The 144,179-nt window shown below is 43.1% G+C and overlaps 1 protein-coding gene across 3 annotated transcripts; it reads left to right on the forward strand.

The window, feature by feature from the left end:
- The first annotated feature begins 22,049 nt into the window (after positions 1 to 22,049).
- SERINC5 (serine incorporator 5) lies at positions 22,050 to 109,897 on the forward strand. 3 transcript variants are annotated; one of them, XM_082836370.1, is made up of 12 exons: positions 22,050 to 22,214; positions 59,296 to 59,463; positions 78,518 to 78,696; positions 79,171 to 79,253; positions 80,689 to 80,782; positions 86,415 to 86,626; positions 88,153 to 88,248; positions 90,727 to 90,853; positions 97,331 to 97,397; positions 100,283 to 100,322; positions 101,012 to 101,156; positions 104,529 to 109,896. In XM_082836370.1, exons 1-12 carry the CDS (start codon positions 22,188 to 22,190, stop codon positions 104,674 to 104,676), a joined length of 1,386 nt encoding a protein of 461 aa, XP_082692496.1. In that variant the 5' UTR covers positions 22,050 to 22,187; the 3' UTR covers positions 104,677 to 109,896. The 3 variants fall into 3 exon arrangements, with proteins under 3 accessions (XP_082692496.1, XP_082692495.1, XP_082692497.1); XM_082836369.1 differs by lacking the exon at positions 22,050 to 22,214 and adding an exon at positions 49,644 to 49,895 and having other exon boundaries at positions 104,529 to 109,897; XM_082836371.1 differs by lacking the exons at positions 22,050 to 22,214; positions 104,529 to 109,896 and adding exons at positions 49,644 to 49,895; positions 102,258 to 102,407.
- The last annotated feature ends 34,282 nt before the right edge of the window (positions 109,898 to 144,179 follow it).

The raw sequence follows: 144,179 nt of genomic DNA on the forward strand, positions 1-144,179 counted from the left end.
TTTCTTGAATGATCTCTTTTCCTGGATAAGCTTGTCACAGCTCTTGTTTCAAATAGGCCTGAATTCAACCTAAATCCAGTCTTCTGCCTTCCTCAGTTCCTCCTCTCATTTGTCTTAACCTGCCTCTGTGCCCCTCAAAGGCATTTCATATTAACTGCTAATCAGTGCCTCACTCTTGAGCAAACCAGGCCTCCCCCGTTCACACTGGCAGAGCTCTGGGCTCAAGGCCACGGTGCTGGTCTGAGCTGCAGTGGAGCAGTTTAATGAGTTCCTTTCTCTGGGAGGAACTGCTGACATAAGGACTCCATTCAAATACCAGCAAAAAGTAGAAGATAAAATATGCATAACCCCACTGAATTCCACTGGTCCAGATACATGCCTTATTTTGCTATCACTAGGTTGGATCCTGTGAACACCTACATGTTTGTCAATGTTCTACGTTATTAGTCCTCAGATCTCTTTGCTAGTATTGATCTCAGAGAGGCAGCAGCAGTGAGCGGTGGCTTGAAGCGGGATCTTAGTTCCCTGCCCAGGAATTGGACCTGGGTAGCCTGGATGAAAACCAGGAATCCTAGCCACTAGGCCAGCAAGGGCTAGAGGCCAGAAGCAAATTTTTCCTGGCTCTAACCCCATTGAAAAATGCATTTCTCAAGAAGGCAAAAACGGTAAAAACAGGTACAAAGTTTATGATTAGAGACACAGCACAACAAGTGGGAGAGCACACAGAGAAACAATTTGTTTAGTTAAGACAGAAGCAAGGCAGAGATACGCACCCAGAGAGAAAGGGTGTGGGCATCCTCCCTAATGAGGAGAAGCACAGTAAAGAGGTGGTTACATCATTTATATAGGGCAGTTCTTCCAGGTCTTTGTTTACCTTTGGCCAATCATCTGGTTTCTTTTCCCACACCTGACCTGCCCTAGGGCCCTCCCCAACATGTGTGTGCAACTTTTTTCCAAGGTGGATTCTAGCCCAGAGGGCTTTGGGGGGACTTGGCATCATCTATTCTGGGGTGGTGCCTCCTCCTTTTTGACCCCCAAGGAGCCTTTCTGTGCAGTGTCTCCCTTGCCCCAAGGATGGGAAATATGTGACCTCTTGATGCTTTACTCAAACAAGGTTTAGCCCCTCTCTGTTCCTGCCATGACTGTTATCTTCAAGTGTCCTCCGGAGACAAAGCCTGGAGGCTGGTTGTAAATATCTAACCTGGAGCCTACTTATCTCCTGTTTCAGGAAATGCAAACAGGAGGCTAGTTGTAAGTGTCCAGCCTAAAGCCCATCTTTTTCTCGCCAAGAAATGTAAACAGGAGGCCAGTTATAAATGCCTATCCTGGAGCCCGTCTATCTCCAGGCTCAGAACACTGCACACAAAAGTTTTTTGAAGTATGTATTCCCTCACACATTTCTAGTTTGATAGCTAAAATTTCTCATCAAATTTCATTTAAGTACATAGGATATTATTCCTGCATGTTAAAGTTTTGACATAGATTTAACTGTCACATCATTCTTTTAAATGTATCCAATAGGCTCTAAACACTATAGTGATTTTGATATGCACCACCATTCACTTAAAAAATATACAAACAAGCTTCTCTTTAACAATGGGAAATTTCTTATCCTTGTATTTGTATTTCCAATCCACCCCCTCCCCAGAATTTTATCCTCATGTAACATGTATTTATGCTTGAAAGTTTTTCTTATCAATTCTCATAATTCTTCACAACAAAAATGTGTGTATAAGTTGAAATATTCATTTTAATTTCCTGTGACCATAAAGATCTAAGTCTTATAAGTTACAGTTATGAGTGATATAAAATTGAAATGTTATACATATTGAAAGAACTTTAAAAAAATACTGATGTAGTTTTTTTAACCTTGTAAAATAAATAACTGTGTCAGCGTGGCTCATACAAATCATGCCTTCCACTTGGAGTCAATGTCCTTTTTGTCCCATACAACAGGGGTCAGGGGCATCAAGAGCATTGGTGAAGCAGCATTTCCTAAAAAAAACTGCTCCTCTGTGGTCTCAGGGGTTTTCCTCTAAGTTGTTATTTGTTCTTTAGAGTTTGAAGCTGGCACTTTTTGTTTTGACCAGAGGGTGTCAGGCAAAGACAACTCTGGCAAGACTGTCACTTAAGAAGGGGGAGGTAGGAAAGGAGAGCTATATGAAGCTAGGCACAGCACATTTGGACATTAGGGATCTGGAAACAGACTCTTTATAATTATCTGTACCTTGTATACGCCTTGAATAGTGCAACCAGGTTGAAGACCATGCCCTAGAAGAACAGTTCTCAAACTCAGGACCCTTTTGCACTCTTAAAGATTGTGGAGAACAACAAATAGCATTTGTTTATTTGGGTTATAGCTATTTACTGTATCAGTAATTAATACAGATTTTAAATATTTATGTAATTCATTTTAAAAAATAATAAATCCATTTGAATGTTAGCAAAAATAACAAAATTTTTGTGAAATAACTATCTTCTACAAAACAATTACTTTTTTAAAGACCTTTTTAATGTTTGCTTAATAGAAGACAGTTAGATCCTCATATCCGCTTCTGCTTTCAATATGTTGTGGTATACTGTTTTGGCTGAAGGATATGAAGAATATTTGAACTCAGAAAGATATATATTTGGAAAAGGGAGGACCTTCTAGTTGCCATGAAGGGGTTTCAGGGACTCCTAGGTGTCCTCAGACCACATTTTAACAACCACTGACCTAGAAAAATATATGTACTTCTGACCCAGAAGATACATACAAACCTTATGAGCATGAATTTTTATAACAGCATTGTTTTTAATAACCAAAAACTGGAAATAAGACATACCCAGTAAGAGTAGAATAGATAAACAAATTTTAGTATATTCATACAATTAAATATATATTAGTGAAAATGAATGAAAACAGCTAGATGTATTAAAATGGATCACAAAATCGCAATGACCAAGAGAAGTCTATAATAATACATACAGTATGATGCCATTTTTGCAAGGTTCAAAAACAGGCAAAACTAAACTAGTTGGAGATGCATACAATGGTAGTAAAACTATAAAGAGAGGCAAGGAATGTGAATATTTCCAGGGTGGAGAAAGGAAGATGTTACTGAAGACAGGCACAGGGAACTTTTATAGTACAACGTTTCATTTCTTCATTTGGATGGAGGTTACATGAGTGATGGCTTTATAATTACTCTTTAAACTGTACCTATATGTTTATATACTCACTATAGGTATTTTTAATTTTACAATAAAAAATATATGGTTTGCAATAACAATACAAAACAAAAGGACTCAAGATTATGTTTAATAAAAAACTATGTGGAGAAAATAATATAATTTTAATGAAAGTTAGTAAAAAGACTCAAACAAATAGAGAAGTATATACCATATCCTTGAATAGGAAGCCATTCTTGTAAAAATGTCAATTCTTTGCAATCTACAAAGCCAATGAAATTACAATAAAAATTCCAACAGGCTTTTCATGAAACTTTATAAGGTGATTCTCAAATTTACATGGAAGAGCAAAAGGCCAAGAACAGTTAAGACATTCCTGAAGAAGGGGTGGGGCTTAATCTACCATACATCAATACTTATTTGGAGGGCAAAGAATTTTATAAAGCATATACAGTGCAAGGATAGACAATTACATGAATGGATTGTAGTGAAGAGCCCAGGAAACAGATCCATACATATATAAAAAACTTGATTTGTGACTTAGAGAGTATTGCAGATGAATGGGGAAAGAACAAACTATTCAATAACAACAAATATTTGAAAAAGAAATAAAGAAAACAATTCCATTTACAATAGCATCAAAAACAAACAAAAAACTTAGTAATAAACTTAACCAAGGAGGTGAAAGATCTGTACACTGAGAACTATGAGTTTGAGGAACGAAAATGAAGAAGACATAAGTAAATGGAAAGATATCCCATGTTTATCAGAAAAATTAATATTGTTAAAATGTCCATAATATCCCAAACTGTCTATAGATTCAATGCAGTCTCTTTCAAAATTCCAGTGACATTTTTACAGAAATAGAACAAACAATCTTAAACTTTGTATGGAACTATATAAGACCTTGAATAACCAAAGCAATTTTGAGAAAGAACAAAGCTGGAGGCATCACACTTCCTGGTTTCAAACTGTGTGGCAAAGCTTTAGTATTCAAAACAGTATGATATTGGGACTTCCCTGGTTGTACAGAGGTTAAGAATCTGTCTGCCAGTGCAGGGGACATGGGTTTGGGCACCCGTGCACCACAACTACTGAGCCTGCACTCTAGAGCCCACAAGCCACAGCTACTGAGCCCACGTGCCACAACTACTGAAGCCCATGTGCCTAGAGCCCGTGCTCCACAACAAGAGAAGCCACCACAGTGAGAAGCCCACACGCTGCAAGGAAGAATAGCTCCTGCTCGCCGCAAGTAGGGAAAGCCCGCATGCAGTAACAAAGACCCAATGCAGCCAAAAATAAATAAATTAATTAATTTTTTAAAAAACAGTATGGTATTGGCATAAAATCTTACACAGAGACCAATAGAACAGAGTAGAGAGTCCAGAAATAACCCCATGCATTTATGGTCAACTAATACTTGACAAGGAAGCCAAGAGTACTTAATAGGGAGAGAATTGTCTCTTCAATAAATGGTGCTCAGAAAACTGGATAATCACATGCAGAAGAATGAGACTGGGCCCCTATCTTACACTCAAAAATAACTTGAAATGGATTAAAGACTTAAACATCAGATCTGAAACCATAAAACTCCTAGAAGAAAAAGTAGCAGAAAATCTCCTTGACATTTGTCCTGGCAATGATTTTTTTAAAATGACACAAAAAGCACAAGCAACAAAAGCAAAAATAAATAAGTGGGACTAAATAAAACTAAAAAGCTTCTGCACAGCAAAAGAAACAATTAACGAAATGAAAAAGCAATCTGCACAATGGGAGAAAATATTTGCAAACCATCCATCTGATAAGAGGTTAATATCCAAAATTTATAAGGAACTTATAGCCAATAAATAAAATAGCCAAAAAACAAAAGCAATAGCCAAAAAATGAAAACGAAAACAAAAAGTCAAAGATCTGAGTTAATAATGTGCAGAGGACTTGAAATGACATTTTTCCAAAGAAGATATACAAATGGCCAGCAGGCACATAAAAATTGTTCAGCATCACTAATTGTCAGAGAAATGCAAATCAAAACCACAATGAGTTATCACCTCAATCACTTCACACCTGTTAGAATGACTGTTATCAAAAAGAGAGAGACAGCAAGCATCAGTGAGAATGTAGAGAAAAGGGAACCCTGGTACATTCTTGGTGGGAATGCAGATTGGTGCAGCCACTATGGAAAACAGTATGGAGGTTCCTCAAAAAAATTAAAAATAGAACTATCATGTGATTCAACAATCCCACTTCTGAGTGTATGCCCAAAGGAAATGAAATCAGGATGTGGAAGAGATATCTGCACTCCCACATTCATTGCATTCATCACAATAGCCAAGATATGGGAACAATCTAAAATTGTCTATCTACAGATAGATAAAGATGATACAGAATATATATACAGTGGAATATTATTCAGCCATGAAAAAGAAGGAAATTCTGCCATTTGCAACAACATGGATAGACCTTGGGGGCATTATGGTAAGTGAAATGTCAGAGAAAGACAGACACCATATGATCTCGATTATATGTGGAATCTAAAAAAGCTGAATTCATAGAAACAGAGAGTAGAATGGTGGTTGCCAGGGGCTGAGGGGTGGGAGAAATGAGGAGATATTGGTCAAAGGGTACCAACTTCCAGTTATAAAATGAATAAGTCCTGGGGACCTAATGTACAGCATGGTGACTATAGTTAACAATACTGTAGTATATACTTGAAAGTTGCTTAAGCGTATGTTCCCACCCCACATACTCAAAAGGTTAATTATGTGAGGTGATGGAGGTGTAAACCAACCCTATTATGGTAATCATTTCACAATATATACATGTATCAAGTCATCACATTATATACCTTAATCTTACCTAATGTTATATGTCAATTATATCTCAATAAACCTGAAAAAAAAAGAAAGCATAAAGTATTTAATAAAGAGCATAGGGACAATTCATTGGCTATATTGGAAGAAAATTAGATCCCTACCTGGAACCATATGAGAAAATAAGTTACAGAAGAGAGATTAAAGACTGAAAGCAATATTATAAAACTTATAAAATATATACAAGGAGAAGATCTTTATTCTCATACAGGAGAATATCTATAACCTCATGTAGGGAAGGATTTCTTAAAAGGACTGACAAATTCAACTATAGTAAAATAAATAATTTCTGTTAATCAAAAACATCATAAAGACAGTAGCCATACACTAGGAGAAAACACATATATAACTGACAAAAGGTTAATAAAGGTAGTGGTAGTAGTATTGATATAATGATGATGACTACGATGATGATAACAATAATAGCAAATATTTATATAAAACATATATCAGACACTCTTTTAAGCACTTGCCAATGTTTTCAATACTTGTCATTGTATTTTTAATTTTTACAATGTGGTGGGTGTAAAATGGCATCTCTTTGTGATTTCAATTTGCGTCTTCTGATTATTAAATAATTTGAACATTTTATCTTGTGTTTATGACCATTCCTGTTTCCTCCTTAGTGAAATGCCTTTTGGGCCCAAGTTTTTTTAAAAAAAATTTATTTAGTTTTGGCTGAGATGGGTCTTCTTTGCTGTGCGCGGGCTTTCTCTAGTTGGAGCGAGCGGGGGCTACTCTTTGTTGTGGTACGTGGGCTTCTCATTGCAGTGGCTTCTCTTGTTGCTGAGCACGGGCTCTATGTGCCTGGACTTCAGTAGTTGTGGTGTGCAGGCTCAGTAGTTGTGGCTCACAGGCTCTAGAGCGCAGGCTCAGTAGTTGTGGTGCACGGGCTTGGTTGCTCCACAGCATGTGGGATCTTCCTGGACCAGGGCTCAAACCCGTGTCCCCTGCATTGGCAGGAGGATTCTTAACCACTGCGCCACCAGGGAAGTCCCTTGCCCCAATTTTTAAAATGTACATTTTCCTGTCTCATTAACTTCTTAAAAGTTCTTTAAACACTCTAAATTCTATATGTCTTTAATCACTCAGCATATTACTTAGGGCAGTATAGTACAGTTGTTACACACACACACTCAAGCTAGACTGCCTGGGTTCAAATCCCAGTTTCTTCCACTTACTGCTTGCATGCCAAAGTTGGGCAAGTTGCTTAACGTCTCTCAGCTTCAATTCCTTCATCTACAAAAAAAAAAAAAGGATATAATAATAGCATCTAACTCTACTAATTCATAAATTCTAGCGAGACCAGACTCTTCATCTGCACTGGTGGGGATAAAAGTTGGTATCACCAGGGACTTTCCTGGCAGTCCAATGGTTAAGACTCCATGCTTCCACTGCAGGGGAGTCGCGGGTTCCATCCCTGGTTGGAGAACTAAGATCCTGCAGGCTGCATGGTGCGACCAAAATCAAAAAAGTTGGTACAACCACTATGGGAAGAGTTTGCCATTAGCTAATAAAATGCAAACTCCACCACCCAGCAATTCTACACTCTCTTGGACATGTTCACTAAGAGAAAGGGACAAGAATGTGCTGTCAGCGTCTGTGACTTTATCCTACAAGGGTTTTGACATTCCTTGGGCTTTTGTGATGTCCCCTCTCAAATCAGTGGTTGTGACTCCTCCACCCCTGTTTTTTTTTGTTTTATGTTTTTGTTTTTTTTAATAAAGTCACACCTACATATGAATAAAAATTCAACCATGAAATGAGAATTTGGTGTTGAAACTGCTTCCTCTACCCCACTCCTCCTCATCACTGGTCTTGCTCCTTGGGGACGACTAATTGAATCTCAGTCTGTTTCTGTTTTCAGATCTTTGGGTGGTTAAGTTAACTTGTTTTATGGATACTGGCAGAAAATGAGATTCTTGGGTCAGAGACAAAGGACTTTATTATTCATAGCACAGCAAGCTGCCTGAGTATCATGTTCGTACAAGTTCTCCTTGTCCCCAAGTCCCAAGGAAGGGACACTGGAGGGGTTCAGATGGATGTGACACATAATGGGTTTACATCACAGCTGAGGAATGCTGAGCTAGAGGAATCAACCTCTTTTACAGTGAGCCTGTTCTTTGTCCTGGAAGGAAGCAGTATTTCACACGTTTAAGGTTTCTGGCTGTAAGCACAACCCTGAGAAATGGCCTAAGCAAAAAGCAATCAGGACCTTGTATTCCTGCTTGCATGGAATGTACAGGGATGCTCTGGGCTCAAAGTAGATTACCTGTCCCATCATGTGCACAGCAGCATTCTTCAGAATGGCAGAAACTTGGAAATGACCTACGTGCCCATCAACAGTAGAATTGATAAATCAATTGCAATTTATTCTTTCAAGGGAATATTATACAGCAGTAAAAATTAATGAACTATAACTACATGCATAATACAATTTAATTTCAAAGACATAATTTTCAGCCAAAGAAACTATTCATAGAATATATACAATGAGATTTCATTTATAGAACATTCAAAACTGCATACATAGTTGATAAAACAATACAGAAAAGGAAGTGAATAATTAAGATAAAACTGAGGATACACATTAACTTTGGAGGGGAAAGGAAGGGCATACACAGGTGTTCCCTATATTCTTTAAACTGCTACTGATTTACTTTAAGTAAATGACTGTTATATTTCACAGTTAAACACATGTAGACAGGTGTTCCCAAAGCATAAGCTCCTGAGGACTGTTTTAGGGTGGGTGGGTTTTTAACCCCAGCTCATTATTTAGGGTAAGTCTTCTGGCACAGTAGCTCCCTGGCTTTGATCCTTGAGACCCATGAGGAATGGCATTGACTCTTGGGACACCTCACGTGGCATACCAGGGCATTTGTTTTGTGTCCTAGTATGTGGTCAGTCCTAGAGAATGTTCCATGTGGGCAGTAGAAAATTCAGGCTCCATCCCTTTCTTGTCCACCCAACAAAACACTTGGGAATGCAACTGAGGGACAGATAATCTAGAATGACTCTAATTAATTGTTTAAAGTAAAACATTATCAAATACTGGTTTGTTAACTCTTAAATGATGAAACATTTGCCATAGACATCAGAACTGATTGTTTCTGTGGTCCCCAGGTGTAAGATCAACCTCCTCTTAAAGAAGTGCCCATTCAACCTTGGGATTTGGAAAATCTGACATTCCTTGGGCCTTTGTGATGTCCCTTCTGAAACCAGTATTTGTCCCTCCTGCCTTTGTTTTATGAAGTCACATCTGCATATGTCTAAAAATTCAACCTTAAAAGAGGAGTTTGATACCAAAAAGCAGCTTCCTCTACCCCACTCCTTCTCACTACTGGGCTTGCTCCTCAGGGACAACTTCTTTCAAGCTATTTTTAAAATTGACAACTAGAAACTATACATATTTAAGGTGTACAATTTGCTCTTTTGATACATGTATACATTGTGAAATGATCATTACAATCCAACTCATAAACATATCCATCATCTCACATAGTTACCATTTCCCTTTTTTTTTGTGGTGAGAACACTTAAGATCTACCCTCTTAGTAAATTTCATGGATACAATACAGTGTTGCAGAACTTATTCTTCTTGCATAACTGAAACTTTGTACCCTTTGACTAACATCTCCCCAAATTCCTCTATCCCCACCCCCACCCTCCAGCCCCTGGCAATCCCCATCTACTCTCTACTTCTGTAAGTTTAACTGTTTAAATTCCATATTTAAGTGCGATCATGCAGTATTGGTCTTTCTGTGCCTGGCTTATTTCACTTAGCATAATGTCCTACAGGTCCATCCGTGTTGTCTCAGATGGCAGAATTTCCTTCATTTTAAGGCTGAATACTATTCTGTTGTGCATATATACACATTTTGTTTATCAATTTGTTCATCAATGGACATTATGTTGTTTCCATATCTTAGCTATTGTAAATAATGCTGCAATAAACATGAGAGTGCAGATCTCTCTTCCATATCTAGATTTCATTTCCTTTGGATATATACCCAAAAGCAAGATTGCCAGATCATAAGGTAGTTCTATTTTTAATTTTTTGAAGAAATTCCACACTGTTTCCCATAATGGCTATACCAGTTTACATTCCCACCACCAGTGCACAAAGTTTCCTCAGGAACAACTTCCTGAATCTCAGTGTTTCTGTTTTAGCTCTTTGGACAGTTACCTCCTTATCCAAAACTAACACCCCTGTATCGGTATTTTCATGCTGCCATCTCTCTGGCTCTCTCTCTTGTGCATTCCTCTTCCATTTATAAGGAGCCTTATGATTACATTGGGCCTGCCCAAATAATCCAGGATAATCTCCTCATCTCTGGGGCAGCTGATTAGCAACTTTAACTCCATCTGCAAACTTAATTCCCCTTTGCCATGTAACCTCACATATTCACAGGATCCTGGGATTGGGATGTGGACATCTTTGAGGAGCCATTAGTCTGCCTACCACAGCTCCTGACTCAGTAAGACAAGGATATTAATGGCTCCACTCTCCCTTTAACCCCCTCACCTCAAACCTCCCATCCTCTGACTTCTCTCATCTACACTTAGACACCACCAAACTTTCTGTCATTTACATACTGTTCTGTACCCATAATTAAACCATTTGTAGTACATTCATGGATTCATTCTAAAATCTGAAATATCAGTACCTTACTTTATTGTACTGTATAATTCTAGGCTCAAAGTAATTTCCCCTCAGAATTTTGAAGGTGTTGCTCCACTGTGTTACTAACATCCAGTGTTGCAAATGAGATATCTGGTGCTAACCTGATTTTATCTGGGGGAGTAGGGGTAGGGAGAATGCTGTTCCAAAGTATTTTATCCACAGGAGGTTGGGTGGGGGTGATGATGGGAGTAATTTACTGCTATTTAGGAATTTCTATTAATTTTCTTGCTTTTTCCTGGAGTTTCACCCTGGCCCTCTCTTGTCTCTAAAGGGCCTCTCCAGGGTTCTTTTTGTCAAACTAGTGCCCTCCCTGGGAGCATCTCGCTGGCTTGTGGCTTGTACTGTAGGTAGCAGCTTCCCCACCCAGCCTCATGCACCACCATTTTCCTCTTCCAGCTTTCTATCTTTCAGAAACTGTCCATATCTCTCATCCACTCTTATTTGCTTTAATGTGGGGAACTCGTTCCTTTTATTCCTTTACTATCATTTTAAAGGAATAAATGTAAGATACCTATCTTACACCACTAAGATAACTCAAGATTGATTAAAGACATAAATATAAGACTTGGGACTTCCCTGGTGGTCCGGTGGGTAAGACTCTGTGCTCCCAATGCAGGGGGCCTGGGTTTGATCCCTGGTCAGGGAACTAGATCCCGCATACATGCCATAACTAAGAGTCCACACACCACAACTAAGAAGCCCACGTGCCACAACTAAGAAGTCCGCATGCCGCAACTAAAGATCCTGCATACTTCAACGAAGATCCCACATGCTGCAACTAAGACCCAGTGCAGCCAAAATAAATAAATAAATATTTTTAAAAAAAAATAGTTGAATTCTTAATTATAAATTAATTAATTAATTAATTAATTTTAAAAAGACCTGAAATCATAAAACTCCTAGAAGAAAACAGGGAAAAAGCTCCTTGACTTTGGTCTTGGCAATGATTTCTTGGATATGACACTTAAAGCACAAACAACAAAGGCAAACAGACAAACAAACAGACAAAAAACAAATGGGCCTATATTAAACTAAAAAGCTCTGCACAGCAAAATAAACTACCAACAAAATCAAAAGGCAACCTATGGACTGGAAGAAAATATCTGCAAAACATACATCTGATAAGAGATTAGTATCCGAAATATATAAGGAATTCAAACTCAATAGTAAAAAATTAAATAATTTGATTAAAAATGGGCAATGGACCAGAATACATATGTTTCCAAAGAAGATATTTGAACGTCTAACAGGTACATGAAAAGCTCAACATCACTAATTATCAGGGAAATGCAAATCAAAACCACAGTGAGATATCTTGTCACACTTACTAGAATGGCTCTTATGAAAAGGACAAGAGAACAAGTGCTGGCAAGGACGTGGAGAAAAGGGAACCCTCCTACACTGTTAGTGAGAATGTAAATTGGTACAGTCACTGTGGAAAACGTTATGGAGGTTCCTAAAATAAATTAAAAATAGATCTACCATATGATTCAGCAAGTCTACTTCTGAGTATATATCTGAAGGAAGTGAAATCACTATATAGAAGAGATACCAGCACCCTCATATTCATCACAGCATTATTTATAATAGTCAAGACATGGAAAAAACCTGAGTGTCTATCAATGGATGAATGGATAAAGAAGCTGTGAGATATATAATAGAATATTATTCGGCCATAAAAAGGGAAATCCTGCCATTTGTGACAACATGGATGGAACTTGACGGTGTTATGCTATGTGAAATAAATCTGACAGAAGAAAAATTCTGTATGCTCTCACTTATATATGGAATCTAATAAAACTGAATTTACAGAAAAAACAAGTGTAGATATTGTGAAAGAGGGGAGATAAATTCTATCACTAAATCTGCCCCTTTGAACCCCAAACCTCTTCCCTTTTGTTTTAAAGTCATTTCACCAGAACAAAAATATAAGACAAGCCTCACTGTATGAGCTGTCCTCATCTTGAGGTGCCCTGTGACCCCTTGTCCTGATTTGGACATAAGAGCGGAAATAAGGCACTATGTTTAAGCTTGGAAATCAATGGGACATGATGGGTTTCCCTTGCCCCTGCCTCCCATCACACAAGAGCTGGTAGTTCTTGGCTCAGGCACTTCCCTGAAACCCAGGGGCCCCAGTATCAACTATGGTAAAAGAGAAGCCCAGGAGTTTATACCTTAACATTTTGCTGTTCAAAGGCCTGTTTGCCCCCGAGCACTCCCTGTGTAACTGACCCCCAAAGTTAGAGAACTCTGATTAGGTTTTCAATGAAAAAATGTTGCCTGCCATATCAGTAAACAAAGGATGTTGCAGCCATCAAAGCCATCACATTACAGCCATCAAGCCATGACATTACAGGGCCCCAAGAGTGAGCCCTGAGGGAACTCAGGATAGAAACAGGATGCCTGCCATCTAGCAGTCAGCTGCTGCAGTCACTCCAGATGGTGCACCCTGAGGAGACTCAGGATGACAAAGCACAGGATACTGGCCCCAGATAGCTGAGGTGTATACCAAAGGAATGATTTCGGTGAGCCCAGACTCTTGCATCTTCCCATACATAGAAAAGCGCTAAATGCCTTAACTTGAGATGGCTGGTTTTCTTCAACTAACAGGAATCTTCTGATGTTGTGACTACCTGGTCTTTCTTGCAAAAACGCCTATATATCGTGGCTCCTCCCTTACCTCTTCTGAGTAGTCCCTTAAAGCTATCTGAGAGGCTGTGTCCCGGGCTTAAGTCCTCAGTTTGGTCTGCCAAATAAGACATAATTTTCAACTTTTAGGTTGTGCATTTTTTTCAGGTGAGAGGGTTAAGGTATTGTCACCTCTTGGAGATTCCCATGGAGCAGGGCTTGAGGAAAGATGGTGACAACATCACCTATGGACCAGGGTCCGGGCTGATCGCCACCGTGCATATGGTTGCAGTGGACACATAGGTAGGGTCAGCATCTGGCATTCTTAAAGACATAAAAACCAAAAGGCTTTACATCTACTGGTATTTTTTTCTCCCAATCACTGAACCTCACACCTATTCTTAGGGTAGAAGCTAAAACATTCTACTCTGTCTCCTACTTTTCCAAAAGTCTCTGTGTTCCAGAGGAATTTAAAAATAACAGCAGCAGGAAACCTAGTACTTCTAAAAGGGAAAATCTCCCCAAGTTATCTCATGATAAAGGTATGAAGTCATCACTATTAACCTTTCCGGGGCTAGAAGGTAAATCTGGAGACTGACTACGTACAGCACAGGCCTTTCACAAATTGGTATCTAAGGTTTTCCTTGGGGGAGACTTTAGTCGAGACTTTTCTCTGCTAAATGGACAGTCTTCTGCTTTCCTCCTTCCCTTGTCTCTACCTCTCCAGCTTCAAGTCTACAATGTGGCCTTAACTCTGCATTTCTACTAATTGCCCCTATGTCCCAGCAAAATAAATACATAAATAAAAATTGGTGCTTGTTCCCTGCCTCAGTTTACTGAGCCACACACTCCCATTTGGATTTCATACTTTGAGGGGTGGGTCAGAAATGAATGTGCCTAAGGCTCCATTTGCTTCTTCAAAAAATGTAGTCCAATTATGGAAGAGAAGCCCACTGCTTTTATATAAAGCAAAGGAATAGGAGTGTTTAATCTTGCTTTCAACCTGTTAGAATCAGCATGGGAGAAAACACAGAAAAATACTGAAAATTGTTGATTGATGATGTCAGTTCAATAAATGCATTCATTTTTTCCCCCTTAAAGCAGCTGTTTTTTAAAACTTTTCATTTGGGCTTCAAAGTTATTAACTTTCTTCACTGGGTGTATTTCCCTTCCTTTCGCATTAAAGAGGGAAACAAAAATGAAATGTTCTTTGAAGTTTTTCTTACAATTTTTCTCAGCCATTTAAAATTCCCCTACTGTTGAATCTAAAATGTTCTTCTGTAACTGAAATCCTATTATGAATAAAGAAGCTGGATTGTCTTTCTGTGGAACCTCAGGAAGCTTCTTTTGCTTTTCCAGTCTTCACAGAACAATGTAAACACCTTTCAAGTGAAACCCTCAATGAAAGCCTTTTATTGATTTTCATGAAACTATATGGCTTCACAGGCATTTAACTGGCCATGATTCTTTTAAAACCAATCACCTCCAAGGATCTCTTACTTCAAAGGATGCATCTTATGAAGCAAATTTAAAACAAACCAGCAGGAGTAGTTCCTTTAAATACACATTAAAAAGATAAGACAACACAAAGTGCTCTTATTTGAAGAAATGGGCTCACCTCTTGTTCTTCTGCTCAGGAAATTAATTAGAATGGATTAACCAGGAAAACTGAAAAGGATGCCTGCTCTCTTTTTTGTCCCCCTCCCAGCCCCCCAAACCCCAACCTCCAACCTCAAGCTTTTCTGAATGTGTTTACTTGAAATCAGCAAATGGAAAGTTTTCTGGATTGAGTTTTAAAACCAAAGAAGTCAGAATAATTTTCCTTGGTATGCAGAAGAACAGAAATGAGTTGTTTTCAGAAGTGTTCATTAAAGTTCATAATACGATTGAATAGTGATTGTAATAATTATTTGCCTGATCTACCCAAATATTTATCTCTAAGAGAAGAAATTGGAACCTTTCAAAAATCTACTCAAAGACAACTATATAGTTTATTTAAGTTAGAGACGCAAAGCCTCTCTAAACATTCCTACTGAGTTTTCTTAGAAAGAGGTAACTTAAAATCTGAGTGTAAATGATACATCTCAGAGATGGGGGGTGTGTGGGAAATATATACATATTATATATGAAGAATATACATATATATTCTTTCCATTGATATGAAGACTAGGCCATTAGTCCAAGAGGACTTTAAAAATATTAATTTGTTCCCAGAAGGGTTGAGTAATGCTGAAAAACCTGTTGAACAACGCTCTACTCTCTTCATTAACTTGGAATTTGGGTTCCCTGGGGTGTTATACAGGAGTATATTCCTTTGTATTATTTACACTCCAAGGACTTTCCAAGCAAATTAATAATGTGAAATGGATTAAAGGAAGAATCTTTAAAATACTGAGACAAAACTTTTAAAGCACCCATTTGAGTGCTGAAGAATCATTAGTTTTCTCTAAGTACAAAATAACGGAGGATGATTACAAAAGATTTCTCTGGTTTTCCAAAGCATTTACCCTAAAAATCTTGACCAGGTAACACATTGTTAGCTTATTTGTTGTCATTAGTTGAATTTGGAAAAATAAAAGCACATTTCTTTAAAAAATCCTCTAAACGGGAATTAGTGGAGTAATATTCAATTTTCTTTCTGTGTTTGGATAAAGAGATAGAAAGAAAATGATTTTAAGCAGGAGTTAAAGCAAATAGGAGGCTTAGGAACAGGAGCTGGGGGCCCCAGTGACCTCAGAAGCTGCAGCTTCGGTGGCCTAGAGGGACAGAAGCCAGGCCAGAGAGAGTTCAGGAGAGTGGAGCACCAAATTTTGTTTTCTAGAAGTTTTAAGATGAAGAAAAGAGGAAAGGGTGGTCGCTGAGTTGAAATGAGGTTTTTGTTTGTTGTTTAATTTAGGAGAAATCTGACCATGTTTGGAGCTTGAGAATGATTCAATAGAAAGCAAAGGCTTAAAATGCTTGGAAGAGAGAAAGTCGAGGAGACAGGAGGTAATGGAATCAAAGGTAGGATGAGGGTACAACAGAATGATTAGAGTTAAAAATAAAGATGAATAACTTTTATTTTAAGTTAAGCAGGTCAAGGAAGGTCAATATAGAGTTAAAAGAAGGGGTTTGGAGTCCCCAAGTGTTGATGTATTCACCAAAGCAAGGGAGAAAATCAAGAAAGAGGACTCCAGGAAGCCAGATATCCGGGAAGAGAGTAGCAAGGGGAATGCCGGGATGGCAGCCATCAGTAGCAGCCTGGAGGGATCCAGATTGCAGTAGCTTGGAGATGTCTGTGAGAAAGAAAGGACTCTTGGGGAAAATGGAATTGATAGGTTATCTGACATGGTTGCTTATCTGGGAGAAAAGAATTATGACAGATCAGATGGACAAATGGAGAAAAATCAAGATTAGGTAGAAAGAAAACCATGCGAGTCAAACACAACTCCAGACACTTAACACATGCTAGGTGCTATTTAAGTGCTTTAATCTGTATACTTTTATTAATCCTCAGCATTTAAAGAGGAAGGAACTGAAGTACAGAGAGAAGTCACTTGCTTAAAATCACAGACCTAATAAGCGACAAAAGCAAAGGTCTGATCGCAGGGTCTGGCTCCAGAGTCTCTAACCCTAACCACTAAATATACTGCCTCTCCAGGAAAGGGAGATGGGAATGAAAAATAAAAAAAGACAAGAAAGAAATGCTGTTATTATACACTATGTGGCTATGCAATGAATAATTTTTACTAGCCAGAGCTACATATTAGTTTATGAAATTAATTACACATTATTTTATGAAAAGTGATAGAATTAGATTGGCAAGATAGCAGATAGAAGTGCTCAGTGGGTTAAGCTTTCAGCCCACATGGAACATAAAAGATAATACACAATAAATATAGTCAACAGATCAGGAAATAACAGCATAAAAATATTATTTAAAAATATGGAGTTGGGACTTCCCTGGCAGTCCAGTGGTTAAGACTCCGTGCTTCCACTGCAGGGGGCATGGGTTTGACCCCTGGTTGGGGAACTAAGATCCCTCATGCTGTGTGGCATGAAAAATAATAATAATAAAAAAAAATGTTAAAAAAATATGGAGGTAATAAGGAAAAACTGCTAAAGTAATTGAAAGTGGTTGCCTCTGGGGAAGGGACTGAAAGAAAGGATGTGGAGAAGGGAGATGTTACTTCTTATTTTATGTTTTGTAATATTTGTGACATTTAAAATACATTGTACATATATTAATTTAATGGAAATAAAGGAGAAGGCAATTACCATAAGGAGTGGGGTGGGGGCACTATAGCACGCCGATTGTTTTTTGCCTGGGTCCCAAATTTATAGCTATTTGTTTTTAAATGAATACTTTGTTGTTTACTTGTAACTGAAATTAATTAAACTTTCAATACTAGATTGAGATCCCTAGAGCTTTATGAGTGAAGATTGGAGAAATTTCTTCTTTTATATTTAAATACCAATAACACATCACTAGGTTTTTTTTTTCAAAGTTGAGAAAATTTTAGGGAATTAGAATAATTAATTTTATTGGCTTTTAAGCCATTTCTTGAACTGGAAATTAAATTTGTAATGAAGTTTTCTAAATTCAAAGTTAGAAAAAAGCAAATGTATGACTTTTTTTCTTTAATAACATATGTATATAACTATTGTTTTCAGTTCAGTGAGTGGTGTCTTTAAGCTCAACAGTGGCTTCTCCTTCCTAAAAAGGAAAAACCAAAAAAAATCTTTAAATTCAGGAGGGGAAAAAAGCAAATTATAAGCTGGTTATTTATAATATGTCATAAATATACGTGTATAATTAAATCGTATAAAAGGAGCTAACTTAGCTAATTTAAGAACATTTTTGTGGGGGGAATATTTCACATGGTCTGCCAAGAGCTACAGTCTATTGAAACAGGTCTATTACTGCTTGTTCCTGAAAAATCCACATCAAAAGGGATGGACTGTAAAATTACCTTCCTGTTAGGAATAGCATACAACTGTCTTTCTTGAAAAGGCCTGCAGAGTACTTAAAATAAAATTAAGGTGCCACTGTTTTATGTTATGTCTACTGACATTACCTCTATTCTTTCTAACTGACCACAGATGCAAAGGATGCTATGGACCAGACCTTAAATAGTAAGCATGAAGCCCTCAGAGCCAGGAAAGGAATAAACCTTCAGACCTAGCACAAAGAAAAAAATGTTGCCAGCCATTCCATTTCTACAGGGATCAAGCCATTAGCCACTGTCACCCACCAACAACACGCCCTGAGGGGACTTCAGGATGGAGAAAAACAGGAAACATTCTGCATTTTGCCCCTAGATAGTTAAGATGCGTATCTAAGGAAAAACATCCTGGCCCCTATATAGTTAAGAAGCACATCTACGGAAAAATTTCAAGAACCCCAGATTCTTGTATCTTCCCATTCATAGAAAAGTATTAAAATAATTAACTTGAGATGTCTGTTCTTTGTGATTAGCAGTAATACTTTTATGTTTGACTACATGTTTTTTTTTTCCAGCAAAAAATTCACATATATCCTGGCTCTTCCTTTATCTCTTTGGAGCAATTCCCCAATTTGGAGTTATCTGAGAGGCTGTCTCCTGGGCTATGATCCACTGGTAAGTTCTCTGAATACAACTCAACTCACTTTACATTGTACGTTTTTCTTTTGGTCAATGATAGTCATATTCCTTTGAGATTTTCCAGCAGGGAGGAGGAATCAGCCTGCATAGATTACTTGTTATTGTCTTTTTAACTCATTTGTTAATACCAGTCAGGGCTACTATTTAGTCAGTGCTTATGAAGGCCAGGCCCTGTACCACATGGTCTGTAGGGGTGAGTTTAATGCACTATTAGTCCCCGTTTTGCAGATGATGAAACTGAGGCTCAGAGGTCACCCAGCGAGTTCTTGGTGGAGTTAAAATTTACAACTTTATGGCTCCAGAGGCTCAGACTTCTACTATGCTTTTTGGGTACCTTGGGCACAGTCTACAAATCCTCCAGTTATTAAGTCATATTCTCTCTTTGCCAGGCTGATGTTAATATTGTCACAGAATCCTCCCACGTTGGCATCCATTTGGAAAAAATGAGTTTAGGATTCGGGAGGCCTGGATCCTACTACCAGCTCTGCCTGTAACCCAGTGGTGCCTGATGAGGGATCTCATCTTCCTGAGCTCCTCCTAAAAGGTGAGGAGACCTTGCAGTCCCAGCAGGCTCAAACGTAGGTAGATTTCACATCTTCCCCCTCCCCAGAAGCTGCCTGGCTCTTCCCGGGGTATAGGAATCTCCCGGCACGCAAGTAATCTCCCAGGGCAAGAAATGGGGTCAGAGTGACCACGCCAGCCCACAGTGAACCTAACTAGACAGTCTTGGTGAGATCCTTGGCTTCTCATGAATCACAGGCTGCCACCAAGCAGGTGGCTGCACTGGTCTGATACTGCTTATGCTTTTTTTTTTTTTTTTTGCGGTACGCGGGCCTCTCACTGTTGTGGCCTCTCCCGTTGCGGAGAACAGGCTCTGGACGCGCAGGCCCAGCGGCCATGGCTCACGGGCCCAGCCACTCCGCGGCATGTGGGATCTTCCCAGACCGGGGCACGAACCTGTGTCCCCTGCATCGGCAGGCGGACTCTCAACCACTGCGCCACCAGGGAAGCCCTTTTGTTTTTCTTTTTAATACTGTTATTTAAAAAATTTTAGTTAGAGCCAATGCTCATTACTTTCCATGGTTCTGAATAGGGCCTGGTACATTATTTCTCTTCCTCTAAACGCTGGCAGCTGAGATTCTAGGAGCTTCTGTTACTCACCCGGGCCCTTGGACTCTTTAATCAATAGAAGTTGGTAAGAGGTCAGAGGAGAATTTCAGGCAAGGCTTTATTGGGGCTGGAGCTGCAGCATCAGGGAGCAAAAGCAAGAAACAGGTACCCCTGGGCTTCCCTGGTGGCGCAGTGGTTGAGAGTCCGCCTGCCGATGCAGGGGACACGGCTTCGTGCCCCGGTACGGGAAGATCCCACATGCCGCGGAGCAGCTGGGCCCGTGAGCCATGGCCGCTGAGCCTGCGCGTCCGGAGCCGGTGCTCCACAACGGGAGAGGCCGCAACAGTGAGAGGCCCGCGTACCACAAAAAAAGAAAGAAAGAAAGAAAGAAAGAAACAGGTACCCTTGCCAGCTCTCGGAGTGAAGCTGCTTGGGTCCTTAAATGGGGTAACAACAGGGATGGATGGGTGGGTTTGGCAGGAGGCATACATTACGTGGTCTGTCCACCTCTTTGGTGGTGCAGTGGACAGGATCATGCACAGTACCATGCTTTAGCTCCTGGCACCTCAACAACTTGTAGTTTGTTCCTGGTCTTTTTGTTTCCTATTGCTCAGCTTTGCCTCAACTGTGCATGTGTGCAGTTATTTTTAGTCACTTATAATTTTTTGTATCCTATTGCTCAAGGAGACGTTTGTCCAGGTGCAAGCACTCTTGTAGAGGATCCCAGTTCCCAGCCTGCCTCAATTCTAGATCTTGTGCTGCTCCTAATCCAAGGATTGGTTTCCATGCGACTTTCCTCTTAGTCTCCACCTCCTAAACTGCTCTCAAAGACACTACTTTGCCAAAGGCTTAAGGTCAAGCTTTGTATCATGCCCGAGGGGATCAGACACGTGGATTCCAGTCCCAGTATTGCTTCTTCAGCTTTGCTGTTAAGCTTAGGGCAAGTTATTTAACCTGTGTGGGCTTCAGTTGCCTCATTTCTAAAATATACACAGTAATGCTTATTTTAAGGAGTAAAAAGGCCTTGGCACAAAGTTTGTAGTAACAGAAATTCCTCTTCTTGGGGAAGTGGCCGCGAGGAGAGAAGATTTGGGTAGGGAGATAAACTAGGGGCACCCTCTCTGCCTTCTGCATGTAACAAACAAATATAGGGAACCCTTTTTTAGTGGAGTTGGGCGAGAGGAAGTAGGGATGCAAACCAAGTCCCTGGGCCAGGATGCGCTCTTATGCGGGTGGTGGAGGAGAGATTAGAAAATAGATCAATATCCAGGGAAGCACAGAAAGGGTTCTCCCAGGATCCCCCAAGTGCCATGGTAACGTCAGGGCAGAACAGCCAAGCCCAGGGATTCGAAGCTTCGGTCGAGGGAACTTTCCCAAAAGTTGAGAAATTTTCTTGGCAGATGAGGGAGATAAAGGGATTTCTGGAACAGGGATCCCGTGGATAACCCAGTTTGGCGCGAGGCGCAGCACAGACCAGCACCCGGCCACCCCTATTGCGCCTGTGCAGTGCAGGACACTCAGAATCGCTCACTAAAGGCTCCAAGGTTTATTGGAGTCAGCAATCAGCTCTTCCACCACAGCCGGGGACTAGGGGCGCCGCGCCCTCCTGGGTCGGGGACCGAGCGCCGCCAGGCCGTCGTAGGAGCCCGGTAATACCTGGCCGGCGCGTTGGAGGACAGCCTTCGCAGTCCAGCACTGCACCGGGAAGTGATGACCACCGCCCACCGCCTGACGCCAGCGGAAGCGAGAGCCGGGAGCTGGCGGGCTCGGAGGCGGTGCGCCCGGGAAGGGGCGGGCACAGGGCGGGGCTGCGGGCGACCGCCGCGGCTGGAGCGAGCGAGTGGGGCGGGGCCTGGGGTGGCGGGGCGGGGCCTGGGATGGCGGGGCGGGGCCTGGGATGGCGGGGCGGGGTTTGGCGGCAGTTGTTTTTACCAAGGCCTCAGTGCATCGCGTTCAGCTGGGGCTACGCCGCGTGGAGGCGTGAGCGGGTTCGCAGAGGGACGCTTGAGGCCGGAGGGAGCCAGGAGGGCCAGAGGGAGCCAGGAGGGCCAGAGGGAAGCTGGGAGCCGGCAAGCGCGCTGGTGGTGGTCGGCCGCCACGATGTCAGCGCAGTGCTGTGCGGGCCAGGTGAGCGGGGAGAGACAGGTCGGGAGACCGGGCCAGGAACCGAGGCAACGCGGGCTTCTCTGGGTGCACGTCCCAGCTCCGCCGCCGAAAGTGGGGTGGGTGACCCTGCGCCGCCTGGGTGAGTGCTTCGGGCCGGAGCGCGGCGCTCGGCCTTCGGGGAAAACCGTGTGCCGCGGCAGGCGGGCCAGAGGGACACGGGGAAGCCCTAGAGGCTACCCCGAGGTCTTCCCGTTCGGCCTTAGGAACTTCGCTTAGGGCGGGGCGGGCAGGGTTCGGGCGGAGGATCCCGACTGTTTCAGGAGCGTGTCGCCTCCTCCCCAGGACACAAGTGTGTGGTGCTCAGCTCCGTAGGCCACCTGGCTCTGCCAACCCGATGAACCCAGGAGAAGACACGGGTTTGGGCAGCCACTCCTTTTCCATGCCCTGAACGGGTCGTATGTGGCCCAGACGAGTTGCGCTTGACATCTCGCCAGGCTCTGGAGCATTGGCTCTTTTTCTTCGAGAAAGTCTGGAAGACTGCTTTCCAAACCGCTGTGCTCAGGTCTGGGCGCTGGGAAGACCCAGCCCTGCTTCCTGAGTCTCCCGACCCAACCCTGGCTGGACCCAAACGCGGCTGACTGGGTAGAGCGCAAGCCTGAAGCCATCCCTCCTTTCAGCTGAACTTGCCCGAGCCTGTTTTGTAACTCTCGCCTGTTTAACTCATGAGATCTTAAGACACCTGTGTCCGCTTGGGATGGGCGTCTTCTACCGGTTAGTAGTGCAGCAGGGCAGAATTAGTAGTTTTTAACCTTTAATGTTGATTTCACTCCTTCCTGCAGAGTTAGAAAAAAAAGAAGTAGGTAAAGCCTTCCGCACGTCGCGCTCCCTCCTTCCTAGCCGTGTTGATTATCGGCATTTCTGTACAGTTTTTAATGGTGCGTTTTCTCAAATGAGTCTTAACTCCGGAGGGCATACCGGGCTTTTTGCTTCTTAATACATTCAGCCTTGCAATCAGAGGCCAGCCCGTAACTGATGCAGGGGTTAAGCTGTGGGTTTCTCTAACCCGCCGATTACACTGGTAGATAATCCGTCCTCTTTGCAGTGGCCGTGTGAAGTTATCACTTGGTTTTTGAGGTCTAATACTGTACTTGGCATGCATTCAAGCTGGCCTTTGCAGAGATGAGGAAATTGAGGTTTTTAACTTGAGGTGGAATGCCTTGCCCTGAGTCAGGCAAGGCGACAGGAGGACATTTAATACCTTCTCAGGGCTTTGGAGACCAAAGTGGATGGGAAAAGGCTGTTTTCAGAATATTCCAAATCTCAACAAAGCTTTGCAAATCGTTCATTGTTGTTATTTTGAGATAGTTCTAATTTGATGTGACACTTCATTATATAGTGATTACGTTACAGATATTTCAGGGCACCTGTTCTCCAGTCCCTTGAGGTTTTCTGTGGCTCCCAGCAGGTGATTTAGGGTTCTGAAAATTATTGCCAGTACTCAAGTGGGTCTTATAAAAGAATTATTGGTATGGTTGATATTTTGGCAGGGTTTCATGACTTGTTTCTTTTTGTTTGTTTTAAAGTGAGAACTTTTAAAAATTATTTATTTTTTGGCTGTGTTGGGTCTTCGTTGCTGCACACGGGCTTTCTCTAGTTTTGCGAGCGAGGCCTACTCTTCACTGAGGTGCGCGGGCTTCTCATTGCGGTGGCTTCTCTTGTTGTGAAGCACAGGCTTCAGTAGTTGCAGCACGCGGTCTCAGTAGTTGTGGCTCACGGGCTTAGTTGCTCTGTGGCATGTGGGATCTTCTCGGACCAGGGCTCGAACCCATGTCCCCTGCATTGGCAGGTGGATTCTTAACCACTGCGCCATCAGGGAAGTCCTCGTGACTTGTTTCTGAAATCCCCCTCTCAGGACTTTGGAAAGAACCAAATCCTGGCCGTTCATCACAGGAAAATTAACTTCTGCTTTCTAGGGACTGCTTGAGGCTTCACTGTGGTGGCTCTCAACACAGGGAGGGGGTGATGACACTATAATTTCGTATGAATGGGGCTGTTAAGTTTGCATTTAAAAAAAAATGCAGCACTGTCAGAAGATATCTAAGTCTGTGAATCCTTTGAAAAAAAATTTTGAGCACCTGTGCATTGTTTTTACCTACATCACTTATGACATCAGTGTACGGGTTTTTTGTTTTGTTTTTACCCCCGCACCAGCCAGCTCCCCAGATAGTAACTGGCTGTACAACAATTCAATTCAATTCTGACACTACCTGGAGTTAGTATCCCACAGGTTAGGGGTCCGCCCTCCTCCCCCTCCCCTCCCCCACACACTCCAGCTGCCAATCCCAAGTCTTCTGGGCCTCTCACACCGGGGTGGAAGACCGAATAAATATTTCTGATCATATCACAATATCACAGTACCTCCTGTGTGCCAAGAGCTGGAGATACGGCAGTGAGCCAGGCAAACGTCATCTCTGCCCTCAGTGACTGGGGTGGGGCAGCATTTCATAAGCATGGAAGCAGCCAAACCAGTACCAGCAAGTGCTGGTACTGCCACAGGTCCTGGTGGCAGAGTGGCTTTGGGTAGGGTTGCTGGGGAAGTCTGTCTGAGAAGATGCCCTGGGAATTGAGACTGATAAAGGAGGAGAGGCACCCACGTCAGGGCCTGGGTAGGGAGTCTTCCAAGGTGTTGGAGGAACAGAAGTGGTCACCTTGGGTGCTGTGAAGACTTGACTCTCAGGGACTGGCATGGAGGGAGAGCAGTCAGAGCTGGCCACCCGGTGAATACTTTTTTTTTGTTTGTTTTTTTGCCGTTCGCGGGCCTCTCACCGTTGTGGCCTCTCCCGTTGCGGGGCACAGGCTCCGGACGCGTAGGCTCAGCGGCCATGGCTCACGGGCCCAGCTGCTCCGTGGCATGTGGGATCTTCCCGGACCGGGGCACGAAGCCGTGTCCCCTGCATCAGCAGGCGGACTCGCAACCACTGCGCCACCAGGGAAGCTCGCCGGTGAATACTTTTAAGCTGCCTCCTCCTGCGTGTGAGCAGTGGTCTGGGCTTCCGCCGTGAGCCCGAATTCTTCTTGATGAAGCTTGAATCCTGGCAACCTGCTGTTGCCCTAGGCCAAGGAGGGGAGAGTGTGGTACCTTAATTTAGGGCGTCGTGGTGCTTACGGTGGGGCGTCATTGGCTTCTGGCCATATTGTAGAGGTAGAGCTGGACTTTTACATGGGTTAGAAGTGGGGAGAGATTCGGTTTATGACCCGAGCAACTGCATAGGTGATAGTGCCTCACTGAGGTGAGGTAGGAGGCTTGAAGGGAGGAAGACATTTGGCAAGGAAAACCCATAGTTTTCTTCTGCCTCTGTTACATTTGAGATGCCTATTATAAATTAAATAGAGATGGCAAGTCATCGGTTGGATTTTTAAGTTGGGAGAAGTTTGAGGTTGGAGATAGAAATTTGGGGGACTTTAACTGATACTGTCAGAAACAATGTGTAACCCAGAAAAGAGCCTGGGCTTTGGACTCAGGTCTGGGTTTGAATTGGGAAATCTGGACACGGAGGGGTGGTGTGACTGTGCATGTCACTTACCCTCAATTAACCTCACTTTTCCTCCGAGGTTGAGTGGGTGTGATAATACCTCCTAGGATTATTATGAGTATTACATGGGATAATGTCTCTAGTATAGGGTTTGGCACAGAGTAAGGAACCCCCAAAATCTTAGTGACCATTATCCACCTCTACCTGGACAGTCTCCGGGTCATTTTATCTTTGCATTGACCCTGATATACTTAGCTTTTGCTTAGGCTGTTGGCTGATCGATGCTAATGGAAGCAGAGGTCACAGGACAGTGGTCGGTCGACACCTTCTGGGTACCCAGCACTGTGGTAAGGCCCCTGGGCATTGGGTGATTAACAAAGTGCATCCTTGCTCTCCTGGAACTTAAGGGCTAGCTGGGGATTGGAAGTGTGGGGGAAGCTCACTACAGAAAGTGACAGGACACCCTGTCAAAGGTGAAATGAGATGTGTAATTGGAAGATCTAGACACCCCGTCAAGGCAATTTGAGAGTAAGGCTTGGCAGGGTTTACTCCAGGCAAATATAAGCATTAATGATAATAGTAACAATAGCTGAAGCTTATTTCATGCTCACAAGTGTGCTGTTTTTACCTACGTTATATCACTCATTCTCCACAGCAACCCTACGGGGTCGGGGAATGTTCTAATTGGCCTCCTTTTGCAGGTGAGGCAACTGAAGTGCAGAGAGATAAATTAACTTGACTGATATTTACATGGTGGTGGAGCCAGGCCTTCAACACTGGTCCACCTGACTCAAGTTGGAGCTCCTAACTGGGAAACTGTTATTCCTTATTATTCTAAATACAGTATGAATAAATCATGAGGAACTGTTGCCCATTGTTGTTGCTTATAATGGCCCTAAGGCAGCTTTGAATGCATAGCTGTGAGGCTGTCTTGGTAGATATTGGTGGTTGCCAGGAGTTACCAGTGGGTGGGGTTTAGCTTCTTCCTCACAGTCTGCTCCAGGTTATAAAGACAGCAAGTCTCGGACCAAATTCTGTCACTTGTGCGGGCATTTATTGGCAGGCAGGCACAGCACAGTTACACAGCCTGATCTGCGGCTTCACGAAGTTCCAGCTCTTTGCCCTTCTTGGTGCACTGACACGCAACTTGCATGTTCCCCTGAGGCAGATGTGACAACCTTCTAGAAGGAAGAACTTGACCAAGACTGCTGAAGCGCAGGACCTCATGGATGGATCAAGCCCACGGTACCACTCTCAGGCAGAACACTCCTTGTCCTTGTAGCCGGCTCATATAAGGGTGGGAATGCCTACGCCAGGGTGTTTCCAACCAGATTGTATTACTTGATCCCTGAGATTTTCCCCAACGAAAGCAAATTTCTAATGTCTTTTATATTAATTGATTGACAAAGCCACAGAATGCCACCAGGGGCTGTCCACTGTCAAAGATAAATAAAGCTGGATGTTAGTTAAAGCAATGAAAACAGATTTTGTTCAGTAACCACTTACTGACAGAAAGACCTGAGCTCCATCCTGATTAGCACAGATCACTGGGAGTTTTCAAGGGACGATGAGGGAATAGGGAGGAGTGAGTGGAGACCCAAGTAGAGTTAGGGAAGTGAGACGTTCCAGAGTTTGTTTGGAGTATGGGTGATGAGGCCATCTGGGTCTGATAGCTGGCAGGTTAGATTCTGTCCTTCCACCGAGACTAGGAGATAGACCCTATCCTTCCTGATTGATTACATTTCAAAGGAATGGCATTTAAGTCCTTGAGAAAGACACTCCAGACTTGTAGGAAATGTGTCCTATCTGTCCTTCTCCTCATGGGCAGAGGAAGGATTCACAATTATTAGCCCTATTTAGTAAATGCTCTTAAGAAAGGGAGGTTAGGGACTTCCCTAGTGGTGCAGTGGTTAAGAATCTGCCTGCCAATGCAGGGGACACGGGTTTGAGCCCCGGTCTGGGAAAATCCCACATGCCGCGGAGCAACTAAGCCCGTGCGCCACAACTGCCGAGCCTGCTCTCTAGAGCCCGCGAGCCACAACTACTGAGCCTGCACTCTAGAGCCCGCAAGCCACAACTACTGAAGCCCGCACGCCTAGAGTCCCTGCTCCGCAACAAGAGAAGCCACCGCAATGAGAAGCCCGCGCACCGCAACTAGAGAAAGCCTGCACGCAGCAATGAAGACCCAACGCAGCCAAAAATAAATAAATTAAAAAAAAAAAAAGGGAGGTTAGGGCCTATCTTAGGTGCTGGCTAGAACAAACAGTAAATTTCTTTTTACAGCCCTGAACTTTTCCAGACAAGAACTCAAATAGGCAAAAGGCAGCTAGGTCATCCCAGGGATGCAGCCTCAGGCTACTAGAAGCCTGTTAAAGTTTGGTCAAGTCCTTCGTGCAGGGGTTTGAGCAGAGTTGCTGTATATTGAGAGTTCTTGCAGTTTTCACCATGTCTCATCATTACGCTGGTTAACAAAGCCTGGGGTCATTGGTGTTAGAAGTAACTGAAGCCCATGCAGGAGGCATTTAGAGGTTGGCTTTTGTTAAGTGTTAGCTGGAATGGGTCTTCCTCATCAGGGCATCTGATCACCTCTAGACTGTAGCTTAAAACACACACACACACACGCACGCACACACACACACACACACAAAATCCATGAAGACTTCTTTAAAAAGTAAATTACATACCACATAAAAGTACTAATTTCCCTGAGATGTCCTTCCTTCTCTATAAAACCCAAATCTCTGCTTTTAAGGCCAAGCTCAGGAAGCATTTTCCTAAGAAGTGACCTTCCTCTTGCTTTAAGAGTTCTCAGAACTTGCACACAAAACCTGTCCACACCACCTAGTATGTGGTCATCTGATGCACTGGAGTTGTTTCCTGGTTACTGTGTGGGTGCATTTCCTCTCCTAGACAGAGCATGTACTGTGTGACCTAGCTGAACCCCCTGTTGTGTGCTTTTGGTTACAAAACTTTTTCCCTACAGCTCTTTGTTTATAGTGATTGGAAATGTTAGGTCCTCATTATCACGTGTTGCTTCCACCCTTGGAAGGGATCTAGGCACAAAAGTTCATTCTTTGCATGACTGATGCTTTTTTGAACAGTGTGGGGCATTTGTGAAATACATATCACCCAGAGAGAACCGTATTTTGGTATTTTATAACAGTCACTCACATTTAATATATATGATTTTACTTTGTGGAGTTGGGATTATGTTGTAGGTGCTATGTTTGATTCAACTCTGCTGAATTACAGGAGTTTTTCAAGTGCACCAGCCACTCATTTGCAGCCATGTTTTCTGGGCTTATACCCAGAAAGTAGTGCAGTCCTCTGCCTTCAAACATGGCAGTATTTCTGGAGGTATTAAGTAAACGTAAATATGTGAAAGTCAGTTAATAGGCTTATGTGTTAATACATGTGTGTGTGTGTGTGTGTGTGTGTGTGTGTGTTTCAATTCCCAAAAGACTAAAAATAATGAAGAAAATCCCAGCTACACCTCCTTTAGATGCCATCGACAATAACCATTTTCAACATCATCTTTAACTTTGGTCTTTTTACAGTCACTTATGTGGATACCATCTGTCTAGATGGTGTTTTCTGTCTCTGTTTTCTTGCTCTATAAAGGTGCCCTTCTTTGTTTCAGTTGCATTAAATTTGAGTCCTGTGCTTATCACTAGTATTGGCAGTTTTATTTTTCTATGCGTTTTATAAAATGCGGGCAAGTTGCAGTAAAATGGCCACATCATTGCTCTACCATACTGACAAAGGTGGTGGTGATTCGGCTGACGGTGAACTGTTGCTGATACAGAAAGAGTGGTTTGGAGATGCGTCTGTGTAGTTAGCCAAGTTCACGTTGTTGGAAAGATAAGTTTGTCACTGACCTTGCCGTTGTAGGTGGAGAGTCAGCATGAAGGTTGCTCATTCAGATTTGTTTTCTTGGGTGGCTTTAGAGCTGACCTGGGCAGGCTGGCAAAATAGCTTTGGGCTGTGGCAGGTCTGAGTAGGATTGCTTTACTGGGAGGGCCCATCTGTAGGGAGTAGAGGGCAGCCTCTGATTCATCTCTCTGCTAATGAGATAAAAGGTAACAGCCCCTTGCCCACTGCTTGCTTCCCACCCCCGTTTTCTCTATGAATATCGCCTGTCAATTTCCCAGAGATATTGAATATCTGGGAGTGAGTTAACTGTGAGACTCAGAAGCTTACTTTTCAGTTTCCCAGGTGTTTTAATGTAAATCGCCTTTTAGAAGCCTTTAGAAAGGACAGAGCAATAACGATGGCATTGTCTACTTGTATTCAGAGCAGGAGAGCAGTATGTGGCCTGTTCACCTATGATAATTTAACATTAAAAAGGAAGTCCTAGTGTAACATGGTATGTCTGCAGAACTAGCCATTGGACACACATTCCATTTTACCCTTTGACTAAAGTGCTTTCTGTATCTTTAATTATAATGGTAGTTATAGATAAAGATCTTGTGTACTTTCAGCGTCCTGAGCCAACCGGCATTGTTAGTGAATTGTCATTACATACTGCTGTTGTTAGTTGAATTTGCGATTGTGATGGGATGCTGAGAGCAGGCATCCAATGGATCAAGTTACTCATCTAGACCACCTTGACTGTCCCTAACGATCAGGTTTTTCAAGTAGTCCAAAGTGAACCTTTGCAACCCTTGTTAAAATGAATTTTAAACATTTCCGGGGGGGACATCCTCTTATTTTCTAGCTTGTGTATTAATGATATTTTAGAAGATTTTAGAACATAATCTGGGAGTCAGTGTAGTGTGTGTGGGTAGGAAATTCAAACAATGGATTTGTTTGATTACATTAAAACATCTGTTTGAATTTTGAAGGAAATAGGACTTTACTTTTGGCTTTTCTTCTGTAGTTTGCCTTGTGAGATTAAAGTTGAGCTGATGTTTAAGGAAAGCAGCTGTTATGGAAAAACTTAGGGTGGGTTCTTATCACAGAATAAATTTTGAAACAATTTCGGTTTGAAGTAAGGTTACAAAATATAGTGATTAGACAGCATTTTCCCCCTCATGAAAACTGTCTAGTCTAAACAAAAGTAGGAAAAACACATACACACAACCGCTTAAATCTTATTTAGGCAGAGATAACTAGGAGAGATGGAAAATCAGGCTAATGTTTGTTTAAATATCGTTTTTTATAAACTAGCCAGTTGCTCTTTGAAACAAAGCTCACGAGGTCTTTACGGGATTTATTTTCCAGTGTTTTGTTTCTTGCATTGTATCTCAGTAATTTAACGGAGGGCTGAGTCACCTAATGCTATGATCCTTAGCCCAGGTTGGGCTATTCGTGTGGTGATTGATGAGGCAGATCGTGGAATCAGAGAAACTTTGGAAGAGGCTTTAAAAGGCATCCCTTTTAATTCCCCATCTGAAGCTTAGACGTCTTGTAAAATTGCCCCTCCTAAGTGTACCTCTGGTGTGTTTGAGCCTCTCCAGTGTTGGGGAGCTCACTGCCGTTCCCAGTTTTTAAGTTTTCTGAGCCTTGGTTTCTTTGTTCCTCAAACGGGGGAAATTTGTATCTTGCCTCCCTTATATGATTGTTGGAAGGGATGAAAACAAGACAATATTAAGACTCTTTGTTATCTGTAAGTTGGTGATGCAGGTGTGTCAGGGTTCAATGCAGGAAACTGAGACCCCTCTGGGTATTTTAAGCCGAACGATTTAATGTAGGGAATTAACTGTTGAAGAAATGAAAGCGCTAGAGGAGCAAGAGTCAGGGGGCCGCCTTTGAACTCTTGGATTTAAGGGCACACCACTCCAGCAGTAATCCAGAAGTCTGAAAGCCCAGGCTGCTGCCCCCCGCCTCTTGACACCCACACAGCTGGCGGCTTAACATGGGAGCCCCAAGTCTGGCCATTGTCCTAGGACCTTGCTGGGAAGCAGACACTGCAGCAGGAGGATGACCCCCACCTTGTTTTCACCTTGCAAATATTGTGAGTGTTGCTAATTGTCAGGTCCCCAAGAGCAAAGGAGTCTGAGAAATGTGGTTACATTTTCCAGATTCTTCAGTACTGGAAGACCCATAGAAGAAGGTGGGAATGTAGGCTGAATGAGAGAACTATCCCTGTGGAGCACAAGCTAGGAGGAACTAGTGTAATAACGCTAGTGAGTGCTGTACTTCCTGCCCATCGTGGCTTGACTAAATGACAGCCTCACAAGTAAGGCCAGAGTGTTGAGGGGGTTGACTTAAAGGGAGGAAGATGGAAATACGTTATCGTGCAAACTGGTTTTCCTCTCCTAGTCTCTTCGCTGCCTGATCCTTTTTCCATACTACCAGCAGGTTGATCCTTCTACCAAAGTATAGTCCTAATCATGTCATCCCCTGCCTGATTTTTCAACACCATTGGGGTTAACGTAGTGGATTTTCTAAATGCAAGTCTTTTGTAGGAATCTGTTAGTGGTCTGTATCGAGATAACTTATATTCTAAAAAAAAAAATGTGCTTAATACGTCTCTTCAATCATTCCTGATATTAGTAATTTGTGTTCTTTATTCTTTTTTTAATGACTCTAGGAGTTTATCAGTCTGATTAATCTTGTGAAAGAAACAAGTTTTTTATTGTTAGTTATTCTCTATTTCATTGATTTCTGCTCTTTTTCCCCTTTTTTGTTTACTTAATCTATTATTATTTATTTTAAATTATTTTATGGATTTTTTTAAAGGTAGAAACGTAAACCCTTATTTTTTTATTTTTATTTTTTCGCGGCATGCGGGCCTCTCATTGCTGCGTCCCCTCCCGCCGTGGAGCACAGGCTACGTACGCGCAGGCCCAGCGGCCACGGCTCACGGGCCCAGTCGCTCCGCGGCACGTGGGATCCTCCCAGACCGGGGCACGAACCCGCGTACCCTGCACCGGCAGGCGGACTCTCAACCACTGTGCCACCAGGGAAGCCCCGTGAACCCTTATTTTAAATATTTTCTTTCCTCTCAAGGGAATATTTAAAATCATTTTACATCCCACACATTTTGATATGCTTTGTTTTCATTATCATTCAATTCAAAATTTTTTCTAATTTCCCTTGTGATTTCTTCTTTGACCTGTTGGTTATTTAGAAGTGTGTTGTTATTTTCCAAGTATTTGAGGATTTTCCAGGTGTATTTTTGCTATTGATTTCTAGTTTATGCTTGTGGTGATAAGAGAACATATTCTGTATATGTGTATTTCTTTTTGATGGCTCAGAAAATGATACATTTTGATGACTGTTCCATGTGCTCTTGAAAAGAACATGTTTTCTACAGTTCTTGGGTAGTTACTGTGCCCATCGTGGCTTGACCAAATGACAGCCTTACAAGTAAGGCCGGAGTGTTGAGGGGTTGACTTAAAGGCAGGAAGATGGAAATGCGTATCGTGTAAACTGGTTTTCCTCTCCTAGTCTCTTTGCTGCCTGCTCATTTTTCCATACTACCAGCAGGTTGGGTATAGCGTTCAAGTTGGTTGCTAGTGTTGTGCAAATCTTCTCTATCTTTACTGATAGAGGGGTCTAATTCTGTCAATTACTGGGAGAAGGGTGTTAAATTTTTCAAATATGATTGTGTTTTTGTCTCTTTCTGCCACTAGTTATGTCAGTTTTTGTTTAGTATATTTTCAAGTAGAATTTTTTTTTTTTTTGCGGTACACGGGACTCTCACCGCTGTGGCCTCTCTGGTTGCAGAGCACAGGCTCCAGACGCGCAGGCCTAGCGGCCATGGCTCACGGGCCCAGCCACTCCATGGCATGTGGGATCCTCCTGGACCGGGGCATGAACCCGTGTCCCCTGCATCGGCAGGCGGACTCTCAACCACTGTGCCACCAGGGAAGCCCCTGTTTAGTATATTTTGAAACTCTATTATGTATACACACATTTGGGATTCTTATGTCTCCTTAATAAATTGATCCTTTTATAAAATGATCCTTTTTATCTCTGGTAATGCTCTTTGTCTTCATGTCTTTGTCTGATGGCCATACTACCCTTTTAATTTTCAACTCATCTGTGTCTTAGATTTAAAAATGCTCTTATAAACAACATGTAGTTGGGACTTGCTTTTTGATCCCTTCTGACAGTCTCTGCCTTTTAATTGGATGTTTAGATCATTTACATTTAATGTAATTATTCATGCTTGAACTTCAGGCTATATATTGTTGGTCATTTCCATTTCCTCGTCTGTTCTTTGTTCTTTCTTACCTTTTTTTGGGAGGAGGGGTAGGATGGGCATTAATTAAATGTTTTTCAGTATTCTATCTTCTTTATTACCTTTTTATTCCTTAAAATTTTGTAAAGATTATAGTATGTATTATAGCATCTTGAAGAAAGGATAAGAGTGGGTCAGTTTACTAGACTCTTTTTAGCAAATGACAAGTAACAAACAGTACTTTCTGCTTTATAAAAATAATATATAGTTATCATAGAAAATTTGGGAAATGCAGAAAAGTATAAAGAAGAAAATGAATATCATTTATAATCCTAGAGAGAACAAACCCTTGTTAGACTTGGAATTCTCTGGCAGTCCAGTGGTTAGGACTCCGCACTCTCACTGCTGATGGCCTGGGTTCAGTCCTTGGTCAGGGAACTAAAAATCCCACAAGCCATGCAGAATGAATGAATAAATAAATAAATGAATGAATATTAGATCATGCTTTATGTACTGTTTTATATCCTAGCTACTTTCACACAACATTATGGACATTTCCACATATCGTAAAAATGAGAACATTTTAATGGCAGTATCACATTTAATTGATCACGTGGACATTTATTTCACTATTTACCCTTTATTAAATGTTTAGTACATTAAAAAAAACCCAAAAAACTTAAGTAACTCTTATGTAATCTTTCTTTAGTCCCATGCCCCTTTAGGTTAGAGCTCTGGAAATAGTCCTTCTGTAACACAACATGAATATGCATTCCTAAAAATCACACTATGCAGAATGGAACAGCAAAAACCACAGGCCTTGTGGGGAAAATGGGGTTGGAGCACAGCATTGAAAGTTTTGTCAGTGATGCGCGCGTGCACACACACACACACACACAAAAGGGAACCTGGTAAAAATATTACAGTTCTACAGATGTTAAATGGTTAAGAGATATGTAATACTACGAAAATTTGGCACTTGACCTTGAAAAAGACCTGAAATTTGCTTGTGGAAGCAGGTGTCGGAAAAGTTGCAGCTGTGAGTTGTTGTGAAGTGGTGGATGGAGGGTTATCTGAAATTGGATGGAAAGTTGTTAACACCAGATGTGCTTTTGAGTGACTCATAATGCAGGTGGAGTGGAGGAGTGTGTGTTTCATATGTTCTATGTAGTTCAGTTCAGCTGGGCACAGTGTTCTGCCTTCAGTATATGTTTCTCACAGACAAAACTGCTTGTCCCGTTTTGCCCTTATTGTCCCCTAACATGGTAGGGGAGGAAAAAGTTTTTCTTGACCCTTTTAGGCTCTCTGGCTGGATCTGAAAATTAAACTGACGAAGATTAACAGGAGAAAAACATACACATTCATTTAACACAAGTTATATTTGACCTGGGAGCCCTCATAAGGAAATGAAGAACCAAGAAATAGTGAAACCTACTTTTATATTAGCTTGAACAAAGAGAGGCAGTTGTGGAAAAATGACTAAATTATGTGGGGAGGTGAAAGGAAGATAAAAATTATTTTTATAAGGTCTCTTTGTGTAGAATTCTCTCCATCTCAACTTCTTGTCCTTGTTAAGAATGTCTTCCTTCTGGTACAGGGAGAGCGCCTCTCACGTGGGAATGTCATCTTCTGCTTTCAGGAAGAAACATGAAGGTCAGAGTGCCCTTCTTGCACCTGCTGTTTCTCAGGTGCCTTAACTCAAAATAATCAATATGCCAAAATGGCATATCCTGGGGTGAGATGCTCTAAACTCCTTCCATATCAATCCTGTTGGAACAAATTTGTATTTTCAGAGCAAGTATAGCAGAACCAGCTATAAAATGCATATGTCAGAAGCCCTGGACGTTGCAAACCTTCAGAAAGGCCGACCAATTCGTATGCCTGTTAGCTGCGTGAGGGAGGAGCTGGGCCCGCTGCTTCTCTTTGGACCAACTCCCAGAAAGTTGGTACTGGAAGTGGCTGGAAGGGTCTTCTGCTCCTCCCACCCAGTTGTGCTCAGATTTCTTGTACTATAGTAAGTGAACAACTTCAGAGATAGGAACTCTTCCTATCTTTGGAAACAGCTCTACTTCATTTTAGGGAGCTCTGGTTGAGTTCCTCTTCCTGCCAGCCTCCCCAGGCTGAAATGACTTGCTGTCCCGGAACTTGGAGAGAGTTGCAGTGGTTTTGTATAGAAGAGGCAGCATTGAAGGTGGGAATGGGCTCTGGCTCCTGGGGAATAGAGGACCACAGTTGGGTTGACGCAGCTCTCCTGGTTACGAAAATCCTCACTGTCTACCCAAACCTTAAACTGAAAATTGGGACATGCTGACAGAGGGGAATTGTACCTCTGGGTATGAGAAGTTTCAGTCGGAAGCAAAATTATTGGAACTTCTAGCACTCCCAAATAGTTTTTAAGGATAATGGTCGGGCAGTTTGAAATTAGAACCATCATGGGAAGTTTTTGGTTGGCAGCAAGCCAGAGAAAGTCTCACTGCTGACCATGAGGTTTCTGATGTGAGTGAAGCCTGTCACTCCTTTGGTGGGTTACCATTCTCAGGTACCTTATGGACTGTGAGAATCTGGTTAGTTACACCGTCATCTCTGGAGCTAGATGAATCCTTAAGGGAGTGGCATGTCCACCCTCTCATGTTATTGAAGAGACAGGCCTGCAGAGCTCAGGCCCTCTTCCAGATTCACACAGCTAATCAGCGTGCAGCAGGGACTGCCACCCTGGCCTGCTACCCTGGCCTTTGGTGTGCCCCCGTGGCCTGTACACAGTGGACATTTGGTAAATGACAAGAGGGAGAATGGGTGAGTGTTGGGCTTTTTCTGAAGACATCTGCAGTTCAACAGAGTTCATGGCTGCAGATTTTAAACATAATCTTATGGTTGAAATCTCACATTGGTTTTTTTCCACTGTATTTTGCTGCAGTCAAATCAGTTTAAACCTTTTGTCCTCTCTCTTCTCTTAAACTCCCAAGCAGTTGTTTGAATTTCTTTTTTCCAGGAAGTTCTGCTTCATCTGTGGATCATGGGCTTTAGCAGAAAGCAGTTTTTTAGAATGTGCTTTTTTATTTCTTACCAAGCCGTGTAGTTTGTGAAAGTTGCAGGTTGCTGAGTAAGGGGTATTAGGCCATTTAGATTGAGCTGGTTAACCAATGAGGCACTCTATGCAAATTGTTATACCCAGCAGTGGCTTCTGGCTGCAGGCTTTGAAAAGCATGAAGCAGTAAATTATTTCCTTATGATGGGGGGAGGAGAGGGATGAGGGTTGTCATGGGTTTGTATTTTCTTGGAAGCTAGAGGTGCAGCAGAGCTGAGTCTCTGACTTCATTTTCCTGCTGTGACATGGCAGAAAGAAAGCGGGGCACAGAGCGCTGGAAGAGGCTGATACTTATCCCATTTCCCCTTCATTGTGAGTCTGACCTGACCGAATTCCCAGATTTTAGAGAGATGCCCCTCTTCTCCTCCACTCAGCACTGTCCTTCCATTTCCCCTTCCCGATCTTTCTAAGACTCTGAGAGTAATAAAAATGCTTGAGGTACTAAGAGAAAGTAGGGAGGGAGCTCCTGATCAAAAAAAAGTATCTATTCTATAGGGCTTTTATTAGAAGAGTTAAAGAAAAAGCTATAACTAATCAAGTGAGTTGTGGCTTTTGGGAGGAACGATCTTTAACTAGTGGGTCCCCGGGGCAGTGCTGTTGGAATTTTGGGTGAAGCAGTTCTTTCTCTTGAGGGAGTCCTGAGCTGGTATTTAGTATGCTTGATAACATTAAGATTTAGTGCCTAAGCTAAGCCAGTTAGATATCAGTAGCACTCACTAGTCTTTGTGAAAACAGTCTCCACCTTTATAAGCAACAACCCACAAGGCCACAGAGGGAGGATGGTGCTGCCCAGATAAGAACCACTTGGTGGTTTGGCCTTGATAATTTTTCCATGGAGTTTAGAACTGCAAAATGGACTGAATCCTACTTCCAGTAGTACATACGGAAATGAAAAAGACACAGATAAGCAAGGTAGATGATTCTACCACAGCACCACCTTGGCTTATATAATATGCATTCAAAACTTGACATACAGACAGCAGGTTGTATTTTGGATGTAGTTTACTTTCAGTGTTGCTCAGAAGTGTCATATTAAGATTGAGTGCTTAAGCTAAGCTAGTTAGATAAAGTTATGTGTCTGATAGGAGAAGGAAAAGCATGCTTTAAGGTGAGAGAGTTCATTTAGATATATTTCCGGTATGCATTTTGTAAGCTTTTTTTGTGGGTAGTCCAGAGACAGTACAGTTGAATAATTAAGAGCCAATTCTGGTGACAAGAAACCTGAGTCCAGAGAGACAGGAAACTGAGATTATCAGCTTGGTTGCCCGCTGATAAGGGTGTGTGGTATGATTTATTATTATCTGCATTACCCACAAGTTACATATGTAAATGCAGGCTTTTCTTGACTAAAGTGTACTGAAGTGAATAGAACTAGAAAAAAAAAAGTGTGCCACCCACAAAAGTGGGTGCCAAGATTATAGTTAAGCTGTCAGATCAGTCTTTGTCGGGGTGCTGCTGCTGGCTGTGGGTTACTAGGAAGTATTGAAAGGGCTGTTTTTGATACAAGAAAATTGTTAGAGGAATGGGAGCCTCCAGTACTGAGAATCAGCCATTTCCAATGTGCAGTCTCTTAAGAAAACTCAATGTTGAAAGATCCGTGAAATACTTAATGTAAACTTTACAAAGCATTTTATAGCTGACCAATAATTTGAGAATCACATGGAACAATTTCAGCTCCAAAGTGCTGGGAATTTGCCCTTGGGAACACTTTATTCCTGTTTAAGTTAACAGGTGTTCAAGAAAACCTCATAGTTTTATTCTTATCCTTAAAGTGAGTTGGAGCAATGCCCAAGTGTTTACTTCTCTCTTGAGCAGAAATGTCCAGCCTTTTAAAATTATTATTTTAGATTTCCTCTTTTTTCTTTTTTTGGATACTTTCTTATTTGTCTTATAAAAATGACTATATTAGGTTTTTTTAATTAAAGAAATTCTTTATAAAATTTTAAAAGTTAGTTTTTAGATATAGTTCACATACCATATAGCTCATCCATTTATTTATTTTTTAAAATATTTATGTATTTATTTATTTGGCTGCACTGGGTCTTAGTTGTGGTGTGCAGGATCTTTTAGTTGTGGGGTGCTGACTCTTAGCTGCAGCATGTGGGATCTAGTTCCCTGACAAGGGATTGAACCCGGGCCCCCTTCATTGGGAGCCCAGAGTCTTAACCACTGGACCACCAGGGAGGTCCCTAGCTCATCCATTTAAAGTGTAAAAATTCAGTGGTTTTTAGTATATTCACAAAGTTGTACAACCATCACTACAGTCTAATATTAGGACATTTTTATCACCTCTGTGACCGTTAGCAGTTGTTCCCAGTTTCTCCCCAAACTTCCTCAGATCCCTGACAACTGTTAATTTACTTTCTGACTCTATGGATTTGCCTGTTCTGAACATTGCATGTGAATGGAATTGTACAATATGTGGCTTTTATGACTGACTTCTTTCACGTAGCATGTTTTCAAGGTTCATCCATGTTGTAGTATGTGTCAGTACTTCATTCCTTTTTATGCCATATACCACATTTAACTCATCCATTTTTCAGTTGATGGTTGTTTAGGTTGTTTCCACTTTATGGCTGTTTTAAATAAATCATTTTCCAAAGAGGCTGCTGCATCTTATATTCCTACCAGCAGTGTATGTGGGTTCTAATTTATCCATATCCTCACCAATGCTTATTATTGTCTGTTTTTTTCTTTTTTTAAAATTATATCCACCCTAGTTTGTGAAGTATCTCATTTTGGTTTTGATTTGCATTTTCCTAATAACTAATGATGTTGAGCATCTTTTCAGGTGCTTATTGTCTATTCATATCTTCTTTGGAGAAATGTCTGTTCAGATCCTTTGCTCATTTCTAAGTTGGGTTTTTTCAAAATTGAATATTAAGAGTTCTTTTTATATTCTAGATACCAGCTCTGTAAGATATGTGATTTGCAAATGTTTTCTCATTCTGTGAGTTATCTTTTCATTTTCTTGATGGCCTCATTTGCAACATAAAATTTTTAAAATTTTGATGTAGTCCAATGTAATAATTTTTTCTTTCCTGGCTTGTGCTGTATCTTGTGTCTAAAAAGTGCTTTGTCCAACCCAAGGTCATGGAGATTTAGTCCTGTGTTTTCTTCTAAGAGTTTCATAGTTTTAGCTCATACGTTTAGGTCTTTGGTCCGTTTTTTGAGTTAATTTTTGTGTTTGGTATAAGGAATGGGTCCAGCTTTATTCTTTTGCATTTGGGTATCTATCAATAGCTCTAGCACTGTTTATTGAAAATACTGTTTTTTTTCTCCAGTGCATTAACTTGGCCCACTTGTCAGAAATTAATTGACCATAAATGTTAGTGTTTATTTCTGGGCTCTCAATTCTATTAATTTTTAAAAATTGATGCTACATTGGAGGAATTATCCATCTGGGATTTAGACACAGTGGGACTGTTGGTCAGTGAGCTGGAGGTTGCAGTTTGGGGACTGGTGACCAGTCAGTCTTAGATGGTTGGCTCATTTCTTCGTGTGGTCATGAGATTAAATATTTTCAGATTTCTAACTGTAGGTTTCACAGGGCTGTGGTAGATGTTGGGAGGCATGAAAAATGGTTTTCTTTATACAAATCACAAAGTATAAATACGGTGTCAGTGGAAACTGGAGTCGTCCCTATATCACTGTTAAACTGTGCTTCTGAGTCATGGAGTTGTCAGGGCTGAAGTACGCTTCCTTGCTGTATGCAGCACTAGCCAGCTCTTTATGTAATATTTTCATTTATTAAGCAATAACTTCATTAGAAAATGAATTTTGATTGGATTTTCCAAAGCAGTTATTGTTTTTCGAAGGTGCTAATCCCTCTTTCCTTTTTTCTTTTCCACATTTAGTTTGGTGAGGCAGTTAAGAATGCTGACTTTACATCACACCTGGGTTTGGGCCCTGTCCTCACCCTTAATGAGCTGTGACCTTGGGCAACTTATCTTCTTGAGCCCAAGTTTCTCATTGCAGCACTGGGGATAATAACAAAAGTAATTATCTCACAGGTTGGAAGAAACTATCCACACGTAAGAGTCCATCCTAGCATTTGGGAGTGAGTGCTGCAGAAATGGGAGCAGTTGCCTTTGTTGTTGTTTTTGTTTACATAGTTACAAAACACCCCCCTCCCACCCCCCAACAAAATCCTTCTGGAAAAAGTCGGCAAACAGAAATGCAAAGGGGAATAACTTTTTGGTTAGATGTGAGGTTTGGGTGATGGGGCTGAGGACGCTGAAGCTGCACATTGCTGGAGCAGGTGGAACTGCCAGGAAGAAGGGAGCCCGTAGGTTCCTTGTCCTTTGGGAACAAGCTTCCACAGGTTCCTTGTCCCCTTGTTCCTTGTGCCATGGGAAGAGAGCTGGCAGCCGGGTAAATCTCCTAAGCGTCAGCTCCAGCTTTGCGTTTGAGGAAATGAGATGCTAGCTACTTTGGAGCTACTGGGTTCAGACCCCAGCCCTGTAAGCCTCTCAGCTTCTTTTTTGAGGGCGCTAAGAATAATATTGGTAACTAACATAGTTGCTCTAAGTGCTTTACTACATTTTCTGTCCTAACAATCCTATGATGTTGGAACTATTACCTCTATTTTGTAGATGAGGTGATTGAGGTGCAGAGCTGGTAAGTAACCTTGTATTGATGGGATGAGCATTTAATACAAGCTAATGTTGAACACTTACTATGTGCCAGGCACGTGGGCTGAGCACTTTACATGGCTGATCTCATGTCCTCCTTAAAGATGTCATCATTATCGCCTTGATACGGGGGAACAAGTCTGTTTGCATTGCTCCACTGGCCAAGGGATTCCTACCTACAAAGGAGCAAGTTCCTGTTGTTTGTTTACTTTTACTCTTGCCTAGTGTTGTCTTAAATTGTGCATGTTTAATGTAGGTGACTTCAAATTCTTGTTTGTTTATATTGATCACTTTTCAGTTATTTGATAACTTCAGAGGTTGGTTGAAAAACTATTTTGTTTTATGCAGTCTCTGAAGAGATGATCCCAAGAAGTTAAATTAAAAAAAGAAGTTTCTATGTGATATTTTGAGGGAAAGGGAGTCTTCTGAACTTACCATGAAATTTACTTTAAGCCTAAGTGTAATTTTTGTTTTCTGTCTTTTGCTTAAGTATCTTGTTGTTGTATAATTCGTTTGGAAGAGTTCAGAATGATCTTTTCATTTCTATTAGAAAGCGTGGGAGGTGTTCTCATGTTAGCAATGGGAAAAATGTGAATCATGGGACAGTTTAGAAATGGACATTTTGTGCAGTATCATAATGATTGAGAATGTAGGCAACCTGAATTTTTTTCCTTAACGTAATAGTTGAAAGAAGAAGGCGAATGATAAAAGGAGATTTGGATTGTAGTTCAGATTTTAGGCTTGCTGCAAAGTGCCAAACTCAGTTTCACTCTCTTTTATGCTTAGTGTCTGTTTTTAAAGCTAGAGTCCAAAATAATTGCTAGAAACTTTTAAACATCATCCCTCTCTGTAGACTATAATTTTATCCTGAGTGTATGTCAGTAGCTCTTGGTGGCTGCGCCATCCTAGAGATGGCACCATAAAGGTTTGGGTTTGAGTGTTAGGACCGGGCTGACTGAGTTCACATCTCAGGACCTTAGGAAAGTTGCCTCACTTCTGTCCACATCAGTTTTCTCGTTTGTGAAAAATATGGAATCGACATTCTGTTTTCCTTTTTCTCTCTTTTCTCCTTTCCTCTGCTTCTTCTTTTGTCTTTACATCACTCTTTCAAAGTCAGCATAACTTATAAATTTTTTCTCTGATTCTAAAAGGGGTACATTTTCATGCCAAAAAGTTAAGTAATACTTTCTCATTTGTGAAAAGATGGCAAAAATACCAGTGAAAAACTGGTAAATCATTATCTGCCTCACAGGATTGTGAGGATGAAATGAAACTATGTTAGGAATTTAGGGCCCTACCTGGCACCTAGAGAATACACAATACAATTTTCTATTATTAAAAAAATTATTATTACTACTGCTACCACAACTTATAAGAAGAATAAACACTGCCAAGTATCTTTCAGAATGATACTTGATGCGGAAGGCCTTGGCTGTATTATACTACAGCAAGCCTTTGGAATGGTGCTGAGTGAGGGCCTGTGAGGACGATGCATATCTAATGGACCCTTCGGACTGCCTCAGGTCTTGTGTGCATTTAGGTGCTTTTGGGTCTTTCTTGATTTTATGTTTCTGTATGGGGGCAGGTGGAGGAGGCTTTAAAACAGTGTACTCCAGGTCTCCTGGGGATGTGGTAATGTAACAGCAGTTTTCGAAATCCTGATGGGCTTTGCAATCAGAGATTGAGGTTTCCTTATCTGTAAAATGGGGATTGTGATACTTAAATCATAGGGCTCTTCTGAAGATTAAATCAGGGAATTCCCTGGCGGTGCAGTGGTTAGGACTCCGCTTCCACTGCAGGTGGCACCGGTTCAATCCCTGGTTAGGGAACTAAGATCCCGCATGCCTTGCGGCCAAAAAAAAAGATTAAATCAAAGAATGTCTTGAAAACACCTTAGTGTAGTACCTTGATACAGAGGAAGTGTTTAAGAAATGGTAGGTAACTATTATTTATAATGAGTACTGGGTAGAAGGATCTCCCTGGTTGCTTAAGACACTCCCAGTCTTTTTTTTTTTTAAGACATTCCCAGCTTTAATTTTCGGTGTTTTGATGGTAGAACAGCATATAATTCTTTGGATTGTTTTTTTTGAATTTTATGTCATTTTTTTAAACACCTTTATTAGAGTATAATTGCTTTGCAATGGTGTGTTAGTTTCTGCTTTATAACATAACAAAGTGAATCAGCTATACATATACATATATCCCCGTATCTCCTCCTTCTTGCGTCTCCCTCCCACCTTCCCTGTCCCACCCCTCTAAGTGGTCACAAAGCACTGAGCTGATCTCCCTGTGCTATGCAGCTGCTTCCCACTAGCTATCTATTTTACATTTGGTAGTGTATATAAGTCCATGCCACTCTCTCACTTCGTCCCAGCTTACCCTTCCCCCTCCCGGTGTCCTCAAGTCCATTCTCTACATCTGTGTCTTTATTCCTGTCCTGCCCCTAGGTTCTTCAGAACATTTTTTTTTTTTTTTTAGATTCCATATATACGTGTTAGCATACGGTATTTATTTTTCTCTTTCTGACTTCATTCTGTATGACAGTCTCTAGGTCAATCCACCTCACTACAAATAATTAAATTTCGTTTCTTTTTATGGCTGAGTAATATTCCATTGTATATATGTGCCACATCTTCTTTATCCATTCATCTGTCGATGGACACTTAGGTTGCTTCCATGTCCTGGCTATTGTAAATAGAGCTGCAGTGAACATCGTGGTACATGACTCTTTTTGAATTATAGTTTTCTCAGGGTATATGCCCAGTAGTGGGATTGCTGGGTCATATGGTAATTCTATTTTTAGTTTTTTAAGGAACCTCCATACTGTTCTCCATAGTGGCTGTATCAATTTACATTCCCAGCAACAGTGCAGGAGGGTTCCCTTTTCTCCACACCCTCTCCAGCATTTATTGTTTCTAGATTTTTTGATGATGGCCATTCTGACTGGTGTCGTGTCCCCTGCATTGGCAGGCAGATTCTCAACCACTGCGCCACCAGGGAAGCCCCCTCATTTAGTGTTTTTTTTTTTTTTTCCCTCATTTAGTTTTGATTTGCATTTCTCTAATAATTAGTGATGTTGAGCATTCTTTCATGTGTCTGTTGGCAATCTGTATGTCTTCTTTGGAGAAATGTCTGTTTAGGTCTTCTGCTCACTTTTGGATTGGGTTGTTTGTTTTTTTGATATTGAGCTGCGTGAACTGCTTACGGTATTTCTTCCCTTCTGATATTCTTTGATTTTGCCAAGGTTGTCTTGTTTTTTTAATGTACTCCAAGAGAATGAATTTTTCTTTTTTTTTGTTTTTTTTCTTACCGTACTGCGCGGCGTGCGGGATTTTAGTTTCCCGACCAGGGACCAAACCTGTGCCCCCTGCAGTGGAAGCGCGGAGGCCTAACCATTGGACTGCCAGGGAATTCCTAGAATGAATTTTATAAATAAAATAGACAGCTAGATAGCAAGTCATAGCATATGTGGAAGGTAGCAAATTAAATGGGCTTTGTACTTTTTTCCGGGTCGGAAGACTTCTACTCTTTTATTCTTCACTGATTAAAATTTTGCATAATTTTCTTTTAATTAAAAGAACTTGTTATGAAATTCATCCTAATGTTGAAAACCTGGAAAAATCAGGACAAGGTAAAGAACACAAAGATGATTTAAAAATCACAGCTCTGGTTAATATTTTAGTGTGTTTACTCTGTCTTTTCCTAAGGATGTGTCCGTGAGCATTTTCCCATATTAAATTATTTAACGACATCTTTTTCAGGGACCGCATACGTGTCTGTCGGAATCCCCTTATCTTGTCATATTGAAGCAGTGTTTGATCCCCCTGGAAACGTGCGTTCCCTATTTGCCATCCCTGAAGAGTCCTCCTGAGTGGAGAGCTCGGGAGCTTCCTGTGAGGGGTGTGAAATGTCTTCCTTAAACACACACCCGCACCTGCCATTGGCTTGTTCCAGATCCGTGGAAGAGGAGGCCCTGCCGCTGCAGAGGCAAAGCCCTCACCCTAGTTCCCTGAGCTTGGGTACAGCATTGAAGGAGCCACAGATCACCTGGGAGCTTATTATTGAATAAGTGCAGATTCCAGTTCTGAGTGGTAGTTGGGGGCTGGGACCTGACGGGCTCCCAGCGATGCCCACACTGCTGGCCCAGGAGCCACACTTGGCACCTTGAGCTCGGGCACCTCAGGATTTGCCGAGCGCTCTCTGCTCTTGCTGTGAAGCAGTCTGTGCCTTAGTCTACTCTGGGCCCGTCTGTTTGGGGGCCTTCCTGCACTTCCTCTGTCCATCCCCTCATCCAGGCTCTTGTCCATAGCCCTGTGCTCTCACCACATCCCCACCAGATGCGCTCTTGTCACTCCAGCAGCTCTTGGCTTCCTGGGCCTCCCCCTCCTGCCACCACCAAGTCAGGGGCCAGGAAGGTTTCTTCGCGACTTTGACTTCATTGCTGCCCCCATCCCCCCAGCTTCCTGTGCAGGAGCTCGGGCCTTGTGCTGGCTGATTCCCTCTCTCTCTGTGAGGCACCCTCCGTCAGTCCTGCCCTGGCCCCAACCTGGCATTTGCCCCACTTGGGCCCCTTGACCCTTGGATTTCCCTGGGGGAAGGAAGGAGGGGCGCGACAGACCAGACTCCTGCAGGGAACCCTCTAATCTGTCTACCCCCTATCCACTCCACCCAGCTGGCTTGAGAAACACCGGGTGTGACTGAACAAATCACAGTAATTCAGGTCCATTTCCTGAACCGCCTACCCCTTGGGCCTATTTACCTTGCAGCCCAGTAACAGTTCATTGAGTATGTGTGTCAGCCTGGCTTTTTGATCCGTGGCGTTTGGTTTTGATGCCGGGGTACTGTTCTTCCACAGTGTAGGGCCAGTAGAAGGGCTCTATCTTTGTAGTTTTAAGTGGCAGAGGGAACACCACTCCCAACTTGGGAAGTGACTTCTGTCATTGAAAAGAATGCCCCTGGGAGAACATCCCTTAGACTCCCCTCTGCCCTCCTTGCTGGCATAGCCAGTGCTCTGATGGATTAAAAATATGAAGGTGAAGGTTGCGGCGGGGGGGGGGGGGGCTATATAAGAATATTTTCATTTCTGTTGATATTTTGATAGGAAAAAATATGATTCATGCACTCCTTCGTGTGTGGCCTTGGTCCCTTTTGCAGAGGTATTTTAAGAACATTAACAGGAAGCTTCTCAGGATGGGGGCGCGGTCGCAGGGGGGAGTTGCACATGTGTGAGAGTTCTCTGCCGGCCGGTGTGATGAAAGCTGCCTGTCGCTGAATAAAAGCAACCTCACAAACCCTGACACCTAGGGTTTGGTGCCAGCTGGCCTTGTCACGAGGCCCAGGTTCAGAAGAGGGTAGGCGGGTTGCTGATAAGATCCACTGGGCCCCTGGGCAGCTCTTCAACCAAAAAAGGCAGTTAACTGTGGATATTTGCCTGGGGGAAGGGTACACACCTATTCATTCCTTCCTCTTCAAGCTACAAGTATGAGGGAGGAGGTAAACTTCTGGGGATGGAAGGAGAAGGGGGCTGGGAAGAAGGCTTCCTGAATCTTTGAGGGACTGAGGAATGGCAATCTCAACTGTGAGAAGGTGTTTTCTCAGCTGTAGGAAAACAGTGCAGCTGTTACTCCAGCTCTGAGAAAAGGCTGCGGGACCAGGACCTTTCATGTGGCCACCAGGCTTTCATGTGGAGAGACGGGTGAGGGCGTCCCTGTAGGAGGGTCCCAGTGAGAGCTACTGCGGCCCTTTCTCTCTCCCTTCCCCGCCCCTGAGGGCTGGCGCCGTACGGGAACGGGTTTTCCAAGCCAGAGGCCTTTGTCTGGCATTTCTCTTTTCCAGTTTTTCTATTCGTTTATGTGAAAACAGGTTTAAAACGTCACCTACTATCAGGCATTCTGGGAATCCTAAAGAATAGGATTAAATGAAATCCTGACTGCTGGAAAATCTAGGGCAGGAGGCGTGTGTGAGTCTGTCCTTGCACAGAACCACTGCAGCTAGTCTCACCTTCAGAGATAGCCAGCTTGTCACTTGTCAGGGGTCGGAGGTGTCTTGAGCAGTGTGAGGGATGCGGGGAGGGGCTTGCCTGCTTCTCAGAAGTAGGGAGGGAGGCGCCTCAGGGGCTTGGGCACTTAGCAGCCATAGCCCGTAGCTTCCAGAGAGGTCAGTTTTGTGGCCACCCCAGGGCTGACTCATCGTGAGCCATAAAATGCCATCACTTTAACTGTGTTGTGATGGAAACCTTTCAAACTGTACTAGACACTTAGACACTTACTGCCTTCTTGCTGGAGTCGACAGAGCGTTGTTTCAACTACTTATGGTGCCACGTTTTAGTGGGTTTGCGTGTCTGTGAGTTGATTGCGCTATGGATGCAGAAGTGTGGGACCCACGGGCTGAGTTTTTAGCTCGTCCTCCCTCCAGACTGCTGAATTGTCTCAAATGCTGTGTTTTTTGCTGGTCCACTGATGCCCACCACTAGATTTGTCCTTCAGTCAAATAACCTAACCTTTCTGGGCCTCCGATTTCATATCAGGAAAATAAGGGGACTGGACTGGGTCAGAGGTTTTCAACCTAGGTGCTGCGACATGTCCCAGTTTGGGTGGAATTTGGGGGATGCCGTGTTTGATATAAATCGACTAGAATGTAAGCTCCATGAGGGCAGCGACTGTACTCCTAGCTCCTAGAACAGTGCCTGGTCACTAGTCAGCATTTGATAAATGTGTGTTGTATGTATATATAAGAACATTTGTAGTGTTTTAGTGCACCCATATGTTTTATACGTTGGAGTTGCACATGGGATTTCACTTGGTAGGGAAAGGAGTGCACTGCTAATCCCTTGAAACTGCTGGCCCACCTGAGCTCTGAGGTCATGCCTGCTGGAACTGTCTGTGAAATGAGCCCATTTCCGTTCTCCTCCCCAGAGCACACTTGGATCTAGTTGGCTCTGTGGCCTCCATCACCAGGATTGGCAGTGTCTGGGGATTGGGCTGGCGTAAAGGACCTCTTAGAAAGGGCTTGGCAGATTTCTTCGTTGCGGCATAATCTCCACGACACAACCAGGCAAATTTTGGGCTTTGTGTTTCATTGACTGTTTGTTGATAAGCTATTATGAAGTGGAACAAGCAGGATTTTGCCCCCCTCTCTCATTTTGATGAGAAGCCTTAAAACTGACTTTTAAAAATGGTTTAAACCTAATGAGCACTTTTCTTCCCATTGTCCTACACTTTTCCATTTTGAATTTCAAGGTTTTGTTTTCCTACAGCATTTTTTTTCTGGAACTTGCTTAACTCATCTTTCTCAGAACTGTTCTGCTGCAGGTATTTGTGGCTTCAGTGGGTGCAAATGAATGTTCTGATTGCCTTGCTTGTTCCTCAGTGGAAATACAGAGGGCACGTGGGAAGTGCTTCCACACACATGACAACTTTTCCCCAGGTTGCTAGGATGCTTTCCTGGGTTTAGATCTCAGAAGTTTTATTTCTGAAAGTATTTTCCTTCAACATATGCATTTATCATTCACATTAGGGCAGAAAAATGAAAGCATTGTTATAAGTGAGGTAGTAATGATTTGATCCCATCCCCCTCCCATCTTTACCTCTTTCCATATCTACCTGATGGACTGAGGAGGGGGGCCTCTCTGGGGAGGAGGGACATGACTATTGATGATGTAGATGATAAGTACAGGTGGCTTTCTTGGGAAAGTGGATGGATACCCTGTATTAGGCTCTGCGCTGAGAGCTTTTCCTGAACTGACTCATTTAATCCTCACAACAACCCTGTGAAGTAGGTATTTTTATTCCCACTTAACAATGAGATAATTGAAACCTGGAGAGGTAAAGAATTGGCCCAAGGCCGCTTAACCAGGCTGCATTGGAGCTTTGGTGTGAACCCAGACAGCCTGGCTCCATCGAGAATGGGGGAGGGCATTTGTCTGAGACATTTCTGATCGTCTCCACTTGTGAGGGAGAAGAGGGGGGCTTGCTACTGGCACATAGTGGGGAGAGGCCAAGGATGCTGCTAAACATGCCACAGTGCACAGGACAGCAACCCCCCCCAAAGAATTATGGGGCTCCCAATGGTGCCCCAAAGAGTTTGACAAACTTTGCTCTAAATGATCTGTCTCCCACGAGTGTTTCTGCTTTCTGGCAGTTCAACAGAAAACAGTTAGTTTACCTTTTAATCTTAAACCTTATAGGTTCTCTCCACCAACTTACTAAAGTATATCGAGTGTGGTATTTTTTAGAAGATGCATTAAGCGGAGGGTGGTGTGAGGGAATGACTCAAAGAATCCAAGTGCTGTCTGAGAACAGAGAACTCAATCAGCATTCTGTAAGTAACCCTAACCTCGTGAGAAAGAGACTCCCAACAAGGGGAACGGTTGTGTCCAGATTCGTTGTGACCCAAAAGCCAGTGCTGGCTTGGTGGGTGTTGATGACCTCTCCTTTGCCTGTTTCAGATTCGGTCCCAGTGGCTGTGGGTACTCAGTGCTCATGAAGGAAGGACACTGACCCTTGACAATGCTTTTCATGGAAATGCTGTTGAAACCAGCACGTTCTAGAATGTTGAAACCTGTGTGAGAAACCTCCTGTCCCAGACTCCTTTCCGACAACCCTCCAGAATCGTGTCGTGACAGTTATGGAAAAGATTGTGAAAATCTTGGAGCTTTAAGTGATTCTCTGAACTCAAAAGGGAAAAACTTAAGAACCTGAAAAGAAGGAAACACAAGAGCCAATTTCTGGGCCAGGCAAATACACAGCTTCTTGTTCAACTTGCACTCTTAGGTAGCCATTTAATTTTTCCTATTTCATTTTCATTTGCTTCAAATTCTACCAAGTAGAGGTTTATTTATAGCAATTAAACTCTAAAAAACTTTATAAGGGTTAAAAAAATTTTTAAATTGAGGTAAAAACAAAATTCACCGTCTTAACCATACTTAAAAATACAGCACAGGGCTTCCCTGGTGGCACAGTGGTTGAGAGTTTGCCTGCCGATGCAGGGGACACGGGTTCGTGCCCCGATCTGGGAAGATCCCACATGCCGCGGAGCGGCTGGGCCCGTGAGCCATGGCCGCTGAGCCTGCGCGTCCGGAGCCTGTGCTCCGCAATGGGAGAGGCCACAACAGTGAGAGGCCCGCGTACCACAAAAAAAAAAAAAAAAAAAAGCACAGTAGAATTTTCTAGTTTTATGCCTCAGTTACAGTGATAGTTCACTCTGGCTGTTTTCTACCAATCACGTAGCAGAAGTAGATCTCATTTACTCGCTGGCTGATTCGTTTAGCAAGTACTTGAGTGCTTACGACCTGTAAGGTAGAAGAGAAATGTTGTTTTGTTTTCTTCCAAAAGAGAAACTTGAAGTGTTTTTCTAATTACAAGATATGTGCTGGTTACAAAGAGTTCAGAAAATACAGAAAAGCGTAGTCACTCATAATCCTACAATTCTGTTAACTACCATTGACATACTGGTATATCCTTTTAGATTGTTTTTTGTTGTTGTTATTGCAGATCTATATCTTGTTATAATTTTACCCCAAATGCTATCATGCTCTATACTGTTGTGTTATTATCTATTTTCAGTTAATGCAGTGTGGACATCTTTCCATGGCTGTATCTTTTCCTGTATAATCATTTCAGTGGGTGCATTGGATTCAGTGATATGAATGCACCATTATGTCAGTGATCAGTACTCCTTCCAGTACAGAAAGGAGCATCCAGGTTCCTTTCTTCTAAACAACTTGTTATGTTAACGCAAGTTCGTGTGCGCGACACACAGTGAGGACAAACAAACCCAAACTTCGGAGTTTGGAGCAGAGAAAGGTTTGTTGCAGGGCCACGCAAGGAGACGGGTGGCTCGTGCCCCCTCCAAAACCCCGAACTCCCCGAAGGGTTTCAGCAAAGCATTTTTAAGGCCAGATGAGGGAAGAGGGTCACAGATGAGGGAAGAAGCTCTTTCTGATCAGCTTGTGCACAGTTCTCTGATTGGCTGATGGTGAGGTAACAGGGCAGTGTCACAGGGGTTAACACTACCAGTCCTTAGGCACCAGTAGGTCTGGGGGCTATGTGCTCATGGTCATCAGGTAGTTCACGTCTTTCATTTGGTGGAGGTTTTCACATCTGCCAAGCAACTCAGGAATGTGCATTAGATGCTGTTATCTAGGTACTTCAGAGAGGAGCTGAAGCAGAGGGTTTGGGGGAATGCCCCATAGGGTCATTTCACGGGTAGAAACAAGGTCTGTTGTTTATTGCTGCATTCCCAGGAATTAACATTGCACAACTGGGTATGTAGTATACTAACCATTAGTTGAGTGAATGAATGGCCTGGTTATTTTCCATAGGATTAGGGGTAGTAGGGCTTTTAAAGTGGGCTAGGGCTTGGGGGTGAGAGAGGGGGGAGCTTGGTAATGGGAGTGGTTGAGCCGCTCTGGCAGGGCGCTAATAGAGGGCATCCGGGTCCACTGCAGCCAGAGGTTGCCAGGAGAGAGGAGGGGCACACAGAGGGAGATGCCTTCTTCAGATACCTGTTGAATGCTTACTGTACCCCTGAGGGCAGGAGAGAAAAACTGCTTCCTCACTTGCTGCTTCCTTCCCACACAGCCAATTTCCCTTCTGTAGGAAACCAAAGTTTCAGGCCAGTGTTGTCTGTCCAGTGCACCCTCTGTATATGCCAGCAGTGAATAGAGCAGAATGGCAAAGAGCCTACAGATTCCAATCCTGGCTCTACCACTCACCAGCTCTGTCCGGTGGGGTTGATATAACAGCTAATGATAAGTTGTAGTACCTTGCAAAGAGCAAGGGATTAATAAGTGTTAGCTAATATTATTATGGATTAAGTAAGCTTTACTAGGTTCCCCTGTATTCTTTTGTGTGGGAGAAATCCACTGTAAGCTCCAAACAAACCAACTTACTAACACATGTATAATATGTGTTGAGGTTTCTAAAACACAATCCTTTTGTGAATTAGCGACTACCTGCCACCTGTATTTCTTGTGCAGTAAGATATGCCTTTATTGAGCAGAGGAATTGAGTGTTCTTGTTCTCCCAGCTTTCAAGTCGCATCATTCTCTCGTATAGCTACCGGTAAAGGGCAGCACGTGGCACCACGGTGGCAAGAGTTGCTATTTACCACTGCCTCTGCCTCCTGACTGTAGTGGAGGAAAAGGCCTGTATAAGCTCAGTGGGAAGCTGTTTCTGAGCATCTAGTGAGGAGAATGAGGTGCAAAATATTGGTTGTGAGTCCAGAATTTAAATAAATACTGCTATCAAAGTAGAATCGGTTGTTCCTTACCTCTCTGCTGACCGCTGGTGATTCATAGATAATCCTAAAACCTCAAAGGAGAAGGAGGGAAAGTGGGCTGTGACATGGCATGAGTAGTATTGTGTGTTACCAAAAGATGTGGAAATGGAAATTAAAAGATAGCACCATTCACTTTAATAAAATATTCTGAACCTGGTTTTATGTCTTGTGTGTTTTTCTTCTCTTTCCTTGGTATTAACGCCCTCCCCCCCAGCTTGCACAGGAACACCTGGGTTCTGCTTCCAGCAGCTTCAACAACTTCAGTTTTTTAGGAACTTCCTTACTGCTGCCCCGCCTCCTCGCCATTTATTAAGGGACAATATTGTAATTATTGTAGTTAACAAAAAATCTCTTAGGTCTTTCCTCAGTTCTGCTAGGGCTCCTGCATTTCCAAGTCAGGAAAAGGGACTGAATGAAGGTCCGTGTCAGATTTGAAGCAATCTTTCCTTTTGCAGTTTCAACTTAGTTTTGACGTGCTAAAGCCAACTAGGCTGTCCAGAGCTCTCAAGGAATAAGTCTGAATGAATGAATGTTTTCCACTTTGCTGAGGGATTTACATTCCCCCAAACTAAAGCATTGGAACTGAAAAAAATGTGATCTGTGTTTGCGGTGATTCTTGCGACAGAAGTGTCCTACGCAACTCGTTTGCCTTCCTAAGTGGAACGAAGGGAACCCGAGTTAATGGGGTGCCTGAGTCATTATGATGAATGTGAGTTATCTCACTGCCGCGGGAGCTGAACATCGCAGAATGTAGCCCAGGAAGCAATGGGGTGATGCTCATAGAACCCGCGCCTGCTTGAAGAGCTTTTGACTGCTCCACTTTTTAATTCTTCTCTTTCTGATCGATTTTTCTCTCTCTCTTCTTGCTTTGGGTTTAACCCAGTGTGCTTGCCTCTTGCAGGTCATTTTTCAACATCTAAGAACTTGTGGATGGTAGGGATCAATCAGATCACCTCTTACAGGGATGAACAGACGTAGCATGGGTGCCACCAGGCACATGGTGCTCATTGGTCCTTGCATTTTCCCTGTGGATTGAGACATTCAGCCTTAAAACCTACCTCAGGACCGCACTGCCAATGAGTTGAGCGTCAGATGAAACCTGTTTACCTATCCTCTGTCATCTGCCTAGGCTCCTTCAATGTGCAAGTGAGGAAAACCAAGACCCAGAGCTGCACAGAGTTAGAATCCAGGCCTTCTGGTTCTCAGACCTGTACTCTTCCCACCAGTGGGCTTAAGCAAGCCTGTTGGAACTGTGAAAAAAAGACCTGAGGGAGGAAGAGGGGAACTCTCACAAGAGTGTTTGTGCTGATTCTATGACATCTCTTTGGCTTTCTTCCTGATTCTTTGCTATTTCCAATTGGTGGTGTTGTCAGCAGGGAATTCTAGGTAATAAAGGAATTGTGCTTCTTAGTTTAACAAGAGAACCCGGAAGTTACTACCAGCCCTAGCTCATGTTTCGCTTCTGTGATCACTTCCTCACGTGCCTGGCATCAGTCCTTAGAAGAACTGTCAGCCCAAGGCCAGTGGGAGGACAAGGAGAGTGTGTATTTATTTACTGTGGTTTTGGTAGTGTGTGTGTGCACACGCACGCGCGCACGAGGGCACGCACCTTAGACAGGAGAAGAAAACTAACACTAAGGGGGAGGCCCAGCTCCAGGTAGCAGCAAGAGGCTGGCTAATCCTTTCATTTGGACTCTGCCCCGGCAAGGACAAAGCACCTTCTATTTAGAAAAGCCTTTGCTATTCATGCTGTTGCTATTGCAAAGGAAGTTAGATAGAGGGTGTGAACGGCTCTTTGAAATTTTTCTCTTTCAGTATATTTGGGGGAGGGAAAGTTTCTTCAGAAAGAAAGAAAACACACAAGTCAATACCACACTGCAAATACTTCTGTATCATTATCTTGAAACTTAGTTACTTTTCTTAAATAGTCCGTTTTCTTTTTCTAATCACGAGAGTAATACATGCACATGGTAAAAACCCAGACAGGAGAGCAAAACAGTGAGACATGGCTGTCTTAGTTTCCTCCCCACATCTAGGCCCACTCATCTAGGCCCAGGTGATCGATGTTAGCGGTCTTTGTGTCCACACACATATTCCCCACGTACAGATATGCGTACGTATAAAATATCCGGGCATACTGGCTGTCTTCGTTTGCTGGAGCTGTCATAACCTAAGTACCACAGACCAAGTAGTGTAAACAACAGAAATTTAATTTCTCACAGATCTGGGAGCTAGAAGCCCGAGATCAAGGAGGCTTCTCTCCTTAACTTGTAGATGGCTGTCTTCTCCCTGTGTCTTCACATGGTCTTCTTTCCGTGTGTCTCTGTGTCCTAATCTCTTCTTCTTACAAGGACACCAGTCATATTGGATTAGGGTCCACCCCAGTGACCTTATTGAATCTTAACTACCTCTTTAAAGGCCATCTGTCTAAATAAAGTCATGTTTGGAGATACAGGGGGTTAGGATTTCCAACATATGACTGGAGGGGCAGGGGCAGGGACACAGTTCAGCCCATAACACTGATTTATTCTTTTAAACTATGTCCTATTGTATGGATAGTCCATAATTTATTTATTCTGCCCCTGTGTAGCTGGAGAATAAGACCTTTTTTATGCTTTTTTTCTTTTTTAATTTTATTTATCTTTGGCTACGTTGGGTCTTCATTGCTGCGAGCAGGCTTTCTCTAGTTGCGGTGAGCAGGGGCTACTCTTCATTACGGTGCGCAGGCTTCTCTTTGCGGTGGCTTCTCTTGTTGCGGAGCATGGGCTCTAGGCGTGCAGGCTTCGGTAGTTGTGGCACATGGGCTCAGTAGTTGTGGCTCGTGGCCTCTAGAGTGCAGGCTCAGTAGTTGTGGTGCACGGGCTTAGTTGCTCTGTGGCATGTGGGATCTTCCCAGATCAGGGATCGAACCCGTGTCCCCTGCATTGGCAGGCGGATTCTTAACCACTGCGCCACCAGGGAAGTCCCCGTTTTTATGCTTTTAATGAACAACCTTATACCTAAATCTCTGTGCTCTTGTGTAAGTATACCTGCAGGATGAACTTCTAGAAGAATTGTAAGCATCGTCCTCCCAAAAGATTGTCCTGGGTCCCTCTTGAATGTCTACTGATTTCTTGTGGAAGAAGATTGTGTGCAGTATCTACAAATTAAAGCCCTTAATAATGAACTCTTTGTGATACAATGTGGGTGTGAGAAATTCAGAGTGCAGCACATGACTTGTGCTCTTGGCCCTGTGGAGTGGGATTGCCAGCCCTTTTGTTTGAGGAGTGTTGCTGTTAGGACTTTATCATATATTATTCATTCAACATTTATTGAGCCATTGATGGGCACTGTTTTGTTCATATGTTGTTGTTTGTTTTTTGATAGACTTTATTTTTAAGAGATATTTTAGGTTCACAGCAAAATTGAGAGGAAGGTACAGAGATTTCCCATATACCCTCTGCCCCTATGCACGCACAGCTTTCCGCATTATTCACGTCCCTCGCCAGAGTGGTACATTTGTTAAAACCAGTGAACTTACATGGACACATCATTATTATTTAAAGTCCATAGTTTACATTAGGGTTCACTCTTGGTATTGTCCATTCTACCTTTGTTTTTTATACCTTAACTTGTTCAGTAAAATGTTTAGGTCCTCTGGAGTTGGGGGGTAACAAGACAGAGGCACTTCTCTCCAAGCTTGTGGCAGCCCCCGAAGTTAGGTTGGCCAGGAGTTGCTTTCTCCAGTTTTGAGGGTGAAGAGTAGGGGAGTGACATGTTCACAGTAATAAAGCTGTAAGTGGCAAGGAATAAAAGGTAAACCCATTTTATTCTAAATTATGCTCTTCCGGAAAGAAGTAGTAAGTCAGCAGGGCTGTGAGATTTTCCTCACTGCTAACATAACATTGCTTGTGTGGATGCTGTTTGGAATTTCCACTTCTGTATCAGCGTTTAGCTTAAGATAATGCACTTGTACTATGGTATTGGTGATTGGCATAGTTTGCTTTCATAAATAACTTCTGGGCTAGTAGAGAAGTGCTCTTTGATTCTAATGTTAGGCATGTGTGTATGTATGTACACTTGTCTGTATATATGTATACACACATAAATATCATAGCACCACATGTAGGGTGAAAGTGAAAAATAAGGAGAGTTTAAAAAATTAGATCCGTACAATGACACATGACTTTAATGACAGAGTAGGATTAAACCAATGTGATTTTCTCTTCACGTTTTCCATGATCACATTCCTCTGTCACTATTTGTCTTTAAATGACCCATTAGGCTGACATTAAGTCTGTATGTGCTCATTTTTCCCCTCTGTGGAGATAGTAGGTGTAAATGTTGATTCTGCTATGGGTAAGTTCTCTCATAGGATGTATCAACTGCTTCTAAGTATTTTTTTTTCCAGATAGGATAAATATTTGATCACATCTGAAATACAGTAAAACTGGTTATCTAAGACCATAGAGCTTAAAGAGTTAGCAACCGTTGAATGAGGCAGTTTGGAAAGAATTTGGCAGGCAGAGGAGGAGGGAGGCGGGTTTGGGCCAGAAGCCAACTAAGCCAGTGGGAGCGGAGAAGAGGGAGCCGGGGAGGGAGAGGAAAGAAAAACTGGGGCATATGAGTGGAAAGGGATCAGTAAAATCAGGGACAGAGAATATGGATGAGTGAACTGTAAAGGAAGGTGGCCTGTAAGAACACCACACAGGCAGCAGTGTTAGGATCCCACTTGTGTGATCTGTTAGCTCAGCCCGATAGAATAGCTTGTCTTGCAGAGCAGTCCCAGCCTTCTGAGGCAAGAAGAGTCTTGAGAAAAATGGCTTAGAAAACTGAAGGTAAGATGGAGAGAGTACATTAAGAAATTTTAAGTAATGAAATAGTACAGAATGACAAAGGGCTCCAACAATGGCGGTTCCATGAAGTAGATGAAATATCTTGGGAAATGTGTATGTTTCTAAGATCTGTCCTAACGTCATTATGATTATAACCTGTTGTGGTCTTACACCTGTGATCTCTTCTTACTGTAAGTGATGTTTATAGTGTAGCCTTCTAATTGATGCTTGTTTTGAAGCCATGCAAAGCTCTGAACTTCCTGCTAAATAACTATCAAGAGATTGCATTGTTAGGTTTTATGTATAGTGTTAATACATGTAGGTTTGGTTGTTATTCGTGGTTTATGGTAATCTCTTTTGTATTATTCCCTATTTGCTAAACGGATATCCCTCCCTAACACCAGGTGTGTCTGATTAGGTTGTCCAAGAGACCACCAAGTACACTAAGTAGTGTTAGCACCCTCACTTTAAAAAATGAGGAGTCTGGGGCTTCCCTGGTGGTGCAGTGGTTGAGAGTCCACCTGCCAATGCAGGGGACACGGGTTCGTGCCCCGATCCGGGAGGATCCCACATGCCGCAGAGCGGCTGGGCCCGTGAGCCATGGCCGCTGAGCCTGCGCGTCCGGAGCCCGTGCTCCGCAACGGGAGAGGCCGCAGCAGTGAGAGGCCCGCGTACCGCAAAAAAAATGAGGAGTCTGAGTCTTGAAAACGCTCATAGCTGGTAGGTGGCAGAGCCAGGGCCCAAACCCAGGCTTACTAAAGATCTAGTTTCCTTTTAGGGCAGTGAAAATACTCTGATACATAATGTTGCATATATGTCATTATACATTTATCTAAACCTGTTCAGTATACGACACCGAGAGTGAACCCAAAATGTACCGTTCTGATGACTGATATTGATAACGGGGGAGGCTATACATGTGTAGGAGTGGGGGGCATATGGAAAATCTCTGTGCCTTCCTCTCAGTTTTATCGTGAACCTAAAACTACTCTAAAAAAACAAGCTCTTTAAGAAGAAGAAAAAAATTAACACCAGACCCACACCTGAAAACTTAATCCCCTATTTTATTTAATATTCTCAAATAAAATTATGTCTGGTTGCATTGGCCAGTAAAGCACAATCCTGCCCCACTCATTAGCCTAAAGCCTACCCTTAGGGGCGTGAAGCTGTGGTCAACAACACACATGTAAGAGGCACCTGTGCCTTTTGCGCTTCAAGTTACCTCCCCGCCCATGCAGTTCATTCTTTGGCTCATGGATTTTGACAGGTCCCTTTCTTGGGCCCAACTTCTTGGTATTCCCGTCCTTCCCACTTCACTTAGTCCTTTTTCTAGTTCTTGGCTTCTTGCTCTTCACCAATTGGTTTTTGTCTAAGAGTGATGACAGTGCTTCAGGTGAAGTGTGCCTTTTCTGTTTAAGTATTGGGCATCTCCCAAGCCATCATGTTTATTAAAGACAATGTCAGACCAATTCTGGCGAAAACTTGGTTCACGCACTCAACTGTTCACACTGCCATGTCCTATGGGCAGGACGCCTTGGAAGAACGGTAGCTCACCTGCAGAGGTCTGGGGTAAGCAGGTTTGTGAAGGAGAGGCTCCGAGAGGATGTTTTGTGTTCCTTTCCTAGTTGGCCTGCTGCTGTGGGAATGCTGGCTGCTCCTACTGCTGCGGCTGCTGCCCCAAGATCCGCCAGTCCCGGAGCACCCGCTTCATGTACGCGCTCTACTTCATCCTGGTCGTCATCATCTGCTGCATCATGATGTCCAACACCGTGGCCAACGGGATGAGGGAGCATGTAAGTCAGCCCTTCACCTCTTCCTACTGCTGATGAACGGTTGATGGGGGTGTGTGGGAAACATTCAGTTTAGAGGATGGGGCCCACCCACCCCAGGGTGGTTTAGGGTTGTACCCGCTCTCCCTAAACTTCCCTGAAGCCTCTTCAGTGCTTTCCTTCCAAGTGGGCGAACCCTTCACCATCTCTATCTTTAGTAGAAGGACAGATGCCATCTGATGCTTTTGGTGCAGAAGATTGTGTGTGTTGTCTTGGCTTCATTTTGGGGTTTTTTTTTTGTTTGTCTTTTTTCCTTTTTGGCCATGCCGTATGGCATGCAGGATCTTGGTTCCCTGATCTTGGTTCCCTAACCAGGGATCAAACCCACGCCCCCTGCAGTGGAAGCACGGAGTCTTCGCCACTGGACCGCCAGGGAAGTCCCATCTTAGCCTTGTTGATGGCCGTTCCTGATTAGATGTGTAGTCTTTTCTTACAGACCTTTGTACTCTTCCCTTGTCCTAAGGCTGTCTGCCAGTGTCTCTGGTAGCAGCTGTTATATATAAACACTTAATGTAGCCAGTATGGTAAAGCCTACATAATCCCACAGGTAATGAGGAGTGGGCTATTGGGCAAGTTTTACTTTTCTGGACATGTCACTTGTGGGGTGGGTGTCTCCAGGGGCGAGGGATGGATTTGCTTCCAGCCATTTCCTGGGCAGTGTCTACAAAGGTATCCCTGGTACATGATGCTGATAGAGACGCATATTGGGCCTTATTCTGGAATTTCCTCATAGTAGGCCTGATTATGGGGGGAGGTGTTGGGGGTTCTGAGGGAGCCCAATAAATAACACCATCCTTCCCCTCTGAGGTTTTGAACAAATTGACAAAAAAGACTACAATTTCAGCGGGTAGATGCCAGACATTGCCTTTATCCCCCCAGAAGTTGATGTAAGACATTGTGGCTCGTATCTGCAAGGAAGTGGTCTTCCTACTACTGAACCCAAAAATGAGTTAGACAACCCATCTGGGGACCCCACCTGAGCCAGGGAGTACTTCCTCTGCAGGGGCACAGTTTGCTGGGAAGAGCTGCAGGTGTGTTCTCTGGGGGCAGCTCTCCTCGGAGGGAAAGCGGGAGAAGAAAGGCTCGCCAGCCAGACCCCATTTGCCCCACAGCCTTAGTGCTGAGCACTGCATCTTCCTGGGGCCAGCAGAGTCGGGCGGGGGGGCAAGGTCAGGGCAGTGCCCTACTGGAAGCCTGGAGATGGCATCGCCAGGAGCAACTCCTGAGGAACTGTTTGTTCTCCCCAACCTTATGCTGAAAATGCAGACTATTTTAAATGCACTCAAGGGCTTCAGAACAATCATGTTTTTAGAAGCACTTGTTATATCCTTATCCGTTAAAGTAGTCCCTTTGAAGCTTTCTGTTGGGTAATGCTTTTATAACTGTGGTGGTATGATCTGGAACATACTGGAACTAATGTGAAAACTTGTGAAGTTTAGATTCTCCTCTGATTGCTTTAAACAGTGGATCTCTGTTCAGTAAGGCCCTGCATGGGAGCCATGGGTCATTCAAACTTGAGAGAGAAGGAGCTTCTAACCCAGAGACAGGTATGAAGTCTTCTGAGGCTTAAAACCAGGTGGAAGTTGTGTCTTATGAGAGCATGCGTGAAGTGCTGTGGAAGTTTGGAGGCAGGGAGACCAAGGGCTAAGGCTGCCTTGTTCGTCTACACCAGGTCCTACTCCATCTCGGTGGTGTTTTCCACTCTTCTCTTCTTCTTAACTTGGTTTAATCTTAAATGTTTGTGACAAGAAGTTTGAGAGGAGGAATACTTGAAAGGGTAGATTTTAACTCTTATTCTGGAGGTCTGTTTAATCTCCCACTTCTTACCTTAGCTTTTCAGGTAACTTAATATTCTCTTTTTAAATGAACAAGCATTGGCTTAAGGACCCCGTGTGGGGCTTCCCTGGTGGCGAAGTGGTTAAGAATCCGCCTGCCAATGCAGGGGACATGGGTTCGAGCCCTGGTCTGGGACGATCCCACGTGCCGCGGAGCAACTAAGCCCGTGTTCCACAACTACTGAGCCTGCGCTCTAGAGCCCGCGAGCCACAACTGCTGAGCCCACGTACCACAACTACTGAAGATCGCACGCCTAGAGCCCGTGCTCCGCAACAAGAGAAGCCCCGACGATGAGAAGCCCGCACATGGTGACGAAGAGTAGCTGCCACTCGCCGCAACTAGAGAAAGCCCACATGCAGCAACGAAGACCCAACACAGCCATAAATAAAGAAGGAAGGAAGGAGGGAGGGAGGGAGGGAGGGAGGAAGGAAGGAAGGAAGGAAGGAAGGAAAAATTAAAAAAAAAAAAAAGGCCCCAGTGTGTCACTGTGATAGGAACTGCCAGTGTGTCCATGGTGCTCTTAAGAAGCTTTCAGTCTCCGTGGAATTAGGCTTTGGATCCCAGAAACATAATCTGAAACTACAAATGTATAGTACCTCTTAGAGATGAACCCATCAGAAACATTGTTACTGGAGGTAAAGATAATTTGGGAACCACAGGACCTATTTTAGGATATGACTTTCATAATAATAATTTTAACATTTGATTACCATCCAAGTAACCTGCCTCATGGAACAGTCCCTAACAACTCCAGTCAGTATCTGACTGTTCATAGAACGTTTAAGAAACAGAAGATTTAAAAAAAAAAGAAAAGAAAGAAGAGAAACAGAAGGTGTTGACTGGTGTTGCTAGGGAAGGCTTCGTGGAAGAAGTGACTTGTGTGATAATAATGAATATTTCAATTGCTAATATCTGTTGGGTGATACCATGTACCAGGTTTTATTCTAGGCATTTTACATTATCATCTCAGTTCATGACCACTGTACTCACCTGAGCAGTATTATCCCTGCTCTACAGATGAGGAAACTGAGGTACTGAGTCATTTAAGTACCTTGCCCAAGGTCTCCAGCTCTAAGTGGTGGAGTTGGGATTTGAATCCAGGCTGACTGAGTTCTTAGCGACTAGGCTCTGTAGGTAGAATAAGGACAACACATGTGTAGAAGGGAGGAAACATGGGCAGGTAGAATGACTTGCAGGAATCTCAGTGCTAAGGTGAGGCATTTGGCCGTGGTCTTGTGGCAAGTGGGAAGCCATTATAGATTCTTCGAGTAGGAGGCTGTTGTCATAGAAACAGGCCGAGATACTCAGGGAGGTGAGCCCAGCAGTGGTGTGTGTGCAGTGTGACTTGGGGTCAGAGCAGAGGGAAGGAGGAAGGGAGGGAGAGAGGGAAGGAGCAACCCCGAGGCCTCACAGAGGCTCTTGTAAATGTTTCTCTGCCTGTTCCCTGAAAGTACTGATTTGAAAATGGTTTGGCTGGGTTTCCTGAATAGGGAATGAGGCCCCTGTGGGTGAAACCAACAGTTTCCCATCTCTAAGGCCTCACAGGGGGCCAGCCAGCTGGTCACCAAGTCAGCTTATTTCTGGGCCTATAGAATAGAGGCTGGCCTCACCCTCAGGCGGTGCTTGAGGGCAAGCGCTGAAAGGTCCCTTGGGGGATGCACCCTGGGCTTCTGCTGCAGTCCTCCCTCCTCGTTGGCCTGGGGAAATGGTTAAGGGTGTGACAGGAAGAGGGGAAGCATGTATCCTTGTAACAGCCCAGATGGGAGAGCGCAGTTGCCTCCTACCCGGCATCCTTGCCTTTCTGCGCAGTGGCCAGGGCTCCGTCCGGAGCCACGTGGCCTTTGGTGTGCGGATTTTGAACACAAGGCAGCACCTTTTCAGTTGTTTTCAGTTTTTGCCTTGGCTTCCCAATGCGGCCTGTGTTGTAGTTTGAGCAAGAGGGAACTGCAAAGAGCTGCTGGGCCAGACTTCGTCCCGCCTCATCTCTCTCGGGAAACTCCTCTTTCCCGTGAGAACTTCGGCTCTGCTGTGCTGGTTGAATGGGACGCGATTTCTGTCTTCTCCTGGAGCATTTTTCCCATCTCAAAACATAACAGCCATTTTATTGCAGGTCATTCTTGTCAGTGACCATGTAATTCACGCAGGAACAGTCTTGAGATATTTGATGCTTGTGGGGATTAAAAATCCATTTTAGAATGTAGAACAGCAACCACAAAATGGGCGAGAGATTTAAGCCTCCCGACCGGCACCACTAAATCAAGGTGGAGCTTCTGTGTGGAGACCAGTGATGACACTTTGAGTTTGGGCGTCCTAGGAAGCTGCACGGGCATTTGGGGAGGGAGGAGAAAGGAAGGCTCTTCTTGTTTCCTGTGGGACAGGAGCCCCTAAGACTAAGCCTGCATTGGAAAAGGGAGGACAGGCCATCTATGTGGCCCTCAGGGCTTCTTTCCTGTGAGCTGTGTGCCAGGCCGAGGGAAGAAGAGCCCTAAAGGTTCCTGAGTGGAAGAATCCATTTTCTCCATCCCTCATTCCACTTGGTGCCCAGGCTGCTCTGAGGCATTGACATGGGTGGTAGGTAGTACCTGAACCTTTGCGTTTTTTTGTTTTTTTTCTTCCAGAACCAAAACATACCTCCCACATCGTGGAAGACGCGTTTGTGTTGTTGTTTTAGTGTGTTTCTTTGCTTGCAATTTAAATCTTGAAGAATCATTCCTTGTATTGAGAGGAGAATCTCCTATGATGTTTGTTTTTGGTAGCAATCTTTTTTTGTTCCTTCAGTTGTTTGTTTGTTTGTTTTTTGCCATGCCGGCCTCTCACTGTTGTGGCCTCTCCCGTTGCAGAGCACAGGCTCCGGACGCGCAGGCTCAGCGGCCATGGCTCACGGGCCCAGCCGCTCCGCGGCATGTGGGATCCTCCCGGACCGGGGCACGAACCCGTGTCCCCTGCATCGGCAGGCGGACTCTCAACCACTGCACCACCAGGGAAGCCCCCTTCAGTCGTTTTAAAAGGTGTTAACGTTTTGTTTGTACTCTTACTGAATCTCTTTTGGAGACATGGTTTGCTTTATACATTATTTTCTGCTGGTGGGTTTGGGTCAGTTTTCCTCTGAGTGAGTAAGAATGTGGAAATTGAACCATTCCCATGATTGGATGAGAAGAGCTTTTCCGTTCTTTTCAGCACAGGGTGATAATGTTGCAGGGTAGAGTGGGCTTCAGAGGAGGGTTGGACGAGAGCTGACAGGGCCCAGAGGTGAGGGGGGCTGAGGGCTGCAGTCTCCTCAGTGTCTTAAAAGCAGCTTCTGAATTCCATTCTCTCCCTGGACTTAATGAAAACCAGCTCTTGTTGGTAGAACCCCTGATGCCCCAGCCTCCCCCACTAGCCAGTGATACACCCAGAGACTTCAGGTGTGCCTGGAAATCTCCTAGCTCAGCCATTGTTAAGTTGGCTTACAGGCTCTTGTTTGGCCAGCAGAGTTTTCTCTTTTTAATGTGCACTTGGCCGCCTGCTTCTTGCATTTGGCAAGAAGGGGCTAGCATGCTGTAGCTCGCCACAGGCCCCATCACTGGATGTTTACTTACATCAGGTCCCATACATTTACCCTTACTTCTTGCCCCCCAGGAATAGCATTTGGATTTGAAACTCCTGAAATAGCTTAAACTCTTTGAGTTCATGAGTTTCTGAAAAGGCTGTAAATGTCAGAACGGACACCAGGCTTCATACCCACCCCAGACGGTGAGCGGTAGGGAGGTTGCTGAATGTGCTTGAGTGGTCTTTGCAGATCTTCACGCACAGCCCCAGGCCGGGGCCCGAGAAGCCTGTCTCTGCCGTGACTCGTCTACCCTTGGCACGCTGGAATCTGGCATTTTTATCCAAGTGACTATTTAGAAATTGTTCTGGTCACTTTGGTCCACTGGACTCAATGGACCACTCAGTTTCAGGACTAAGTGGAGGTGGGACCCTGATTGGATCTAAATCTGCCCCTCCTTCAGTTACATTCCCAAGTTACAGTCATCACCTCGCCCCACCCCTTTAAAAAAATCTTAAGTAGGTATTCTACTCGCGATTTCTGCAGTTATCATGAAGTCCATAATTTGCCAGGGAAGGGGGACAGGGATGCATGTTGAGGCTGCCAACTGTGGATTTAGGCCCCTGGAACAGAGGTAGCAGGATGGGCTTAAAGGACTTTTCTCTATTTATCCAGAAAATCCAGGTCTCTCTCAACACATTCCCTAGAGGTGATATATAAATTAGCTTTGGTCTGTATTTCTCAGTCATTTTCACTGTTCATTAGATGGAGAAGGAGATGTGGCAATGGGAAATTCATGTATATTAGCTGTATTAACATAGATTACGTGGCAGTAGATGGATGAAAATGGAATAAAGGAGGACTGTTTATAGCCAGGCTCGTTCCGAGGCCATATCCACATCTGGTCATCCATCCCCCCCACCCCCCCACCCGCCGCCGAGTGTAGTGGTCACCTCCTGGCCTGAGCCCTTCTCCCTCCTGGCCTGAGCCCTTCTCCTCTGCCTGCTTTCCCTGAGCCGTGCTTTCATTTCCGGCTTTGGTTATTCCTAATGTTTATCTGCTGGTTGAGGCACACTTTTCTCAGGACAGTGCTGGGGACAGATCCATTCTCCCCCTTTTTTCTAGGTCCAGTGCTGACGACACACTTGCCCCACGCAGGTCATAAAAGGGTTGGGTTTCTACTCTGCATTCAGGCAGTCCTGATTCGACCCCACCAGGCTCCTTGATGTCCTGTTCCAATTGTCTTATTTAGACTTGGGTTGTCCCCATGTCCCTAGCTTCACACGTTCACTTCCCCTCAGACTTCTTTCTCCAGAGAACTAACCCCATGGGTGACCCCATGAGGTTGCTGTTTGTACTTGTATGTCTCCCAGATGATACTCCATTTTCAAATTCTGGAGTTCCCACAGTGTAGCAACTGTAGATGAACACAGAAGCTACTTTCCTTAGAGACGACTTAGATTTCAAAATGCTTTCCTGAGTACACCGTGTGGTCAGTTCACAGTGACATTTAACCATACTTGGGTGGTTCTTAGAGTTGACAGAGCTTTGATCCAACATGTTAGAGATGCTGAAATTTGGTAACTAGCTACTCTACTTTTTTTTAACCTACAGTATGAGGAATATGAAAGCATTATAGTAAGTATTGGTTTTGGGAAAGCCCTCCCGTTCCCGTTCCCGTGCCAGTCACAAGGGGTTAAAAAAAAAAATACATGAAACAAAGTTACTAGTTAAAGGATCTAGTTAAACAGATAAGAAATGGAAAAAAGGATGCAGCTCCCATTCATAAATATTCTGCCCAGTGAAGAGACAGCAGATACTATGCGATGTTAAGTGTCATGCAGAGAAAATATTGCTCTCTTTTTAGAGTATAATTTGGATAAAACATTATTTTAAAGTGGAAGAATCTTGTTATAACCCTAACCACCCCCCTCATTTGACAGATGAGAGGATGTGGCGCAGGGCAGTGAGGTGGCTTGTCCAAGGCCGTGACACCAGGTAGAGCTGGGACAAGGACCCAGGACTGCTGGTCCCCGGCCAGGGGTGCCTCTCTGGCCTGTACGACTGGGGTCGGCTGTTGCTCAGATGTTCACAGAAGTAGCAGAAGAAGCCTTAGCAAACTTATCCTTCCTTCTTTCTGATCTTTCTTCTGGACTTGGTGGTGAGGGAGAAGTATTTCCTCTGGAAATAGTACCACCTCGGGCCCTCAGTGGCTTTCTTAGCTTATCTTCCCCACGTGCCTCCTTCCCTTTGTAAAGCCAGAAGCTGGGCTCTAGGGATGATGGTTAGTCTGAAATAGAAAATAGGGGCAACCACAAATCCATCCAATTTATTCATGGGCGTTGCATGTGAAATAGAACCTGCCTTCAAGTTGTGTTTGGTGTGACCGTCTTTTCAAAGTAAACGAACAGCAGCAACGAAAAATATTCCAGTTTGATCCCGAATACCATGTAGTTTGTCGCAGAATAGAATGACAGGTGTTCACGCTGAAGCTGGAAAGTCTGGCTCCTGTTTTGATCTTGGTCTTTACTGGTTGAATGGTAGGAGAACTGTGTACCTGAGACGTAGCATCAGGTGTTGCTATCATGCATTGAAGTTCTAGGAAGTAGAACTCTCCATTCTCAGCTGGCATTTTATGCTTTTGTGTTAGAACAAGTGTTGAATTAGCGCCAAAAAAAATATTGCTGACCCAGTTATTTGAGTCTGGAGTATTTTTTTTTTTTAATCCAGCTGAGATAGAATGCTTTTCAAAAGTCCTCGTTCTGAACAGCAGCTGAGTTCTTTGTACTGTTGTACCTTATATGTGTCCAGTGTATCAGCGAGTGTGTTTCTGAGGTTAAAGGTGGGCCTGGGCCATTGAACTTCAAGTTCTTTGTAGAACACAGAGGGAAGATTCTCACTGTGGCCTGATCAGAGTTTCCCTGGGGTGTGCTGGCAGTGAGGTTCCACTTCTTAAATCTTGTGGGTCCCCTCCTCTCTAAACTGAGGTGACTCTGGGGACACATGTTTCCAAACAGTTTTATCTTAGGTCTCAAGTTCATCCAGGCATAACACCACCTGGAGAAAACAGTCCCTGCAGCCCTCCCATCCCTCGCTTCTCTCATGGCTCAGGCCCCAACCTCCTGCGCTCAGTGAATGCGGGGAGAGTGATTGTGGGAAATAGTCTGGTTCTACAGGCAGTGATTTGAACTAATGTAAACCCTGCTGAGAGCCTTTTTGAGTCTGAACCAAAGACAAAGAGGTTTGATCCTAGTCCAGTAATAATGAGCTTACCAGGAGCCAGAAAACAAGAAACAATAGTTATTGTCCTTGGTCTGGAGGATCTGTTACCCAGAAGCTTTGGGGGAGCATCGGATGTTAACAGGATCTCTGTTTCAGGATCCATCCAACTGTAGGAGGGGAACAATGATAAAATGTGAGAACTGAAGTTTTCCTGATCCTTTTTTCTGTGACCATCAAAAGCACCTGTTAAGTAACTGTCCATAGACGGGACCACGCAGCTCTCTGCAGATAAATGGGACAGACAAGAGCTTATGGTTGGAAACAGCTCTGTTATAAAGTTGGAGCAAGAGGGAACAAATAGCACAATACACAAACAACAGTAGCCTCAGATCGCTGGGAGCAGGAAATATAAATATTGTGAATAGTTGAGTCTTGATACTTGATAACAGAGTTTAAAAGGGTGATCGTGTTACTTGGTTAAACTGTAATCCGAGTTCATGTTTTAAAATATCTTTTAAGTCATGTAATTGATTCCTTCCTCCCTCCCTCCCTCCCTCCTTTCTTTCCTGCCTATGTAAGTACCAAGCAGTGTGGCAGGTGCAGGGGGTGTGGGTGTGAGTAACATACAGTTGTCCTTAGAGAACTGGGCCTCAGGTGGAAAGTGTATAAAGAAGGTGCCCCCAGCGTTAGGCTGCATAGTTAAAAATAATCTGGGGCTTCCCTGGTGGCGCAGTGGTTGAGAGTCCGCCTGCCGACGCAGGGGACACGGGTTCGTGCCCCGGTCCGGGAAGATCCCACATGCCGCGGAGCGGCTGGGCCCCTGAGCCATGGCCGCTGAGCCTGCGCGTCCGGAGCCTGTGCTCCGCAACCGGAGAGGCCACAGCAGTGAGAGGCCCGCGTACCGCAAAAAAAAAAAAATCTGAATTCCGTTAGCAACTGTTGGAGACGGTGGTGTCAGCTGTCCCTTCTGTTTACCTTTGGGGTGACGTTAGAACTCAGGAGTGCTTTTTCCCCCGTCCTCATGAGAGACTGGGAGCCGTCCTCATAAGAGACTGGGAGCCGAGGTGAGGTAGGAGGTTTGTAAAAGGGACTGGAGTGTGTTGTCCTCTAAAGCAGGGTTGAGCTTAATCACAAGGGGGGTTGGGCATTTGGGGGGTGTGGTTTTTAAATTTCAGTGAAGCTGTTTATACAGTCTTAAAATTAAGTCTAAAATTATCTCTCTACATGCCGGCTTTCATCAGTGTGGGTTTTATTTTTGGTTCTACATGCCATGTTTGTATAACAGATGTGAGGTTTTTTTCCTACTATGCGGGCTTCTGACCTGCAGAAAAAAAAAAGCATTGAACTCGCAGGCATGTCCTCCACCACCTCCTCCACAAAGCTTTTTTTTTTTTGCAGGCAGATAAATTAAAATCCTTAAGCTGCAGCTCTGAAAATGACATACGGGAGACGTACGATTTAATTCTCTCAAAGCACAAGTTCCGCCAGTCGCGTCTCCGCTGTTCCTTTGACTTACGATCCGTAGAGTAAGTCATCACCAGTTGTCATTTGCCTTTGAGATGCTAATTCATGCTTCAGCAGCAGCTCAGCACAGCTCCTCAGCTCTGCTTCCTAGTCCTGGGCCGGGGGAACTTTTCCTGTAAAGAGCCAGCTAGTAAACATTTCAGCTGTGAGGGCCTTGTGGTCTTTAGCAACTACTCAACTCTGCAGCCAAAACAAAATGCCAGCAAACGAGCGTGGCTCTGTTCTCTATTTACATGAACAGGAGCTAGCTGGATTTGACCCACACTCTGCCCTTTGCTTCACTGGCCTGTGGTAGACCTCAGTGGCCCTGTGCCTGTCATATGCAGTTATTCTCCCCTTCTCCCTGAAGGGGAAACTTGAATGGCCTCAACTTTGTGCTGAGGGTACCGGAGCTCCTGATTAAGTTGCAAATACTGGGCTGTGTGAGCTCGTATGTACTGGGTTGACTAGGCAAGAACAATGTAGGGATACATTCAGTGTGACACGTTCAACAGTATGATGTCTTGCTCTTCCTGGCCTTTTGAAATACGTGGTAAATCATTCACAGGTTAAAAAATACTAATAATCAGCCCTTCTTTTTAGGTAGCCAAGCCAAGCATTTTGGTGACTGGGAAGAAGTGGGGATGGAGAAAATGAGTGTGTGGGTACCCCAGTTCTTTGCACTGGGGGCCCCCAATTCCTGGTCCAGTGTAAAATGGGAAGGATGCTGGGCCAGAAACTGAAATGTCTGCCTGGCCGGGTTCTCAGAACTAGGATTGGGGAACAAGTGACTAGGGGCTCTCAGATCCTTGAGGGTATAGGTTTGGTAGGATTCAGTCTTTTGGAGGAGATTAGGTTCTGTGTCCCACCTAAGGCAAAATCACGGATAGTTGAAATTAAACCATGAAAATGCCTGAAATATCCATAAAGCAGAGCACACAGGCTTTGTGTGTACAGCATGTCACTAGAAAGGGAGCTCCTTGTTAGCGTGGATCTTTTAACGTGTTTCATTCGCTGCTTGGATCTCCATATCCTAGAACAGTACCTGTACATAGTAGATATGAATGAGTCAGGGAATGAGCAAACCCTGTGCTGTGACGCTTAGGTATCGTTATATAATATATCGTGTGGGATGAAGAATACACACGTAAACTCTAATTTCACTGGGCTTTTAATAATTATTTACAGAAAACAGCCATGAGCGTAGTTGGATTTGCATTTGATATGTCACCACTCTATTCCAGGTTCACAAGTTCAAGAGGAAGTTAGCTGATTTGGTGCTCACTTAGGCCATAAGCACATCTTCCCACTGATGAGTGGTCTGACTAGAAAGCTCTGCCTGTTTAGACATTGAGTCCTCTTAATAGAAACTTCAGCATCTCTGTGTTCAAGAGAGAACTGTCAGTGGGCCTTGTTCCTCTCAGGGGGCACAGAGTTCTCTATCAGACCCTGCATGCTGTGGGAGGGAGTGTGGACCAACAACCGTATTTGCCATCTAAAACAAAGTCCAGGCCGCCATAGCTGCAGTTTTGTCTCTGAGGTTAGGTGTGGATTTGTTTTCTGGACTCAGAGGGCCCCCTGTTTCCACCCCTTTTCTCTTGATTATGGGGGGCAGTGCTTCTGAGATGCTGACCCTAGGGGGGAGCAGCAGAGACTTTCCTGGCCCCGAGATGGGTGTGTAGGGGGCTCTGTGGGCATCTCTGTGCCTCTCTCTTGCTCTCCCTGTTCCCCCCAACCCTAGAGTTTTCAGAAACCCTCCCTGGGGAGAGTTTGGCAGTGTCGGTTAAAATTTAACCAGTTTTATGACTCAGTATTCATCTTGTGGATGTCAGTCCTCCTCAATGCTCTACATGTGCAGAGAGAGACATGCACAATATGGGAACTAACCATTGTACATTGTTTATAAGAGTGAAAACTCAGGAACAATGTAAATGTCTGCCACTAGCATCACAGAAACTAAATTATGATTGGTCTGGGTTGTGGATTTCTGTATAGTAGTTAAAAAGGATGCAAATAGATTTATGTGTTGAACATGCAACAATCTGTGAGACGTAATAAGAGGGGAATAACACAGCAAAGGGCCTAAAAGGATACACATGCAAGTGTGACAGTGGTTCCCTCTGGGAAGCAGTCAGGTTAGGGTTGGAGTAATGATGGGCAAGGGGATTCAGTTATCTGTATCTGTTATAATTTACATTTTCTTTGGCAACAAGAATATAATTATGTATTGCTTGTATAATTGTAAATAAATATATTTTAGAATGATGCTTGGACTCTTATGTTTGCAGTTAGATTTCTTGAAAGCAGGGGTGAAAGGGCTGCTGGGTTCACTTCCTGCCTGCTACCCAGCCCTCCTGACTGTCTCCTCTGCTCAGCCTTCAGCCATCAGTCTGGCTTCTGCCCCCATCTGCTCTAGAGAATATTCTGATCACTGCCCCAGATGACTCTTTGTTGGCAAATCCAATCTGCGTTGCATCGCATTGGTGGTATTTGACACACTCTGCTTCTTGAAAGCCTCCCTCAACTTCTCTCTGGTTCTGTACCTTTTCAGTTTCTTCCTTGTTTTTTTTCCCCTTCTTCCCAGTCCCCAAATGTTTGCATTCCCCAGCATTCTGGGCTGTTCCCACCTGTCTCCCGCCCCCTCCTCTACCCACATTCCTCTCCAGGTGAGTTTATTTACTCCACTGAGTGCCTCCTTTGCCATCTCTGCTGGTCACTACCAAGTCCTTCTCTCTAGTCCTGCTGTCTTTCTGGAGCACTGCACCCTTGCTTAGCCATCTGCCCACATTTCCCCCGGATACTGGCCGCCTGTCGTTAAGTGAATGACTGCCCCTCCATCCTGAAACCGCTCTTCTGTGATTCCTATCCACTGCTGGACCGCCATCCAACCAACTGCCAAGCTAGGAACTGGGAATCTTAGTTCTGGGTTCCTCTGCCTTTCTTCCTAGGCCCCATCAAATCAGCACACGGGACCTGTCTATTCCACGGGACCTGTCTATTCCACGGCCCCAATCCCCACTGCCATTATGGCCTAATTGAAGATTTATATGAGTTTTCGCTGGGATTAACTCTTATCTCTCCTTCAAGATTAGTAACTGGCGTGATTCTTGTTCGTACATTCTGCCTTCATGTTACCTTAATTCCCTGAGCAGATCGACGTTAGCTGTCGCCTGCTTCCGTCCTGAGGAAGAGCCCTTCGTGCCATCATTATTAGTCAGTTCTCTGCAAGTTTTCTTGTTTGGGTTGAAAGCTTATTATTTAGAGTTTGGTTGGAGTTGTTTTCTAACTGTCTAATCATATTTGGGGTGGTTTGATCCTGACGAAATGCTCATGGTGGAGGAGAAACTGTGAGTACCAGTGCCGTCTCTGTCTTCCATGCTTCCGAGATTCTGGGGAGTTACTATTTGGGGACGTTAAGTTCCTGATGGCAGAGGTGGCAGGGTCAAATAAAACCAGGCTAGGTGAAATTTTAGTTCCCCTTATGGCTTTTAATAATGGCACAATGTAGACTTTTCTTGTAAAAATGTCTAGAAACCCGAACAAGAGAGATGTGAGATTGTTACTGTTTTTAAAAATAGCCCCCCCCCCCAAAAAAGGGCCTCAAAGGTTATAATTTACAGAGAAATGAGCCTTGGTTGCTAGAGGCCACTGAGGGGAGGATGGAAGCGGATCTTAATGTTCCCTGTTTCACAGCTCCTGTCCGTGGGTGGGTAACAGACAGGCATCACTCTCATGGACACTGGAGTTTTTCCACAGACAAAAAGAAATTGTCTTAGAAAGTATGAAAATAAGTGGAATATCAAAAAGGAGAGAGGGTCTCGATTCTGAAATTCATTTCAAGTAAGAGATACTAAACAGAACCTACAGATGTGGTTCTTCTAGGTTTTATGGTATCACTCCTGCTCAGCTGCCCAAAGCTTTCTCTGCAGCTTGGTTTCATTCAATGCCCTAAAAATTTGATGTAATGAAATGTAAGACTCATTCGCTTTGCTAATATGCCATGTTCTCATCTCTCCCAAATAATATTTTAATATTATAGGAACACGCCGCTCCTTTTCCTCTTCATTTCTGTAAGAAACACTCCCAAATTCTATACTTTATTTCTAAGTTTGCAGCATGTGGGCCCCTGGCCAACTAGACCTGTAAGCCTTTCTATAGCTCTTCTATTGTTTGTTTATATTTATCTACCTGAGATTGAAATTGTTTTGGAGGCATAGCTAGCCTCTCTTCTATATAGATAAGTTACAGGGATTTTCTAGCTTCCATCTCTTTGAGCTTAATACTTGTGTTGATGTTTCAAAATGTCTTCCCTCATTTGGGAGTTCAGACGTGTTTTCTTTTGGGTGGCAACTAGGTCTCTGAAAGATAGGTAGTGAGCACTGCTTTTTAGAACTCAATTCTTAGACAGGCATACCTTGTTTTGTTGTCCTTTATCGCACTTCTGCAAATACTGCGTTTTTTGCAAATTAAAGGTTTGTGGGAATGCTGCATCTGGCAAGTCTGTTGGTGCCATTTTCTCAACAGCATTGTTCACTTCATGTCTCTGTGTCACACTTTGGTAATTCTCACGATATTTCAGACTTTTTCATTATTATATTTGTTATGTGATCAGTGATCTTTGATGTTACTGCCATGACTCACTGAAGGCTCAGATGATGGTTAGTGTTCTTTTAGCAATAAAATATTCTTTAATTAAGGTCTATACACTGCTTTTTTTTTTAAAGAAAAACACATAGTGCCATTGCACACTAAATAGACTGCAGTGTAGTGTAAACATAATTTTTATATGCACTGGGAAACCAAAAGATTTGTGTGACTCGCTTTATTGAGACATTTGCTTTATTGCAGTGGTCTGGAACTGAACCCACAATATCTCTCATGTATGCCTATATATATGTGCCAGGGAAGGATTCATCTTATTGAAAGTTACCCGGTACGGTTGTCTGTTGGTATCTGTGGGGGATTGGTTCCAGGACGCTATCGGATACCAAAATCCACCAATGCTCAAGTACCTTATATAAAATGACATTGTATATTACTTAGGCACATCCTCTTATATTCTTTAAATCATTGCTAGATTATTTATAATATCTAATACTATGTAGATAGTTACTGGTACATGACAAATTCAAGTTTCACTTTTTGGAACTCCCTGAAAAATAAAAAAAGTTTTAAAAATATTTTCCATTTGTGGTTAGTTGAATCCACAGATGCAGAACTGGCAGATACGGGGGTCCAACTGTAACTTTCAATATGAATCCTTTGTAAAGTGAATAGAGCATCTACTGAGTTCTAAGATGTTCATGTCCCCCCATGTTTAAATCAGTATGCATCAACCAATCAGGGGTTCATGTCATGTGCCTAACTCCCTCCCCGAGAAGTTCTTTTTATAAAATAGTAGCTTAGAGTTAAGGAAGTTTACTTAATGGCTACTATGGATTAGGAACTGTGATGAGCACTTTTTACAACGATTCACCGATTTAATTCTCAGGGTTGGAAGTCCATGTGAGCTTTTTATTCTTCCTGATACTTTGTGGCTCTGAGTTTGGTTGCTTGAGGCTTGTGGGGAAACCGTTGCCCTTGGGTCTGTACAGAACCAACACAGATGCAGCGTCCTTGGATGCCCAGAACCAGACATAAGAGGTAACACCCTTAGCAGGCCTGTCCCCTCTACCCCATGGTGTGGAATCTGTGTGTAATGAATGTTTTCTTTTTCTAAAACCGGGATGGAGCTTGGAACAGCAAATATTTAATCAGAGCAGATTCCCCTCACTAAATCTTGCCAGCTTGTTCAACTCGGAGATTCTTTGCCTAAAAATATTCACCACGTACTGAAGGCTAAATGACTAAGTCACCCACAGAGCATAAAGCAGGTCTTAGAATTTGGAGCAGGGGGTTGTTTGCCTACTGATATTTTGGATGAAGTATGCAGTGCCACATACTCACCCTTTGATGAGCCTAAGGGCCTCTGGCGGTAAACAAGGGTTTTAGGGGAGGGGGGATTTGTGGGGGATGGTAGGGTAGGCGTTCAGGCCTGCTGGCAGTAACGTTCTTCTTGAACTGATCTGAGAAGAAGAGAGAAGTGGGTGTGGGGTAGGGAGGTGGAGAAGAGTCTAATCGGGAAAGATGGGCTGGTGTAGACGAAAGGGATGCTGCCATGCACGTGTTACAGTGGAAGTGAGGGCGGTGGTGTGCAGCAGGGATTAGCTTTGCTGATAGAGTGGGACACGGAAGGGAGGGAAAAGAAGAGTTCCATGAATATTACAAAACAGTAAATCCCATATGAACAAAACAGGAGTAAGTGAGGTGGCATGGAGCCTCCTTTTACAGATTTAATGCAATGTTACCTCCTTATTATCGGTACCACTCATACGGGTGCAGCTTTTGTTTCCTGCTAGAGGTTCTGAAACGTTCACTTGTGTGGCATCCCCCATCACTTCAGTATATGAGGATCTTAACCATGTGAGTTTGCTCACTCACTGTGAAACACTGCTAAAAGTTCAAGGTCCTTCAGAAGGCCCTTCCTGACTTCTCATTACCTGTGTGAGGGCACTTCCTGTATCCTGTATCCTTATCGCTATACTGAAGCAATTTCCAGACCAGCCGTTCTCACTGGGATGCTTCAAGGCGCTTCCAACCCTATATGTTAAAAGCAAACTCCCGATCTGTTCTTTTCAGTTCCACTCTTCGTCCTCTGCCAACCCTACTCCCCCACCACCCCAAACAGCTTTAATAAAGCAGAAGAGAACCCTCCCCCCATCCTTCACTTTTCTCGCCATCCCTACAGTCCTGCCAACTATGACTTCTAGCCACAGAATTTCTGTTTTCTCTGCTAGTAGTTTACCTTCTTCGATTGTTATCTGGACTGTTAATCCAGTGGCCCTCTAATTTATCCTCCTGCCTCAAACCTGTCCCTTTCCCATATGTTCTCCACTCTGCAGCAAAAGGCATTCCAGCTTAAATAGTTGTTTCCCTTACAGGGTGGGAGCCAGACTCCTTAGCATGGCATACACCTGGCCCTTCCCACCAAGACCCTGCCTTCTTTTGAGCTTCATCTCTTGCCAAGGAATGCTTTTTTAGCATAAATATGTCCCATGCAATATTCAGTCTAAGTATGTCCCAAGTGTTGTTATATTAAAAAATTAGTTATTATTCATCCAAAATTTAAATTTAACTAGACATTCTGTATTTCATTAGGCTTAGTATTTTACCTGGCTTGCTCAAAAATATAGTAGTGTCTCTCTTTATGCATTTATTTCTTGCTCTGATCAAAAAGAAATTGGAGTTGCAGGAACTTGCTGACTGCAAAATATTTGGCATTTCTTTATGAAATCTTTTTGTTTTTTTGGCTGTGCCACGTAGCATGCAGGATCTTAGTTCCTCGACCAGGGATCAGACCCGTGTCCCCTGCAGTGGAAGTGCGGAGCATAACCCCTGGACTGCCAGGGAAGTCCCATGAAATCTTTTATAGCTATTCATGGAAATGGAGCTATCCTAATAGGGTCTCAGTATTAATGCTTTTTTGCCTGAGACACTAATTTTGAAAAACATGCTTTGTTTGGAAAAGCATGTTTGAGATTCAGGTGTAGTAATGATTGCAGCCCTTTTCTGAGGGAGGGAACCCTAGTGGAGGAAGATGAACTGCAATTAAGTGTAGTCTTCCTTCTGTTTATGGAAATCTTAATAACCTCCACTGTTGTTGTTTCTTTAGGATATTTTCTGGAGAAGAAACTAAATTATCATGCTTCAGTTTTACCTCTAGTTTTATGTCATTTTTTTTCCTGGTTTTTTTTTTTTTTTTTTTTTTTTTGTCTTGTGAGTAAAGGCTGTAATGTGATTTTCAACTTATTTTCTGTTCTAAAGAGTGTTCAGCTTTGATGTTGGTAAGAAGCAAGTTTTTTTTTTAACACTGACTAAATCTTTATTTTCTGACATTAATAGAAACGTGCTGCTTGTTCTCATAATGTAAGATTTTAATTATTCTGATAATGTAAGTGGGTTTTTCATTAAAACCTTCTAATTGTACTAGAATAAACCATTATCAACATTTATCAGAAGATTAAGGTCCGTAAATAAAGAGCTCCAGTGGATCAAGAAAAAAAATCCAATTAACTGCCAATTCACAGAGAATAATACAAATGGCCATAAATTTAAGAAAAGATGTGAACCTTACTAGTAATGAGGAAGACGGACATTAAAACAAGATAGTGGTTTTTAACCTTTAAATTTGGTGCTCAGGTTGGGAATGTGAGCAGTCTCAAATATTACTGGTAGGATGTAAAGGCAGCCTTTAAAAGTGTGATTTGACTTTATCTCTTGAAATTTTAAAATGTAGATACTACTTGACCCGCTGATTTCATTTCCAGGTCAGGAGCTTATCCTATATAAATAATGGCATATGTGCAATTATTCTCCATATTTATGCATTTCAAGAAAAATATACCTGTGGGACTTCCCTGGTGGTCCAGTGGGTAGGTCTCCGAGCTCCCAATGCAGGAGGCCTGGGTTCGATCCCTGGTTGGGGAACTAGATCCCACAGGCCGCAACTAAGACATCTGCAGGCCGCAATGATAGATTCCGCATGATAGATTCCGCATGCCGCGACTAAGACTGGCGCAGCAAAAATGAATGAATGAATAAAGAAAAATATACCTGTGTATTATAAGTATCATTTTTTAAAACTCTGATGCTGGATTTCAGAATTCCTTAGGAGTAAGTGGAGGTGGAGTGGTATGTTATGAGCACTATATTTTTAAGAAAGATTCAGAGAAAGAAAGAGGTCTTTGGAAGAGAGACTTTCCTCTCAGTCTTAATTTCTCTCTGCACGTGGTGTATTTCACATTGGATTTTGACTTGTAGGCTGAAAGAACACTCCATTGGCAGCCCTTCTTTTCCTAGTTTTAACAAATTACTCTTTGTCTTTTTCTTCAGATCCCTTTTTTCGAAGATATCTGTAAAGGCATTAAAGCTGGCGACACCTGTGAGAAGCTGGTGGGGTATTCTGCGGTATATAGAGTCTGTTTTGGAATGGCCTGTTTCTTCTTTATATTCTGCCTCCTGACCTTGAAAATCAACAACAGTAAAAGTTGTAGAGCCTATATTCACAATGGGTGAGTCTTTGTGGGGATCCTTTCACCCTTCCTTATATTCAGAGCAACATTCCAGGACCTCTTCCACTCTTCAGACCCTCTGACTGCTTTCCTCTAGTTGAAATTGTTGACACCGATTTTAGGGAAGGTGGAACTTATACTTACCACACAGTGGCCTAAGAACTGGAATCCTATTTGTAACACCTGGTACCATAATGAGAAATGCATTGGAGATAAGAGTTTATTTCTTGTACCAAGAGCTTCCCCCAGGCCACTTCCACCCCTGCAACAAAATGGTCTTGCACAATCAAAGGCCACACCGAAGTCTGTCTAATTATAGGAAAAGGCAGTCTCCAGTCACTTAATTACTTCCCCTCCATTTGGAGAGAACAGAATCGTGAATTGACACGCTTACCTCTAAGAGGTCTTTTGTCCTTCCTTGAATATCATTTAAATACATTTCCTTTTTTTTTTTTTTTTTTCCTTCCCCTCCAGCTTTTGGTTCTTTAAACTTCTGCTGTTGGGGGCCATGTGCTCAGGAGCCTTCTTCATTCCAGATCAGGAGACCTTTCTAAATGGTACGAATGGGGTGTTGGGGGTATCTATTTATTGTGTTTTTATTCACTTTGTAAAACTGTTCGAAAGCGTAGTCCAGGGTGCCTTTGATATTGTAGGTTACTAACTTTCTTGTAGCTTAAAAAAAAAAAAATCCTGCCTCAGCTGCCCACACTTCACCCACCCTCTGTACTTCCTCCCTCCCCCCCACCCACCTCCACTTCTCCCTCCCTGGGAGGGGTGAGAGGACCTTTAGTTACTCTACCGGTTCAAGAATTGAAATTAAGGTTATTAGCCTGAAGGGAAAATGAAGCACTTAAAACTTGTTTGAAAACTAGTTTAGCATGTCAGCGTGACCCAGGGAGACCTTGTTCTTTCTGAGCACTGCACACAAACCCAAGGCTTCTTAGCAGCTTTAAATCTGCTGTAGCTATAATGGGGTAAGAAAGGCATCCTCCAGACCATTTCTAAACTTTCCTTATGTGAAACTGTACAACACTGAATTATATCCCTTATCGATAGAACCTACCAAAGTTATTTAATATAATGCATTCAATCATAGCTGAAACAAGGGGCCCTTCTTCATATGAGGTAGGGAGGAGAAAAAAAGCCTGAGTTTTAGAGGTTCAGAACACTGTTCAGACCCAAATGGATTCACTTTCCTTATTAAGATAGTAAAAATACTCACATTGTGAATAAGGAACAGCCATAGTCCCTCAAATAGCTACATATCAGGTTCCAGCTAGTTTCTTAGGGTCATACCGGTTTTATGTACTCCTTAAGGAAGTTGTATCCAAGTTGTCTTTTTACCTAAAATACTGGTAACTAGTTTTCTATTCTCCACAGAGGTCCTTGTATATATTAGAATAATATACTTAGAACGGGACGGGACCTAGCTGTCCATCCTCTAGCACAGCTCAGTTGTATTATAGACAACCCAGAGATGTGATGCGCTTATCCAAGGTTTGGGCTTCTCTGTGGCCGAGCCAGAAGTAGAACCTGAGTCCGTGGCCCCCCATGTGAACCTCATTTCCTCACTGGACATTGGTGGGTCTCTATCCGGTGAAATTTGAATCCTTGGTTTTTCTGGCATTGTGTGATTTTACTTTTAAATTGAGGGTCATTGTTGATTTTATGAATTACTGCATCTGTTAGGATATCTGGCATTTATTTATAGCATGGGGGTGAAGCTTGGATGCTGTGGATTGCCTGTGTTCACATCCCAGCCCCACCCTTTACTGGCTATGGGACCTTGTCAACTTACGTGTAGACTCTCAGTTTTTCTCATCTGTAAAGTGGGTGTAATAGCAGTACCCACCTTGTAGGGTTGTGTGGGAATTAAATGTGTTACCGGTACAGGGAGCCTGCAGTAAAAAATTAACTGTAGTCATTACTCTCATTTGAGTTAAACACTTGGGACAGTCACCTCATCTCCTTTCGGACGGTCTTCTTTTGCAGCCTGGCGCTATGTGGGAGCCGTCGGAGGCTTCCTGTTCATAGGCATCCAGCTCCTCTTACTTGTGGAGTTTGCACATAAATGGAACAAGAACTGGTATGTGCTTTTATGGAGAGCTTCCACGTGAACTCACTCTCTGACTCACAGGAAGTGCCCATTGTTGACAGGAGCTCTACCCCGAGTTGTATTGCCAGCGATTAGCAGCCTGCTTACACCAAAAACAAGTTTTGCTTGTTCTCTCCCTTCCCTCCTGCTCTTTGGACCTCTTCATTTACTCCTCTCCCATACTGTTCTCCTTGCCTTTCTACTTTTCCTTTTTCCACTTCATTGCTTTTCACTCTTTGGCTCTCTTTTCCCTGCACCCTCTCATTTGGGCTGTAAGACTTAGCCACACTCAACCCCACTGCTGGCGCCTCGCAGCCCCTGCTCCGTGCTTGCGTTAGTGGCTGAAAATTTGGGTAGGCTTTATCTGAGGCTCCCATCCTTAGGAGATTAAAAAGAAAAAAGTACTTTGGAGCTGGAGGTTCATTTTCTGCAAAGAATATTCAATGAAATAGTGCTTTTCTTTTTAAAAAAATTTTTGTTCCTTCTCAACTCCTAAGAGGGGAAGGACCCCTTCATTAGGAAGATCTGTTGTTCTACCTTAGAAAGCCTTCCCGACTTTAAAAAAAATACAGACCCTTTTTAAGTGCCTTGGAAATAGAATTCACATCCTAGAATACATGGAGAATGCCAAACTATTAATGGCTCGTGTTATTTCTTGCTGAGCCACATTGAGGAAGTGACAGCTAGACAGGGGTCCAGCTCCTTCGGTGCTAAGGCCAGGTTGACTCTCTTTGTGACTCTGGGCAAAGCACTGAAGTGCTCTGTCTTACTTTACTTACAAAATATGAATGAAAATAACTGCCTGCTATATCCAGTAAGGCTTTTGTAATTTTGTAGATTTTGTAGGCATCATGTTATTTTGTACTGTTTGGGCGGGTATCTGAAAGTTCTATATGAATGTGAGTTTTATTTTTTATTTTGGACAAAACAAAATATACTGTCCAAATTCTCTCAAAACACTTTTCATCCTGATTATATTCCTCAGCTTGGTAGTAGTAGTAGTTGTTTTGTTTTGGTCTTGTTTTTTTTGAAAATCGAATCATGAGATGCCTGAGTGAAAAGATAGGTTAAACATTTTATTATTTGGTAAATATTGGAGTAAGCACCCAAATACCAATTTAAAAATGTTTGCAGCACATTGAATAGTCATACAGGTAGCACTACAGGCATGTTTTGGTATTTTTTCAAATTTTTATTTTTTGGGGGGGGGGCGGGTGCCGCGCTGCGTGGCATGTGGGAATCTTAGCTCCCTGACCCGGCATTGAGCCCGTGCCCCCTGCATTGGAAGTGCAGAGTCGTAACCACTGGACTGCCGTGGAACTCCCCTCAAATCTTAATCTCTATGATAATACAGATTTCTAGGTCTGAGTACATATATAAGTTTATTATTGCATGCTGTCCTGCATTTTGAGTCACCCCTGAAACCTAGTATGTTTGGGGCTTCTACTAGATCTTGTTTCGAGGCAGCACAGTTTTCCTAAAGATAAGTCAAATGGTTGACTATAGTTTTACGTGACCCTGTTCTCAGTTATGCAGAAGAAATATGCACAATAAGTTGGCATTTTAATTGATTAAATACCATTCTTTCCATTGATGATGATTCTTTTTTCCGGGGGCGGCAGGGGGGGGGGCGCCGGGGGCGCTGTACCACGTGGCTTGTGGAATTTTAGTTCCCAGACCAGGGATCAAACCTGGGCCCTTGGCAGTAAAAACGTGGAATCCTAACCACTGGACTACCAGGGAATTCCCTGGTGATTCTTATGTACTTTCATTCTGAATTTTTTATTTGACAAAAGGAATGCATCACACTGTTTTTTCTAAAATTTTTACAAATAAACTTCGAGTAAGGAACTTAGGATAAAATATTAATATCTTTGATACTGAGTGCCTGACTTGCCCATTAAATAGTATGCTTCCTTGAGAATACTTGTGCTTTTTTACTCTGACTTTAATGTTTTGATTGATTCTGAAGCCATTTTCTGGGACTAGTTATCGATGCCAAGTTTTAACGGGCATTTTGGAAGAGTTTGATTGCTTTAAAAACTTTCCAGAAACCACCCAATAGGAATGGCTTAAGAGCTTTGCAACGATTGATGTTGCTGTTGTCCCGGCTTTGAGGCCAGTGTCCCAATAAAATCTCTTTTGTCCACATACTCACAGCTGGTTGGTCTGCCTAAAATTAGGATTAAGCTAGGAAATGTACAAGTATTGTTATTTTTATGTAAATTCATCTAATTTAGTTTAAGAGTTTGTCCGATCAAAAATTGATTCAAATTGGGCACCCTCCAATCTGGCAGATAGAAAGGAGCTCCGAGGAGCTGTACAAAATAAAAGACGTTTATAGGCAGCAGAGAGCAGGGACAAGGAAGTTATATTAGGCAAAAAAGCAGGTTGGTTATTGTGAGGTAACTTCCCTTCAGGGGATGGCAGGCATCTACCAGTTAGGTGACATAACTAGTGCTAATCAGGGGATTCCTGATTGACTGGTTTAAGATTCCGTTTCTGCGAGAGCTGAAACTCTAAGTTGTGTTGGTTTGGTGATGTGGGGCTTAGCATAAGCGACTCCTTTCTAAGCCTGTTGTCTTGTTTTTGACACTTTCTAGGTCAATTTTTATAATTCGAAGCATCAGTTCTATATTAAAACTGAAATAACAAAAAGTAAACAGTATATTTAGGTGTTTCTTTTTTGGAGGGAGTTGCATTTTTTTTAATTAATTTATTTTTATTTTTTTTGGCTGCATTGGGTCTTTAGTTGCGGTGAGCGGGGGCTACTCTTCGTTGCGGTGCGCGGGGGCTACTCTTCGTTGCGGTGCGCGGGCTTCTCATTGCGGTGGCTTCTCTTGTTGTGGAGCACGGGCTCTGGGCACACAGGCTCAGCAGTTGTGGCTCACGGACTCTACAGCATAGGCTCAGTAGTTGTGGCGCACAGGCTTAGTTGCTCCGCGGTACGTGGGATCTTCCCGGACCGGGGCTTGAACCCACGTCCCCTGCATTGGCAGGCGGATTCTTAACTACTGCGCCACCAGGGAAGCCCTATTTAGGTGTTTCTAATAAAGACCGATTTTCTAGATTTTATTTATTTATTTATTAGATTTATTTATTTATTAGATTTTATGGATTTTAAATTAATATTGTTGTTGGGTTTTGTTTACTCCTAACCCTAACCCGAAGCCTGAGCCCAGACATCTTTCCTAACCTGATAACCTGCTTGCTTCTGTGTCCATACACTCCTCCCCACTGCCTGGTCTTTTTCTAATCTCCATCCAAGTGCTTCTTATTGAGCACTGATTCAAAATTTTTGGAGTATTAACTGTGTGCCGGGCACCAAGAGTATAAAGATAATAAGTCACAGCACTTATTTGGAGTGTCTATTGAAGGTGTCATTGGGAGGACCAACTGAGTCTGGAGCAGCAGGAATCACAGCCACTCTGCCACCATTGCTGCCTCCAGTTATCCTCTGACAGTTGGCAGTCCTTGCACCAATATTCATTAAGCACCTATTATTTGCCGGGCACTTGACAGTAGGAGAGCAGCAGTGAATGCAACCGTGTCCTGCTCTGTGGAGCTTACATTCTCCTGGGGAGAGGGGGGATAGATAATCAACTTATAATCAAGCAAATACGTACTAGGTTCAATGGTGAAAAGTGCTCTGGAGAAAAAGAAAGGGTGTGGGAGTTGGGGTGAGCAGAGCAGGGAAAGGCTTTCATGACGAAGTGTGAGGGAGACGAAGGAAGTTGGGGAGAGCCTAAGGCAGGCTCGTGCTGGCTTCTTTAAGGGGCACAGGGACATCCACTGTGGCTGGACCCCAGTGGTGAGGGAAGAGTGCAAGCCACATGGTAGTCAGATTCTGATATAGTCTGAAGTTGGAAGCAGTGGAATTTGCTGCTGGGGATGGCATGGTGGTGGGGAGAGGAGAGGAGCAGGGAGAGAAAAAGACAGCAGTCAAGAGCAACTGCAGTTCTTTAATCTCCCCCCACCCCCACCCCTAATGGGAAGAGTGGAATTGCCATGTGCTGAGGTTGGGAAGATCACAGAAGAGCACGTTTGGGGATGGAGGTTTGAATATTGGGAAGTTAATCTGGACCTGCCAAGTTTGACATGCAGATTAGACCTCCAAGTGGAGACATTAACAGTTGGATAATAGGAGCCTGGAGTTGAGGGGAGAGGTTAGGGTTGAAGATTTAACCTTGGGAATCTAAGCATAAATTAACTGTTAAGAAAGTCCTTCTTATAGTAATAACATAGCCCAAAAGACTAGTGAGGAAACAGCTGGACCCCACCTACACACTGGTCAGCAGTGTTCACCTTTTTCTACTTAATCCGTTTTCTCTCCCTGTCGTCGATTACCATTTGGCTCCTTCCTTTCTCTAGTTTCATTTTCTCTTCATTTGCTTTGTGTGCCTTCCCTGTTAGAATAACTGTGGTCATCGGAGCACCTGGCTCCGTTTCAGGAATATGATGGTCATTGTCATTTTGGCCTTTCCTCCCTGTTTTCTTTGTCTCCGGGCTGCAGTAACTTCATAATTGAAACATTTTAGCTGGGTTGCTTGAACACTCTCCAGCTTTGTGAAGATAGTGAGTATGTTGCTTTCTCTGTGAAGGTTTGTGAGAATGTGGTTACAAAGGGCCATTGAATCCTAAGGCAGATGACAGTGATTCAGTCCATCCCCCTGTTGTTCTGTCCTCTTCACTTAGCATCAATAAGCCCTCTTTTCTTTGTTCTGAACAGTTTCTGTAGATTGTTAAATCACTACTTATTTCTCCCATCCCTTTATTAATGTTTACATAAATCAGAGAGCACATTAACCTCCTCTTTTAGATTCTTTATTGTAAATTCCATTAAAATTTCTACTCTTTTCCCGGCTGATTTTATTCTCCACCCCCCCCCCCTTTTTTTTTTTTTTTGGCCGTGCTGCGTGGCTTGCGGGATCTTAGTTCCCCAACCAGGAATTGAACCTCGGCCCCTGGCAGTGAGAGCACTGAGTCCTAACCACTGGACCACCAGGGAATTCCTGTCTTCACTTTTTCTAATGTCAAACTTCTTAATCATACCTGGCATTGTTTGGGAGAAGCAGTACTAGTACAGATTCTCCTTTTCAGTGCAGAGACAGAAGAGCTGAGGTCAGCCAGTCTTTCTCTGGGTGAAGTTCATTTGCTTCTCTCTCCCTAAAGGGAAGATGAGTGTCAGCAGGAGCTGCTGGCAGCACTTGGCTAAGAGACTGGCACCTCCAGGCTCTGTGTTTATGGGGAAAACTCCAACTCCAGCAAAGAGCCACTTTTTAATACTGTCAAAACCTGTCCCAGGGTAATTGACATCCAGAATGGGGAAGCTAGAATAAAGTCTGTGGTGTATTCATTTTAGCTGATGAATACACTTGAGTCAAAGATGGAATTTTATCAGTGTTTAGAAAAAATTCTATCCTTGAGCCAAGAAGTTTTTGCATGTTTACCTGTACCTTCTAGCTTCTAGTGGGTAAAATGATAGGCCTTCTGGATAACTCATTACTATGGGCTGGGGCCTGATAGCATTAGTGAATAATGCCTGAGGGATGATAGGTGCTGTCGGAGAATCAATTGACCTGTCTTCTCTCCCCTTCCTCTTCTCCACTTCCTGGAGAAACAGGACCGCAGGCACAGCTAGCAACAAGCTGTGGTACGCCTCTCTGTCCCTGGTGACTCTCATCATGTACTCCATCGCCACGGGAGGCTTGATTTTGATGGCAGTGTTTTATACACAGAAAGATGGTTGCCTGGAAAATAAAATTCTTCTGGGGGTAAACGGAGGCCTGTGTCTGCTTATTTCAGTGGTAGCCATCTCACCCTGTGTCCAAAATCGTAAGCACAGTTTTTTTTCCATTCTTATTCATATTATAAATGTCTTTGAGCAACACCCCTCCCTTTTTGGAAATTATGGTCATTCCTTAATTTACCATGGGTGGGTCAGCAATAGGAAAGGTGGGACCCCAGTGTCCCCTTCATGCCCCACACTGGGGCGAATGTGATAGTCACGCATGCCTTGTGTCCAAGATTTGAGTGTAATGAAGCCAATAAATAAGGAGATAGACGTTGCCATCACATAATGTACTACAAGGAGCCTTTCAATGGAAAACACCTTTAGTGGATATTTAGCTCTTCTCTGTGATCTCTGTGTAAAACTTGAATGAGTGAGAAGGCTACGGAAGGAGCTGTTCTGGGGCTCATCTTTCACTTAAGACCCCTGTGGACCACAAATTGAGGACAGCGTGGTCCCAGAGTCAGGAAGCAGGAAATCCGATCCTGGCTCTGCCAGCAGCTAGCTCCGGGAGCTAACCGTTCTCATGCCCCAATCCTTCCTCTGCGAAGCCAACAGAAACCTGTGAGCCTTATCTTGCTCATGGTTGTTTCAAAGCTAAAAGGAAGAGATGATGGAAGTTCATTATTGAAATTGAGATGGTTATTACTCCTCCAGTTCCTTTAATTGATCAATTAAGAATTTCCTAAAGCATTAGTATTCAGATTAAAATGTTCTTTGGGTTAAATCCTACTTTTTGGAATAGTTATAATATTTTGAAATATTTGGTTTAATGCCATTAATTGTTAAGGTGAGTCTTATTCCCATGCCAAAGAGCAACATTATAAAAGGGCCTATTTTTTACCTTTATGGGTCATTATAATTTAATAATTATAACTCTGGGAATAAATTTAATCAAATGGAAGACTGGGCGAAACTAAATCCTTTTATGTCTGCAGGTGGTTGAAAATTTCACCAAAAAAAGGATAAATCCCTTTTATCACATCTTGGTTACTCTCAACCATCCGAACAGTTTAATTTAAATATTGTAACATTGAAGCCCATTTCCCAGTGAATGCTCAGTCCCATAGCCTTCTTCTTTGGTTTGGACCAGCTCTGGTATTCCCAAAGGATTTTTTGTCCATTGACAGATATGAGCTTTCTCCCCATCTGGAATCCAGGCCCTCCCTATAAAATCCATCATTTACCCCACTAAACTATGTGATCTCACAAATAACGACGGTAAATTTTCTTTGGAGGTTTTGTGATTTAAGAACTAATGTTATGAACCTCACGGAGACCAGGCAATATGTTTCAGTACAGCTGTAGTTATTATCAAAATAGGGTGTTGGGAGAGAACTCGGTAGAACTTGTCATCTCTAAAACAGCAGTTAGGTTCAGTGTATCACTCCCCGCCCCGCCCCCTCCCCAAATGTTTTGGTGTCATCTGAGAAACACATTATGTACCTCTTCTTACCTTGAAGGGTGGGGCTCCAAGTTGGAGGGATATCATTTGGGGGAGACCTGTTTTTTTAAGGCACATATGCTTTCTCATCATTGATTTAAAACACTGTCTCTTCTCATTCTCCAGGACAACCGCACTCTGGGTTACTGCAGTCGGGTCTCATCAGCTGCTACGTCACGTATCTCACGTTCTCAGCTCTGTCCAGCAAACCTGTAGAAGTAGGTAAGCCAGCTTGTTAGGGAGCCTGTGCTTGCAGGATGAATGTTGTCATTTGTGGAGTGAGCACTATGTCTCTGTGAGCTATCGTTTAAGTATCAGGGATACGACACATCAAAATAGAGAGATGATCTAGACTTCTTCATTAAATGAGGTCCTCAACATGGGATATGAACATGAAACTTCCTTCTCCTGAGTCTTCCTGCTGTTCAGGAAAGACGTGAACTAAGGAGGGCTGTTGAGTTTGCTTTGAGGCCTAATCTGCATTTTCCTGCTCAGAAATACTCAAATGTTCAAGAAATAATCAAAAATATTCAAGAAAAAATTTTTTGCTCTATTTTTTTTTACTATTATTTTTAGATGGTTATTAATTTTCTTTAGGTGATCATTTCTCTGACTGTAACAGAGAGTAGAAAGAGCATGGGAGTGGTTCTGCCACTTAAGTAACTTGTATGAAGTCACTTTTCTCTCCCTAGATATCTCGCCTTTAAAATAAGATTTTTTTTTTTTTTTTTTTTGGTTGCATCTGGTCTTTGTTGCTGCATGCGGGGCTTTCTCTAGTTGCAGGAGCGGGGGCTGCTCTTTCTTGTGGTGCGTGGGCTTCTCACTGTGGTGGCTTTTCTTGTCGCGGAGCACGGGCTCTAGGCGCGCGGGCTTCAGTAGTTGTGGTGCTCAGGCTCAGTAGTTGTGACCCGCGGGCTCTAGAGCACAGGCTCAGTAGTTGTGGCGCACGGACTTAGTTGCTCCGTGGCATGTGGGATCCTCCCGGACCGGGGCTTGATCCTGTGTCCCCTGCATTAGCAGGTGGATTCTTAACCATTGCGCCACCAGGGAAGCCCCTAAAATAAGAATTTTAATTATTATTTTAAGAAGATAATTAAATAAAATTCTTCTTTTATAGGGTGGTTTTTAAGATTTCAATGAGTATGTGTGTGTATGTTAGTATAAGTACAGTTCCTGGCATGTAGTAGGTGCTATATAAAGGGTGCCTATTATTCTTGTAGAGTGGTTGCAATGAATATTTGAGAACTATAAAAGCACTATTATATTATAAGCTTTCCCAGTAAAGGACCAGATTTTCTTGTGTTGATTTCCAAACTCATTATATTTCATCATCTTTATCACTTTTGTGATATATAAATGTGTATATAAATGTATACTCATATACATGTGAGTATGTTTGGGTACATTTTATCTTATATACATCAGGTGAAATACATGTACTCTCTTTTCTCTAGAATAGAAAATTGAAGTTGTTTTCCTTTTTTAAATTTAGAAAGCAAATGCAAAGATAATTTGAAACTTTTAGCATATACATGTACTACATATGGGTCTTGCCTTTATAGCTATTTATAGTACAATGCAAATATAATTGTACATCTTATATTAAGTATAGTCTATCCTGGATATATTTTTTTTAAATCTCTCTTGACTCTAAGTTTATTTAAGTCTACTCTATTTAAGACTTTTATGAGTGTTTTGACTATTTATGTATTAATCTCTGTTTTTAACTTAACGGGGTTTTTGGTTAGAACATTTTTCTTTTTAATGGCAGGTATCACTTAAATACAGAAAAAAACTTTTGTTTTTAATTTTGGGTGGTACTACTTAAATAGCAAAGTTCATATTTTGGTCAGTTTTGTAAAGAAAATTTTCATTGGCCTAAGAATAAAGATTCCTTAAACCACAGCACACACAGTTTACAGTTTCAAGTGGGAGCACCAGTAATAATTTTAGTCCAACTTTAAACTCTTAGAATGTGCATGTTTGTAAAATGGTTTCTAGCCTGTTATTTTATGTTTATGTTCCTTATTTTGGGGCAGAGTTGGCAAACAGACCCAGCTTGGGTGTTCAAAATTGAAGACTCTGTGATAGATAAAAAGTAAACGACTAGTGATGGTAATATGATACAAATCTTTGTTATGTAGCCTCTCACAATTTTTTAAAGCTCTAGACCACTTGAGGAGGTTCCCAGGTTACAGCCGTAAGATGTCATGACTGTCCTATTACCAACAGTAAAATGACTTCTCATCTGGGTGGAGGCTGTCGGCCAGATAGCAGTTCCTGCAGGTTCCTGTTTGATGTAATAGTCTTGACACTCCTCCAGGGAGGATAGACATGGAGGATGCTCTCAGTTAGCTGCACGCTACCTGCCAGTCAACTGAAAAATGACCTAAGTTTACCCTTTACTATCGTTTCAATAGTACTGAAAAATAGCACGACTCTTAGGAAGTCCTGGGACTGAAGATCCCTTTAGCACTAAGCTGGAACCCGAGGGTCTTGCTCCGAGAGGCTTCCTAGGTGGCAGAGGGTGCTTCACAGTAGTAACAATCTAGTCTGAGTCGAGTGGGACAGTAGAGGAGAAGCTTCCAGTGCTGAGTCTCACTGTTCTGCACTGCATGAATTTTCCCAAAGTGAATGCATCCTTGAGTTACAGCGGGCTTTTCTAATGTGTCTCTGATTCCTTTCCCTTTTCTTCACAAGTTCTAGATCAACATGGGAAGAATGTCACCATCTGCGTGCCTGACTTTGGTCAGGACCTGTACAGAGACAAAAACTTGGTTGCTGGACTGGGTACCACTCTGTTGTGTGCGTGCATCTTGTATTCCTGGTAAGTTTCAGGAGTTACCTAAGGCCATCTTTGCAGACTTTAAAAGTATAAGAGGAGAATTTAAATACGTTTTAGCAGTGGGAGGCAGCCAAACAAATACCATCTGAGGAAGAGGGAAAATGTAGCCTGAAGTAAAAAGGTGGTATTACAGCATGAAATCTAGGTGTTTGGACTTCATTTGCCTAACTTGTATTTCTATGTGGTAAATAAAATAAATATATATGGTACGTTGCAATGCTTTAATAGACGGTTGAGTACTACTTGCTAAAGCATTTTTGGAGGGTAAGGGAGCACAAAGTGAGGAAGAGGTGGAATGTGCCAGAATGTTTTGGCAACTTTCTACTCCAGCGGAAATATCGTTTGTTCTCTTGTTGATGGAAAGAGTAAAAAGTAATCCATGCACAGTCATTTTGTGCTTGGTCCGGGAAAGACAGGAAACATCCCTTTTCTTTTATGCTAAAACCCACATTGCTATTAAGGAGGCGAAGTCATTCCTCCAAAAGTAAGTGTGATACATAAACAGGCTGTGTTGCAGATGCTTGGGGTGAGGTTTATTCCACCTTCAAAATCTGTAGAAGATACGAGAAGGAGAAAAGTAAAGGGTAGGAATGATAAGTTTCTTACTTCAGGTACGTATTTCACTGATGATCAAGCTTCCCTTTGACAGTAACCCTTTCATGTTTAGGTTTTACTCTTGTGTTTTACATTTCGTTTGTTATATTTCTTCTTTATTTTTATTAAAAAAAAAAAAAATATATATATATATGTATATTTATTTATTTTGGTTATGCCGGGTCTTAGTTGTGGCATATGGGATCTTCATTGCGGCATGTGGGCTCTTAGTTGTGGCATGCATGCGGGATCTAGTTCCCCAACCAGGGATCGAACCTGGGCCCCCTGCATTGAGAGCATGGAGTCTTACTCACCGGACCACCAGGGAAGTCCCTCGTTTGTTATATTTCAGTGTCTAAAAATTTCAGCTAGTCACAGGCACATGGTAATCTTCCTCTGGCCAAAACTGTACTATCCTGCTGGTGATAGCTTGTATAAATAGAATGTCTCTCTGAGCATGTTGGCTTTTTCTCTTAGAGCTTCTAACACCCCCTAATGCCATAGAGAGAGACCAACAGACATAGATGACAGACGTAGACAAGAGAACTGAGTTTTATAAAGCACGTGTTCACAGTCATGCATCAAGCTTTCAAATGCGTGCAAGCTCTCAGCCTGTCTGTGATGTGGTGACAGCCTTTCCATGATGCAGCAGAAGGGACTGTGGTGACCGGTTTCTGGCCTTGCACCGTTATTAATTCCATACTTGTTCACTGATTCGGGCCCTCATCAATGAATGTTTTCAGGAAAGCCATAAAGGCCACCCACATTTTAATGCTGATTCTCAGCCCTTCCTTTCTTAAGTTTTTCCTTCCTGAGTCTGTTATTGTTGGGCTTTGGGGAGAAGTGTCAGCAACATGTCTAATTTTGCAATTTGTCACTCACATTTTTTTCTGCATTGGTATGTAAAAAAATACTGGTAAATCCGGTGAGGAGAAAGTAGGTTACGAAACTATAAGTGTAGAATATTCCATTTTTAAAATAAAATATAGTTGTATTTACACATGTAGAAAAACTCCTGGAAGCAGATAAACCAAGCTTGTAAGAGTGGTGGTATTAGGGATAACTTTTTTTCTGTTTTTTTCTTTAAAAAAAAAAAAATTTTTTTTTTTTTTACAATGAGCTAGTGTTTCTTTTGTTTGTGCTATCAGAAAAAAAAAGGCTGTAAAGATATTGGATACAAGAAAATCATGTGTTTTTTGAGTTGCTGAATGCCTAATCCTGCATGATAAAAAATGTTTGTGCCCTTAGATAAAAATAGGGCATAGATTTGCTATAAGCCCATCAATGGAAAAGATGGCAAAAATGCTATTTAATGTGCTGATGGAACTGCCACCAGTGGTGTTGGTTTGTGGTATGGAATTTCCACCCTGTTAGATTTTCACTGCCACCCTTGAGTGAGAAATGATGAATGAAACATTGCTCCTTTTGGAATTTAGAGGCACTTTAGTGGAGGTTGGTAAGGTCTAATCTGATATTCCTAAAAGATAACAAATTTCAAAGCTGACAGCTGCTACTTAACATCTGTCTAAATGCCAGTAACAAACTTTTTTTTTTTTTTTTTGCGGTAGGCGGGTCTCTCACTGTTGTGGCCTCTCCTGTTGCAGAGCACAGGCTCTGGATGCGCAGGCTCAGTGGCCATGGCTCACGGGCCCAGCCGCTCTGCGGCATGTGGGATCTTCCCAGACTGGGGTGCGAACCCGTGTCCCCTGCATCGGCAGGTGGACTCCCAACCACTGCGCCACCAGGGAAGCCCAACAAACGTTTTTGAATGCTGGTAATCAAACTGCAAAACCATAGTGTGCAAAGGAACGAGGAGACAGAAAACAGCAGCCACACCGAGTGGAGATGAGGAGTAGCCAGGCAGCTCCAGGGTATTGGTGTAACACATGGCGCGGACACACTGCCTGGTGATGCCAGGTGATTCCTCAGGGGTCAGTGAAGTGCTGCACAGGGTGGGGTGAGGGTGTCTGAGTGACTGATGTTTGCTCTGATTACCCACCACAGCTCCAGGAGGAATGGGCTTTGAGAACTTTATACCAAGCATCTTGGAACTCAAGGGGTACTGAGTTCAGCCTAGGAGGGCCTTGAACAGGGAGGTGTGAGAGGTGACCCAATTAGGAGTGTTTCAAATCTTGACTTTCCTAGACTCAGAGGATTGAGAGATTGGAAGATACTACAGAAGGAGGCTGCGCTGCCTGGGCGAAAACTGTCATTTGAAGATGATTGCAGGAATATCTAGAATTCTCCATAGACTCTGTAGGAAGCCAGAAGATTGGGTGGTGTGTGCGTTGAAGGGAGAAGAAATCACCTGTTTTCAATGGAAGTCCAGGATTGCTTGGGATTGGGGTTAACTTTTTTTGGTAAGATCTTAGAGGCTCGCTGTGCTATGTTCTCACCCAACTGGAGTCTCCTCACCCCCGACACACTCTCTCTCTCTCTCAAACACTTCTTTAGGAGGCTCTCATGATGACCTCCAGTCTCAGTTTCTGGCTCTCTGTCCCAGGTCCTGCTTCTGGGCACTCACTATGAGGATGTTTTACTCTTGGCTGTCTTAGCTTGGAAGAAGGGCTCAGCCAACACTCACTCGCCAGCTTTCCAACTGAGGCTGCCCTTTCTCCCAAAGCCTCTTCTACTGTACCCAGGCATTATGCTGTAAAGAAATGTCACAGCCCGGACCCCGTCAGGAGTCCCCTGATGGCTCTTTCTATAAGCGGGTGCCCCTGTACTCCCTTAGGCCTGGATCCTTGCTGTCATAGGCCCTGGCCTCCTCCACCTATTCCTTAAGTCCCTCCTTGGTCTCTAGATTTTGATTGAAATTGTTATTCTGTTGGATTCAAGTTCACAAACTGTCAGATGAGACAGGATCATGGTGTCGATCAAGTTCAATTCCCTCTTGGGAATTCTCTGACGGTCCAGTGGTTAGGACTCTGTCCTTTCATTGCCGACAGCCTGGGTTTCATCCCTGGTTGGGAAGTTAAGATCCCACAAGCTGTGCACCCCCCCCCCAAAAAAGAAAAGTTTAATTCCCTCATTGTATACATAAGGAAAATTGAGATGTGGAGACTGCTCCTATATTTCTCCCCCAGTTCAGGAAACCTTTCCTTACATCTCCTTTGCTGGCGTATTGGGAGAGACAGGTTCATAGTCAGTCCCCCCCCCACCCCACCCCCACCCCCCCGCCCTGGGAAGACTTGGAGTAAGGTCCTTCACTTAGGTGGAACAATCAGCTGGATGACTTGCATAATTGCATTATTAGGAGGCATTTGTGCTGTAAAATGTTCCCCGGCTATTTCAGTTTTAGCTATGCTTAAGAGAAAAAAATAACTCTTTTTACAGCTGTCTTAGGAATTTGAGAACAAAATTGGAAAAACTAAGAATCTTTAGTAAAGGTCAAACAACTTGCTAGTTCCAAATGGGACATTTCACAGCACTATAGCAGACCATATGGAAATAGGTGCAAGATTGGTAAGATGGCACTGGAGAGATTGGTTTAAATGGAGAAAAGTTGGCAAATCAAGGAGGGTTATCTATTCTTTTGGTGTGTTCTGGACCTACTGCTTTTATTTAAGAAGGGGGTGGGGGGAGTACCTTTTGGGAATCCTGTTACTGCCTAACCTGCCAGCTAGAAGTTTTCATGTCTCTGCATCAGGAACATGTTGAGGACCCCTTTCCACCAACTCTGGTTTCCACTGGGAACGTAACTGAACTTGATTATACCAAGTCTGAGAACAGTCACGGGATCTCTCAAGGGCCCTGTAAGTTTGTCGGGGGCAGAATCTGTGGTCTCCGATAGGAAAGTCTGGACACGTTGTCTAGAGATTTTCTGTGACCTAGTGGAGTTTGGCCAGTTCCCGAACCGCTGAAGCAGATGTGGAGGGGCACCTGCATTGCAAATCATTCTTCCAATATGGAAGAGATTCTGGGCATGACAGAGGTTGGGAGGGGTTGGGGGTAGCAGGGAGGCGTTTTTCTTTTTTGGTTGTCACAACAACTGCAAGATGCCCCTGGCTTTTGGTGAGAGAGGTCTCGCGATAGTAAACAAATAAGGTGATTAGACCTTCTCTGTCCACTGAAGCATTGTCCCAACCAAATGCTGTCAGGCTCCTCCCACCCCCACAGGAAGTACTGGGTTAAAGTCACTCAGGCCTTAGCCCTGGAAGGGAAGAGGTTATGGATAATCCGGGAATTGTTGTCTTGTGCCGACCAGATGGGTCTTAGTAATAGCCAGAGTGCAGACAATAAGAATTTCCTAGGCTTTTAAAGAGTTTGTAAAAACAATATTTTCTCAGTAATTTTAAGAAGAGTGTTTTGTGGGTAAAGGCCATGATTGAATAAAGACCTTATTTTATGGTAACATCTACTTATAGAAGTCACATGTCACTAATGATGAACTGATTATAGGTATTTTTAGAAGAACAAAAGCTTCCCCTTTTAAAGTGCTCTCTGATGATGGAAGCAAAGTGGCAGAGGTGCCAGGATCAAAAGCTTTGCTTTTCTGAAACCATTTTATTCCCAAGAATTTATGAAATGGAATATTTATTTGAACTTTTTAAAAGAATAAATATCATCTTTCAGATGAAAATTCCAGATATTGATCTCTTCCTAAAGTTAAGTTACATTTTCCTCCATGGAAACGATATACTGTGTTAAATCGTAATTCATATGCACAAAATGGAGCATACCTTGAGTGCAGGAGCAAGGTGTATGTGTTTCTTGGGTGCACAGCCATTGGGAATTGTTTCTATCATTCCTCAGACCAGGTTCAAAGTCAGGAAGTGGGAGTGGAGTGGGCCTCCATTAACATCCATCTGTTCAAAGCAGATGTGAAAGTGATGCCATTGGACTTGAGTGGACCACAAAAGAAGCAATGCTCTTGGATCCCAGAGGACCTTTTTATGAGGAAAACTTTTTATTGTTTATTTGCATCTCATTGATCTCTTCTCTCCTTGGGAGCGAGGATGAGAATGAGCAGAGAAGGTAGTGCTGCGTCTTGCAGTTTATCTGGTTGAAATGAGTCTGCTAATTCCTGCCTCTCCACTAGCCCCTCCGCCCCCAGGCTACCGCATTTGCTGCAGTAGGGCAGGGATTGTTGTGTGTTTCACCGAGTCCCCAGTGCTTAGAACAGGGCCTGGCACGTGGCACACCTTCGGTAAATATTTGCTAAATCAATCTGTAAAGATTCTTCATATATGTTGAATATTTTTCTATTTGCTTAAAATGGTCCTTTATTCCCCCAGGAAAAATAAATACTTTTTTTTTTTTTTAACCCCTGTAAGCCAGATTTTATAACATTTTACCTCTCTAGGCATGGGGAGAGCGGCAGGAAGAATTTTTTTTAATCACACTGATAACTACTCTGTGCTGAATTTCCAAACAGAAAACCTCGCTCTGCCAAAGGCTGATTATCACAGAAAATAGTGATGACCTTTGCTTTTCATGCCTTTGCATTTTGTTGCCATTTCTGGCTTCTTTCATTGCTTTTGATCCCTTCTAAGTGAGACTAGTCAAAGGGAGGGGAAAGATAAAAATGAAATCTGAAAATTATTGGCATTTGAGGGAGGAGAAGCGGAAACCAATAGTGAAAAACAAGATAATAGGATCAAAAAACGACTTTTATCTTTTTTAACCTATAAACTTCTCTTTGCATAAAATGATCTCATGCAACATGGGAAAAAAACATCAGCCATCGAACAGGTCAGGCAATTTTGGAATAAAGTGGGTTGTTAAAATAGACAACTTGTATTTAAGCAGGACTGTAGGTTAGAGTGAGCCTCTCACTGGAGCCTCCGCCAGGAGACTCTGCCCTCCTTCTGTGTGATATAACACGTCAATAGGCCTTGCTGACCTTTTTTGTTTATCTCTTAGTTTGACATCGACGACCAGATCAAGTTCGGATGCTCTGCAGGGGCGGTACGCAGCTCCTGACCTGGAAGTAAGCTTATTTCCTTTTCTGGCCCTGCTTCATCTCAGAAGACCCATTTTTCAGAAGGCTTTTTATGTGTTTATTTGCATCCTTAGTGGTCTGTATTCCACGATCCCATTTTTCTCCTCAGGAAGGAATACAATTTTCGTCCAGGAAAAGAAATGTCCTGAATATACTACAGGATTAAAATAAATCCTTGATCTTCCTCCAACAAATTTGGCCTCTGGTGTGGCATTCGGTCGCCCCACTCCCACCAGAGGCCTGGGTAGCTCGTTGGGCTGCTCTTTGCTCGTTTCCTCTGTTGTAACAGAATGTGTGCGGGTTGTCTTAACTTCTAGCCCATCCCCCTCGTCTTTACCTGTCTGCCCTCTCCGTACACAGCACGGCCATGAGGTCATAGGGTAGCTGTGGGAAGGAGAGGGGAGGAACGCGCCTGCGCTCTGTGCCGTCCTGCTGGGCACTGTCTGTACGTGAGCTTGTTAACTGCAGCAGCGCCAGCAGGCGGGCCATCCCATGGGGCGAAGAAGAATGGTGAACAGTCGGCGTCCGAAGAACCAGGCTGGTCAGCATTTGCCTGTCGGTCAGCAGAATGTCATTTTCTTTCTTGTGCAAACGTCTTTTTTCTGGGGCCCTCAGTGGAACATCCACCAAGGTCACAAAAGGTCTGATCAGATGGAGGCAGCCAGGAAGAGACTCAGCCCTGACCCCAAGAATGGAACGAACAGGAGGTTCCGATGATGGCTAAGACTAGCTGTGTTCTAAGCGCTACATCTGTGACTTCACTTAATCTTCAAAGAAACCCAAGGAGGGTTTTATCTCCATTTCACAGAAGGGGGAAAAACAGAAAAGTTAAGTCCTTGAAACTTTTGATTTGCCAGCGTGTAAACCGTGCCCTCTGGTTCCAGAGTCTATGCTGTGTTCGTAACCACCACTGCCCGAGATTCAGCTGCTCTCTGCTGATTCTGCCTGGCGTCCAACCCCGGCTGCATGGAGGAAGAGCCCTGGCGTCTGTCCAGATATGCGCACTTTGTTCTGCAGTGGGTCTCTGGGGATGGCCCTCCCTGCACCTGACCTGGAGATAGTGGACCATTATGAGGGGTTGTCAGTCTGCCAGTATCATTCACCAGCTCTTTCTGTCTCTTGAAGAAGGAGAAAACTGTGCTGAGTTTGAATGGGTTACTGCCTATTCTCCAGAAGAGAATGGCCTCTAGAAGGCAAGTGGTCGTTCACACCGCTGACTGGGTCACCCCTTGCTGAGGTTGGACCGCTCTGGCTTCAATATCCCCATTGTGTACACAGTTAAAGTGCAAAGAACAGCAAGTCTCCAAGTTAGATTTAAGAGAGGATGTTTTTCTTCGCATTCCAAGGAAAGAGCCCCAGCGTTTCCCTCTGAACTGGAGAGCACACAGGATGGAAGTTGGTTTGCTAACTCCTTGCCTCACGTTTCACAGGATATACCTTTGAAAGAGAGAGAGAGTCATTTCTTGTAACTTAAGCTTCAAAAGAACTGGGACCCCAGCATACGATGTCTTGGCCCCATTGAATGAATTAGTGAATCTTAGACGGTATCACTTGATCCAAGATTCTGTCAGGGCCAATCCCTCTATGACAAGTTTCCTTGATGCACGAAGGAAAAAGGGCTTGGCTTTGAGATGTATAAATGGGACGAAGGCTCAAGCTCCCACGTCCTTGCCCCTGGCTCTCTGTTCTTTGTCGTGAAACTGTTGTTAGCCGGAAAGTGCTGAGGACCCAGCACTTCGCAGACTGTCTTGGCGTGTGTAGCATTTCTTATTCTGTTTACCAGAGTACTTCTGGAATCATGGAGTAATTTTTCGTAACCTGATTTTTTTTTTTAAATTGTTTATTGTTTTGAGTAGGTCAGAAACATGGCATGACATTTGGAAGGAACCAAGGACTGTTAAAGGAAAGCATCCCATCCATCGCTGTCCCCAGCACCCCTGCCCCCATGAGGCAGCCAGCGCAGAGCCCGATTTTCATAGGAAATGTGGGCAGGCCTCCTGGCCCCAGATCCCGTAGTTGTTTTACCCTTTCTGAGTCTGTCAGCCCCACCGTCTCCCAGATACCATGTGCTGCCTATTGGGGTTCACTGCGTTCCTCTCCCAGGTCTGTCACCTAATTTTGTGACTTCAGGCCAGTTATTCAGCCTGCGGGACCCCAGTTTCCTCACGTGTAAACAGGATAATGATCCCAGCCCCAGGCGCTGAAGAGGATTTCATCAAGTAGCAAGTAGAGCAAAGCACCAGGAGTGCGCTCCATGAGTGTGGCGACCTTGTCTCATTCGCTTTGTGTTCCAGGTTGAGTTTTCCAGAAGCAGCCACCGAGGCAGAGCCTGATATGCGGATGTTTATTAGGGATCGACATGTGTGGAAGGAGGGAAGGGGGCAGCATGGGGCAGAGGGTGAGGTCGAAGGGCACTGCAGGCTGGACAGAGCCACTGCTCACCCCCCGGGCACTTGGAGCAGATACACGACCCATCAGAGCTGTGCCCCAGGGGTCAGTGGCTGCGCCTTTACATCCCTGCCGTGAGCGGTCATTCTGTGTGGGTTGCCCAGGATAGGCTCCCTCGAGGGTGGGGCAAAGCCTGGAGCTGCCTTCTAGAGCCTCGCAGTAGCGGAGCGAGCACTAAGGGAGCACCTTGGAACGGGATCTGGGTGGCTCACCTCCATGTCCTTATTTCCTGTCACTAGCCCCCAGAGCGTCTTGGAAGAACACACGTGATCAGAACCTTTCGAAGGAGTGAAGCGTGCAGTTCGGGGCTTGGGATATAGTTCAGATGGAGAAGGTTTGGCACATAGGTGGCCTTTAGTTCTTAACCAATGTGGAGATAGAAAAGCAGAAAGCAAGCCGCCTGACTGTTGGTTTTGCCCTCGCAGGTAGCCCGGTGTTGTTTTTGCTTCGGCTCTGGTGGAGAGGGTAAGTAGACAGCTTTCCTTCTGTGCTCCGTGTGGCCCTGCAGACCTGTAGCTCTAGTCTGTAGGCATTTGGGATTCAGGCACAAATAACTTGAGTGGTGAGAGGAAATTTTTATTCCAGAGCTGGTTTATTGTTATGTGTTACACTTTACGCATGCTTCCCAAAGGGTTGCTGGGATTCGTTTGTGTTGATATTCTGGCAAGCGAAGAACAGTCTATATTTTGGGTCATGTTTATATAAGTTACATTACCCAGTGAGATTTCGAGGAGCGGGAGGTGCATTTTTTAAAGGAATGATAGAAAGAAAGAACGAAAGATAGAACGAAAGAAAATTTCTTTCGTTCAGCTTACTTTTCTTCTTGAATTAGAGCATCCCAGGGGCTTGAGAACTCTTGCTCTGCCCTCTCATTTTCTTCTGAGCTTATAATACGTTTCGTGTGTTTAAGGGCTCTCTTCTGTTAAAATAAACGTGACCGACATTAGGTAACTCATCCTGTTATAGAAGGTTTTGGGGTGAGGTGGGCGTTTGGGGCTTATGGCATAGATGAAATTGCCTGAGGGTACAAATGATTTTTGACAGCTTTTCTACTCAACAGCCCCTGGGATGGAAACTAGCGAGTGTGGCTTTGCGAAAATGGTCAACATGCGTGTGTTCACTCACTGGGCTTGTGCTTGCTTTGTGGTTCACAGACACAGAAGAGCAGCAGAATGTGAAAGAGGGCCCGAGGGTCATTTATGATGAGAAGAGAAGCACTGTCTACAGCTATGCCTATTTCCACTTCGTATTCTTCTTGGCTTCCCTCTATGTGATGATGACCGTCACCAACTGGTTCAAGTGAGTGGCCCCGTTGTCTTAGATGTTTTAGAAGTTGTTAAAAGAAAAGTCTTTTAAAAACATCCTATTCTTTTTTTTTTTTTTACATCTTTATTGGAGTATAATTGCTTTACAATGGTGTGTTAGTTTCTGCTTTATAACAAAGTGAATCAGTTATACATATACATATGTTCCCATATCTCTTCCCTCTTGCGTCTCCCTCCCTCCCACCCTCCCTATCCCACCCCTCTAGGTGGTCACAAAGCACCGAGCTGATCTCCCTGTGCTATGCTGCTGCTTCCCACTAGCTATCCATTTTATGTTTGGTAGTGTATATATGTCCATGCCACTCTCTCACTTCGTCCCAGCTTACCCTTCCCCCTCCCCATATCCTCAAGTCCATTCTCTAGTAGGTCTGTGTCTTTATTCCTGTCTTACCCCTAGGTTCTTCTTGACATTTTTTTCCCCCTTAAATTCCATATATATGTGTTAGCATACGGTATTTGTCTTTCTCTTTCTGACTTACTTCACTCTGTATGACAGACTCTGGGTCCATCCACCTCATTACAAATAGCTGAATTTCATTTCTTTTTATGGCTGAGTAATATTCCATTGTATATATGTGCCACATCTTCTTTATGCATTCATCCGATGATGGACACTTAGGTTGTTTCCATCTCCTGGCTATTATAAATAGAGCTGCAATGAACATTTTGGTACATGACTCTTTTTGAATTATGGTTTTCTCAGGGTATATGCCCAGTAGTGGGATTGCTGGGTCGTATGGTAGTTCTATTTGTAGTTTTTTAAGGAACCTCCATACTGTTCTCCATAGTGACTGTACCAATTCACATTCCCACCAGCAGTGCAAGAGTGTTCCCTTTTCTCCACACCCTCTCCAGCATTTATTGTTTCTAGATTTTTTGATGATGGCCATTCTGACTGGTGTGAGATGATATCTCATTGTAGTTTTGATTTGCCTTTCTCTAATGATTAATGATGTTGAGCATTCTTTCATGTGTTTGTTGGCAGTCTGTATATCTTCTTTGGAGAAATGTCTGTTTAGGTCTTCTGCCCATTTTTGGATTGGGTTGTTTGTTAAAAACATCCTATTCTTTACAGCCCGAAGATCAGATCTCTTGGAGTCAACTAACTTCTTCTCCAAGTGCTGCTGTACTCATCTTCACAGAAACAGTCTGCGTTCCTGACAGTCTGTCAGCATGCTTTTTAAAACAATATTTATTTATTTATTTGGCTGCACCAGGTCTTAGTTGAGGGATCTTTCCGTTGCAGCATGCGGGATTTTGTTCCCTGACCAGGGATCAAACCCGGGCCCCCTGCACTGGGAGCGTGGAGTCTTAACCACTGGACCACCAGGGAAGTCCCTCTGTTGGCATGCTTTTAAGCCTGGCAGTTGGTGATACTTACTGCAGCTTTAAGAAAATGGGAGGTTAATGGCACGTGGGCAGTCTTGAGAACATAGTAACAGTGAGGAGGAAGAACATGGAATTCTGCCTTTAAGAAAGAGAAGATACTCTTTTTTTCTACTTTGTACTTTGTCTTTTTTTTTTTTACACTTTCATTACAAAAGTTTGAAACATCTTCTTAAAAAAAACTAACATATGGACTTCCCTGGTGGTCCAGTAGTTAAGACTCCCTGCTTCCACAGCAGGGGGCGCGGGTTTGCCAGCGTGGCATAGCCAAAAAAAAAAGAAAAAGAGGTGAAAGTGTGAAAAGTAACAATGGACCCCCCCACCCCATAACCACTGCTAACTATATGGTATGTATCCTTTCATTCCTTTTCTCTGCATTTATAAGCCTATATAATTATTATTTTTTTTTTTTTTTGTGGTATGCGGGCCTCTCACTGTTGTGACCTCTCCCGTTGCGGAGCCTGTGCTCCGGATGCGCAGGCTCAGCGGCCATGGCTCACGGGCCCAGCCGCTCCGCGCCATGTGGGATCTTCCCAGACTGGGGCACGAACCCGTGTCCCCTGCATCGGCAGGCGGACTCTCAACCACTGCGCCACCAGGGAAGCCCTAGCCTATATAATTTTTAAAACATAAACGTGATTACACATATTCTCCCCCTTGAGGGTTGTTTTTTAACTTACGTGATGGACAATACATGATGGGCCTGACTTTCCCTGTCAGTACATGGAGATTCTTTTTGATTCCTTTTGGAGATTTCTTTGACCGATCCAAAGTTTCTGTTGCATCATAATTTGTTGTGCCTGAGGATATACCTAACATAGACATTAGAATAACTTAGGATAGACATTAAGACTCATTGTACAACAAACATGTGAGTGGCTCCTTCATGCCTCACTGCTGTGGGTGGTAGGGACTATATTCTAATAGGGGAGATGGATGGTGATCCACATCAAATACAGCGTGTCAAACAGTGATGACTACTGGGGAGAAAAATGAAGAAGAGGAATGAGGAGTACCCAGTGGGGTCGGGGATGCTGGGGGCAGCGGTTTCAAATAGAGTGATGGGGAAGGCTTCCCTGAGGAGATTCTTCCCCAAAATCCTGAGGGAGAAGAGGGTGTTAGAGCCTCTAATGCTTCCCAGTGATACCTGGAGAATTCCTGGAAAATTTTGGCTTCGGAAGTTTAAGAAAGGATGGAGGCAGAAAATAACATGTCAAGGATGTGGAGAAACTGGAACCCCCTCTCACTCCTGGTAGGTAAAATGATGCAGCCACTTTGGAAAATAGTTCCTCAAAAATGTTGAACACAGAGTTATTATATGATGCAGCAATTCCACTCCTAATTATATAACCAAGAGAAAAAAAAACCCACATATGTCCATGTAAAAACTTGTACACAAATGTTTATAATAGCATCATTCATAATAGCCGAAAAGTGGAAACAACCATCAGCTGACACATGGATAAACAAAAGGTGCTATATCCACGCAATGGAATATTCCTCAGCAACAGAAAGGAATAAAGTGCTGTTACATACTACAACGTGGATACACCCTGAAAACAGTATGCTGAGCGAAAAAAGCCAGTCACAAGAGGCCACATGATTCCATGCATGGTGACATGTCCAGAATAGGCAAAGCCATACGGACAGAAAGTGGATAAATGCATGGCAGGGGCTGGCAGGAGGAGGGAAATGAGAGGGCCGCTGAAGGGTGCAGGGTTTCTTTCTGGGGGGATGAGAATGTTCTAAAATTGATTGTGGTGATGTTACACAAGTCTATGAATATAATAAAAATCGTGTACTTTAAGTGGGTGTGAATTACACCTGAATTGAGTTGCCAGGGAAAAAAAGAAAGGCTGGAGGTGGTGGAAGCAGGGAGAGACAAGACTTGGTGGAAGAGACCTTCTCACCACCTGTTCTCACCCTGCACTGATCACAACTGGGTCTCTTGTTTCCGCAGCTATGAAAGTGCCAACATTGAAACCTTCTTCAGCGGGAGCTGGTCCATCTTCTGGGTCAAGATGGCTTCCTGCTGGATATGTGTGCTGTTATACCTGGGAACGCTGGTCGCTCCCCTCTGTCGACCCTCTCCGCACTTCTCCGTGTGAGGATCGGAGCAATCTCCTAGGTTCTGCAGGCTGGAAGTGACGTCCTTTGAACAAACGTACCAGGAGTCTGAGCAGTGACTGGTACTTTGTGACAAGCTGGCATTCCCCCTGGCTGGCTTGAGTGGGTCTAAAAAAACTTAACGGGGAAAAAAAAATCACCTGCTTATCTTTTTTAATTCTGAAATTTGAAAAGAAGTTACCAGTTTGTCCCCCGAAAATTGAAATTTTCACCCGAGTGGATCCTGAGTGATATATTTTGTATGTGTCTTACCCCTAAAAACTGGGATAGTAGTTAGGCAAGTATTTTCCTTCTGCATGTTTTTACCAAAACAGAGTTTGGAACATGACATTTTATCACAGGGAGAAAAGCTTACCTTGTGTGGCCTATTATTCCTATCCCTGAAATAGAAAGACATGACAGAATCTGGGACCCGAAGCTCCTGACAGAATGCAGACCCCTCTCCCACACCTCGGCCTGTGGGACCCCTGCTCCTGGTTCCCTGCTATTTATTGGCTACAAGAGGAAGCATCTGCTTTTAACTCCACCCTTGTGCTGTTTCCTCCCAGCCCCCAAACGTTTCCCTTTGAAGTTGTGATGCTGGGAATCACAGACTTCACTCTGTCCTTGCCCTTCCCAGAGCTCCCCTCATCCTTTCTGGGTTCAACATCTTTGTTACAATGTGAAAAAGCACAATTTGTCATCACCACCCATGTGATCCCCAACCAGGTTACCACTACCTGATCTGAGTTACTGCAATACTATGACTCTTACACGTGGTGTTACTCACATGATTAGAGAACAGTATTCGTGTTGTTTTCTTTGCTATCGTTCTTTCTTGTTTGTGGATTGATATTCATGATACTTTAGGACCTTACCTGGGAAGTCGCTTCTTGACTGAAGCCTGCTGCGCCCCTCTTTCCATTACTAAAGTCAGCCAGTTTTCTTTTCCACTTGAGGCCTTCGAAATTGTAAAAGCAAAAGGATTTTTGTTTTCCAGACCTGTAATGTGACCACACCGTTGATGTCCATTATGATTTTGGGGGTGGATTTGCTGAGGTGCGGACCACAGGCAACACCTCAAACAGGGCTGACCAGGTAAGGCCTCCAGTTATACAAGTTGTACAAGTGACCAAATATACTTAGAAGAAAGGGTGGGTGCGGGGGGAGGTATTTAACTAAGCCATAAGCAAAAGCCGCAGTAATTTCCAAAATACATACTTTTAAGGTGATACTGAAGAAAGATTTGACTCTAGGCAGCTGCCCAAGAAGACGTCCATTTTCAGTGCTGATACTCTCAGCCAGGGAAGAGTTTACGCAGTGGAAAGTCCATCAGAGACCCTGATGGAGGACGGTGGGCACCCTTCTCTTAGTATTTCATGCAGGACGGAAAGAATCCTCTCAGCACCCGGGCAGAGAGGGTCTGAGGATGAAAAGATTTGGCCTGTACTTTTTGTGCCCTGCTGTATGCATTGGGTCCCACCTAGGCTGGCCTCCAGTGTGCCAAATGCCGGCCTGGGAAATTAGTCTAGTTCTTCATTTCCACTCACTGCTTTGCCCTCCTTTCAAGAAAATTGGGGGGCGGAGCTCAAACAATGGATGAATTCCTCCAGGAACTTATTTACAGTGTTGGAGGTTCACTCATTGTGTGTGTGTGAGAGCCTTGTTTTGTAAACTTTATCAAGTTGTTTTCAGACCAGGAGCTCTTTGAGCTCAGTGGTCCAGAGATCTTCTGTAGGCACAAAATGAATGGCTGCTATGCGTAGCCGGAGGTTAAGCCAGTGGGAGTGTGAGCTCTGTGGGTCGGACAGGTGGAGGGAGTGGGGTTGTGTGTGTCGCAGCATCCTGGCAGAGGCCACCGCAGCGGCCGGTGCCGTGACACGGGCTCTGGGTAAGCCGAAAGGAGAGGCAGCTCAGGAGCCGGGGTGCCGTCGGTGACTGGTTTCGTTGTGTCTTCTCCCTGCTGGGGTCTAGTGGGGTCTGGCATCCAGCCGTGTGACTTTAGAACTGGCCCTTCTGGCAGGTCAAGGTCAAGCTGACCAGGCCCTGTGTTCCTTAGCGGGCCTTCGTTGGGCCCTTCCTGTGCCGAAGGAAGCTCAGGGAGACACAGAGGAAAGGACATTGCCAGTGGCCAGGCCCTCGTAGCTTCCTTCCTTAGCCGCCCAAATTCTCCTACAGCCAACCCCCATTTTCCAGCTGCTTAAGACTAATAATGTTCCTTTCTGAAGGTTGGTCTGACACAAGAAGGAGAGTTACAGTCACTCTGATTTTTATTCTCAACTGAAAATTTAAGCAAGCTTATCTGAATGATCAAGAGATCTCGGTGTTCTCTGAGGACAGAGGGCATATAAATAAGTTGACTTTAATGATTATTAATTGTAATAAACAATACTCAGGTGATAAGTCAACATTCATGGGTTTAAAAAACCTACATTTTTGTGCTATTGTGTTTTAAGAAACTGGAAACATTGTGCCAATTGCTCTGAGTTGCTCTTAAGGATGATGTTCATTTGATAAATTCACTGATAATCTTTTTAAAATAATAGACTTCTGCTTCCTACAACTTTTTATACATGATTTAAAAAGTGCATTCCCAGAAGCTGCTGGTCAGACTCCTTTAGTGATGAAAGCTGAAGATATTTTAAAACTGTGTATGCTTCCTCTGTGCCGTTCATCCGATGAGGAAATTTTTTCCCCTCTCATTTTCACGAGTACAGACACTTAAGTAGGGGCAGGGATTCTTCTGGGAGTGTTGCAGTGTATGTCTAGATGTGTCACCTGACTGAAGACCAGAGACTTTTTTGTCAAAGGCTTTTGGAAACCCTACTTTGTCCTCACTGGGTTGAATTTTTTAATACTGGTTAGTTGGTTTTTTTGTTCTCACAGTTTCTTGGGAAATGGCTTGAAAGAATTGTTCCAGAGGTCTTTGGAGCTCCTTTGTAGAGTAGATGGGCCATGTGCGTGTGGACTGATGGAGGGTGGGGTTATTGGGGATTTCGGGTTCTGGTGCCCATCAGAATGGCTAACAGAGGGGCTCCCACACCCCATTGTTTATTTCCAGTTGCTCAGCGGTGCCTTCATAATGGGTGACCTCTGTGCAGTGCTAATTCCCCCCCTAAATTGTCACCTTCTGCCTTTTTAAGATTACGTGCTTAATTTTGGCCAGAAGTTTACTACCATTGGTGCTTCCTGTTACCCTGCAAAGGGAATTCCAGAGCCTGTGTGCATTTAAGCTGCCTAGGCCTTTTTTCTCCTTTGACTGCCTTTCTAACGAGCATCTCATCTTGGTATGTATTCATGTCCTACCCCGCTTGGAAGTGAAAGGCGGTTTTAGTTATAACTAAGAAGGTTGTGACCTTGGGCCAAGACCCCACGTGTCCAGAGAGCACGCTGGGCCCTCCTTAATCAGGTACAGTGCCAATGCCCCTGGATTCATGGCATTCTCTATAGGGTATTCTCCTTAATTTACTAAATCCCTTTGGCCTTGTTCTTAACTGTGTTTCCTGCCATCTTTAATATATTTGTAAAGCCTCAGACATTTTAATCCAGTTTTGCATTTTAGGCAGAAATGTGTTCTCTAATGTTAGACCTGCTTCACAGGACACAGATCTTTTGAATTGATGTTAGCCATTCTAAAGACCTCTCGCTCTTTTTTCTTTTTTTCACCCTTCCTCAGTAAATCATTTGCAGAGGCGTTCATTTTGAAAGGAGGAAATATTTGGCTTTTACCAAAGAGGTGTTCTTTTTTTAAAAGCAAAATCCTTTTCAGCAAAAACTTACTTGGGGAAGGGTGGATTAAGAATGCATTTGTCGACATCCACTTCTATAGGTGTTTAATCATATTTATGTGAGTAAAATGTTGGAAGAATTCTTTTTTTTTTTTTTTTTTTAGAAGAATTCTTTAAGGTAATCCTTTGTGGTGAAGGATCCTGGGAAATTCTCTCAGGTAAAGAAAGCTTGTAGCAGATGGGTAATATATGTCTTGAGAGCTATTTATAAGAAATTTAAGGATTGTTTTGTTTTCCTTTATTAAAGATATAAGGTTTTTTTACTTTGCAAAAAAAAAACTACAAAAGTTTTATAGTCATAACTTTGTTACTTTTTTTAAACTTTTCTGAAATAATTAGATGTAGCCAAATTATGTGGTTATGTTTTGCTATGTTAGAATTTGAAAATGTAATATGTGTGGTAAATCTACTGTTTGAAATTTATAATGCTCTCAGATATGGTTGGAGTTTTGGTAACTTTTAAAATAGTTATTGTTTTTCCTTTAAGTCACAAAGGCAACTATGGATTTATGTTTGTTATCTTGGATGCTAATTTTTCTATGAAGCAGCCGAAGTTGACCAGTCTTTTCCTAGGTAGAATACTCAAAACTTGTTAACTTTAATAAAATTGAAAACTGTTGTTTTTTTCTCCCTTCTGTTGAATGCATTTGTAATTAAAGTCTTCCAGGTACTGTTTTCCAAAGATGTCTTCAGGTGTTAATTCGCTCTCTCTTAAGCTTCATAGAGTCTGTTCTGGTTCTAGAGAATGAAAATTCAAACAGGAAAACCCAGGCTTTTTGCCTTCTTTCTCTCTGAAAGCCCCTGCAGCCTGCTTCCTTTTTCTTATTTTTACGATAACGACACTCTGTCTTAAATATGAGAATTAGAGTAAGTCTTTAAACAAGGTAGTGTGAGTTCTCCAACATGGTTCTTCTTTTTCAAGATCTGCCTATTCTAGGTCTTTTGCGTTTCCCTCTGAAGTTTGGAATTAACTTGCCAGTTCCCTTGATTGGGATGGCATTGAGTCATTAGATCAATTCGGGAAGAATTGACATGATAACAACATTAAGTCTTCTGAGGTATGATTGTATCTTTCATTTACGTAGGCCTTTTAAATTTTCTTTAGCCATATTGAATGATACTTTTGTTTTTATTAAAATATCTTTGTATGGGATTTAATCTTGATACTTCCAATTCTCATTTGTATGTGAGGTTAGTATCCTGATTTTTTTAATAGTATGTGTCGCATAATATAAAACTCACTATCTTAACTGTTTTTTAGTGTGCAGTCAGCAGTGTTAAATACATGTCGACTGGAAAAAATAAAAAGCACAACGTGAGAGTTGTGAGTTATGTTTTATTTGGAGCAAAATGGGGACTATAGCCCAAGAGACAGCATTTCAGATAGCTCCGAGGAACTGTTCCGAAGAGGTGGCGGTGGGGGGTGGGGGGGGAAGGTCAGTGTATTAGGAGCAGACGTCACCATGAAAGATTTTAGTGCTTTTCTAGATATGAGGAGGTGCAAGAATTGGGCTCATAATCTTCTGCAAACATCTAACTATCTGAAGCCCTGTTCTGCCAGTTTTTCCCGGAGCACAGAGCGCCTCATTCCTGATCTCCACCCTGAACTCCTTTCAGCAGGTGTTGAAGGTCAGCGGTCCCAGCAGCTTGTGATTTAATCCTTGTAGAGGCAGGTGGCAGGTGCCAACCTTGAGTTGGCATACATCTACATTGTTGTGCGGCCAATCTCCGGGATTCTTTTCCTCTGGCAAAGGTCTAACTCTCTACCCATTGAACAGCAACTCTCCGTTCCCCTCTCGCCAGCCCCTGGCAGCCACCACCCACCATCCTACTTTCTACCTCTATGAATTTGCCAGTCCCCACCCTCTACCACTTCTTCCCACATAAATGCTGACATTGCTCAGGTCTTCTGGCGTTTGTGTTTTGAGGTTCACCACTTTTTGTTGTAAGTGTTTTCCATGGGGTTTTTGGTTGTGTTACCCTCTCGCAATGTTTTTGTGTAGGAACTCAGGAAGATCCAAAAACTATGCTTCTGTCATTTCTTCTCTTCACTCTTGAATTGAACCGGCTGCAGTAAAGCTTTCACACATACCTTTTTCAGAAGTGCTTTTCAAAGTCATTGGTAACCTTCATGTTGCTGAATCCATTGTCCTCATCTTACTTGACCTACCAGCACTTGGCAGTATTAACTGTCAACTAAATTACAAACCTTGTTCAGATTTTACTGGTTTTTACATACACTCATCCCCACCTTTTGAAAGGGATTGTCTATTGTATTTATCATGTCCCTGTTCACATTGCCCTTAAGATCATGGGAGGCAAATAACTTGTCTTTTGGGACTTCCCTGGTGGTGCAGTGGTTAAGAATCTGCCTGCCAATGCAGGGGACACGGGTTTGATCCCTGGCCCGGGAAGATCCCACATGCTGTGGAGCAACTAAGCCCGTGCGCCACAACTACTGAGCCTGCGCTCTAGAGCCCGTGAGCCACAACTACTGAGCCCGTGTGCCACAACTACTGAAGCCTGAGCACCTAGAGCCCATGCTCCGTAACAAGAGAAGCCACTGCAATGAGAAGCCCACGCACCGCAACAAAGAGCAGCCCCCGCTCGCCTCAACTACAGAAAGCCCGCGCGCAGCAACGGAGACCCAATGCGGCCAATAAATAAATAAATAAATAAATAAACAAAAAAACTTGTCTTTTTAGTTTTCCAGTCTCTGCACCCACAGAATGACATCCAAGGAACCACCCCTGGAAGCATCATCCACAACAGGACCTGACTTAGTTCTAAGCCCCACCTTCTGGGTCATCCTTCTTTTTCCTTAAAAAAAGGCCTGATTTGTAGCTGAATAGTTTGCTCAGCCTGCTTCCTGCCCATAAGTGGTTGGGAGCCCAGTGGCTTCAGTTTGAACCGTCTCTGTCCCTGTCCCTATTGGTACAAGCTGGTGGTGCTTTTGTTAGTTCAATTCTCTTAAAAACGTTGTGTGACTCTTACTGGGATTCACTATGTTAGGTAAAACCATCCCCACCAATCTTTTCCAGATACACTCCCCTCTACTTTGGGCTACAGGTCAGAGTGCTGTGAGACGATACCCTTATTCTTACAGAAGCCCTTTTATCTAGCTGAGATTAGGAGACTTACTAGCCAGCAGGATTTGAGACGTACCTCCTTAAATCTTTGAGGTCATAATAAGAGGCTTTATCTTGACCTTGAGGCCACACTTCATTTGTGGCATCTTAGAAATGATGAGTAGTTAAAAAAATAGTGTTGTTGAAAAAATATTTCATTGAATGTGTTTCAGTGTGTTGTTAAATGAAAAGTAATTTAGAAAACCATATATACAGTGTGATCCAAATCCTGCCTGTATGAACTCTTAAAGAGAAAATTATTCTCATACTTGTTAAAACAGTACTACTTGGGAATTCCTTGGCAGTCCAGTTGTTAGGACTCGGTGCTTTCACTGCGGGAGCCTGGGTTCAATCCCTGGTTGGGGAACTAAGATCCTGCATGCCCCACGATGCGGCCAAAAAAACAAAAAACAATGACAACAACAACACAGTAAGACTTTATTCAGGTCCATTCAAAAGGAGCTTTGCAATAGGGCAGAGAGATCAGGCTCAACTCAATACAAGGACAGTGGGGATTGATAACCAACAAGCAGAGGGAGGGGGTCCAGTAGATGGAAAATTAGGAGACCTCAGGGGGTAGAGAGATTCTTGCTAAAGGTAGGCCAAGTGTAAGCAGATAGGGTAGGGGGCCCCCAGAGAAAGAACCAGACTTAACTTTAGTAACATAAGAAGCCATTTTAGGCTTCAGCCGTTTTGTGATCTAAGCCTGGCCATGGTGCTTGCCCTTGCAGAGGGACAGGTCTCAGTAGTCAGTGATATTAAGGGGAAAAAAGAAGGTAAAAACAGTTACTACCAGGACAAGGAGATAACCTAACTTTATCAGAGACAATAATCAGTTGTAAAGACTACCAGTTCTGTTTGAAAGGTAAAGATTACCCTGAAGCACGTTCTTGAGTTGTTTTGCAGAATTCAAACCCCCTGGAGTCCTCAACCATCAGATTAACTGGAACCTAAGGGATGATAATGTTGACATTTTCTGACCCTCATGACTTCTGTCAACTAGGGCCTGGACTCTGTCAACCTTTGTCCCAAGTCTATGCTGAATTCTCTGCTCACACCCCTTAATGAATATGCATATACCACACAAGCCCTTTCATGAATATGCAGGGACCGTTAGCTTAAAGCTTCCCCAAGTTTGCTATTCAGGGAGACACTGCTTTGAGAAAGATCCCCGGTGTTCTCCTTACTGGCTGCAAGTAATAATAAATCCTTCCTTCTCTCAATCTTTGGCTTGGTTGTGTCTTTTGGCTCAACACCCATGAAGAGGCGAACCCAGTTTTTGGGTAACACAAGGGCTTATACATCAAAGGTAGAGGGGATGAAGAACTTGGTCAGATATCAAGGGTGGGGAGTTTTGCTAAGACTAGGCTGTGCCACCTGGCAAGGACAGGCTGGATGTGGAAGACTAAGGTTGAGGTCTAGTCAAGAAGAGAGCTCAGAGGAGCCTGACTATTTGGTCAAGGAGAGGGACTTGGTTAGAACACACATGCATGCTTGCGCGCTCAGAGAAAATGCACCCAAAGTGTTCACACTGTTCTGTCTTCATAGCAGCACCTCCGCCCTGTGTTTCCCTCTCCACATTTTGGGAACTGTTCTCATGCCTGGAGCAGGAGCAGCTATTTTCTTTCCACATAATTGTCATAGCTACAGTTAATTGATTGAGGAATGGACTTCCCATTTAAGTTGGGCAATCAGCCTCTCTGGAAATTTGGACTTGAAACAAGGAGTTGGGAAACTTAAAAGATGTTGCTAGTGACTAGTTAGAACACAGGGAGAAAGCCAATTTGCAGGAAGATCTAGGATTAAAATGGATGTGTAGAGGGGTAGTTGTGAAAGAGAGAAGAGGTGGGGCAGAGAGAGAGAATGGACTTCTGGATTTCTTAGGGTGTTCTTAATGTTCCCCACTTGAATTCTGTTCTGGAACCCCAGCTTGAAATAATAATGATAGCTCTTATTCACTGAGCACTTGATGTATGCCTGGTACAATTCTCACAACGATCCTGTGGAAGTTACTGTTCTAATTCTCATTTTACACGTGAAGGAAAAAGGCGAACGTTTCTTAAAATCCTTACTAAATGCAATTGTTTTTACAGAGGTTGCCAAATCTCACCTCACATCACCCATCTTTCCCATCTCCTTTTCTCTTTACCATTCTCCACCTCCCAAGGTTTCCTTTGTAGATCAGTTTTTCCTTTTAGCATATAGAGCTTTCTCTTGGTTTTTCTATTTGCATAAGGATTATATCAGTAAGGACTTGCATTTGAGTAGCAGAGTGAACCTCAGTGTCTTAAACACCTGGGATTTTGGTTCAGCATCTCAATGTCAAGGCTACTGTGAATTTCTGGCTTTTCTTTTGTGGACTCCAGGGACTGCTTTGCAGATCCATCCTATCTACATTACAGACAGAAAACCAAGGAAGGGTGCAGGGCTCCCTGAAGAGAAGCACACTGCACATGTTAGGGCAGGAAATATAAAGGTCTGGAATATCTTGTTATTACCAGAAGACAAGAATAATTTTAAAGACGCTCTGATGACAAGCTAAGTTATGTCTAGCAATGACTATTATCTAGAAATAAGGTTTGTAATCATTATAGTATGTTATGCGTTTTTCTGCCTTTTAAGGTGAGAAAGTGAGTGAAGAGATTGATGAATTAGACTTATAATATTAATAAAAATTCAAAAGAAGGTACAGGTAATTAAGTTTAAAGCCAATGTTTAAGTTTATTAAGTTCATAAGGTTAAACTTTTTAGGTGTCATGTGTTTTAAATGTTTAGAGAGTTTTGTCTGTACTAATGTGAATCATCTTTATTGGGTTTTTGAAGGGCTTGAGAAAATCAAATGTATTAAAATTAGATTGTACTTTGAAATTTCTAAGACTTAATTTTTAAAACGTGATAAACATTTGGGTGTATGTATCACATTTATAAGCCAAGGAGACATTAATCAAAAACAAAATTGACTAATAATATTAACACAAAATTAATCAATTTGTAAATAAAATGACATGAGTTTAAAGGCTTAAAAATTATTTTAAAAATACATATAATTTATATAAAATGTAAGTTGAAACTCTTTCAATGCATAAAAGCTGTCTTCAGACATAAGAAAAATTTAGTTGATACTTTGGGTGTGTCAGTCAGTATAGGCTAAGATATGCTGTGGTAACAAGCAAGTCTAAAATTCTCAGTGGTTTACAATGACTAAAGTTCAGTTCTCGCTCACATTACATTTCAGTTGTGGGCTGTCTGCAGCTCTGCTCCAAGTTCTCTTCACTCTGAGAGCCAGGCTGATACAGCAGCCCCTATTTGGGACATTGCTGATGAAGGTGGGTGAATTTGCCACTCCAAAATATGCTACTTTGGAAGAAGAATTCTTCTGAGCTGAACGCAATTGAGAAGATACAAGAAAACTTTTTTGCCCTCCCCCATTTGCCTAAGAGCAGAACATAAATTTAGAAAAGCATCCTTCCTCCCCTCTCTACCGGTAAGGACAAACATTAATACCTGGGGACAACTTTGGACCCTTATCAATGGAGAAGACATTGACTTAAATCTGCATAATAAAACTTACTCTAGTTTACCATGCTTTTCCTGGTCACCTCCTCATACTTGGCTTCTCCCATACTTTTCCCTTGTCTTTAGCTAAAGATGGTATATAAGCCTGAGTTCTAAGCTACTTCTGAGAACTACTAATTTTTCCAGTATATCTCCCACGTATACATGTGGTATAGAATGAAGGGTAGCAAAACGTGCCACCACAGAATAAGCCACTTTGGCATACTGATTGTTTTGAGCTATAGCAAGTAGGGAGAAGCTTTCTCTGAATGCCCCTTACCTGCCTACAGACAGATCCTCCAAAAGAAGCTCAGTAGTCCCTGGGAATTTCATCAACCAGAGGAGACTAGAAGTTGACACCACACCCAGACAGACTTCAACATAAACTCCCATCTGTTCTTCTAAAGGTCCATTCATCTTTCCTAAAAATCATTACTCTCCCCTAAAAGGCCTACATCCTCTTTCTTCTTTCCCTATTAAGATGGTATTTAAGTGAATTCTAAGCCACTTCGGGGAGCCATTTTTCCCTTGGGTATCTCTCATGTATACATGAGGTATGCATGTTAATAAATGTCTTTGTCTTTTGTTAACTATTTTATTACAGAGGTCTCAGCTAAGAACTTAGAAGAGTAAAGGGAAAATTATTTTTCCTCCCCTACACTGGTCTCATGGAAGAAAGAGAGAACATGGCAGAATCACATGGTGACTCCCAAAGCTTCTTCCTAGAGGTGGCACACATCACTTCTGTTATCACTGCATTGATCAAAGCAAGTCCTATGGCTACTCTTGAGGTCCACAGGGTGGGGATATCTAATCTTCCCACAAGGAGGGGTGCCTCAAGTCATAGCCAAGGCTGATGCAATGAGGCAGGGAAGTATTACCCTCCCCCAGGGTGGGGCAGCTGATATTTTGAACAATAATACAACCTACTATAATGGGGAATAAGGAGATTTTTTTAAATTCTTATAATTTACTTTTTTCCCCTGTCATACATGATGTCAGTGTGTCTTAAATTACAGAAGTGATTGGTTCTGGGTATTGGAATTAGGGTAATTTTAATTTTCTTCTTTGAAAATTTCTATAATGAATATATAGTTATTTTGAAACCAAATTAAAAATTTTAAGTTTTAATTAAAATTTTCATAGCCAGATTAAAATTTATAAATTTTATTTGGACAGAAAAGGCAGTGGATAACTTGTTTTTAATACAGGAAGGGTGATGTGTGTAAAACAGTGTTTTAATATCTCACAACGTAGAAGGAAAAAATGTATGTTGGAGAGCTTGTGTTTTAGGTATCTCTCTATCCAACCTGTCAGCTCAGAAAGAGTGTGGCTATAAAATGGAATGTGTTTGTTAAATACATACCTCAGTAACTGATGAATGTTGGTTAGTTGGGTGGGGAGAGCATAGTCTCATGATGGCATAGAGGCGTTTTGTATTATAAGATACATTCTTTCGTGGTTATCTGGCTGATGTCATGAAATTCTCACTTTTGCCACCAGGGAAGATGATATTTCTCTTTGGCAGGAAACTTACACTTAGTACAGCTTGGATCTCTTTGCGTATTATCACAGCGAAACTTTTGTGCTTAATTGACTCTTCATTTGCTTCTGATTTTTACAGTCAGTACTGATCTTACTGATGAACTAGCTTTTTGTAATCCAAATTGGATTTCTGCCTAATTGGTTGTTTCTGTCCCAAATCTACTTGGTGGTTGAGATGAAATCAGATTTTCAGTTCTCCCCTCTACCCCACCACTTTGATTTTTCAGTATATTGAAATGAATTTTCATAATTATAATCCTAAAGTGTTCTTCTCTTCCTTTTTTGTCTCTTGGAGACAAGAAAGCTCACAAGACCACATTGACAGGTGACTGACTCATTAGCTCCTCCTTGCTCAGATAGAATCTCTGAACTGAACAAACTTTAGATTAGGTTGCAGGAAGGCTCATGATTCAGCCTGTGATCCTGCCGAATACATGGTGATAGAATCAATCTCTCTCAAACTTTCTTCCATTATTTCAAGTAATAACTTTATTTATATATCTTCCCCCCACCACCTCATCCACTACATGGCCTTTTCTTGATCCATGTGGTAACATCTCTTGAATCAATTTGCCTTCTGTCTTAGTTCACCTTAGAACCGCAAGGTTACTGCACAAGTTGCCCACCTGGCTCTCTCCATTTTCAGGTACACCCAATCCTTTACCAGCCGTGGTGACCTTTCAGGAATGTAAATCTAGTAATCTAGGTCACTCCTGTGTAAGGGGCCCATTGCCTTCGTCATATATTTATGGCATTCAAGTCCCTTTGAAACAGGAGGGAAGGAGGCAGGGCACAACTTTTGAAAGAATAACATAGCCTGAGGACATGACATAAACTGATTAGAACCAAATGGGTCCAAGATGGCAGACAAGTCGACTTTTTCCACTAGAACTTGAGCTTCAGTATATGCTCACATCAGCAAGCTAAATGACACACCCACAGGCGCCATGACAGTTCCAAGGCCGACCATAAGGATCAAAAAGTGAGCCCTGGCCCAATTCTTGGAAATCCCCACCCCTTCCTGAAATAGCTGGAATACTCCTCCCACTCATTAGCCTGGGAAATAACCCACTTCTATAAAAACTGACATCTCCTTACCCTCGTGCCTTTCTCACATTCTGAGATGACCCACACTCTGTCTGTGGAGTATGTTTCTCTCTAAATAAATCTGCTTCTTACCTATCACTTTGTCTCTCACTGAATTCTTTCTGCAATGAGACATCAGGAACCTGAGCTTCATTAAGTCCTGAAACCGGGTGTGCAGTATCAGTTGGAAGACTGTGGGTTTTGGCCAGGTTTGAGTCCCGGCATGTGGCTTCAAGTCCCAATCTGGGTTTTGGCCAGGTTCGAGTCCCAATCTGGGTTTTGGCCAGGTTTGAGTCCCAGCAGTGTGGCTTCAAGTCCCAATCTGAGGGTCATGGTTTCACCTTTAGACCTGGTCTCTGACCCCCTCTCTAGTCTACCTCCCCAGTGCTCTCACCCGAATACTCCTCGTGTCAACCTTACTATACTACTTTCAGTGTTCCTAAATGCCCTTCCTTGACAGTGAAACTTGCTTCTGCCTGGAACATTCATCCTTCTTTTATTTCTACCAGCCTCCCTAATTTTCAAGATTTCCTTTCAGATATATTCTTTTAAGAAAGCATTTCTTGAAACAGCTCCCTCCTCAGCCCCACCCGGATCAGATTTGGGTTATAATTTGAGCATAATATTCTTCACCGTATTTAATTTTCCATTTATGTGGTGATATCCTCCTCTCCATGAGGGCAGAGATGATGGGTTTTTTCACCATTGTACACCTAGCACCTAGCGTAATGCTGGGATGTGCACTTGCTGTCTGTTAAATGGATGGATGAATCTCTTCCCAAGGAAAATCAGTGACTAGACCATGTCAGTTAGTGATACTGGGAGGCACAGAATCTAGCACCACATAACTACTCTCTCCCTGTGCCATCAGGAATGGAGTGAACCCCTACTGGGTTGTCTGCCCCTGTACATTTTCTCTGGGAACTGTCCCCATCCCCCGCTTCCCCTCAAACAGTTACAGTGATGGATTCCTGATTGCCGTGGTCATAAACAAGACCGCCCACAGCCACTGACCACCGGGGTTCGGGGTTGGGGACTATTCTAGGATGAATTATTTTATCCTAGAATATAGAATTATAATAGTTTGTGAACTGTTCTAAGATGGCCCTAGACCCAGTGGCCTGGTCTGTGTCCCTTACCCTGGAGCTTGCAATTAGGACCGAGACAGAGAAAAGAGAAGAGAAAAAAGGAGGGGAAGGGAGGGGAGGGGAGGGGAGGGGAGTTCTCTCTGCAGATAACTCCCCCTTGGCTGGACAAGAACCATTAAACACAGGCCCTGTTCATGGTCACGTTTTCTGCCCTGTGGGCCAGAAAAGCAGAGATTTCTGTTTGCAACAAGATAAGGTAGAGGAAACTTCCTGAGATAAGATGCAAGATAGAGAGCTCTGATGGCTTTTCCAGACTATGGTTCTAGGTCTTCCTGTGGCCCAGATGCTCTCTTCACCCTGAGTTTCCAGTAAACACTCCTGTAGCCTACTATGAAAATTTCCTTTTATTATTGGAATTAGTGTGAATAACATAACACTACTAAAAACAATCAGTATGTCACTTTATGTCTCAAAGCTCTAAATCTGCTTGAAAAATAAGTACATAAATGAAGACTACCTAAAAGAGAACAAGCAAAGCCTCTCCAGATCTTGCTGTATCGCAGGGGAGTGAGCCACCGTCAACAGTGCTTGGCAGGCTCAAAAAAACAAAGGAGTGGGAAAGCTTTATAGTGGAGAAAAGAGAAGACTTCAGTGATGCTCTTATTGGAAGCTGCTGCCGTGAGGAAACTGTTTGCAGGCTAACGGGCTAACTAGATGCAGGCATCCTGTGTGATTGGTGAAGGTGACTATTTAGCTTTCTCTGGTTAGTCCTAAATTGGAAATGGGGGCAAAAATTAGGGAAGCTATCAGTTATTAATCAAGTCCTGGCCATTTTGAGTCATTTGCTACAAGGGTTGTTTGGATTCCTGGTCTGGTTGCTGCATGTTGTGTGTCAGAGTTCCTTTGTTTGTTTGTTTTTTGGGTTTTTTTTTTGCCACACCACACGGTTTGTGGGATCTTAGTTCCCTGACCAGGGATCGAACCCAGGGCCCCTGCAGTGAGAATGCTGAGTCCTAACTACAGGACTGCCAGGGAATTCCCCAGAGTTCTATTTTTATATATAGTCTGGCCATTGTCCGTTTGTATATTCAGTATCTCATGATGATACTTGTATGTACCGAACTCCTTTACTTCAAAAAAAACTTCTTAAATTCATCTTGGTCAAGGGCATAATATGTGCGGGAACACTTTCTGCTTTTGGAGGGTGTTTTAGGGTAAGAGACATGGAAATAAGATATATGCATCAGGCCAGGAGGGGTCCAGGAGATGTGATCAGAATAAGCCACCTTCCCCGTTCATGACACCCAGAGCTGGTAGAGGACAGTGGTAAAGGCTGGATCCTCCACCTTCATCAGGCTTGGAGATCTGCTGGGAGATTGAAGGTCAGCACAGGAGGCTTTGGAATCACTTTGCCCAACTTTGTTTTCTTTGACAGCAGTGCTACTTTTAAGATTTGGATTTGGGGGCTGGTGAAGTGGGAGTGGATCATCTGCTCATAAAGCTACAACTAATACCCAGACTGTGCCATGTTCACACCAGATTCCAAGTGCCGTAGGGCCATGGGGCTCCCTAATATACAATGGAGACATGGAACTGAACAAATGTAAAGCTAAAAAGATGCCTGGATATCACCTAACCTACTTTCTACCACCACCCCACAGAATTCTTAAAAACATAGGTGAGGAAACATTTAGAAAACGTATTGGTTTTCTGTGGCAGCTGTAACAAATTATCACAGATTTAGTGGTTTGAGACAACACAACTGAATTCATTCACAGTTCTGGAGGTCAGAAGTCTGGGTGGGCTTGGCTAAGTTCTTTTCTCAGGGTATCACAAGGTCAGAAAGCAAGCGTTGGCTAGACGGGGCTCTTATCTGCAGCTTCCGGGAAGAATCTGCTTCCAAGCTCTTTCAAGTCATTGGCAGAATCCAGTTCTTTGTGGCTGTAGGTCTGAGGTCTTTGTTTTCTTGCTGCCTGCCAGCTAGGGGCCACCCTCAGTTCCTTCTCAAATGGTGCTCTATCTCCAAAGCAGCAAGGGCCTATGGAGTCTTCTCACACTCCAATCTCTCTGACTTCCATATCTGTCCTTTAAAGGACTCCTGTGACTGGATCAGGCCCACCCAGATAATCTCCTTATTTTGAGGTCAGTTGACTTGGAACTTTAATTATATCTGAAGAATTCCTTCACAGAAGTCTCTAGATTAGTGTTTAATTGAATGAATAACAGGGTGGGGGGGGGGAGTGGGGGGACAGGAATCTCAGAGAGGCCGTCTTTAGAATTTGCCTACTACGAAGAAATTCCGAGTGGAGATAAACTCTTGAACCAGTTCTGGGTAACGTGTAATTATTATTTGAAGGCCGAGAAAGAAGGTGAACATCTTCTGACCACCTATACATTAGTTGTAAAAAATAGATTCCCGAAGTATAGGGACTTAGTTCTCATTTGCCAAAAAAAAAGTCCAAGGCAGGTATTCTGGTTGGTGGGTAGCTTTCCTCTACCCAGTGATTCAGAGACCCAGGCTCCTTCCATATTGTATCTCCTTCCATATTGTAGCTCCTCACTTCCTTAGGGCCGTCACCTACATCCAGTTGGTGCAAGATGAAAGAACATGAGGGAGATGCATCTGTCCCTCAAGCCTCTGTCTAGTGGAAGTACACATCACTTAACAGTCATTCCCTTGGTGACAGCTAGTCACATGGCCATGTCTAGCTGTCAGGGTGCTTAGAGATATAGTCTAGCTGTATATTAATGAAGAAGAAATGGATTGGTGAACAGTAGCAGTCTCTGCTTCAACCTACTGTGTACTGGCACCTTACATAATTTTCATTTAATTAACACCAGAGCCCTGAGAGGTATATTGGTCTGCTTTACAGAACTGGGAGCTGAGAGCCAGAGAAATAATTTTCCCAGGGTCCCACAGCTGTTATGTGAAGCACCTCAGTTAGGATCTCAATCCTATTTGACTCCCAAACTTTTACTCTTCCCAGTTTGACATATAATGGTTCTTCGGTAGAACGTTTGGAGATCAAGCCCATGTTTAGGGATGTGTTGGTTGGATTATAATTTGATTATCATGGCTGGTTTTCTCCAAATGAATCAGAATTACCTAAGTGGTTTGTTTGAAATGTTTAGTTCCTAGCCCCACTCCACTAAAGTTTTATTCAGCCAGTCTGGGGTCGGGGAGGGGGTAGGAATCTGTATTAACTAAGCACCCTGGGTTATTCAGATGTGTTGAAATGAACATGAGTAGGTGAATTCCCAGTTCTGGTCTGGAAAAGCGCTCCTTGCTAGGAATTGGGGTTCTGATCTGTTTATGAAATTCTGGGGCTTCTCCAGAGTGGCTTCCCCTGCCCCACTCCAAGGAATCATGTCACTGGGGAGGGATTTTTTTTTTAATGGTAACAACAGAGATGAGTGAGGCCAGTTGCATGCCTGCCAAACGGTCCTATTCTCTGCCTAAAGCCCACCCATCTTGGCCCTGCAATGCTCAGGTTCGGGTGACTGTTGGACTCCTCTAACAGCCTCCTTCGGATGTGGAGAACATGAGCCCAACTCCCTATCATCTGTAGAATCACATGTCATTGGTGATGTTGGTTGCCTGGGTTGCTTGTTCAGCCAGTTTCTCACCCTGTCTTTACTGAGGATGGACTGCTTGCAGACTTGTGCTAGAAGGACCCATGAACGAAGCAAAGCAAGATGTTGCCCGGTCTTATAAGCTTTTAGCCTGGTAAGGTAAACCTACTGTTAATGAGAGGCAGTACCATTTACAGAGGGAGTTTACATATTAGCTTATTTAATTCTCACAAAAAACACTGAGGAGTTGGCATTGTTTCCAAAAACTGAAGCTCAAAGATGTTAAATAATTTAATCAAGGTGACTCAACCAGCTAGTGGTTGTGGATCTGGTATTTGAATCCAGGTCAGTTTGATTCTAAAGCTCATGTTCTTAGTTTCTCTGAGCAGTGGGCTGAAAGAATATGTCCATATCCTAATCCCCCAGAACCTGTGAATGTGACCTTTGCAGAAGTAATGAAGGTACAGATCTTGAGTGAGGAGGTCATCCTGAACTATCCAGGTGGGTAACAAGTGTCCTTATAAGAGACACACAGAGGAGAAAACAGACACAGAAGAGGAGATGTGACGTCTAGACAGAGATTGGAGTGATACAACTACAGCCAAGGAATGCTGATGGTCACCAGAAGCTGGAAGATGAAAGAAATGGATTGTCCCCGAGAGTATGGAAAACACCTTGATTTCAGATTTCTGTCCTCCAGAACTGCAAGAAAATAAATTTCTGTGTTCTAAGCCACCAGTCTATGGCTGTTTTGTTTTTGTTTCTAACAGCAGTCACAGGAAACGAATACACCCTATTTGTTTTAAGCAAAATCCTCAGGGAGCATATAACTCAAGGATGAATTATGTTGTGTGCTGACAGATGGAAAATCAGAGACAGACATCACTGAAATTGGGGGTCAGTTAGCCCTATGTAATTATCTGTTAGTACCTGCCTGTCTCTTTCTCTGTGTTGGACTTACATCATCATCACCATCATCACCTTCATCATTTCTGATATTGTTGACTACTTAATATATGCTAGGTACCAGACTAAGTGCTTTACTTGCATTACCTCATTTAAAACTCCCATCAATTCTACGAGGTAAGTACTAGTATTATCCTATTTTGCAGATGAGGAAACTGAGGCTCAGAAAGGTGATTTCCCACCTGTGGTTGTACAGTGAATAAGTGCCAGTGGGAGGCCTGGAACTCAGGTCTGTGTTGCTCCTGAGTCTTGGCTTAAGCAGTTCCCTACACCATCTTCCCTTTTAGTAAATTCTTACATGCTTAGTCATTGTAGTTAAGGGCTCCACCATTTTGGGTGACCAGAGCCAGAGGGGTGGACGGAGCAATGGGCTCCATGAGCCTGAGTCCTCTAGTGTATGGCATGCCCCTCCAGGCCACAGCAGGCGTGCCTCCGCAGATGTTTGTTAATGAGTGAGATGTAATAGGACGGGATGCCAGCTGATCTCTGGCTGCTACAGGGCCATTGGAGAAGTGTATGGCATCCTCTTGGAGGTGAGCCACCGGTTTCTGCATTCAGTTACGGAGCTGCTGCACACAGGGGTGGGGAGAAAGAAGGTGAGCGCTGCCTCTCACTGCCTGGAGGGAGGTATAGCATGCAAATCCCAGTGAAGGAAATAGGGAATATGGACTGAAGTTTCCTCTGGGCTGGTGGTGATCTGGACTGACTGGGCCTGTCCCACCCTCTGTTCAGTTGAGGAGAGGGACACGAGGCTGGATTTTCATTTCTATTCCTTTCTCGGAAGCTCTCAATGTTATGGACTTAAGACCCAGGTAAAATACCCTCAGTGCAAGAGGGAATGGAAAATTCCTGGGCCTGATTCTGACAGGAAAGCCTGGTTTTAGAATTTGAAAAGGTGATTGAATACAGTTTGCTTTTCTCCAAGTAGCGGAGAGACAAGACGGAGTGCTGTGCTGGAGGGGCCAAAGGTAAGGGGCCTGATTTTGCATTTTGCTGCAGCCAAGAAATGGCTTTCTGCTCTGCCCCTACACTCCTCCCCCATCTGCCCCCGCCTTCCCCAGCATGGGTTTCCATGACGCCAGACTGTTGATTTCTTCTACATTTGTGTGGAATTGACATCTTCTATCCTTCCAATGTTGAATTAACTTTGTGAATAATCTGTTAAGCATCCCAATCAAAAAGACTTCCCTCCTTTCTAGAATTTTCCCCATTTGTCAGTGGAGGTAGGAATCCCACTGAAGGTTTGTTAAAGAGCCATAGAAGAGTTCTAGATGGCCCTGCTCGCAGATGGTAAGTGCACTTTATATTTTTTGTAATACTCTTCCCTAGCCTTCAGGGATTCAAGTGGGATTGAAATTATATTTACCAAATTTCAGCATATTGATACCTTAAAAGAAGTAAATGTAAGACAGCAAAAATGTATAGACTTTTATGCGGTAAACATAAACTCAGGAAAGTTTCGTTTCTTCAACAAAGTGTTGTTGCGTACCTATTGTTTGTCAAATTCTAGGAATATGGAAAAAAACAAGTTTGCCTTCAACTTGCTCAAGGTCTATTTGGGGAAACTATTATGCAGCTATTGAAAATCATTCTTTCTGGTGAGATTACTTAATGGTTTCTCCAAAGTGGAGAAAAGGTATTAAAAGAATGACAGTAGAAAAAGGTAAGGAAGCTAGAAAGTAGCTGGATTTACTGCACGATATGCAATAGCCAATATTATTTTGAACTAAATTCCAAGAGAACGGTGTGATCTCTGTTCTCTTGGAATTTAGTTCTCTGATCTCTGTATACCTAATGTATACAGGTCTATCTATGAAAATACTGTGGAATAAGCCCAGGAAGGATGGATAGTGTTCCAGCCCTTCTGTAAGTATAAACAATCAGAACACAGGCTTTAAATTGTCAAAGTGTGATGGGAAGCTTTTATCGAGTACTAATCAGTAGAAAGTTAAGCAACTGTCTTAGTGACTTATTCAATGCCACTTCTTGCCATCATTTTGAAATTGATAAACTGGGCATAGTTCAGAAAGTAAACCTGATGCCTTTATGGGGGTTGGAGCCACATTCATGCTCTGGGTGGGATCAGCTCTGCGGGAGAACATTACATTTTTTCTTGAAGGCAAACTGCTTATAGGTTTTTTGCCTCTTTATTGTGTATTTACTTTTAATGTTGCACTTGTTCACCTACCAGTGTTTACAAAATCCTGTATTTGGGATGCTTTTTCTATAATAAAATGTTAATCATTTGAAAAAAAAAACGCTTTCAAAGAATTTGGGGAGCCCAATGCGTAACTGTATGCCGATGACATTTAAGCACATAAAGAACTGGAAGGACATTTTTCAAAATGTTAAAATGGATTATTTTAGAATTGTAGAATTGCAGGCTTATTCCTTCTATTTTCAATGTTTTCTAAATTTTCTAAAGTGAGTTGCTGCATGATCTTGATAATTAGAGGGAAAAAGATGTCATTTAAAAAATGATTGCACCTGAGTAGCTGCAACCCATGCTCTCTGTTGCCAGCTGATCCTCTGCCTTTGGCAAGAGATAAATTTCATGAGCCTGGAAGCCCTGCCAGGAATAGTGCAATTACCCAGAACGAATCCACCCTGGGGCCTGGCCAGCCCCCACTGGAGGGAGGGAAGGTGCAGAGAAGCCCATCTGGAGAGGGGCTGCGTCGTTTCTCAGGGACACCCCAAAACTGAGCTGCGCCCGCCTATTGATTCCCAGGTTCCTAACTTAAAGATGAATTGCTGGTGCTGGACTGCCAGCTGGCTAAACGCTGCTTTGACTTGGGGGCTATGTGCCCACCTGGAAGTGCGAGGAAAAGCGGCTGGGCAGAAGCCTGTGTGGATTTGCATCCCCCTCGGAGCTGCGGGGGAGAGCATCACGTTTCCTTCCTAACAGTGGTCAAGCTTCTTGACTGGGAGTGCTGGCCTCTGCCAGAATGCGTTGGAGACTATAATTCCCTCCTGCTGTATTGTCTAGCGCTATTCCACTCTGACCAGTGACATCTGCATCACCAGGGGGAAAGGCAGAAGCTCAGGGCCTTGGGGCAGATTTGCTGAATCAGACTCTGCATTCTAACAAATCTGCAGGTGACTCAAGAGCACAGCTGCCTTTGCATAGCTCTGCCCCAGTCACCTCTCAGGTGGCTGAATCTCAGACAGGCTGCAGGGGAAGAGGGGTAGGAAGAGGACACCCCTGAGGAGCGGAGCCGGTGGGAAGCCTCGCCTTCAATCGGGTGGCCTCCGAGCAGAAGCGGTTCCAGAGGCCAGGCCAGGGCAGCTGGCGAGAGCCCTGATGAGCGTCTTACTTCTGCTATTTAGGGCGAAGGAGGCTGGGCAAGAGCCCATTCCAGGGCCACCTTCTCCAGGAATGTGGGGGGCTTAGTGGATAATCTCTCCCTGTCTCTCGCAGAGTCTCTGGAGCCTGGTAGGAAGCAGAAGCATTATTTTCATTTTCCAGATGGTTTGTGGGTGGTGGGGAGGAGGCAGGCGGGGATGCTGCCAGCTACTGAGGAAGCTCAGAGCTCTCTCCTCAGCCTAGCAGTGCCAGCTGGCTCTCGGGCCAGATATGAAGGCTGTGTCCAGACACACCATCCTTCCAGATCTCCAGAGAGTTGCTGTTTGGGCTGCTGGATTCTCTCAGGGGCTGCCTAGAGCTACAGACTCCTGGGCCGCTTTCATTTTTTGAAGAGGGGTGGTGGTAGTTTCCAATACATTAAAAATGCTGGGGAAAAACAGGTTAAATGTTATAGTGTTTAAAAAATATATTTACATTAAAAAAATTAATGTTTAAGACTTCCCTGGTGGCGCAGTGGATAAGAATCCACCTGCGGGGCTTCCCTGGTGGCGCAGTGGTTGAGAGTCTGCCTGCTAATGCAGGGGACACGGGTTTGAGCCCTGGTCTGGGAGGATCCCACATGCCACGGAGCAACTATGCCCGTGAGCCACAACTACTGAGCCTGCGCGTCTGGAGCCTGTGCTCCGCAACAAGAGAGGCCGCGATGGTGAGAGGCCCGTGCACTGTGATGAAGAGTGGCCCCCGCTTGCCACAACTAGAGAAAGCCCACGCACAGAAATGAAGACCCAACACAGCCAAAAATAAATTAATTTTTAAAAATGTTATTTAAAAAAAAAAAAGAATCTACCTGCCAATGCAGGGGACACGGGTTCAAGCTCTGGTCCGGGAAGATCCCACATGCTGCGGAGCAACTAAGCCCGTGTGCCACAACTACTGAGCCTGCGCTCTAGAGCCCATGAGCCACAACTACTGAGCCCACGTGCCACAACTACTGAAGCCCATGCGCCTAAAGCCCGTGCTCCGCAACGAGAGAAGCCACCACAATGAGAAGCCCCCGCTTGCCGCAACTAGAGAAAGACTGCCTGCAGCAATGAAGACCCAACGCAGCCAAAAATAAAAATGAATAAATTAAAAAAAGAAAAGTACACTGGAAATAAAATTTTTTAAAAAGTTAATGTTTAAAAACACAGACAATGTGAATATAGATTTAACACTGTATTAGTTTGCAAGGGCTGCCGGAACGAAGTACCACTAAGTTAGTGGCTTAAACAGCGGAAATTGTCTCACAGTTTTGGAGGCTGGAAGTCTGAGATCAAGGTGTCTGTCTACAGGGTTGCCTTCTTTGAGGGCTCTCTGTTTGGCTTGTAGATTAGCCGTCTGCTCTCCATGTTGTTATGTGGTCTTCTCTCTGTGTTTGTGTGCAGTTGTCCTTTTCTTATAAGGACACCAGTCATATTGGATTAGGGCCCACCCTGATGGCCTCATTTTAACTTAACTTCTTTAAAGACCCTATTTCTAAATACAGTTACATTCTGAAGTCCTGGGTGTTAGGAATTTTTGGAGAATACAACTCAGCTCATAACAAACATTTGGAAATAACATCGAAAGGCTAGAATAAAGCCCTTTCATGAATGTAAGACCCAGGCCCGGTGGCCCTCCTTCCTCCACCCTGTCTGTGTCCTGGACCCATAAACCATCCAAGTGGGCAGCAGGAGGTGTCTGATTTTTCCTGTGTTTGTATGCGGGGGTGGAAACAGGGAGAAAGGTTCTTCCCTCCCCCTTGGCCTACTCTGGCTGCTTGCTGCCCTCTAAACCAGTCTCCACTGTGGTCCTCATGTGGATCCCAGAAGATTTCCCCTTTGGTGGGAAAATCTAAAGGCTTGGCTTCAACCATTGCACACAGCTGGGGCCAGGATTCTGTTGCCCCCAGACTCGGGACCTGCGTGAAGAAAGCCTGCCCAACCTGGTGTCCTCTGGTCCTGATGTTCCTACAGGATTTCAGTTCCAAATCCTGAAAGTACTTCCCTGTGGGATTGTTCAGTAATCATAAAATCTCACCTGTGCTGGGGGACCTGATCCTTCAAATGGGCAAATTGTTTGAGTCTTTTAAGTCCTCCCTGAAGCCATTTTATGGGTTGAATTGTGTCCCCTAAAAAAGACATATCGGTGTCCCAACCTCAAGTACATCAGAATGTGACCCTATTAGAGATAGGATCTTTACAGAGTTCATCAAGTTAAAATGAAGTTATAAGGGTGGGCCCTAATCTGATATGACTCATGTCCTTATAAAAAGGGGAAATTTGGACACAGATGTGCATAGAGGGAAGATGATGTGAAGAGACAGAGGTAGAAGATGGCCATTGACAAGCCAAGGAGAGAGGCTTGGAATAGATCCTTTTCTCAAAGCCCTCGGAAGGATCCTTGATTTCCAAACCCAATTCTCCAGAACTGGGAGACATCAAACGTCTGTTTTTTAAGGCAGCCAGTTGACAGTACTTTGTTACAGGAGCCCTAGCAAATGATTCACCACCTGTGGGAACTCCTACCCCCTACCTCTCCTCTCTCCTTATTTGCTCAGCTCACTTTCCATTACACACAGACTTGACTTGGCCAAGGCCTTGTTCCGTCCCCCAACAGTGTCTGGCCTAATTTACTTATGGACAGTCTTGGTTCTCTTCAGTAATCATAAGCTTCCTGAGGGCAAAGACCAGGATTATGTTCCTTTAAAAAATTCCACTGGCCTTTGCCCAGTGCTGGTCAGAAGATCAATAAAACCATGTTGATCTGAAGAACTTTCCTCCCTTCCTGTTCCCTTCTGCCCGTAGACTTTCTGGCATGGTTAGGGTGAGAGGCTGAGCCTCATGTGGTCCTTCCAGGTGGGTCTGGGCACAGCATTGCATTCATCGAGGCTGCAGGTTCTTGTGACCTCATCTCTCTGCCCTTCCAATCTGATCCTGAGAACAAGCCCTCTTGGTTGTGGAGTGCGTTGCCATGACCTTGAAAGGATATCCAAGAAGCCCTTGGCTCTGGAGAAGGCCTCTATGGGTGTTGAGTGGGGTGGGGAGAGCGATGGCCTGGTTGGTTTGCAGGGCCTTTTGCTGCCCCCTCCTGGAAACATCTCTAGGTCCTGGAGCCTGAGCTGTCACAGAAGCCCAGTTCTGCTCCAGGGTCCATGGGCACCCTGGGTCTCCCTGCAGGCCCTTCTAGGAGTGTGTCTGGTTTGAACTCTGATGATGGCATCCTCGGAGTCTGGAGTGCCAGCCTCTGCTCCATCCTTAGGGGCAGCCCTTGCAGCTGTGCATTGTGTTGCAGGGAGCCGAGTGGGACAGCCAGAGCCTCAGGAGTCCGGGGTGGGAGGCAGGGAGACACTCAGGGGACCAAAGAGGATGAGGAGCCCCTAAAGGAAGCGGTGGTGGCATTTCTGAGGCAGAGACAGGCTGAGAGTTGTAATCCCGGTGGAGGGAGTTGTAATCCCGGTGGAGGGAGTCTGCTCCGAGGTTGCTGCTTGGTTGGTTTTGATTTAACCCAGGCCGAACCCCCTGGCCGTGTGGTCAAAAACAAGTCAAAGAGCTTTGGGAGCCCAGAGTAGGGAGTGCTTACACTTACCTGAAGGGAAGGAGAGGCCGCACAGAGAGGTGACCTCTGAATTAGGCTCCAAAGAGTGAACAAAAAAGACAAGAAGGTGCAGGCCTCAAAGCTGCCCACAGCCCCTCCTGGCCCGGCACAGCCTGGGGCTGGGGAGACGCTGGCTCCAGCTTAGTCCCCCAGGATGGACTCCTGTGATGGGCCGCATGCCAAGGGCATTTTAAAGAGGCCAGGTCAGGAGAGTGGCGGGAAAACATGTTTGAAATATTAACTCAAGTATTTCCCTGCTTTGCCGTCCCTCTCCCTCCCTTCGCCTCCTACCCCGGCAACTTGCACTTTAAAGCAGCCATCTTCCAGCCCCTTGGCCCCAGGTGAGGAATGTAACAGAGAGGAAAGCAGGACTGGACCTCCGGTTCTAAAAGCCTAAAGCCACTCCTGAATGGACAGGACTCTGGATGTAGCCAAAGCATTTGGGATTTGGGGGGTTTGGTGAGAGGATGATTTCACTTAAACACGAGAAAAGATTCCTCTGGGATGGGGGAAGGGAGGAAGAAGGAAAGCCATGACAGTACAGAAATGGGGGTTCCTATGGTGGGGGGGATGTCCTATGTCCTGTGAACTAGAAAGAGCCCTGGGAGACCCCAAAGAGGAAGTGGCTTGTACAGTGTGTTCAGGCAGAAGTGACACCTTGGCCCCCAGAGCTTCCCGTCCCAGTGTGGTTCAGAGCATAGCAAGTTCCTTCCTGAGATGGCCATGAGAGTAGCAGCGAAGCATCAGCCTTAAGAGGACCATGACCTTGAAAGGAGGTCTTGTGTTCCAGGGGCTGTGGGCTGAGGGGGCAGGTGATGTCTCAGTGGCCATGCAGGGTGGCCGCACTGCATCCCTCCCCGGGTGCCCTCACAGGGTTTGTGTGGTAGGTGGAATTGCAAAGATCCCTTTGCCTTCCCTGAGCCATTCTCCCATCCCCTAGTTAGTCAATCAAGCATCAATTTAGTACAGCTGGGAAGGGACTCGGCAGGTGAATTAAGGTAACTAATCAGCTGACCTAAAATAGGGACATCAGCCTGGATTAGCCAGGTGGGCCCAATGGAATCAAGCAGGAGAGGAAGTCAGAGCTGGTGCAGAGGACGCCAAGTCAGAGAAGATCTTCCAAGGGTGAGGAGTGTTTGCTGCCTCTTTGCTGGTGCTGAGGGGCCCATGTGCAAGGCCCAGAGAGAGACTTTTAGGAACTAGGGGTACCCTGGTGGACAGCCAGCAAGGGAATGGGGATCTCAGTCCCTTGACTACAAAGGACTGAGCTGGGCCAAAAACCTGGATGCACTTGGAAGTGATTCTTCCCTAAGATCTCCAATAGAAGCCCGGCTTTGGCCAACACCTGATTTTAGCCCTGAGAAACCCGTGTTGGACTTCTGACCTACAGAAACTGTGAGTTAATATATATTTGTGTTGTTTTAAGCTGCTAAATTTGCGGGAATTTGTTCCAGCAGCAATAGGAAATGTTTGGATGGTGAGCCTGCAATTGTGCAGGCCACAAAGTGACAATATGCGACAACATCCAGACACACGGACAACCAGAACATTGAAGACCCCATCCCTCAAAGCTTAGGGGGACTTTGACAAGATCTTAGGTTCAGGCAGGGGGTAAATGCCAAACTGAGATTATGTTTTTGCCACATTGGTGGGATGGGGATCAAAACAAATTAAATTCAGTAATAGAAAAAATGTGTGTATTCTGCACACCTGGACTTGTGGCCTGAGATTGGGAGCCACTTCAGGAACTTTTATAGAGAGCTCACATTTGATGGAGTTAGAGCGAACGTTTCCTAAGTGCTGAGAGCTTCTCTGTCCAGGTCAGCATTTTAAAGAAAAGGAACACGGAAGAGTAAGGCAAAAATAAGGCAAGTGCTCCAAGGCGGGTCTCCACCTGACCCACAGCCTGTGCCCATGGAAGCTTCCACTGGCTCAGACAAGGACATCAGTGTGCTCTTTGCGTAGCCGCTCTCATGCTGGTGGAGCACTGGGGCCTTGTGTGTTGCTGCTTGGGAGGAGGTGTCAGCCGTCTGGGGGCTCTCAGAACTGTCCAAGCTTCTTTCTGCTTTGTCTGGCTTCCCAGCTGGGAAAGAACAGGCGTTCCTGTTCCATAGCCTGAGCAAACCCGCAGGCAGAGCCCCTGAGTGAGACCTGAGATGAGAAGGAGGGGGTGAGACTGGGGGTTACCAGAGGCGGGGGTGGGAGTGTGGTGAAAGGTGTGAGAGACGTCCAAAGGTACAAACTTCCAGTTATGAAATAACTAAGTCATGGGGATGTAACGTACAGCATGGTGACTATAGTTCTTTTTTTTTTCCAGATTTATTGATATAATTGACATACAGCACTGTATAAGTTTAAGGTGTACAGCACAGTGATTTGACTTACATACATCATGAAGTGATTATCACAATAAGCTTAGTAAAACATCCATCATCTCATATAGATAGAACATTAAAGAAATAGAAAAAAAATTTTTCTTGTGATTAAAGACTCTTAGGATTTACTCTTTACCAACTTTCATATATAACATACAGCAGTGTTAATTGTCTTTATAATGTTGTACATGACAGCCCTAGTACTTATTTACCTTATAAGGGGAAGTTTGTACCTTTTGACTGCTTTCATCCAATTCTCCTTCCCTCCAACCCTCTGCACCGCCCTGCCCCCCACCCCGACCCCGCACTGCCTCTGGTAACCACAAATCTGTTCTCTTTTTCCTATGAGTTCATTTGTGCGTTTGTTTATGAAGTATAATTGACCTACAACACTGTTAGTTCCTGTTATACAACATAGTGGTTTGATATTTCTATATGTATCAAAGTGATCACCATGATAAGTTTAGTTACTCTCTGTTATCATACAAAGATATTACATAATTATTGACTATATTTCCCACAATGTACATTTCATGCCTGTGACTCATTTATTTTGAAACTGAAAGTTCATACCTTTTAACTTCCTCACCTGTTTCTTTACCCTGCCCCCCTCTGGCAACCACCTGTTTGGTCCCTGTATCTATAACTCTGTTTCTGTTTTGTTACTTTGTTTGTTTGTTTTTAGATTCCACATATAAGTGAAATCATATAATATTTGTCTTGCTCTGTTTGAGTAATTTCACTTAGCATAATACCCTCTAGGTCCATCCATGTTGTCACAAATGGCAAGATTTCAATTTTTTTTTAATGCTGAGCAATATTCCATTGTGTATATATATATACCATATCTTCTTTATTCATTCATCTATCAGTGGGCACTTAGGTTGCTTCCATATCTTGGCTATTGTAAATAATGCTGCATTGAACATAGGGATGCATATATCTTTTCTAATTAGTGTTTTTGTTTTCTTCAGATAAATGCCCAGGAGTAGAATTGCTGGACCATATTGTAGTCCTATTTTTAATTTTTTGAGGAATACTGTTTTCCACAATGGCTGCACCAATTTACATTTTCACCAACAGTGCACGAGGTTCCCTTTTCTCCACATTTTTGCAACACTTGTTATTTGTTGTCTTTTTAATAATAGCCATTCTGAGAGGTGTGAGGTGATATCTCACTGTGGTTTTGATTTGCATTTCCCTGATGATTAGTGATGTTGAGCATCTTTTCATGTACCCATTGGCCATCTGTATGTCTTGGGAAAATGTCTATTCAGATCCTCTGCCCATTTTTAAATTGGGTTGTTTGTGTTTTTTTGCTGATGAGTTGTATGAGTACTTTGTATATTTTGGATATTAACCCCTTATTGTATATATCACTTGCAAATATCTTCTCCCATTCAGTAGGTGGCTTTTTCACTTTGTTGATAGTTTCATTCACTTGGCAAAAGCTTGTTACTTTGATGTAGTCTCATTTGTTTATTTTTGCTTTTGTTTCCCTTGCCTGAGGAGACATATCTGAAAAAATATTACTAAGACTGTCAAAGAACATACTGCCTGTGTTTTCTTCTAGAAGTTTTATGGTTTCATGTCTTACATTTAAGTCTTTAATTCATTTTGAATTTATTTTTGTGCATGGTGTGAGAGAATAGTACAGTCTGACTCTTTTGCATGTAGCTGTCCAGTTTTCCCAACATCATTTATTGAAGAGGCTGTCTTTTCCCCATTTTATGTTCTTGTCTCCTTTGCTGTCGATTAATTGCCCTTATAAGTATGAGCTCATTTCTGGTCTCTGTATTCTGTTGATTCATTGATCTACCTGTCTGTTTTTTGCTAATACTGTTACTTTGTAGTGTAGTCTTTTTTTTTTTTTTTGCAGCACGTGGGCCTCTCACTGCTGGGGCCCCTCCCGTTGCGGAGCACAGGCTCCGGATGGGCAGCCTCAGCGGCCATGGCTCATGGGCCCAGCCGCTCCACGGCACGTGGGATCCTCCCGGACCGGGGCACGAACCCGCGTCCCCTGCATCAGCAGGCGGACTCTCAACCACTGCGCCACCAGGGAAGCCCCTGTAGTGTAGTCTTAAATCAGGGTACGTGATATCTCCAGCTCTGTTCTTTCTCAAAATTGTTTTGGCTATTTTGGGTCTTTTATGTTGCCCTATAAATTTTAGAATTATTTGCTCTAGTTCTGTGAAAAATGCCATGGATATTTTGATAGGGATTGCACTGAATCTGTAGATTGCCTTGAGTAGTATGCTCATTTTAACAATATTAATTATTGCAATCCATCAGCATGGTATATCCTTCCATCTGTTTGTGTGGTCTTTAATTTCTTTCAGGAGTATCTTACAGTTTTCTGAGTACAGGTCTTTTACCTCCTTAGTTAGATTTATTCCAAGGTATTTTGTTCTTTTTGACGTAAATGGGATTGTTTTTTTAATTCCTCTTTCTGATAGTTTGATGTTAGTGTATACAAATGAAAACAGATTTCTGTATATTAATTTTGCAAGTTTACTGACTTCATTGATGAGTTCCAGTAGTTTTTTGCAGGCACTTTTAGGATCTTATATATATAGTATCATGCCATCTGCAAACAGTGACAGTTTTACTTCTTCCTTTCCAACTTGGATGCTTTTATTTCTTCTTATCTGATTGCTGTGGTTAGGATTTTCAATACTAAGAATAGTATTGGAATGTTGAATAAAAGTGGTGAGAGTGGACATCCTTGTCTTGTTCCTGATCTACAGGAAATACTTTCAGCTTTTCACTGTTGAGTATGATCTTAGCTGTGGGCTTACCATATTTGGCCTTTATTATGTTGGGGTATATTCCTTTTGTACCTACTTTGTTGAGAGTTTTAATCATAAATGGATGTTGAATTTTGTCAAAAGCTTTTTCTGCATCTATTGAGATGATTATATGATTTTTATCCTTTAGTTTTTTAATGTGGTGTATCACATTGACTGATTTGTGGATATCAAAACACTGGGATAAATCCCACTTGATCATGGTGTATGATCCTTTTAATATATGGTTGAATTTGTTTGCTAATATGTTGTTGAGGATTTTTGCATCTGTTTATCAGGGATGTTGGCCTGTGATTTTCTTCGTGATATATTTTTTGTCTGGTTTTGGTATCAGGGTGATGCTGGCCTTGTAGAATGAACTCAGAAGCATTCCTTCATCTGCAATTTTTTGGAATAGTTTGAGAAGGATAGGTGTTGACTCTTCTCTAAATGTTTGGTGGAATTCATCTATGAAGCCATCTGGTCCTGGACTTTTGTTTGTTGGGAGTTTTTGTTTTGTTTTGTTTTGTTGTTAATAAAAGCCAGCATTTATTGAGCTTTGCTTCATGCCAGGCATTGTTCTAAGCATGATCCATGTGTTAATTCATGTAATCCTCAAAATGATCCCATGAGGTGGGCACAGAGAAGTTGTGCCCAGATTACATAGCAGAGCTCACATCCAGACCCAGCCTGTCTGGCTCCTAAAACTGCATTCTTTTTTTCTTTCTTTTTTTTTTTTTCCAGTACGCGGGTCTCTCACTGTTGTGGCCTCTCCCGTTGCGGAGCACAGGCTCTGGACGTGCAGGCTCAGCGGCCATGGCTCACGGGCCCAGCCGTTCTGCGGCATGGGGGATCTTCCCGGACCGGGGCACGAACCCGTGTCCCCTGCATCGGCAGGCGGACTCTCAACCCCTGCGCCACCAGGGAAGCCCTAAAACTGCATGCTTAACCATGATGCTTAAGGTTATCAGATGAGTAGCCCAGGAGAGACTGGGGACTGGGAAAGCCTGCCACAGTAAGTGGTGGTGGGTAGGGCTTTCCTCTTCCTGAGGTGCAGCTGTGTGGGCCTGGGCAGGCCCCTCGGGGTGCCTCTGAAGGCTGGAGAGGCACACCGGCCACCTTTCTCCTGGGAGGCCTGGGTGAGGCCCCCAGGCCAAGTCTGCAGAGCCAAGAGCCCTCCCTACCCCTAAATACAAAGCACAATGATGACAGTAGTCCTCGTCATTCATGATGATCATTCTTATTAAAATACACATAGGAGCCTCTGGGAGGCTGATGGGATTTTTGTTGTTGTTGTTGTTTGGTTGGTTGGTTGGTTTATTTTTTTTTTATTCAAACATTCACAAAAATTATAATCATCCTCATCAGTTCACTCAGTCCCATGTAATTATTTTTTTATCTTGATCTTTTGTTAGCACTTTTATGAATTCATAAGTTTTCCATTAGAGTTCTGAAAATGCTTATTCATTCGGTTCAGCAGTATAGTCAGTTACCAGAAACCTGTACTTGTCAGAGTCTTTTCCATGAATTCCTTGAAGATGAAACTCTTTTATAGGAACATTTTTGCAAAAGCATCAGAGTACACCCAGAACTGTCTGTAAATGACAAAAGACATAAAAATGACCATGGCTAGGGCTTCCCCGGTGGCTCAGTGGTTGAGAGTCTGCCTACCGATGCAGAGGACACGGGTTCATGCCCCGGTCCGGGAGGATCCCACATGATGCAGAGTGGCTGGGCCCATGAGCCACGTCCGCTGAGCCTGCGGGCCCGGAGCCTGTGCTCTGCAACGGGAGAGGCCACAACGGTGAGAGGCCCACGTACCGCAAAAAAAAAAAAAAAAAAAAAAGACCACGGTTAAAGATTTGATGAAAGTTCATAATAATGCAATTGACAAGGAAATTTAGTTATTTCTGAGACATACATTTTAAAGGAATAACTAGAATTATGACTAATTATACCAGAACATATAAGATTTTTAGAAGTTTCATGTAATGTCTGAAACATTTATGTTAACATATTTCCATACAAATAACCCAAAGAAAGTTTAGTATTAGTTGCTTTTTTGTTGTTGTTTGTTTGTTTTTTTATACTGCAGGTTCTTATTAGTCATCAATTTTATACACATTAGTGTATACATATATATCCCAATCGCCCAATTCAGCACACCACCATCCCCACCCCTCCGCGGTTTTCCCCCTTTGGTGTCCATACGTTTGTTCACTACATCTGTGTCTCAACTTCTGCCCTGCAAACCGGTTCATCTGTACCATTTTTCTAGGTTCCACATACATGCGTTAATATACGATATTTGTTTTTCTCTTTCTGACTTACTTCACTCTGTATGACAGTCTCTAGATCCATCCACATCTCAAAAAATGACTCAATTTCATCCCTTTTTATGGCTAATATTCCATTGTATATATGTACCACATCTTCTTTATCCATTCGTCTGTCGATGGGCATTTAGGTTGCTTCCATGCCCTGGCTATTGTAAATAGTGCTGCAATGAACATTGGGGTGCATGTGTCTTTTTGAATTATGGTTTTTCTTTGGGTATATGCCCAGTAGTGGGATTGCCGGATCATATGGTAATTCTATTTTTAGTTTTTTAAGGCACCTCCATACTGTTCTCCATAGTGGCTGTATCAATTTACATTCCCACCAACAGTGCAAGAGGATTCCCTTTTCTCCACACCCTCTCCAGCATTTGTTGTTTGTAGATTTTCTGATGATGCCCATTCTAACTGGTGTGAGGTGATACCTCACTGTAGTTTTGATTTGTATTTCTCTAATAATTAGTGATGTTGAGCAGCTTTTCATGTGCTTCTTGGCCATCTGTATGTCTTCTTTGGAGAAATGTCTATTTAGGTCTTCTGCCAATTTTTGGATTGGGTTGTTTGTTCCTTTAATATTGAGCTGCATGAGCTGTTTATATATTTTAGAGATTAATCCTATGTCCGTTGATTCATTTGCGAATATTTTCTCTCATTCTGAGGGTTGTCTTTTTGTCTTGTTTATGGTTTCCTTTGCTGTGCAAAACTTTTGAAGTTTCATTAGGTCCCATTTGTTTATTTTTGTTTTAATTTCCATTACTCTAGGAGGTGGATCAAAAAGGATCTTGCTGTGATTTGTGTCAGAGTGTTCTTCCTTTATTTTCCTCTAAGAGTTTTATAGTGTCCAGTCTTACATTTAGGTCTTGAAACAATTTTGAGTTTATTTTTGTGTATGGTGTTAGGGAGTGTTCTAATGTCATTCTTTTACATGTAGCGGTCCAGTTTTCCCAGCCCCACTTATTGAAGACACTGTCTTTTCTCCATTGTATATCTTTGCCTCCTTTGTCATAGATTAGTTGACCATAGGTGTGTGGGTTTATCTCTGGGCTTTCTATCTTGTTCCATTGATCTATGTTTCTGTTTTTGTGCCAGTACCATATTATCTTGATTACTGTAGCTTTGTAGTATAGTCTGAAGTCAGGGAGTTTGATTCCTCCAGGTCCGTTTTTCTCCCTCAAGACTGCTTTAGCTATTCAGGGTCTTTTGTGTCTCCATACAAATTTTAAGATGATTTGTTCTAGTTCTGTAAAAAATGCCATTGGTAATTTGATAGAGATTGCATTGAATCTGTAGATTGCTTTGGGTAGTATAGTCACTTTCACGATATTGATTCTTCCACTCCAAGAACATGGTATATCGCTCCATCTGTTGGTATCATCTTTAATTTCTTTCATCAGTGTCTTACAGTTTTCTGCATACAGGTCTTTTGTCTCCCTAGGTAGCTTTATTCCTAGGTATTTTATTCTTTTTGTTGCAATGGTAAATGGGAGTGTTTCCTTAATTTCTCTTTCAGATTTTTCATCATTAGTGTATAGGAATGCAGGAGATTTCTGTGCATTAATTTTGTATCCTGCAACTTTACCAAATTCATTTATTAGCTCTAGTAGTTTTCTGGTGGCATTTTTAGGATTCTCTATGTATAGTATCATGTTATCTGCAAACAGTGACAGTTTTACTTCTTCTTTTCCAATTTGTATTCCTTTTATTTCTTTCTCTTCTCTGATTGCTGTGGCTAGGACTTCCAAAACTATGTTGAATAATAGTGGTTAGAATGGATAACCTTGTCTTTTTCCTGATCTTAGAGGAAATGCTTTCAGTTTTAAACCATTGAGAATGATGTTGGCTATGGGTGTGTCATATATGGCCTTTATTATGTTGAGGTAGGTTCCCTCTACGCCCACTTTCTGGAGAGTTTTTATCATAAATGGGTGTTGAATTTTGTCAAAAGCTTTTTCTGCCTCTAGTGAGATCATCATATGGTTTTTATTCTTCAGTTTGTTAATCTAGTGTATCACATTGATTGATTTGCGTATATTGAAGAATCCTTGCATCCCTGGGATTAATCCCATTTGGTCATGGTGTATGATCCTTTTAATGTGTTGTTGGATTCTGTTTGCTAGTATTTTGTTGAGGATTTTTGCATCTATATTCATCAGTGATATTGGTCTGCAATTTTCTTTTTTTGTAGTATCTTTGTCTGGTTTTGGTATCAGGGTGATGGTGGCCTCATAGAATGAGTTTGGGAGTGTTCCTTCCTCTGCAATTTTTTGGAAGAGTTTGAGAAGGATGGGTGTTAGCTCTTCTCTAAATGTTTGATAGAATTCACCTGTGAAGCCATCTGGTCCTGGACTTTTGTTTGTTGGAACATTTTTAATCACAGTTTCAATTTCAGTCCTTGTGATTCATCTGTTCATATTTTCTGTTTCTTCCTGGTTCAGTGTTGGAAGGTTATACCTTTCTAAGAATTTGTCCATTTCTTCCAGGTTGTCCATTTTATTGGCATAGAGTTGCTTGTAGTAGTCCCTTAGGATGCTTTGTATTTCTGCGGTGTCTATTGTAACTTCTCCTTTTTCATTTCTAATTTTATTGATTTGAGTCCTCTCCCTCTTTTTCTTGATGAGTCTGGCTAATGATGTATCAATTTTGTTTTTCTTCTCAAAGAACTAGCTTTTAATTTTATTGATATTTGCTATTGTTTTCTTTGTTTCTATTTCATTTATTTCTGCTCTGATCTTTACTATTTCTTTCCTTCTGCTAATTTTGGGTTTTGTTTGTTCTTCTTTCTCTAGTTCCTTTAGGTGTAAGGTTAGACTGTTTACTTGAGATTTTTCTTGTTTCTTGAGGTAGGCTTGTATAGCTGTAAACTTCCCTCTTAGAATTGCTTTTGCTGCATCCCATAGGTTTTGGATCGTCGTGTTTTCATTGTCATTTGTCTCTAGGTGTTTTTTGATTTCCTCTTTGATTTCTTCAATGATCTCTTGATTATTTAGTGACGTAGTTTTTAGCCTCCATGTGTTTGTGTTTTTTACGTTTTTTCCCCTGTAATTGATTTTTAATCTCATAGCATTGTGGTCAGAAAAGATGCTTGATATGATTTCAATTTTCTTAAATTTACTGAGGCTTGATTTGTGACCCAAGATGTGATCTATCCAGGAGAATGTTCCATGCGCACTTGAGAAGGAAGTGTAATCTGCTGTTTTGGGATGGAATGTCCTATAAATATCAATTAAATCTATCTGGTCTATTGTGTCACTTAAAGCTTGTGTTTCCTTATTTATTTTCATTTTGGATGATCTGTCCATTGGTGTAAGTGAGGTGTTAACGTCCCCACTATTATTGTGTTACTGTCGATTTCTTCTTTTATAGCTGTTAGCAGTTGCCTTATGTATTGAGGTGCTCCTATGCTGGGTGCATGTATATTTATAATTGTTATATCTTTTTCTTGGATTGATCCCTTGATCATTACGTAGTGTCCTTCCTTTTCTCTTGTAACATTATTTATTTTAAAGTCTATTTTATCTGATATGAGTATTGCTACTCCAGCTTTCTTTTGATTTCCATTTGCATGGAATATCTTTTTCCATGCCCTCACTTTCAGTCTGAATGTGTCCCTAGGTCTGAATTGGGTCTCTTGTAGACAGCATATAGATGGGTCTTGTTTTTGTATCCGTTCGGAAAGCCTGTGTCTTTTGGTTGGAGCATTCAATCCATTCACATTTAAGGTAATTATCGATAAGTATGTTCCTATGACCATTTTCTTAATTGTTTGGGGTTTGTTTTTGTAGGTCCTTTTCTTCTCTTGTGTTTCCCACTTAGCGAAGTTCCTTTAGCATTTGTTGTAGAGCTGGTTTGGTGGTGCTGAATTCTCTTAGCTTTTGCTTGTCTGTAAAGCTTTTGATTTCTCCTTCAAATCTGAATGTGATCCTTGCTGGGTACAGTAATCTTGGTTATAGGTTCTTCCCTTTCATCACTTTAAGTATATCATGCCACTCCCTTCTGGCTTGTAGAGTTTCTGCTGAGAAATCAGCTGTTACCTTATGGGAGTTCCCTTGTGTGTTATTTTTCATTTTTCCCTTGCTGCTTACAATTATTTTTCTTTGTCTTTAATTTTTGCCAATTTGATTACTGTGTGTCTCGGCGTGTTTCTCCTTGGGTTTACCCTGTATGGAACTCGCTGGGCTTCCTGGACTTGGGTGGCTATATCCTTTCCCACGTTAGGGAAGTTTTCGACTATAATCTCTTCAGATATTTTCTCGGGTCCTTTCTCTCTCTCTCCTCCTTCTGGGACCCCTGTAATGCAAATGTTGTTGTGTTTAATGTTGTCCCAGAGGTCTCTTAGGCTGTCTTCATTTCTTTTCATTTTTTTTTTTTCTTTCTTCTGTTCCGCAGCAGTGAATTCCACCATTCTGTCTTACAGGTCATTGATCGGTTCTTAGCCTCAGTTATTCTGCTATTGATTCCTTCTAGTGTAGTTTTCATTTCAGTTATTGTATTGTTCATCTCTGTTTGTTTGTTCTTTAATTCTTCTAGGTCTTTGTTAAATATTTCTTGCATCTTCTTGATCTTTTCCTCCATTGTTTTTCTGAGGTCCTGGATCATCTTCACTATCATTACTCTGAATTCTTTTTCTGGAAGGTTGCCTATCTCCACTTCATTTAGTGTTTTTTCTGGGGTTTTATCTTGTTCCTTCATCTGGTACATAGCCCTCTGCCTTTTCATCTTGTCTGTCTTTCTGTGAATGTGGTTTTTGTTCCACAGGCTGCAGGATTGTCGCTCTTCTTGCTTCTGCTCTCTGCCCTCTGGTGGATGAGGCTATCTAAGAGGCTTGATGGGAGGGACTGGTGGTGGGTAGAGCTGACTGTTGCTCTGGTGGGCAGAGCTCAGTAGAACATTAATCCACTTGACTGTTGATGGGTGGGGCTGTGTTCCCTCCCTGTTTGTTGTTTGGCCTGAGGCAACCCAACACTGGAGCCTACCTGGTCTCTTTGGTGGGGCTAATGACAGACTCTAGGTGGGCTCATGCCAAGGAGTACTTCCTAGAACTTCTGCTGTCAGTGTCCTTGTCCCCACGGTGAGCCACAGCCACCCCCCGCCTCTGCAGGAGACCCTCCAACACTAGCAGGTGGGTCTGGTTCAGTCTCCCCTGGGGTCACTGCTCCTTCCCCTGGGTCCCGATGCACACACTACTTTGTGTGTGCCCTCCAAGAGTGGAGTCTCTGTTTCCCCCAGTCCTGTCAAAGTCCTGCAATCAGTTCCCACTAGGCTTCAAAGTCTGATTCTCTAGGAATTCCTCCTCCCGTTGCCGGACCCTCAGGTTGGGATGCCTGACATGGGGCTCAGAACCTTCACTCCAGTGGGTGGACTTCTGTGATATAAGTGTTCTCTAGTCTGTGAGTCACCCACCCAGCAGTTATGGGATTTGATTTTACTGTGATTTTGCACCCCTCCTACCATCTCATTGTGGCTTCTCCTTTGTCTTTGGATGTGTGGTGTCTTTTTTGGTGAGTTCCAGTATCTTCCTGTCGATGATTGTCCAGCAGCTAGTTGTGATTCTGGTGTTCTTGCAAGAGGGAGTAAGAGCACAGCCTTCTACTCCACCATCTTGGTTCCTCTGTGTTGGGAGTGTTTTGTTCTTTCCCTCTTTTTTTTTTTTTTTTAACTGATTCAGTTTCATTACTGGTAATTGGTTTGTTTGTATTTTCTATTTCTTCCTGGTTCAGTCTTAGGAGATTGTACATTTCTAGAGATTTGTTAACTTCTTCTAGATTGTCCATTTTATTGGTGTGTAATTGCCCATAGTAATCTCCTATGGTCCTTTGTATACCTGTGGTATCATTTGTAACTTCTCCTTTTTTATAACTGATGTTACTGATTTGGGTCCTCTTTTTTTCTTGATGAGTCTGGCTAAAGGTTTATCAATTTTGCTTATCTTTCCAAAGAACCAGTTCTTAGTTTTATTGATCTTTGCTATTGTTTTCTTTGTTTCTATTTCATTTATTTCTGTTCTGATCTCTATGATTTCTTTCCTTCTACTAACTTTGGGTTTTGTTTTTTTCTTCTTTATCTAGTTTCTTTAGGTGTAAGGTTAAATTGTTTATTTGAGATTGTCTTGTTTCGTGAGTTAGGCTTGTATCACTATAAACTTGCCTCTTGGAACTGCTTTTGCTGCATCCCATAGATTTTGGATCACTGAGTTTTCATTTATCTCCAGATATTTATTAATTTCCTCTTTGATTTCTTCACTAACCTGTTGAATGTTTAGTAGTTTATTGTTTAGCTTCCATGTGTTTGTGTTTTTTGCAGGTTTTTTTGTTGTAGTTGATTTCTAGTCTCATGGCATTGTGGTCAGAAAAGATGCTTGAT

The sequence above is a fragment of the Leucopleurus acutus genome, assembly GCF_964270905.1.
Source record: "Leucopleurus acutus genome assembly, chromosome: 3".
NCBI lineage: Eukaryota > Metazoa > Chordata > Mammalia > Artiodactyla > Delphinidae > Leucopleurus > Leucopleurus acutus.

Coding starts and splice junctions, on each gene's coding strand:
- SERINC5 (XM_082836369.1), top strand. CDS start 49,842: ATGACTCAAAGAATCCAAGTGCTGTCTGAGAACAGAGAACTCAATCAG. Junction 79,254..80,688: donor TCAGGAGACCTTTCTAAATG/GTACGAATGGGG, acceptor CTTCTTTTGCAG/CCTGGCGCTATGTGGGAGCC. Junction 97,398..100,282: donor ACGCAGCTCCTGACCTGGAA/GTAAGCTTATTT, acceptor TTGCCCTCGCAG/GTAGCCCGGTGTTGTTTTTG.